This window comes from Lotus japonicus, chromosome 3 (genome assembly GCF_012489685.1).
Source record: "Lotus japonicus ecotype B-129 chromosome 3, LjGifu_v1.2".
NCBI classification, from domain to species: Eukaryota; Viridiplantae; Streptophyta; class Magnoliopsida; order Fabales; family Fabaceae; genus Lotus; species Lotus japonicus.
This window is the reverse complement of record NC_080043.1, coordinates 96,870,139-97,012,720: the sequence shown is the minus strand read 5'-3', so window position 1 is coordinate 97,012,720 and position 142,582 is coordinate 96,870,139. Positions and strand designations below refer to the sequence as shown.

The following is a 142,582-nucleotide window of genomic DNA, read 5'->3' as shown; positions in this document are numbered from 1 at the left end:
ATAAAATCAATACAATAATGCAAATGAAATTGAGCAAAAGCTAATAGCAATTATTAGAATGAACCATTATAACTATTCTTGAATAAAATAAAACAAATTCATTTCACCTAAATCTCCACCATCACATACAAGATACAACCCAAACTTCTACAAAAGAACATCAACCAAGCCACATAAAACCCAAACTTCTAAGAAAATAATATGCTACTATCATAAAATTGTTTCATATGAAATACTATTACCAAACTAAGATGCCACTATCTTAAAAAAGTTCATATGAAATATTTATACAAACCTGCAGAGATTAACTCCCTGAGTTCCTGCACAACTTCATTGTTCAGTACAGCATCCCAAACAGCTTCATCAGTTGATAATGACCTCACTATTCTCTGTAAAAAGACAACAGTTATAATTGTCACTCGTGTCAATGTGTCATTGCTATTTTGCAGTGAGATTTTAAATACTAAGACAATGGAATTCAAAAATGGAACTTTTTTTCTTAAGATTCATAGATCATAAACTGCACCTGAACAGATGGATCAGTCTGCAATAAATGAAGGGCATAGTAAACTCGATCATATCCATTAACTTGGAGCGTATTTGAAATTGAATTATACGGACTAAAAGAAGGTTCTGTCCAATCTATCTCAGAACCAACTGCAGAAACATGGTCAACTGAACAAGGGTTTGAGTTATACCCTTGTTCATTGTCCTGTCTGTCTGAACCAGGTTTTGTGATATGCCCTTGTTCGTTGTCCTGTCTGTCCCTAAGACGCGGAAAAGGATCCCCAAACAGCCTGCACACATATACTGACACGTATCAAACATCTCGAGAACAACACTGTTATATGAATTCAAAAGAAATAAAAAGTGATGAAATCATCCCAGAGCAAAATTAATAAGAGAAAAACAGAAACTAAGTAAAGGATTAATTGTGAATTTCCAATAGAGAATCATAGCTATTAAAAATTGTGGTGGATAATGTGTATATTAGTACACAGGCCCTGCATAAAATCTTTTTGGTTGGAAAATGATATTTCAACTATACTATAAGCCTGCACTAGAAGGTTTGGTCAGAGGTTCTGCTACATGTCCACTGTCCAGAACAAACACAAATATCTTAATAAAGATCCATGCTCATCCAAGCCTTGAATCCTCTTGAACTATTGTCGATCTAGCTTACTTGATGTAGAAGTCACCAAAAGGAGTGAAGAAACATCAAAAGCTGGAGAGGGAGAGGTTGAATTGGTGCCACACTCATGGAGAGTAATAAGCCTAAGGTGTAGAGAAGCCACAAGAGAAGAATCTCTTGATAATTATCAAGGGATGAAAAGCCACAAGGGTCTAACACTTATGATTCTGTATAGGGTTCCTACAGAGAAAACTCCAAAGAAACTACACCCCATAAATGAAAAGCTTATAATCCAATGGTGACGGAAAAATACAAAGAGGAACCCCTTACATAGAGGTGGGTATAAGGTGTAGTGGGCCTAAACCAGGCCTAACAAGGCGTCGTGCCCTCTAATGCAACTAGTTTAAATCCAACTCAACCTAATTAGGCCGGAATACAAGCCCATAAAACTATATCCCTAATGAGCTTAAATACAAGTCCAAAACCAAATACAATCAAAAGTCCAAACCCATATATCGTAAATTTATATGAGGCCATTATACAAGCCTAATAGAAAACAACAATATATAAAGAAAGTAAAATACTAGGCATACTAACTTATATGGAAATCATGTTTTATACCATGATTCTAGTAACTAGTAAGCCTTCTAGTGTGATTCCTCTCATTTCCATGCATTATCATATCACATCCATGAAAACTTTGGAGAGATGGAAAATTATAAATATACATATATTAAGATCTTGATGCCTAAAATTCAATACAAATATGTCAATCATCCAACTTCTTGAAACAAATGAGAGTAGATAAACAAATATGTCAACACAAATAAAAGCCTAGAAATGGCCAAATGTTAACAAAAACACTTGCACCCTCTCATCCGTCATCACATGCAAGAAGGAAATGAAATATACTACACACAATCAAAAACACAGACACAGTATTTAACTGAAATTGAAAGAGATAGAGAATTGAGAATAAGCATGCATACTGTTGAATTGTAAGGACAGCATCTTCAACCTCATTCTTTGAAGGGGGGTTAACCCCACAAACAACACCTTGAGAAGAATCCACAGAAACCCACTCAGAGTCATGCTCATGCATGTCAAATACATGGTGCAAAAAGGGTATAGTCTTGTTGTCACTGGAAGAACAACAGGTAGCAGCTGTTGTTGATGATTTGTGTTTGAGGATAAAATTAGGAGCATCAGAGGAAAAAGTAGGTAATACGGTCCCTCTATGCAGCCTAAACCTTGTTAGTGCTCTCCCAATACCCTTTGACATGCCGCTACCGCCGCGTCCACCACCAACACCACCGCGTCCCATGCTTCTGCCGCCGCGACCACGACCTATTCCTCTGCTGTAAGGTAACCACTAACCACACGGAGTGGATGTTGAAATGAAGGAATGTTATTAAAACTATACTTTATTATCATTCAGAATTCTAATAGACAAACAAAAGAAAAATATGATAAATTCGATGAGGAATATATATATACTAGTATGTATACCCGTGCCGATGCACGGGGACATATTTCCAAGTATATATTAATTTGCTTTTAATATATAAAATTATTTATTTTGTATTTTTGTATAAATGAAAAGTAAATGTAAATATTATTTATTATTTGATTAATTTGTTTATGATATAATAATATAATAAATTGTGTGATTTTTTTTTCTTTTATTTTTGTTTTTCCTATCTCAAAAAGCTTACACAATTTATAACTTATAAAAATTGATAGAGAATATGGATTACATATTAAATTACATTGTTTTACACTATATCATTGTGATTTCCTAAACTCTAAATAAATACAAATGAGTAAAAAAACAATAATAGTTCTCTTATATAAAATACTATATTTATCAAAAAGCAAGAACATTTAACTAAAAATCACAATAGATATCTCTGGTGGAAAAACACCACATTCCAGTAAAGCATACAAAATTGTTGGATTTAAAATCCAATCTATCTAATTGTTAACTACCAAGAAAAATAAAAAACACAACTGCAAAATTTCAATAATTGACTTTTGGTTGGAGAAATTTTTCACGAAATTAATTCGTTCATGACTCCAACATGAATAACGTGTGGATCATCTTTAAGAATTCCAAACCAAACAGAATGATTCTCTGTAAGGTTATTTGCTTTGCTGAATTTTTTCTACCACTTCTTCAAGGTGCATTCAGACTCTCTCCTTGGGTTCCAAACCAATTCAAAGTAAAATCTCATGTTTTTCTGATCTCGCAGAACCAAATTGTAATGCTTCTCTATATTCACTCCTAAAAATATTTAAAAAGTCTAAAGATTATATTAAAATATTTTCTATTAGTTTCAACTTGAAGGTTGTTTCATACATAATGTTCCTCTTCGTATCAACCTTTTTTTATACCCCAACAAATTTTGACTATATATTTTCTATCCTCGTGTGACAAATTGTTCTCTCTCTCTCTCTCCCTCCCTTCCCCTTCCTCCCTCTCCCTCTCCCCCCCTCTCTCTCTCTCTTTATTGCGCTAATGTATAAATGACTTGTTATTCCAACAACTTATTCATTTGGAAGCTGAATTAATCTATGTTGTGAGATTGTTATGTTGATGCTTAGAAAACTTGAATTTAGCGACTCAATAATTTATTTTACTTTCTCATCGAAAAACCTAAACATAAAAAAATATAAGCTATATATGTTCATTTATTCTAAATTGTCATCAAAATTTCATATTTTTATACATATATATATATATATACACATTTAAACTTAATTTTATTTCATAATTGACTTATGGTTGGAGAATTTTTTTCACGAAATTACATGACTCCAACATGAATAAAGTGTGGATCATCTTTATGAATTCCAAACCAAACAGAATGATTCTCTGTAAGGTTATTCGCTTCGACGAATTTTTTCCACCCCTTCTTCAAGGTGCGCTTAGACTCTCTTCTTGGGTTCCAAACCAATTCACAGTAAAAACTCTTGTTTTTATGATCTCACAAAACCAAATTGTAATGCTTCTGTATATCTACTCCATTAAAATATTTAAAAAGTCTAGAAAAAGTTTTAAAATTATATTAAAACATTTTCTATTAGTTTCAACTTGAAGGTATCTTCAAGGTAAATGTTCCTCTTTGTATGAGCTTTTTTTTATGTAACCTAAACATCAACAAATTTTGACTATATATTTTCAATCCTCGTGTGACAAATTGCTCTCTCTCTCTCTCTCTCTCTCTCTCTCTCTCTCTCTCTCTCTCTCTCTCTCTCTCTCTCTCTCTCTCTCTCTCTCTCTCTCTCTCTCTCTCTCTCTCTCTCTCTCTCTCTCTCTCTCTCTCATGTATAAAGGACTTGTTTTTTTTTTGAAATGAATATAAAGGACTTGTTATTCCAACAACTTGTTCATATGGAAGCTAAATTAATCTATGTTGTGAGATTGTTATGTTGATTGGATGCTTAGAAAACTTGAATTTAGCGACTCAATAATTTATATTACTTTCTCATCGAAAAACCTAAACATAAAAAAATATAAGCTATATATGTTCATTTATTCCAATTGTCGTCAAGGTTTCATATTTATATAGATATACATATTTAATTTAAACTTATGAAAAAAATTATAAAATTATATTGTTTGTTATTTTGAACTTGAAAATATTTAAATATAAATGTTCTTTCCTGTGAAATTTATATTTTCACATTAAAATTAAAATGGCTTTGTATATCTACTCTTAAAACATTTTCTATTAGTTTCAAATTAAAGTATTTTCATGCAAAATGTTCACCATATAGGAACTTTGTACTATATAATTAATAAATATAGACTAAATACGTTAATTCTTCTCTAATCCCCTGTGGGAGCCCTATATTCACAATCAAATTTACTAAAATTGTATTAAAACATTTTCTATTAGTTTTAACTTGAAAGTATTTTCATGCAAATTGATCCTCATGCAGGATCTTTTTACTATATAATTAATAAATATAGACTAAATATGTGTATTCTTCTCTAATTCCTCGTGGGAGCCCTATATTACCAATAAAATTAAAATACTTATGTATATTTACTCTTAAATTATTTAAAATTTTTGAGAAAAATACTAAATTATAACAAAACATTTTCTATTAGTTTCAACTTGAAAGTATTTTCATGCAAAATGTTCCTTATGTAGGAGCTTTTTACTATATAATAAATAAAAATAGATTTTCTCTATATCCCTGTGAGAGCCCTATATTCACAATTAAATTATAACGCTTATGTATATCTAATCTTAAATTATTTAAAAAGTATGAGAAAAGTACTAAAATTATAACAAAACATTTTCTATTAGTTTAAACTTGAAAGTGTATTCATGCAAAATGTTTCTCCCCGCATGAGGTTTTTAACATGTAACTTAAACATAAATAAATATAACTGAAAATGTTCTTCCCTCTGGCTTCCCAATTTTCACAATTAAATTATAATGCATCTTTATATATTCCATTAAAATCATTTAAAAAGTCTGAAAATAGCATATAGCATAAACTTATGCAGAAAATTTTATCGAAAATGTCTGATAGATACCGTGGAAAATGGCATGACATATTTATCATAGTATTTAAAAATCAGAATAATTATTCCTAATTTCCTATGTTGAAATAGTTCCAACACTATCAAATTTTAATTTTTAAGAAGTTTATTTGAAATTAATAAAAATGTTAGTATTTCAGTTAGCATAGTTGAATTTGTTTACCATAGAAAATTTGATTGGTTAATAGATTGGTAGTGGGACACAACTTTTAAGTCATTAATATAAGAAATAAATCTGAACTAAATAAATTGAAATATAAATAAAATAGGTGGGCTATTATATAGTTACCCTCAACTAAATTCCAATTTTCAAATGTGACACTTTGAAGTTTCTATAAGAGGAAATAATAAAAAAAATTGAATTATTTAAGTGTGGAGAAAATTTGTGAAAGATATCCTAGTGTGTGACATGTGTCAAAAATTTCATTCTTATAAGGTTTCTTTTATATTGTATTTAGATTTAAATACAAATAACACAATGAAAAATATAAAAGAGCGAGTAGTCTGAATTAAAAGAGTAAATTAGGAGTAAAACATTAGCAAGTATAGATACTCATAACATTATTGAAGCAGATAGAATAGATCTCTATGGAAAAAAAATTACCAACACTCTTCTTTCTTTCTGCACCTATACTCCATTCTCAGATCGATCAAGAGCGTTGGATCAAATTCAGGTTGTAGAAGCCTACTGATAGAGGGATCCGATATTGTATTTGGGGTTCATATTGATGAAGATTTATTGATAAAGAAACACTCATGAGAACAAACCTCTCATTCGGAAAAAAGAGCACTATAGCTCACTTATTACAAACCCCTTCTAAAACACATTACTAAAGAGTATGCCTCATTAAAACATTTCTAAGAAAAATCCAATGGTAAAAAGCATAGAGAAGAAAAAATAATTTACATTCTTAAGTACGCCACAATACAAAAGATATTAAGCCAACAAAATATCATAAACACTTAGGCCTCAATATATTACATCAAAATGCACCAAAAGCTAACAACCTTCCAAATACATTCTGATAGTGCATAGGAATAGCCCTTTCTTTATCTCCTCAAAGTCCAGCAACACATGTACAGCAACAACATTGGTCACCAATCAGCCTTTGGTCTTTAAAATTCACAGAAGCCATAAATGATGAACCAAGAAACAGATTGTATTGAATGATTAGAACCAATTCAACCATGGAACCCATAACTGACAATCTGAATGATCTATCAAAGCCTTATAAAATCAAATGAAAAAACTCATGTTTATGAACTATACCAATATACACTAAAAGCCCCAAACCAGCAAAAATTACTGTGGTAAAAATAATCTACATTGTAAACTATAGCAGGCAGCAGCTTTGCAGCAAGAAAATCAATGAATATCACCTGCATTTACCACCATAGAAGAAATTGACAAAAACATTTGATTTAGGTTGAAGAAAAGGAATCTAGTGAAGTAATAGATACATTTACCACCATAGAAGAAATTGAAAAAAAAAACACAAATACAATCCATTTCAAATTATAAAAATGTGAAAAGAGAAAAGTGGTTTAAACTCCAGCCAACTTTACACATTAGTAAAAAAGACTTGGCAAAACATCAGGACAGTGACAGAAGTTAATTTCCAAAAAGTCATTGCCTACTTTTAATAACTACAAAGCAAATAAGAAGAAATTGTGAATAAGTGAACATGTAGAAAGAATCAAGAAGAATACTAAAAAGCAATTGAGTTCAACTCACCATTATAAATTGCAGTCAAATTAGTGAGAGTCAATGTATGCTTCACATAATCTAGGACACCAAGAGCGTTCAAACACTAAAAGCCTAAAATTCAACTGCAAAAAGTTTCAAATAAAACACCGTAAGAACCATTAAATATGAAGAAAAAAAAATGGGTAAAAAAATCAGAAGATTTACCTGTATATTTTACGCTTAGAGTACTTATATCTCCTCATGGGTGCCATCATCAAACTAACCAAGAGATGATAACACTCCAAAATTCAAAATTCAAAATTTAAGTCAATTAAAACAAAAAGTTGTGACACACAAGATAAAATGACTTTTTTTATAGCCTGCACTGGTTACCATCACACGGGAATAACAATTCATGATCGCATGAAAAGTACTGCAGGTGAATCAAAATTCAAAGATAAGTTGATGGAGAAAATCTATAAGATGGAAGAGGATAATACTTGAGTGAGCCACTTACATAGAATATACTATATATATAGTATCATGTAAAAGTGCAAGTATGCATGTTTAAGATTTTCAACTGGCTTGATTCCACCTAAATGTATTTAATGTCACGTGTCATTGGGCAAAATGCAACATTAAGAATACAATAAAATGTGTGCATAGCCACATCGAATGACCAAAACAGGTGGCCAATAAATTTTTGTTAATATGCATTATAAATCTCTATAAAAACATATTATTTTTGCATTTAATTAAAATTCTAGCAGATTATTTCACTTTTTTTTAACTGGTCAGATAGAGAGGCAATGTTTTTGCAATTGTTTTTAAACAATAGGAAATTGGAAGATAAGAAGGTAGTCAAAGAAAAGGTACGTTAATAGAGAAAAAAAACATAAAGGATTTTATGAGGTTTAAAAGAGCACTGACAATGCTTAATTATGATTGACTAACTGATTGGTGGTATCATAGAAAAATACATGTTTAAGTTAAAACACAATAGTTAGTAATTTTTGATTGGCTAGGTTTGTGGTAACATTAAATATTGTGATCAGATTTTTTAAATGGTTTAAGTTGTTAAATAGTGATTGGCTTAGAAATAGGTAGTGGATAATTAATGTGAATGAATAATGAATGTTAGTCAAATATAAGATTAAAAATATTTCGAATCAAGTTGCTGACTGCCTAGCTAATATGGCTCATGATTTAACTCTTGGGATTCATGTAATTGAGAGGGCTCCCCCTAACTGTTCGTCGCTGCTTCTGGCTGATGTTTCAGGGGTTTCTTTCCCCAGGTCTACTCGTGTGTAGTTTCTTTTTTCGGGCTTAAACCCTCCTTGTAACAAAAAAAAAAAAAAAATTTCGAAAATAAAATAAATTATAGGTGCTATTACATGGCTACCCTTAGATAAAAAAAACAATTAGCAAAGATGCCACTTCCAAGTTTCCTAAAGTAGTAATACTAATTTCTTTTTGTTTTTTTTTAATCCTAGAAAAATAGTTGAAACATCTCCCAATGGATGCCAAGTGTCAAAACTTGTAATCTTTTAGGTTCTCTTTTATATACTATTTAGATTTAGATATTTCAATTTGAGAAAAATATAAAAATAATTATTTGACTTATTTACTATTGGACATATAAAATACAAAAATTTAGAATCATTAATTAATTATAGAATTTGAAACGAGGAACTTGGACCCATAATGGGGAACTAGTTAAAGATTTTATGGTTTGTATACATAAATGTGGAAACAAATTGTGTCGGATATTGTGGATACTAGCTTACAACATTCATCCCTCATTTATGTATACACACACTTATAAAGAGGATGTTTTTCATGGTCTTGTTTATGTGGAGTGGGTTCAGACAAGTTATACTTAATTTTTACCCTCTTATAAATATTAATCGAGTTAATTGTCATGGCATATCACTAACCTCCGTTATATAATGAGTGATTCTAACGACCTACCACTCACAATTTTTTATGATTTTCCTTTCCGAGATGTGATTCAAGCTTAGCAGTTTGCAATCTCGACATTTTCTCTCTGTGCCTAGCATCTTTTTTTTTTTTTCTGATTTATCATGATCTTTTCTTTTCTTTTCAAATTTAGCGTATAATTTGAAAAATATTATTTTATTCAAATTCAATCACCCAATTCGAACCAACCCATTAAATCAATTTGGGTCTATAGGAAAACATGAGAAAATTGAACTAATCTAATCTAAGGCTCCTTGATTAGTTCGAAATTATAAACGGTTCACACCCAACCTAACTCTAATCAATTACACCCCTAATTTATACTAAATTTGTCATTATACAATGGTTCGAGTGCAATGAGATGTATTTTTAAGAATGTTCATGGGACGGTTTGGGATGGTTGTGATCATCTTTCATCCGATTCTAAATATTAATCGGATCAGTTTTTTAAGCTCGAACCCGTAATCGTTTCTTTTACTGTTAATATGGTTGACATGTAATGGGTACAACAATGATATTTGAATGGTGTGTGAGAGATTACCCACACAAATAGTGTAGTGGCGTGGATCACTGTGGTCAGCAAATTTTGAGTCCGGATCCTCTCCAGCACTATGCTCTCTCCATCTCCCTCCTGCAGCATTTTGGATCATTGGATGAATCCAACGGTTCACATGTCACACATTAAAATAATAATAAAACCCCTTCCTCTCCTACTGCCATCATCATGTCATCCCAGATTCCCAGTTCCTAACGGTTTCTTCCTCATCCCCAACTACCACTTCTACTTTGCCGTCAGCGTGCTCCCACTCCTTCTAAAATGAAATTGCATAGCAGTGGTATGAGTGTTCATCAAACACGTTTTGTGCAGCAACTCATTCACCAATTTCTGCACACATTTCCAACAAGGTGTCAATACCAATTTTTGTATGCGATTTCAGAAATTGAATAGCAGTGTATGTGCTATAACTTGATAATGAATCTGGCTAAGTTGGATAAACAATCATGGTGCTTGGAACATATGTGGGTGAGGTAGTGGTTGAGGAGCGAAGGTCGTGGATGATGATGATCACCAGACCAGCAAGATCCCCGCCAAAGATGACCATAACAGCGATGAAAGGAGGGGTGAGTGTCTTGACGCCGTCACCGACAAGGAAAATATATCGCTGGAACTTGCTCATATTTTTTTCCCTTTGTTAGAGACCCATTTAGTTTTTACCATTAGATTAATCCAATGGTCCAAAATACTGCAGGAGGGAGCAGGAGAGAAATATTGCAGGAGAGGATCCAAATTCGCAAATTTTGCACTATTTCAAAATTTCAATTTTCTCCGCCACAAATATCTTTTTCCGGAAATGCATGGCTTCTATTGTAGTGGCGTGTATCATTATGAGTTCTGAATCCAAACCAAAATCCCCGATACACATATTTTATCCTTTTATATATTTCTGATTTTTTTCATATGCAAATGTTAGTTGTTAGAAATGTTAGTAAATTAGTCAATTCTCCGGGTCCGAACCCGGGACCCTTCAACCCACCCAACCCTTATGTCCCTATATTTTTCTGGTAATATCTTAAATTAAATACTTAATTTTATTAAACACAGGAGGTCATTGAGGTTTTTTTTTTTAAGTCATTGAGGTTATATATATATATATATATACCGGTTCAAAGGAGAAGATAGTCACAATTCGAGCAATGTTGAACCGTCAGTTACTCTTTTTCATATTTTCCGTCAACATAATCTGGTTGGGAATACTTTCGCTAGTCAAGCGGGTCTGATTCCTTGGCGGATATGGATTTTATTTTTTAATCAGCTTTCTTAATTTAATTTTGTAAGTATAACAAAAAAAAATAGACATTTAATGCAGTTGTTTCCCTTTGGATATTTTTTCCTTCCCTAATGGCTCTCCTCACTCTCTCGCAATTTCCATCCCATTTTCATTCAGATTATCTCAGTGCTAATAGCAGATGTTCTACATATACCAATTTTGACACACTTAGTCATGTTCACACTCCTATGTTTTATAATACAATAAACTCTTAAGTCACACAGGATTATAGGTTAACTCGATCGGGTCATAATACTAGTTATATTATAAAAAGAAACATTTAATAATAAAAATTATATGAATCTACATTTTTTTAAGAATCAATTGAATATGTTTTTATCAAATTATTGGTGGAAAAATAACACAATAGCTTACACGAAAAGAAATACGGTTCTTCTTTCCTCTATTTTACACCTTTGAGTGAAACTAATTTCCAATTTCAAGTATCGAAAGGGGTTTGCTGGTTGCTTCTAAAACATAAAAATATTATGAATCTTAGTTCATTAAATAATTTGTGTGAATAGTTTCACCACCGGCTCTCAAACAAGTTGTTTAAGTGGATAATATATGTGGTTTAGATAAAAAGCTTATCTCCCACTTGGTTGCCCTTTCTCTTCAAGAGAAGAGGCCTTTCTTAACATGTCAACTGCATCCTTATTCATGTTTAATTTGGAAAGAGCAACTGCCTTCATGTTTTATGACGCTACAATGGGATAGAAAATCATATTTAACCACTGAAATTTAACTTGTTTCTTTGATAATAATGCACTACTTAAAAAGTGCAAATTAGTGACGGATTAAAGTTCATAGCTAATAGTTACGACTTTAGTGACATATTTGATAAGAATGTGACGAATTATTATCCATGTATTTAGTTACAAAATTAGAGACGGAAAAATAAAAAATGAAAAAGATAGAAAAAATACAATTAAATTCAATGGGCCATTCGTGTCGCTGTGGAGACCTTGAGGGACAGTAATTTTTCTAAGGTGGTGGTCGAAAGTGACTCAAAGGAGGCTATTGCAGCTCTGAAGGATCCAAAAAGTCTAGTTAATCCTTATCTTGAGCTTGTGGGTGCCATTAGGCGAGCAATACCGGCAACGATGGAGGTTCAATTCAACCATGTGTTGAGAGAGGCCAACCTAGTAGCAAATTGTCTCGCCAAATCAGCTCTCATGTGTTTGGTTTTGGAACACAGTTGTTGCACTTTCCGACAGTGAAATGTCGTAGTCTTCTTAGTCAGGATATGGAGGAGGCCTTAGCCTCTCTTCACGTTCCTGTTAGTTAGCGGTTTTCGCTCTTCGGGGCCTTGCCCCTCCATGTTACCAAAATATATATATATATATATATATATATATATATATATAATTAAATGATAAAATTACGACTTTAAAAATAAAAATCACATAATTTAAGTAAAATTTTAACCGAATTTAAGATAACTCTAAATTACATAGAATCTCATCCTTTTAAATGAGAGGATGATTGCTAAAAAAACAAAATTGCGTTAACAACTTATATATCTAATCTAGTTTTCTAATATTTTCGTTTTGAAATTGTTTTTTTTTAAGGGAGCCAAATTGTTTTTAGTAACAGTGAATATATAAGTAGTGTTTCAAAAAAGAATATATAAGTAGACTTAACGTTGACAAACAAACACAATTATATATCTATCTTATTTAATTTATATCTTTCACATTACTTATCATATCGTTTATTTTTCTCCTATTTATATTCACAAATTTTTTCTTATCTCTATCTTAGCTTTTAAATTTTTACCTATCACATTACTTATTATATCTTTTATTTCTCTCAAATCTCTCTTGATTTATAAAGTGTAAAAGAAGAGTGTGAACGCAACAGTTAATCCATAAGATAAAATTGAATTTTTCCAGTTCCTCGATCGCGCAACCACTATGGCTATGATCACCATGAGAAAGATGCAGGCTCTGGTTATTTTTTCTTTTGCTATCTTGTCTTCCATATTCGGATTCATTGCTGCAGATTTTTTAAGTGAAGGTAAACAACACTATTTTAATTTTTATTCTGTAATAATAGTTCCTGGGAAGTGTGATTATGGTACCAGCCAGCCATTATTAGTCTATTATATTCTAGAAAGGATGATATATGTTTCTAATTATGTGTTGTACTTTAATTTTTTAAAATAATTTGCAGCCTTGTGTTGAAAGTACGCCAGTAACCATTTCACGCAAGTTGTCATATGATCGAACAGCTATGGCTATGTTTGGTTTTCCGTTAGCCACTCCCAACGGACTTTCATCATGCATAGAACGTTGTGCCCTTTTGTTTGGCTTTCCATTTCTTTCAGTTGGCCCAACCAAATTCCTATCCTGAACGCCCCTTGACTGAACGCAAGGGTCTTGTTACTTCTACGTTCAGTTGATCTAAATTGGCCAGTTTAATATTCATTTTTAAACTAAAAATTTCTTAACACACAATATTGCCCCACCTCTTAATATGTGCTATCTATTTGATATTTTACTTTTTTGTTATTCTTTGAATGCTCAAGTTTTTTACGGTGACTATCAATTTAACCTCTTTTATCCTATCCATTTAAATATAATTTACGATGACTATTAATATTCAATATTATAGTTAAAAAAAATATCATTGCTTCATATATACTCAAAAATTAATAAAATGAGAAAAATTAGTGGTATTAATATTACATTGGAAAGTTCTTTTGCCAAAAGTTTTTTTTGTTACACTTTTGCCAAAAGTTAAGAAAAAATATTATTGTTAAAAATAAAAAAATGTAGTTAAAAAATAATGACGTAAAAAAAATATTTGATATTAATTTTACTATAAAACTCATACCCTTTTTAGTAATTATACAACTTAAAAGTGCTTTCAACAAATATTATCCAAACAAAATTCACTTTATCAAACTCTATTTTAAAATAGAAGTATCCAAACATAAATCACATTCTAAGCAACCCACATTCACCCAAACTCTTGTTTATTGATGGGGTATCTTTGTGTAGCTTTTCTTGTTGCAACCTCTGTGGCTGGACGTGCTTCTCTGTTTTACCTTGAAAAGTCTCTTATTCCACCGGGGGTTCCGTTCAATGAAGCAAGGGTGACATACATCACTCTTATTATGTTGTAAGTAATATATTGTTTAATTTCCTTACTTAATTTCTTTAATTTCCCATTTTTAATATGAATTTTTCAAGTTTTTCACTTCTCTTTCCTTTTAATCAATTATTTTCTCATGAAGTCATGTGACAAAATAAAATTTATGTTGGTTCAAAAATAAATTTAGATTGAAAGATTATCGTGTGAGTCGGCTAATAAATCAACACAATAATTTTTTAAATAAATGACTCTTAGAAATTTCTATTAAGAAATTGAAGGCGAGGTAGTTAAATGTAACAAATGTATTGAATTAAAATTGACTAATAAACAATTGAAAATAAAGGGTAAAAGGAATAAAAGAAATAGTTGAAAAGAGTGAACAATGCCCATTGTCGACTTCAATATATTTTGTTTGAGACGTATGCTATGTTTGTTCAGAGTCAAAATGGAGGGAAGGGAAAACTCACATTGTGGTTGTTTGGATTGTGTTGGAATATAATTAAAGGGAAAGGGAAAACTCACCCCGGATTGTCCACAATTCAGTTTTCCTTCCTTAAGTTATGTTTGAATTGGTGGAAGAAAGTGAAATCGAATATTGTGGAACATATGGAACTAAAATTAATCAGACTCTCATGCTCGTTTAGATATTTATGATGAAACATAACAAATTTCACATTAATGGGACAGAATGTGTTACAACATTTTTATTCCTATTTTTTTTTTTTCGAAAGCAAAAATGTAAAGATATAAATATGAGGATATATACACGATATTCACCCTCCTCAAAGGGATCCAAAAAGACAAAGCAAACCAAAAAAAACCCACAAAACACTCGGCAAGCCCACCAAAACACAACAGCCAGCCAATCAAAAAAAGCCTAGCACACCCGCAAAGGCCTAGCAAAACCCGCCAAAGCCCACACACAAGAAGAACTCCAAGAGAAAACCACCCCATAACAACGAAAGGCATAGACAAAACAAGAAAAACACAACAAGAACCTCGTTCCGCCTTCAATACAGACTAACTGCGCCTGCGCGCCAAAATCTGAGCAGCAATCTGACCTTTGGCAATAATGTCTGGACAATCATACGTTAAGCCAAGACGCTTCCCCAAAAGGATAGCGCTCCTCGCACGAGTCATAGCGCCATAGGGGTTCAACAGCTCCTGAGAGAGAACCATCAACTCTTTCCACGTTGTCGCCATCTCTCCGTCAATCACCGTCGCCGAAGGAAGCTTCCCATTTCCCTTAACCCCCAACCTTCTTAGGTCGTCCTCTTGGTCCTCGGAGTTGAACAACCTCTTTGGGAGGAGAGGGAGGAGGTAAGGATGGGAAACGGGGCGCGTCCCCCTCCCTGGAAGAAGACCCAAAATCGGAGACGACGCCGAACATCTCCTCTCCAAGACCGACCCCCACCCCACTCCCTTGAGCCAATTCGCACCCAGAAGGAGGCAAAGAGGGAAGCTCCGCAGAAATGGCAGCGGGAACATCAAGAGATCACGAAACTAGCTCAGAGAAGAGAACAACAGCAGGGACTCTCTCCCCCAAGTAACAACTTCTGACCAGCCCCGAAACCATCTCCACTTCTCCCTTCACCAACTCCCTGTTCCAAACCTGAGCAGTCATCGCCAAAGGTGGGACCTTGCTGCAAGATACTTGAAAAACAGAGGGCAGCAAGTCTTCGCGTGGGAACCTTGTCGGTGCCATCGAAAGAGCCGCCCCTCCCACCTTAAGGCCATCTAGAGCAGCAATGGTCGTGGAAGCTTGCTTTTGGGAGAGAAAATGAACGAAACCGAAGTGGAATCGCCTCCCAAATTTGCGATACCGCTGGACAAAGACCCGTGAAATGCTACCAAACAAAGAGAATAGCCCTCGGATGTGGTGGTATCCAACAGACTCTTCAATGTCGTCGACGAAAAGGGTAGCAGCGTTGCTCTGCGGCCCTCTGGAGTTCAGAATCGCACCTCCCCTCTCGTCCCCTTTACTCTTAATTTAAAATTTCTAATTTCTAATCTGGTATTGACACTTCGTAAAATTATTCTGATGACATTACATGTATCTTGCCATGTTTAACCTTGGAGTCTAGTATTAGGAAACTTGAATCCGAATAGTAAAATAAAAAAAATACAATTGATTGACTCATACTAGCATGACGTAAAATGCCTGTAAATAGTGAAAACTTTTTGAAAAACAAAACAATAGTATGATAATTGAAGGAATTGTATTCCGTGTCTTTCATTGATAAACAATATATATATATATAAGTCTTCGGTTAATAGTCAACTAGGAAATAAATCTAAGCGAGATTGCACGCGTAATTACATCAAAATAAATCAAGACGCGGCGGATGTGGCTTGTCCAGCGGCGCGACAGGAGGCACGACGAGACTAGGGCGGCGGCGGCGGCTGCTGCTGTACAATAGGGTGCGGCAGCTAGTTGTATGTGGAAGGAGAAAAAAAATAACAGGAAAATAAAAGGAAAAAAATAGGTCCAAGGATCTGAACTAGGTCTTGATAGTATCTAAGGAATTGTATTCCGTGTCTTTCATTGATAAACAATATATATAATATATAATCAACTAGGAAATAAATCTGAGCAAAATTACATCAAAATAAATCAATAATAAATATTATAATATTCTATCATAATATTATATTCTAACAATAATGGAGCAAAGCTGGGTGAAATTTTGTGAACTTAATCTAGTAACACGAAGAACACAATAACGCTGCCAAGTTTTTTTGAGCAACCAGAATTTAGTTTTATGAGAAAGAGGAGAAAAAGAAGGCTTGTCTTATAACTAATTAAAAGAGGCAAAATGGTAAATTTATAATTTTTTTTAGAGAATGAAATTTGTGGTTCACCCCATTCCATCCAAATCGGGGTCAAAGCAAATTGAAGTAATTAATAGTGATCAAACAAATATGATTAAGTCCCCCAATACTAGCTTAAGTGGTAAGAATGAGTGACATATATTTGGGTGAGAAACAGAAGGTCAATGAATCAATATCTGAAGAGTGTAATTATCTTTCTGATGTAAAAAAATTACTTAAAGAAGACACCGACTTGGCAGAGGTGGAGCCCAATTCACATGTTTGCGGTCGTGGAGAGAAGCTCACAAGACTTGGGATTTTCTGCACCATCTTTGGGTTTTGAGAGTAGCCGTTCATTTCAGTTTGGTTCGACATTTGGTGGGCGAAAGCGTATGATCTTGAGGGATATTTGACTATCCTACCTTCTATAAATGAGGCTGCTATCATGGAGAAGAGTCATAGTACGCTAGAGGATGCTCCGGGCTGTAATGAGATTTCTAACAGGCCTCGTGGACGCCCTAAAAAGCTAATGAAAGGGCGGCCCTCTCGATCCGTGGTGGTGGTTTCCTCCAATGGTGTTGGACCTTTGCCTTTGCTGGAGGGGGATGGTTTATTTGACGTTCCATCACTGTAGCGGTGCTAGAGCCTGAGCCCTTAAATGCAGGTTATGCTGGAGAGTATTTTACAAGATAAAAAAAGACATAGCTTCTTGGGAAAAAATTAGGACTTGAGTACCCGGGCAGCTATCTCCAAGCTATTCGCGGTTTGGAGGAAGAACTTAGGATGATATTTTATTCTTAGTATCCGAGTGAGATTGTTTTGCTTGCTTTTTTTTCTTGGCTTTGGGAGTCTTCTTTTTTGTGAAGTTCTTTATAGGTTGTTTTTGGGCTGGGCCTGTGTTGGGTATTGCTTTGGTGGGCTTCTATTTTATGTCATGTAAATATTTTGGGCACCTCTTTTTATTTGGGTTGCCTCCCCATCTTGTCTCTTTTTTTGATCTTAAAGTTTTTCATGATGAACATTTTACTTTCAGAAAAAAAAAAATCATTAATTCCAAAATATCATTTTCAAGTTCTCAAAGATGTGTTTCAAAATTCAAAAATCACTTAAAAAAATACTTTCTTAAAAAACATTTAAGTTTTGGCCTTTCAAGCACTAGCTTCTTCAAACCTTTCGTAAGTAATCATGTGCTCGTAGTCAAGTTTTGACTTCATTAAACTTTTTGTAATCAAGCATTTTCAAGTTTTCCCTCAGTTGGCTTGATTTCTCTATAAAAAGAATAAGTAGATTGGGAAGTGATTCCCTTCAAACAGCCCCAAATAAAATTTATTTAAGTCCCTAATAACTAAGCGTAGGCAAATTTCGGGTTTTGTGATTTTTTTCAAATAAAAAGAATATCATTTTAGCATCATTTTACCACGACTTTTGAGAAAAATTATTTCAATGCTAATAGCACCACATATACCAATTTTGACACACCCAGTCATGTCATACTCCCAAGTTCTATAGTATACAATAAACTCTTCAGTCAGACATGATTGGATTAACCCGGGTCATAATACTAGTTATATTAAATCTAATTTATTAGTATGAAAATATCATTTTATATTAAAATTAAAAAGATAGAGAAAATATAATTTAAATGATAAAATAAAAATTTTATTAAAAGTCACACAATTTAAGATAGATGTTGTTTAAATTACTCATGAGAAAGTTTGAGTTAATTTTTTTTTGATAGGCCAATGTTAGTTGTTAATTGCTAGTAAATTAGTTCTTTCACCAGAATTCGAACTCTGACCTTTCACTCTGTAAATCCCTTCATTCCCTTAGCTCACCGAGTGAACTACCCTTCCCCCCAAGTTTGAGTTAAATAACTCATTTACATTAAAGATAAGTGAGTTGAAATTTTTATATTTTATTTATAAAAAACCTTATTGGTAAATTGGGATGTGGGTTAGTAACCCACATGACATGAGTCATTTATACAACATCTGTAAGATAACTTTTTTCAATTTTTTTTTGAAATCACTCATTTTTAACCTAATTTAAGATAACTTTAGATTACACAGAATCTCCTTTTAAATGAGTGGATATATGGTTGTTAAAAAAAAAAACAAAAATGCGTTAACAACTTATATCTCTTTTTTTTTACAGCAATTAACAACTTATATATCTAATTCTAAAAAAAAACCTTATATATCTAATATAAATTTCTAACATTTTCGCTTTAAAATATTGATATTGTTTTTAGTAACGGTGAATATATAAGTAGACTAACCGGGACAATTATACATAACATAAGAAAAGAGTTTTGATTTATGTACACTTAATTTTTTCTCCTATCTTATTTTCATAAATTTTTTTTTATCTCTATCTTTTTTAATCTAAACCTATCACATCACTTATTATATCTTTTATTTCTCTCATCTTTATATATATATATATATATATATATATATATATATATCTTGATTTATAAAGTGTGAAAAAAGTGTGTAGAAAAAAGTTAATTAATCCATAAGATAAAATTGAATTTTTCCCGTTCCTCGATCGCCCAGCAACTATGGCTCGCACCATGAGAAAAACGCAGGCTCTGATTATTTTGTCTTTTGCTATCTTGTCTTTCATATTCGGAGTTGGAGCTTCTTTAATGAAGGTAAACAACACTATTAATTAGTTAATATTATATTCTGTAATAGCTTCTGGGAATTGTGATTTACATATATATGGATGACATATATATATGTTTCTAGCTAAATTCTAATTAATGATTTGAAGGATTCTGGAGTGCCATGGCCAATGACCATGTATGGTGTGAGAATGACATGCAAGTTCTCATATGACTCACCAGTTGTAGTATTAATGGAGTATCTTTCTCTAGCTTTTCGTGGTGCAACTACTGTGGCTGGATGTGTTTCTCTGTTCAAGACCAAGAGATTCATGGTGGTCACATTGTAAGTATTAATTGTTTCCTTTCTTTCCCACTTTAAATAATATTAATTAATTTTTCAAAATTCGGTATATGTTTTTCCTTTCTCTGATAAAAGATTGAACCTGGAAATTTTAGGATTTTGGCAGTTATGATTGCAAAATTTTTGATATTGCCATCAACAATCACCCAACGGATAGGATATTATGATCTCAAGTATGATTGCTATACAGATTCATCTATGTCGTTATTGACCGGTGCCGGTTATTCCCTTGTTTTGGGCCTCTTTTGGTGTGGCCTCTTATTTGTTCACCCGGCTCGCCAGAATTGAAGACAATGAAATAAGAATGATGGAAGTTCTTAGAGTTTGTTAATTGCTAAAAGAAACATCCATCATACTGCACAATTATTTTGTCATCAACCAAATTTTTATATTAATTTCAATTATTTTGAACATTTAGTTTTTTTTTTCTTTACTTTTTGGACTTCTTGTTGGCTTAATTGGGAGAGCCTTGTTCCCAAATTTTAACTATATATTTCAATCTATTTCTGTTTTTTATATGATGATGTAAATAGTATTACATATACACTTAATTACATTTCTCTATTCTATATTTTAAATATTAAATCACAAAAAACGATGTTTTTTTTTGAATATCACGGTGTATATTTTGAATGCTAATTGTTTTCTGTCATGTGACAAAATTAAACTCATGTTGGTTCAAATAAATTTATATTTAGGAATTGTCGTGTGAGTTTGATGAACAATCTAACACAATAATTTCTTAAACGAGCAATTCTACTCTTATGACATTACACATATCTCACTAACTTTGGAATCTAGTATTAGAAAACTTGAATGCGAGTAATAAAATTAAAAAAATGCAACTGCCCCAGCAAGGAAGGATCGCAAGAGGAGAACACTTCCTCTAATTATTTTAGAAATCGGTGATCCGACGAATCTAACAAAATCACTTGAAAAAATGTTGATCGAAGATGAACGACGAAATAACAAATTTTCAGTGACATTTCGACGCTCAAGTTAGAATGTGAGTTTAAATAATTTGAGATATGAGATATGTAATGTCTTATGTTCTCCAAATCTTGGATTTTATAGAGTCAGAAATTGCGTAATTCGAAACAATCATGAGTGCTTAGTACATTCTCAACCTCAATACCTTTTGTTTTTTTATTGGGTAAACAAATTTTGCCCTACTTCAAATTTGTGGTCATCATATTCCAAAGGTAATGTGTTAGAGAAAATCCATATAGTGTAGTGGCGTGGATCATTGTGGTCAACAAATTTTCCACTTTTTAAATTTTCTCTGCCAGTTTATTTCCAAAAAAAAAAAATATATAGGTATTAAAATATTAAATGCAGTTATTTCCCTCTGCATCAATTTTCCTTCCCTAATGGCTCTCCTCAGTCTCCCGCAATTTCCCTCCCATTTTCCCTCACTTTCCTCCTTTCCAAACACCCGCATCTCTCCAACTCGCTGCCGTTGCTCAACCGCCACCGCCATTCTCTGGTTCAAGCACGATCTCCGAACCGATGACCACCCTGGACTCCTCGCCGCCGCCTCCAACTTTCCATCTCTCGTCCCTCTCTACGTCTTCGACCACCGTATTCTCTCACGTTAGTGCGCCCAAAACTCAACTCAACTCTCTGCGATGTGAAATCGAATCTCATCACGGTGTGGCTCTTGTTTTGCAGGTTTTTCCGATGAAACGCTGGAACTGGTTCTCTTCGCAGTTCACGATTTGAGGAAGTCGTTGCAGGATCGTGGTTCTGACCTAATGGTTAGATTCGGCAATGCTGAGAATGTGATTCAGCAACTTGCAATGGAGGTAGTTAGTTATTTTTTTCAGTTAGTTAATTTGCAGTTAGTTTCATCGGAATTCAATTTTCTTAGATAAATTCAATTCATCGCTCAGGATGGAACAGGTTAAGGCTACCTGTGTGTTTGCGGAACAAGAGGTAGAGTATGAACTGCGCTTCCTCATCGATGTTGTGAGCCAGCATTTGAAATCGGTCTCGGTTCCAGAAGGTTCTCCAGTGATTGAATTGTGGAACACTCCGTTTTATGATGTAAAGGCAGGTAGCTCATTTGTGTTTGCTGTGTTCATTGGCTTGGTTGGTTGAGTTGATCATGTGAAATGTGGAAATTATGTCGATGTGGTGATTGTTTTGATTAATTTTGTCATGTTTGATAATTGTATTGATTTCACTGTCACTAGGTTCTGCAAGATCTTCCTGCATCCTATGATGACTTTAAGAAACTTCGACTCCCAGTAACTGAACCGATTCAGCTGTCAAAATTACCTGGTGCAGAAATGGAACTCGACTGGGGTGAGTTCTGTGGTGGATGACTTTTCTTATCAGAATTCTTATTATTCTTCTTCTTTAATTTCCTGCATTTTATGATTTTGCTGAAAGTCATGTGATAATTGTTTATTGAATCAGGTGCTCTTCCTGTATATGATGATATAAAGGAATTAATGAATAAAAACTCGTGGAAATCAGGAGAGAATTGGAAATTAATCAAGGAGACATCAGCTGAAACGTTATTACGCAGAGATATATTGAAATCGAGTGAGAGCAGTGAAAGAAGTTATAGCTTTAGACAGATACAGTCTAGGGAACCAAATGAATCTGTTTTTGTGACACGAAAAGGAAATGTTGTGGGAGGAGGAACAAATAATGCACTGAATGCATTGGCTGCATATTTGAGATATTTAGAGGGAACAGCTCGTAATGACTGGCAAGAGTATGTAGTGACAACCCATTTTTTATCCTTGGATTTTGTTTTTTTATGTTATTTTAGTAAATGTAAATATTGTAAGCAGTCTGGAGGCCAAAAGTAGTAATAGCTGGTTTTTCATTATTATCTTCATTTAAAGGAAAACTGTTTTCATTATAAAAAAAATCATCAGATTTCACTTTGTTTTCTGTTTCTGGTTTGTAAAAGTCTTGTATTACATTCTGTTCTTCTGTATCATTAGAAGGGCAGATGCACCTTGCCTTTGTTTACCTCAAAAGCTGCAATGTTTGTGATCTACTTTCTAGTCTCCTCCTCCTAAGTGGTTAATTTGTTTGACATGACAATTTTCTTTTCTGTTCTTTACGATACACAATTAACCTTTCTTTATTTGCTAAGCTGCTAAAAGGTTTCAACTGAAGTCATCATGTTAAAACAAATTTTACATGCCATGAAATGCTCCTTTGTCTTAAAATTCGTTCAGGGTACATGAAAAAGTCCGTTCTTATGAAAGTCGGAATGGAGCATCATTTATTGGACTCTTTGGTCCTGCCTTATCTCTTGGCATTATATCAAGAAGAAGAGTATATTATGAAGCTATCAAATATGAGAAAGAACGGAATGCAGGATTCTTATCTCCCTTTGGATATTCAGCTGTCACAATCGCAGCAGCAATTGATGCTGTGTGCTCAAAGGAGGTGCTAGTTATAACAGTTATGCTGTGTTAGAGTACAAATTGTCATGTGCCTTATTGATTTGGTTATGTCTTATCAGTTAGAGTACTTGCCTTTACCATTTTCTTTTCTTTTCTCTTTTTAATCAATTGATTGATTTATCTATTTATTTTGGTGTCATAGTGGTATTGGCTTATGGCATTGAGAAATCATTTAAAGAATGATGGGATACACTCAACACGTATATGGAGATGGAATGGATTTCTTGTTCAGGTATCAATTGAATGGGCTTTCGGTTAATGTTTGATTTCCAATTATATCCCCTTTAAAAGAGCCCTTTCTCAATGAAATGAGTTAAAAACCTGAAATACCTTATACAACAGCAGGTTTTTATAAAATCTACTGCTAAATTTTGTTTGAAACGCTTTTCTCAGTATACACTTGCTGGTGAAGATGGTCCTGCAGTTCTTCTTGTACATGGTTTTGGTGCCTTCGGGGAGCATTACCGAGATAACATACATGCTTTAGCTGGAGCTGGGAATCGAGTATGGACTATTACATTGTTAGGATTTGGCGAATCAGAAAAGCCAAATATTGTATATACTGAACTATTGTGGGCTGAACTATTAAGAGATTTTATTGTTGATGTTGTGGGTGAACCGGTCCATCTTGTTGGCAACTCAATTGGTGGTATGTGTTAACCATAAATTGGGTACCTTGCCCCAATATTTCTGCCTCCTTTTAACACGCATGCAAAGTAACTTTGCTATATGTAAAAAAAATTCATTTGCTTATTCATTTGATTAGTTCATCATTTAATAATTACTTTTTTCATACTCCAGGTTATTTTGTTGCTATTGTTGCTCGCATTTGGAGTGTTTTGATCAAATCAGCTGTCTTGATCAACAGTGCTGGCAATATCATCCCCACATATACATCCATACCATTGCCCAGAGTAAGTGTAAGTGAGAACAATGGAAGTTATGTTACACATGCGAGACACAATATGCTTTTTTTTCGATTGGCACTGTCTGATAGACTTACAATTTGATTCTTGCCGGTGTTAAGTTTTGCCATGTTTTATGTGAGGCAATCTACTTATTAGAAACTTAACATGTGTCTATGATGATAGTTCTATCCCTAAAATACCTAAGTCCAGGTTTACAAAGGTATATACTAGGAAGCATAAGAGAAGTGAGCCTTAGAAGGTTACTTCTAATATAGCTGCTTAGCTGTTATGCTGATGTCAGCAATACAATTCTGTTAGACAGCTAGCAATTAGTATAAATAGGGATTTGGTCATTCAGTTGAGGCAGTTATCGATTGGGTAGTGGTTTGGGAGATTCTGGATCTCGAATTCCAGTGGTTAGGGTTCTTGTTAGTGTTCTTGATTCTTCTGTGTAATTCCTGAGAATTCAACCTCAGTTCTTGAGGATTGAGTCTCTGTTTTCTTCAATAAACCAGTAGCATTTCTGTGAGTTCATCAGTCTATCATATACCCCCTCCATCATCTACCTATATTACATATGTTTATCCATTACACAATAGAAATTTAAAATCTCAGTCTTCACAAAAAATGCATCCATGAGACCTTTGTGTTTTTCTTGAATGAAGGGAAGCATCCAAAAGTGTGTAATGGAACTTAAAGTTGGGATTTAGTAATTTAGTAAATACCTACAAACATTTCTCACTATAATTTTATATTGTTTATAGCTTCAGTATGAGTACAACATAATTAGAATATCTATCTAAATTTTGCTTTTCTGTTTACATATAAAAATTCAGGACAGACAAACATCAGGGGCTTCCTGGTTGGGTTCTCGAATTCTTCTATTCTACTTGAGGCTAAGAATTCAAGAAATAGTTAAGAAATGCTACCCAACTGTGAGTGTAGTTTTTGCCACTAGCTTCCAAATCTTATGTTTTTGTTTTCCGTTGATGGTTGTTGATACTGTGGCATTTTACTTTTGCAGAAGGTTGAAAGAGCAGATCATTGGCTCATAAATGAAATGCTAAGAGCAGTATCCTCTACTTCTATAGTATTTTTTCCCGCATTTGATATATCCATAAATAATTCCTATTGAAATCTCCTTTACATAATAAAAGTCATATGATCCTGGTGTAGATGTGGTCTTGGAAAGCATCTTTAGCTTTAACCTTTCCATACCTCTTAACTATCTTCTTGAAGATGTCAAGGAAAAGGTTCTAATTATACAGGTATTCTAACATGGGTGTGAAATACTGTTGAAAAAAAATGATAATTAATCTGGCGTAGCCTTATATGTTATTGATTTCGTTATTGTCAGGGGATGAAAGATCCACTTTCTGACTCCAATGCCAGGGTGGCCATGCTTAAAGAGCATTGTCATGGTGTTTCAATTAAGGAATTAGATGCTGGTAACTACAGTTTTTATATTTATTAAGTTGCCATTAGTTTTGTTTGTACTTCTTAATAGGGACCTTTTCTCCCTTGACATTACAGGCCATTGTCCGCATGATGAGGTGCCGGAGCGAGTGAATATTATCATTCATGATTGGATACTTGGTGTTGAAAGTAACACTTTGGCAGGGTGTCTAGTTTAATTTTTTTTTTTTTTGGTATCTAGCAACTGTGCATAATAAATCTTCCAATATGGTAAATTGTCCAGCGCTTATTAATACACCAGTGCAAACAAGAGATTGCACCTGTGCATATTGTGCTATAAACTTGTAGAACTAGTATCCGAACCCGTGCGTCGCACGGATGAAATAATATGGAAAAAGAAATAAAAATGAAGTTAAGAGCAATAAATAATGTTTTTATATGGTCTTTTTGTTTTAACTGAGTCGAGTTGCATTTAGGTATGTTTTGGTTATGTTTAATTTTTACTTTGGTTTTAAAGAAGACATTATCATACAAAAAATCATGTGTGTATTATATTCATAGGTATAATCTTGCATCCGTTGATCACATGAGTTAAAAAAAAGTAATAAAATATAAGATAAATTCATCCAAATTGACGTATATAACGTAGAAATCTGAAATAACCCACATCTGAAATAGTATTTTAATTAGAGGTATAATGAACCAAATTACATAACAAATAGATTCAGAAAGATCCTTAAAATGTGAAAACCACTTGAATTGGAAAATTCATTATAAAATAAATAATAGCAATGTAAAAATGCCTTTGATTTTTTTTTTTCGATGAAGTGACATTTTTTCTTTTTCTTTTTCCCAAGTCTCTACCTGCAAAGAATGAGACACCATAAAAATTACATCATTAACTGGTTAGGACTAAAACTATTTATTTAAGAGAAAAACAATATATATTACTGAAATAATAACATATTTGTAGTCAGATGACAAATTAGTGCATATTTAAGTAGCTTGAAATTTCATGTATGTAGTGATAGACAATTGTATTCTCACCACGTAATAGCTTAAGCATCATAGGAACATATAATATCATAACATTTGACTAATATGATTATTCTAAAATAAGATGAATGCAATATGTACTTCAAATAAATTATCAGAATCAATAGTAGAAATCATCTAACAGCTTTTAAGTAAAACTATTATTACCAACACAATTATCTGTCAGGCTGAAAGACTCTATGGGTATTTTGCCACACAATATCTCTTGCAACCTTCAATCATAATATTCAACAACAAAAATAAAAGGAATCACACAATTGAATTGGAATCTCATCATTCAAGTACCAAATAGAAATAGCAACATATTATATGATATATTGAAAGTACAAAGTAGTTTTAAAATTGACTAAAAATATTAGATAAAGAATAAACCTCAAATATTTTCAAAGACCTCCCTCTAGACAACATTTGTTGTTGAAGTGGTAATTTCTCCTTCATCATCCAGTATTAGGATTCTTAACCCTTTTCTACTTTTGACTCTTGATACTGCTACGTAGAACTGACCATGAGTGAATACTGGTCTAGGAAGGTATAATCCAACATGGCTCAAAGACTGTCCTTGACTCTTGTTGATGGTCATTGCGTAACAAACAGCCAATGGAAACTGTCGCCTTTCAAATTTGAATGGAAGACCAAAGTCTTGGGGAATCAAACTCGTTCTACCAATGTAAACTTTTTTTTCCGGAATTTGTTCCAGTCGCACCGATCACATTTGGGCACAAATCCTCTATTAAAAGTCTAGTTCCATTACATAATCCAGAGGATTGGTCTAAGTTTCTTAGAAGCATGACAGGCACCCCTTTCTTCAACACCAATTTGTGATTTGGAATTCCCGAACATTTTACTTCATGTAGAAACTCCGGGGTTAACCATGCAGCTTCAACATCATTGTCCTCATCAGACTTGCAAGCAGAATCACAACTCAGATATTCTTTTTCTTCCCCTTTAATGCAAGATAAAATATATTGATTTACTTTTTCAACTGATTCTAATGCGGGGGCTAATATAGCTCTTTCTTGATAAAAGGTTGGATCTGTAAGATGAGAAACCATATCTGGATAAACAAACTGTATAAGTTGGAGCAACGATTCAGATGGACCAATAATCAAAAGATCATGAGGAACATCAATAAGCATTTCACCGTCACCATTGGTTGATGATTCACTGTTTCCCAATTTAAGAATCCACATCATTATCTTGATGTCCATTCATATTGAGTAACCTCATATTTTTTTATAAGGAAAGAACTTTGCAGTTTTCCCATAAATATGAAGAATTTATGGTTGCTGCAACTATATCTTGTCTAGACCCCTTTTGAATAACAGGGAGTATTTGTCTGAAATCCCCTCCTAATACAACTACCTTACCTCCAAACGGTTTATTGGCATTTCATTGCTGTTTTTTTCCATTCATGGATAATAATTTTAACAGATGTAAGTTAGTTTCAATTCTTTTAAATTCAATAAAAAAAGCTGCATAAATCCTCACAAATTGTTACCTATTATGGTGATTTCGTATCAAAAAAAGGGTTTTGCCCAGAACCACCTATAAAACGTGACGACGGTGGTGAGGTTAGTGAGGATTGTGATGAGGGCAAAGCACAAGGAGCGATATACTGATGTGATCAAACTCTAGGGACCGAATCTTCCCACCAGATTTTACCGCATCTCGTTTTGCTCTCGTGCTGGTGCTTATGTTTTTTTTTTTGGGATAGTGCTGAGAAATTTTGTTATCAATGAAAAACGGTGAGAATTTTTTTTTGGGCTTCCAATCTTTCTTTCTTTTTTAATTTATGTGATTCATTTTTAAATCTTTTTGTTATCTTTTACGTTAATTTTGAATTTCTTTTGAATTATATACTTTCCATGATATCTTTTGGATTTAATGATAAGTGTAGACATTTTTTATGCAGATACCGTTTGGACTTTTCCTTTTTTTCCTAATTAATTGTATAGAGTTATTAGTTGGTGGAATTTACAATAGAGATTAAGGAAACTCCATTGGTTTTTAATTTTTTATTGTTAAAAAATTTATATTCTTAAAACATTTTTTAATCTCATTTTTTATTAGCAAACACAGTTTATAAAGGTACTTCCCTAAATGATTTTTTGAACCTCATATTTAAAGATTCTAATAGTATATTCTATAGTTAAAATTTAATTAATTTTTATATAACCGAGTAAAAAAAAAACTACTAAATTGTCATATCTAATATAAAATATTAATTATGAGAACAACTCTCTCAAATGAGTATAAGGTGGTGTTTGACCCAGCTTTTTTTTAACTTTTAAGTTATTTTTAAGCAAAAGTTTGGTCAAACACAATTTTTAATAAGATCTTAAAAATTAAGTTACTTATTTTTTTACAAAGAAATATAAAAAAGTAACTTTTAAGGAAAAAGTTAAAAAATGGAGTTTTTTTTCTAATAAGCTGTTGAGAGTAACCCTAAGTTGCAACACCTTCCTCCTTTAGTTGTGCAGGACTCCATCGTTCTCTTCTCTGATATGTTTCTCTTCTTTCTTTTTTTCCTCTCCTCTTTGCTTTATTTATTTTCTGCTGTGTACGTGGCTGTGTTCATCCTTGATTTTCTTGTGAGTGGGGCTGTTTTTCTTGGTTTTTGATTTTTTCATTGTTGGTGGTAGGTGTTCTCCTAGTTTTAGGAAAAAAATTTGATGGTACGTGTTTCATATTAGTTTTTGATTTGACAGTTTCTTAGATCAGAAGTTTTCTGGGATTTGTCACGTACCACGGACAATTAAAAGTTTCATTGTGAGTGGGCTGTTTTCTGTTTCATTGTTTCAATGGATTCATTGGTAAATTGGAAAGCAATGAGGAGAGGAAAAAAAAAGAAAGAAGAGAAACATACCAGTGCACATTATATATATTTTTCAATTTATAAGATTAAAATAAATTTAAAACTTTCAAAAATATTTTATCAAACAACTTTTAACTCAAAAATATTTTACACCAGGAAGATCCTCAGCAAATACTTGTAGCAACCCCTGCAAAAAATTAGCCTCATTTGTAAGAACATTATTCAGTGGACTAATGTAAGTAATTGAGATTAAGCTTTTTAGTAAGTTACCTTTTGTCTATCACTGATGAAGACCCATCTATTGTCACCAATATCCCGGAGCAGGTGGTTCAAAAACCATTTCCATGATTCCTTGCACTCAGACTCCACCACTGCAAATGCCAGTGGGAAGTACTGATCATTTGGGTCCCTGCCCACAGCAATAAGAAGGATGCCACCATACTTAGTTTTGAGGTGGCAACCATCAATACCAATGAATGGTCTGCATGCTTGCTTAAAGGCTGATTTGCACCCCTCCAAACACATATAGAAACATCCAAATCTTGGCTGAAGAGTGATGGGAACATATCTCAGAATTAAAGCTACTGAATTTTGATGATTGACCCTCATAAGCTCAGCTGCATACGACGTAATCATGGTGTACTGCTTTAGGGCATCTCCCTCAACAGCAGCCTTTGCCATCCTTCTTGCATTCCAAGCAGTTCCCCAGCTAACACCTAGACTAAACCTGGTCCTCATCTCATTAATTATGTCCTTCACTTGCACATCACCACTTGTATTTCTCATTCTTTCTTCAACAACCTTTGCAATCCACTTAGCTGTTGCATTCTTATTATTGAAGGTCCTTCCACAAGTGTGGTTAAGATTTAGTGTCTTAATTCTATAGGTTGCAGTCCCTGAAACCTTGGATAGAAATGCAATAAACCCACATTCCTTATGCTTGCATACAAACCTGACCCTCAACTTATCATTCTTCTTGTAATCCACACACTTCCCATTCAGAACTGAATATTGAAGGATAGCTTCCTTAAACTCCGTTGTATTGGCAAACTCCATCCCCAATTTGAACTTGTAATCTTTGTCCAACAACTCTCTCTTGAACCTCTCAAACCTGGGCCTGGATGGAATATCTTCTTCACCACTAGATACATCACTCATCAGCTCATCACTCTCATACTCATCCTCAATGATATGCTGATCTGCAGTTTCAGAGGGGATTTCAAAGTCAACATCTTCACTGCCATAACCATCATGCCACTGATTGTACACATCCAATCTTATACCACCATCCTGAACAGATTCATTGTCATCATCAAAGCCATCATTGGGCAAGTCTTTGCATATTTCATCCTCACTGTCTATGATAGTATAATTGTCATTGTCGGTATCACTGGAGAATTCTATCTCACTCTCATCAGAATCACTCTCAGCCAGTTGTTTTCCCTTGCCCTTATCAAGTACCTTCCTACCATGGCTCCTCACAGTAGGCAACACAGGTTCAGGGACCACAGGATCTTCAGTCAACACAGGTTCAAGGACCACAAGATCAGTAGGCAACACAGGTTCAGGGACCACAGGATCTTCAGTCAACATAGGTTCAGGGAGCACAGGATCAGTATGCAACACAGGTTCAATGACCACAACATCTTCACTCAACACAGGTTCAGGTACCACAGGATCAGTAGGCAACACAGGTTCAGTATGATCCAGATAGATATCAATCACACCCCCAGAATCAGTTGCAGTTGCATACATAACTAAATCCATGGCATCCTTGTCCAGTGCTATCTCCCTCATGTCTAGATCCCAACATTCTTCTGACTTCTTCCACCACAGTGTGTAGCCATCATCAGGATAATTCAGAAATCCTCTCACCCAGCTTTTGATCGAAAAGTAGGAGACTCTATCTGGATCAACATGGTCAAGTTCAAACATTTCACCCCCTTCGTAGCTCAAAGGGTTGCCAGTGAAACGCCCCTTGTGGTGGAATCTGATTGTGATTCCCTCATCTGCCATTCCTGCCAGGACAAAGACTCACCCTATTACTGATGAACACACACTGATTTAGTAAGCCAATTCATGATAATATGCCAAACCCACTAATCATCACAAAAAACAACTAAGGAACAACCCAAACCCTATTATGCTATACCATGTAACCACAAAATTCGTAATAGCTTAGTTCGATGATGACGAGGTTCGATGTTTCTAAATACAGCACCTTCCGCAAACGATTGGTTGTCGACCTTAGGAATACAGCACCTTCCACGAACGATTGATTCTTCAACCTTCGAACCAGGTATCTGCCTTCGTCGTTCTCCCTCGAAGACTCTCTCTCGCTCACGATTGTTCTATCTTCTTCTTTCAAACAAACCTAGGGTTCTATTTGGGGCTAAGATGATTACTTAGTAATTAACTGGGGCTGTGATGATAACATTAGAGATTAACTTTGATTTGGAATAAAAAATTATTTAATCGGGTTTTTAAAAAATGTTAAAAGCCACGTGGAAATGGTAAGTGGGGACAAATTTTGACACATCAACAATTGACACACTTCGGATTTAATTGAATTAAAAAAAGTTTTGTAGGGACTTTATTTGATGCAAAAATATTTTAGGGACCAGGTTTGATTCCCTTTCAAATCACAGGGACCTTTACAGTATTTAAGCCATTAAAGAAATTATAATCTCATATTATATTATAAGATTTTTTATTCAAAATTCAAAACTTTTGACCACTAAAGTACAAGTTTGTTACGTTTGTGTTTTATTTTCTTTTATATTTTGAATTTCAAATAGTATATAGGTTTATTAGATGAATAATATGAAGTTTGACTATATAATATTTCATGAGTTTTAATAGCTTGGCACATGTCCCTACAATTGTGGAAGCGGTAGATTATTGACACCTAAGCTTTCAATGACTCTCAAACTATATATTATTAGATTAGATAGATTAGATTAGCCTTCCTGGTTCCTGCAATTTCTTTTTTTCTTTTTTTTGCTTTGTGATCCTCCCATTTTTGTGGTCAATTGAGATCCTCCCCTTTAAGAATATTTTATAGGTTCTGAGCCTATAAACTTTTCTGTATATCACATCCCTGCCCTTTTCTGCTTAATCTTATTTTCATATTTCACCGGATGAATGTTTTAACCCAAGTTTTCTTTTCTCTTAGAACTTAATAAAATCATGTGTAGTTTTGGCTATACACCTTATTCAAGAGACTGCCAACCACTTTTTAGAAAAGTTAAAGAAAAATGTATTATGTGATTGCTGATGGGTTCTTTTTCTTAAATGATGTAAAAAATAAAACAATTTACCAAAAAAAAAATCTTGTTTAATATTTATTAATATGGGGTTGTTTGTGACGGACGGACTAATAAATTCGTCACAAAATCCTTGCTTCGATACGAAAGATAGAATTTGCGGCGAAGTGAATCTCTCTCAAATATTTCATTGCTAAATTCATTTATAAGGACTGTGACAGAATGATTTCTGTCGCAAACACTAGTGACGGACATTGCTACCGTGGCAAAAATGCCGACAAAGATTTTGTGACGGACCTAGCTTTCGTCGCAAACATCCTGACAAGGATTGTGTGACAGATTTTGTTCCGTCGCAATCAGTGATGATTTAATTTTATAAAAATCAGAGCATTTTGATTTAAGATAAGAAATCAAAACGTTAATCGCCATAGGTGAGTAAAGTGTAATTTTCTCAAGTTCATCGTGGTACCAATCCAGAAGAATCAAACACTTTCTCTGCGGAGCGGAGGAACAGAATCACCGCCTCCGCTGATTCATCCTCCACCGTAATCGGCGGCAATCAAAGCAGCTCCCTAGGTATTTGACGAAGAAGCAGTTTCTAATTCATCTGCAAAAACAGCGTTTTTCATTTTCGCAGTTTCTTATTCATCTCCAACTGCAATGTCGAAGGATACAGACCCTGCTAATCTATCGCGCACCTTCAAGTACCTATTAGGTTATCATTTTCACCACTATGCTAATTTCAGGCTCTATTACAAAATTATCCAAAAATCATGTGTGCTGGACTTGATTCAACTTTAGATATATATTCGTCTATGCATTTTATTTTTGTGTGTTACCTAACAAAGCTTTTACATCCTGCATTGTAAGTTAGCTGATTTGATTTTTTCTTGTTGGGATATTATGGCTCCAGCTACTCAGTTCTTGTCAAGGGGAATTCCATTTATATTCAATACATGGATTGTCAGGCATCTTACACAGGAGGACTATGCGGTAACTGTTTTTCCAAACCCCCATTAATTTTGTTTCCATCTTCTTGGTAGCTTCAGTAATTGATTTACATTTTTGTTGCCTGCTTTGTTTCTGTACGAATCATTGGGGTGTCCTTTTATTTTGGTATAGTTATCAGTTTCATTGTCATTATAAGTTGCGTCGCAAATTTGTGTGATGAAAATTGATTTGCTGTTATGTCACCTTTCTTTGATGCAGCTCTATGCGGTGCAATTTCATCTGTTTGTCACATGTGTCTTATTTCTTAGCCGGGAGGGCTTCCGAAGAGCATGTATGCGGATGGACATAAGACGGTGATCCCTTATGCTTTGCTAATTCTATTACGTTGAGATAGCCATGGGTTTAGGAAATTGTGCGAGACGGCCATGTGTTTAGTAAATTGTGCTTTGATGGGGAATTTGTTAGTTCTTTTGATCTTGTTAGGAAGCTTTTCATTGTTAGTGTCATAGTGAGTGCTAGTTTTTTTTATGATACTTTGGATAAACTTTGTTATCAGCCCGAGAAGGGGTATGTAGGAACTATGTATTAAATAAAGTATTTTCACTTTGGTTGAAAGAACTAGTGAGAATTTGAATTGTGTTTCTCAATCCTTGGTTATATCTATATTTCTTTGATTATTTATAATATTATAAATCTAAAAAATATTTATAGTTCAAGTGATGGGAGTTAAGGATTTAAATTTGTATTTTTTTAATTCAAAATTTATTACTCTTGAGTGAGCTCCGTTTATAATATGTATTCTTCATGTTATAGTGATGGCACTTCAATGGAAGAAGATGTTGTGAAGCTAATGAAAGTAGTGTGGATGAGTCTCCCGCTTGGAATATTTATTACAATTGTTGCTTGCCTTCTTGTCTTCTGGTGGCAAGACATAAGTTATTCTACTCCACATGGGCAAGCTATCTTGATCAATGGTAATCTAATGAAGCTTTTTGTCATCTGTACCCCTTTTCTTCTTTTATGGATTATCTGTATGTCATAATCTGGTCTTCCTCAGAAAAAATGAAACCAAAGCATCCTGGACTCTATAAAGTTCAAAGTATCACGTGATACAAACTTGGTGTTGCAAGAAATTTTATGCATGAAGTTCACTTGTTATGCCAGGTTGTGCTTGCATTTTGGAGCTTTTGGCTGAGCCTTTGTATATTCTTTCACAGAACTTGGTGTTGCTTGAATTACGGTTGATGGTTGAGACACTAGCTACTCTCTCACGGTGCTTGACGATGTACTTCCTAATTGTGAAGCAAACTGGAATGGTAAGAGCTTAGTTATACTGAGCCACGTATTTTGGTCTTTAGTTTCCTTATCATTAAGCTGACAGTTTGTGCTTTTTCTGTTAATATTGTAGCATAAGAATGACAGGTTGGTTCTTGGATCAATTTCTACTTTGCTAGTTACTGTTGATTTTCTTTCTTTTTACAAACATTTGTTCAAACATATTAAAACAGTGCCACCAAAGTATTATATTTTTCTTTTGGTTGTTTGAATAATTCATTGGTACATTCTTGATAAACTGAAGGGCAAAGGCTTTTCAGATGAATCAGACATGGCAACCCAATGCCAATAGCAAACACAGAAAGTTAAAGTTATAGAAAATAGTGAAAACAACTAAAATAAGATAGAAATCAATTTGGAATTAGATATTTATGCATCTCTATTATTTGGACTACTGAAACTTCACAGTTTGAATCTCTGCTGATGATGGGATTAATAAATCCACTTAAAATTGAAAAACCTAGAAAGAAGAGTTGTTAGAATTTGAATGGTTGAAACTCAATAATCCTAGCCATTTGTCTCTTTAATTGTCAATGTTTTGAAGTTTAATGGGCACGCAAATAAAAAGGAATCTCCTAGTGCTTCGCTCATGTATCATGGAGATTATGCAATAGTGTTGCTTGTTAAAGCAATTTATTTCATTAATGTTAGGAAACATGCCACATTATCTCACGATTTTCAGTTCATTTGTTTCTTTTCCCTACCCTATATTTTCTAAGAACTATTTATTTAAGTGCATTGAATTTTTATGTATTATAGAGTTTGATGGACTATAGTACTTTCTCCATGTTGATGCAACTGACTGAGAGTTGAATGATCGTTTCCAGGAAAAATCAATCATATTTGCTTTGTCACAGTCTGCATATGGAGTCTGCTTATTTCTAGGTTATTGGGGCTATATGGTTCTTTTACGCAAATTTAGATATTCTTACCTTTTCCCATTCAGGTATAGTAATTTTGCTTTTGGCAGAAATATCTCTACTAGCTTGGTACCTGTTGCTTTTATCGTTTTCTTTTCCTGGAGAAGATAAAGGGCTTTAAAAATATTCTAACTGTTTCTGAATCTAGAGCTAGGCAACGGCAGCTCTAGGAGAGGAATTTGTATCTTGGAATTACATTGAGGTTGCTATAGCTAACCTTATGGTGATGACTTTTCGGCTATAAGAAGTGGCCTGACATGATTATGTAGGATTATAATAGGCTAGATTCTTTGAGGTCATTGCTGAGGGATCATATTTGCTAGATGCTACTCCTTGTACTCCTTATCAATGATAGAGAATTTCCTTTGTTTTGCCTGTGGATGTAAGCTTCTAGTTTGCTATCATTTGAACAGCGTAAAATTCCATGTCCATTTCAAATTTTCTTCTCTGTTGTGCACAACATTACCTCTGTTGTGTTATGGCAGAATAATGCTAGTCTTAACTGATATTGTCTTCTGATTGTGTTACACATGCTGTGATTTTCTCTTTATGTGATACATGATGTATTAAATACACTTTACAAGGAAAAATATAAACTAGAAGACATTAATCAACTTTATTTGTTTTGATATTTTTGCTTATTATACTATTAGTATAACTATAGAGTTCATAAGTGACATAAATTTTTACAGAGAAAGGAAAGTGATTGGTTTTGACCGACAGCTGTCCAAAATGTGTATGCTATTTACCTTTCAATCCTATCGGAAGTTGATCCTTCAAGAAGGAGAAAAAATGGTGCTTGTGTGGTTGGACACACCATATAATCAAGCTGTATATGGCCTTGTGGACAAATTAGGTCAGATTTTTGTTGGGGTAGTTTTTGTTTTAAATCTTCTAATTGAAGTATAAGTGTTTTTTAACTTTATTGATAAGCATGATTAATCTTTCTTATCTAAACTTGCTTTTCTATTTTTTAAATCTCACCTTTCAGGTAGCTTAGTGGTGAGACTTCTCTTTTTACCTTTTGAAGAAAGTTCATATACAACATTTGCAAGGTTTGCTTCAGGTTCTATTTCTCTCTTGTTTACTTGATGTTTGAACTGGAAAACCTGAATGAAATGCCTTGCTCTTTTTCTTTATCTAATGTTTTTGCCTTATCCTTGCTTCTTTTTGTTTCTTCATTATAATGCATGTTGCTTTTGGTGTACCAATTCTTCATGTGCCTCTTATTTATCATTTCTCTCCCCTTCATTTACTTGGGCCGTTAGGTTAGGGTTAATTGAGTATCAGTCCTCCAAAATTATTATTATTATTTCCATTCTAGTTGGTAGTTATAATATGCTGAATCCCTTTCATATTTAATCATGAAGTTTACTGTTTTAGTTGTGCATGCAGCTGTAGTGAAGCTGTTTTAAGTTTCACAAACTGAAATATTTTGGTCATTCTTGACAGGACAATACCCAGGAAAAAGCAAGAAATTAGGAAACTGCTTGACAGAGTCCCTGAAGCTAGTTTTGTTGATTGGTATGTCGCGTTTCATTTAATTTCATGTCCGGGATACACATTTCTTAGTTTTCCTACTTCTCTGTGGCAAGTTATTTCAGGTTATTATTTGTAGTTGACTTAATTTGTATCTTGACAGTAAATTAGTTTATAGCTATATGAGATGCTACTAACCTTACCTCATATTGTGTTTGCTTGTAAAACACTGTTTTTAACTATTCGCTTCTCTTTATGTATTTTCTCCATGTTTTTTTTATCGTGAATAGAAAAGTAAAGACAACTTCAATCTAACTATTTATGTGACTATGTCTCTTCCCCTAGGAAAGATTAATAGGAAAGGAAAGAAGAATATAGCCGAGTGAAAATTTCCTTTGGATTAACTTCTCTTACTTTCAAAAAAAAAAATCTTACTTTGGGCCAGGACCGCATGCCACAAGAAAAAACCTTCTTGAAATAAACTTATTGTGCTCGGTGAAAGAATATAACTGCGAAATTGTGCTTGGTGAAAGATATTTGTCAACACATACTTTGGTAGAGACAATAGTATTAAATAATCTCTTATGAGGATGCTATCTTCTGTAGATGTTCTCTTAATGAGGATGCTATATTATTGATATGAAAACTTATCCCAATTTGTGGTTGAATGTATACGTAAGTTTTTGAAGATCTGGTTAGTGCAAAATTTTTGGAGAATCAGTAATTTTCTCTTAGTAAAGATAACTGCAAATTTTTTTTTCTGGTCACAACTCAATCATGCACAGCTGCATGACAATATCCAAGTTTAGGTGGCGTGTTTTAATTTTTCTCTCTTAAATTTAGCATTCTTATGCAGTGTTGAAGAGTTTTGTTTGGAATCCTAGAATAAGAAAGGGAACTTGGTTGAATCAAATGAGAAGAAATGAACAAGTTTATCGTCCAAGGGTTTCCCCTTCACAAAAGATTTCTCTGCCTACACGTAACTATCAAAAGAGTTAGGTCAGTTAGTCCATTAGTTAGTTAAAGGAGATTAGTTACTTAAGATGTATAGTGGAATTTAGGATAGAGGGAATCATTCTTTGTTTGAAGTAGAAATCCTTTGTGAAGGGGGAACCCTTCGAGGACAGACCTCTCTAGTCTCTCCTGTTCTTGATCTATCATTCAATAAATTGTTCATTTCTAATCTTGTTTCAATCAATTTCCCATTTCTTTTACTGGAGTCCTGACGAGCTGTATGAATATCCTTCACTTTTTCCACCTTGGAAGAAATTTGGACATGTTTTGCTATAAGTTGCATGTTCTATTGTTCCTTTTTTGGTATTATATCCAGCTTTATGTTTGGCAGGCCTTGTTTTTATTGCATTTGGTCCAAGTTATTCTTATTCACTCATTAGATTGTTGTACGGCCAAAAATGGAGTGATGGAGAAGCAGCAACTGCCCTCCGCTATTATTGCTTTTATGTCATTGTTTTGGCTATGAATGGTAATTCACTTAATCCCTTATTGCTTAATTTTTTATGCTAAGTAATTTTATTGTTTACAGGTTATGACCATAGCATCTTCTGTTTTTGCTCTTCATATAATCTTTTTATTTGACACACTGGTTTTTGGGCTCTATTTTGTAGATTTAGGATGAATTAGTAAATTGAATGACAGTTTTGTTAGATTGTCATGAATCATGATAGTTATTAACACCATCGGATAACTGTTATATTGTGAGAAATTTGAAGATTGTTCCATCTATTATTGGGGATGAATGAGGATGGCTGTGTAGACATTTGGGTATGGCTGGGATAAGTTAAGAAACCACATATTTTATGCACTTAAAGGAAGACTTGGTACTGGCTAGCCCTGCTGTAGGACACAAGATATTGGAAGAGGTGCAAATATTAATTCAATGGAATGTTCATGGAAAATGGGATATTGAAAGGCTATGAGTGGATGTATGTGGAGAGATAATTTAATACAATAAGTTGGTTGAAAAGGTGCACTTTACCCTTGATGGGTATTGAAGAAACCTAGTGAGAGAAAAAGAGAGAACTATAACTGATTTGCATTATAATGTTCTATTAACAGAGAGAGTTCCGCCTAATGTATTTATAGAGTGAGTAAAGCTTGCATAGCTAGTTGTGCACAGATTTAACAGACAGAGCTAGCCTGACTAACTTCTTTACAGTTTACTAACTGCACTCGAACTGACTACAACTGTCATGTGCCACATGCTTCTTGTATAAACTAACTGATAGTGATTGGTATACTCTATGAGGCATAGGAGAAGCATCCAAAGAATGCTGTTGTGGGATTAATAAGAAGGATAGGAAATGCAATTTGATTATAACTCTAGTCTTTAGGTAAATTTGAATGCTTTTGATCATGAAATTTGGGTGAAACTTTCAAATGTGCGACATCCTAATATTTAAATAAACAACTGAAAACCTGTTATCCATTATAATTCATGTAGTATTTTGTATTCTAAGTCAAATTGTTCAACTAGTATTGTTGCTTTTCATAGATTTGGTTTACTTTAATGCCTCGTACATATTGATGCATTAGCAAAGTTAGCTGATGAGCCATTAGAGTGTTTGACTGAAATAGTTTTAATCCAACGCCCATTATGCATTTACTTATTCACTTATTTGTAACTAGCTACGTTGGTGGATCAAATTTTTCATTCTTATATCTTGTTTCTTTCCTTGCTTCAGGAACCTCTGAAGCCTTTATGCATGCAGTTGCAACAGAGAGCCAACTCAAGCGATCAAATGATTCACTGCTTGTATTCTCTTTGATCTATATAGCTTTGAACGTCTTACTAATAAAGTTATCTGGGGCAGTTGGCTTGATTATTGCAAATTCTCTGAGTATCCTTTCAACCTGCTTATTGCTTCAGTAGCAATCTTTTAATTTTTTTAAAAAATTTCATGCTATTTCACATTTTTCCTTCTATTGGCTTACCAAAAAAAACATGTTTCCTTCTATTTGGAAAGTCAATCGGATGCTCAAATATATCAGCTATTATTTATAAGCTATTGTTCAAATGAAGGTCAAAGGAAAGTTAGGATCCAAATGCAAAAGGGATAAAGGGAAATGTATAAAGGCCTTTGATCACCAAAAATATAAAATGAATTGAAAGAGAGAAGCAAGCAACTAAATATTTTATCTGATATGTATTACTGTGTGTTTTACTACCATAATTATTTTTTAAGGATATTTATCAACATACTCAACTAAATTCGTTGTTCTCTATTTCAAATTGCTGCATCTAATTGCAGTTTAATAGCAAATAAAACTGAGCCACCATAAGCACCACTCCAATGGCTTTAATGGCATTATCTACTGCTGTCACTGATCATATGTTTTGTCAAAGTAAACCATTGGGTAAGAAAGCTTAGGTTATATCAGATGTGACGGTGCCTAGACAAAGAATATTACTAGCATACCATTTTGTTACTGCCCCTGGACTCCTGATCTAGATACTTCTTTATAAGCAGCTGAAATATAATGTGGTTATTAGTTTAGCCATTACCAGCTCATTACTTTATGATATTATATGACTGTTTCAAGTTTTGCTATGTTTTTATCTTTGGGAATTTAAATGCTCCCTATTTGTTGAACCTTTGATTTCCCATATTTAATTTGCATAGTTTTTTAGGAATATAAAGTTTTTTTTGGTTACATGAAAAAAGTTTTATTTTGTTACCTTCACTTGATTGAAGATATGACTTTGAGGATTTTATACTCTGCAATATTCATAAAGAATTACTTCAAGGTATGACTATTGGCTTTAGTTATGCTGACCGTAGTTTGATGCTAATTCTGATGCTGGTTTTCGTATTTTTAATCTTCTTTTTTTGTCCACAGGGATCTTCTTCCTTTTCTTTCTGTGACTGCTTGCCTTCAGGATGGATTATTCTGTTACTTTCAGGTGTAATCACTCTCATCTCTGAGAATGTATTTCTGGACCAAGATAATTTCTGGCCATCATTTATGATCCATTTCTCCGTTGGGCTGGCTTGCTTCTGTGTGTCAGCATATGTGATGTATATTCTTGTTTCTTTTATTTTGAGTTATATGATCTTCTGCTGAATACTATTGTTTATGCTTGCTTTCCTTTTTGTTAATATACCTTCTTTACTTTTGGTCTTTTAGCTATTGTCGGGAAAAACCTTTCATCAAAAGAATTACTCGCTTTCGTGATCACTCGGACTGAAGACTTCTGCTACTATTTAACTGTGAGGTGAGGTTTGTTTCTTTGAATTAACTATTCTCTTTAAGATTTATCCTTGGACATCATAAATATAAATAGCACGTCTGAAGTATGGTACAATTTTGGTATATGTATAATATTACTTCAGCCATATCTTTTTAGTAAATTAAACTTTTGATATAATGAATAATGAATATGAAATGACAATACATTCTTTGTAGTTTCCACGGCATGTTTTGAGTTATTATAATTGGAGCAGTGTGTATGATTAGCCGTATACATAGCTATTAGAATGGAAAAGTAGTATTTTCTGATGTTTCTTTTTTGTGCACATAGTGTAGGTAGAAAGTCTTATGGTGGAAATGGATTCTCAGGTGGAAATTTCTGTAGTCAGGGTTGCTTTCACCCATTGCTCATGGCATTCCTCTGCTGCTGCGTAGTCCAGGTTGGAGGACATGTTAGGTGCATGTCCTCGATATCCCATTGTTCCTATCTTTTGAGGGAGGAAGCTTATGAAACTTCTTTTCTTAGAATGATTTTGTAATTTGTGTTTTGGGCTTTGGTCCCATTTAATTGAAAAAAAAGAAGTTGAGAAGGCCATTGGATTTTCTCGTTGCCTTCTTGGGTGTTACTTTTGGCACCCCAAATTTTTTACTCAATCAAAGATTGTTTCCAATTAACTTTGGGAAACAACTAGATTGTCAAACAAAATTAATTTCCCGGAATTGAGGGATTGGGTGAGTAGAAAAACGGGGGTGAAAGAAATCACCTGCGTTCGGTATTAATAGTTCGGTATTAATGGAGACTCAAATCATAATTTTTTTATATCCCGAAGTGATTCCGATCATAATTGCATTTCATTTTGGTTTAGCTTAAAAATATCAACAATTTCTTCTAATGCATGAGACTGGTAAAGGACAGCATTTTTTGGAAAAGCGCTATAGAGCCCGTCCAGCATTCAAGATTTTCAATATGTAAATTACAAGCCAAACCCTATTAAATTATAAAGAAACATAAATGAAAATTGTTGTAAATATTGGCGATTAAATATTCAATTGTGGTGGCTCCGAACCGCTTGCAATACGGGCGCTTAGTTGCCACAAATTCAATAGTGGCGGGTACTTGTGGCAACCCTAACCGCTAGAAAATTGTAGCAAATAGTGGTGACCCAGAACTGCCAGAAAAATGGTTGCAAATGCCAGAAGATGGCGATTATATTAGTAAGTTAAAATATTATTTAAAAGATGGCAGCGGGCACACTCTCACTAAAATGAAAAAGATCGTTTTGGACTACATTTTAAGTTTTATGGGGAAAATATTTATGACAGTGATTCTGTGATATGAGTGAGGCAAAAATGTCAAAAGTCAACCAATCCACAAAAAGCAAAACAGTGTTGAAGGAGAGCTAGAAAGTAACGAAGGTGATGATTCACAGAACACTCACTGCCACTGCCCATGGGTATGTTGGTTGGCCTCCAATATTAGTAGAAACGGCCAACAATGGTAATTATAATCTTTGAAAACACAAAAAAAAGTAGAAAGACAATAGGAGGAGGATACTATGATTAAAAACTAGACTAGGATTTTAGACAAGTATCCAATTTAGATAATGAGTATAAAGTGAATCCCATCTTCTAAAACAAAATGATGTCAGTTTTTGAGTTTTGCTTAAGAGGTTGGATTCTTTGTTGGATTTCCACATTTTGGTCTTTTGCTTCACATTGCAGCATTGCATGGCTGCTTGAAACAAAAATGAAGATTGAAATCTGACAGAATTTTTTTTTAATGTTTGTGCTAATTCCTCAACTTTCATTATGATAATATACTTTTAAAAACATTACCTTATATATATATATATATATATATATATATATATATATATATATATATATGCGTGTGTGTGTCATTGATCCAGAATATTATAGCGGCAGAAGGGTGAGATGGTAAATAGACATCTTTTTTGTGGTAAGAAAAAAGAAGCAAGGATGGCATTCCCTTGGTCAATGAAGTCAAGACTTAATTCTCAAAAAAATAAGTCAAGCAAGAATGGCTAGCCAAGAAGCTGTAAGTTGTAATTTCAAAAGTTATAGTGCTTTAAATTCTGTGTTACCACCGATTCAAACACACTATTAGTAGCAATCTGAATTTCCACAAGGAGGTGATCCATCAATTATTTAACCCAATTTTGTTAATAAATGCATTAATATATATTTTAAAAAATATGAAATGGAAACAAAGTGAAACTGTTCATGTCTAAAGTGTTTGTAGGAGCAAGCTTGAATACATTGCATGCAAAGATCAATGAGTCTAAGTGTTAGTAAGCTGCTGAACTTAAGGGATAGAGTTGCAATTTGTTGACCTCATTTTTATGGCACTACTTGTAATTTATGGAGATCAAAAACCGCTACAAATTATAGATGGCAAAGGTATCATCACAAAAGTGATGTCTAACGATCAATTTCGTGGAATGATTCATTGTGTAAAACTAATAGCATGTTGTTGGCACGGACATTATTGACCAAATATATCAACATGAAAAGGAAAGTTCAAGAAATGATATTTTTCCTAACTTCATTGAAAGATTAAGGACAATTTCCCAAATACCCCTTCTCCGGGAACTCTAATTTTCCATTACCATTATTCTCTGTCCCACTGCTTTAGAAGATCTAAATCATTTGCTTGTCTATCTCTTCCGGTGCTATCTCATTTCTCTTGCTAAAGCATCTTTATTCTTGCAAACAAACACCGTATGAATATGATAAAATATGACATGTAATGATTATGTATGGGACCATGTAATCTTAAGTTCTCTTGATAACATGCTTTAATTAATTAAATTCACCTAAGGCCTCATAAAGGTTCATCAACAACTAAAGCAATAGTTTCAAATTCCTCATTACTAAGTGTTCTTGATCGCATGAATCTATCATCTAATCTCTCTTAATTATTCTTTCTTAACTTTTTCTAATTTGTCAAGAAAAGTTTGTTTGATTTTTAAGTCATATACAACAAATCCTAAGTATTATATTTTTTCATTTTACTTTGTTTTCTACTATTAGTTAAGTAAGAGGTTGTTAACTTCCATCCTTTTCGATGTGACCATTCTTTTTGTTTCTCTATTTTTTTGGTCCTGGCCTGGTTAATTAAGGAAGTTGATTCTTGATGGGTTTATCCTAATCTAGAGGCTTGCTAAATAACTGAGCAGGTAAAAATTAGGGTTGCACCCGATGAACTTTGGATATTCAACGTTCAATTGAGGGTGATTTTTTGCCGTTACAAAATCGAAAGTAAAAAAATCACGACTATAACATTTGAAACTGCTGAAAATTATGTATCGTACACAATTTGTGGCTGTTTCAAATTTACACAATCGTGTATAGTTTTTTAACTTTCAATTTTGTGTCCGTCAAATAAAAGTTGTGTTGATTGAATGTTGGTACTGAGGTTCATAAAGCATTTTCATAAACATTAATCCCAATTCTCAAATGCCTCATAATAGTGCATAATAAAACTATCTTTTTATTTTGATTAAATTTTCAATTTTGTCACGGTAAACTTTTGTGTCGATTGAATGTTGGTACTCGAGGTTCGTTAAACATTTTTGTAAAATTAATCCCAATTTTCAAATACCTCCATAATAAAGCTATCTTTTATTTTGTTTTTGAAAAAAAGAAAATGTGGTCCTGACACTGACAGCCTGCGTTCTCCCGGAGTGAAAATGTACATGTTTGGTCATTGACAAGTAAAATTCATAAGACAATCAATAATTAAGAAAGCACATAAGAAACTATTTTTTGATATAACTAGCACGATCATAGTAACATAGTCGTGCATAATTGAGTTAAATTATGTCTGATCAATCTTGACTTAGAGGAAAAGGTTTCACATGCTCTCACTTCACTCTTCTTCAAAGCCTCATTATTCTGTTCTCCACTTTCATTAGAAAATATTATTATAATCAAAACTATAATGCAAGCTCAAAACAGACATGGACAACCAAATGAGAATTGATCCGGCGTTTGTTTGAACCTTTTAAGTTCAAAAGTTTAATTCTTACTACTCGCATTTTTAAAGGATATTAAGTTTTCACCACACTCGAGTTGAACATGAATACTTATTAAAAAATATATACTTGAGGTTAAAAAAAGGCACAAATAACAAGAGCGAGAGATAGTGCTAAAGAGAGTGAAAAAAACGGGTGAAGTCAAAGACTAATATAAGGAGTAATGAAAATGTAATATGCTTAGTAAGATATGAAATTTGAGTCTTGTGTAAAAAAAAAATTATGCCAGAAGGACCTATTACAATGTTAATATTATCAGCTCAAACACGGTTGTGTAAGTTGGATGATACTTATGTGAGTTATGATCTATACATATTTCCACCACTTTTTCACTTTCATTTCTATTTTTCTTTTTTTTATTAATCAAATCACTTATCACATCTTTATTTTTTCTCTTCTTTCTTTCTATCTATCTTCTTCCACCTCTCCACATCTCAAATAAAATATAATTATTGATACTTATGTTAATAAATAAAAAAACTACTATAAGGAGTGCAATGTGAGGACAAGGACACTGTTAATTCTCTGCAAAAAGAATGTAAGTGGGACTGTGGCTGGACCCCAATCCACTTTTCCTACCCACCCAACTCTTGAGTATACCTTGGTTTCAAACTTTTTCATCATTCCCTAGTGGACCTCTCCTCTCTACTCATTAAACATTTTATGTATCAATTTCCATAACACTCTCCATTTTGTATACATCTTTCTTTGCATGCTGTATTGCTGTCTTGTCCTTTTACAGCTTTGGTTACCTCTCATAGATAGCCTTTGCTTTCCTTTCCCCTCTGCCTATAGATGAGGAGGAAAAAAAGAAGAAGAGGGAGGTGAAAAGAAAATAAATTAAGAAAAGTCATGCATGCCATAAGGCTAAAACTGTTGATATCACTGAGTGAGATGTCTGTGATTTTTGGGTTTCTATTTTTCCAAGGACACATACTTACCCCATGCCGCATTCTAGACATTCACTCTTTTTTTCTTCTCTTTCTTTTTTGGTTTTGTTTTGGGCATAGGAACGTGCATGATTCTCTCAGCATTGAATATACTCTGATGGGATGATTGGCTTTTGCTGTCCTGATATCTAGTTTTGAATTATTTCTGCCCTCTACCCTCTATTAGCGTGTTTAGTTATGCAGTGAAAAAAGTCTCAATTACTTATGGGGAGAAAGTGAGAAACTAAAAGTATAGTTTTTAGACTTGCCGCTATTTGGATTATGTGTCACCACCCATCCAACACACTATATGTGAATTAAAGGGGGGAAATGCGACTTAATTGAGATTCATTGTAGACCTCTTGTAACATATTTGGATCAACATCTCTTTTTTCAGAATCAATTTTATCATTCTAGAGCTACTTACAAACTTATCTTAAGAATTAATTTGACTTTAGAATCAACTGCACAAAAATTTCTATACATGCAAAATCACAAACATAAACTTTTTTTTGGTTTTTTGTGTATATGATGATGGCACTGAAGTATTAGCTTTGAACCAATAAGTTAATGCACTGCTCAAGTGACATGAAAATGATTCAAATCCATTCTTTTTGCCTCGCTCCTAATGGCAACTAAACATAAGGATATATAAAAGCAGTACAATAGGTAACTAAAAAGAAACTTAGCTAAATATAGACAATTGTCTAGTTTTCTGAGGCTAACTTTCTTGAGAAATAAAACCCTTTTTTTTCCACACTAACACAAAATAGCTAAAGGCCCTAGGACAAGCTCACGCGTTATATATATGGTTGTAACTTTGTTAAGCCTATGCAGAGAGGCTTCAACATTGAATGGAAATGAATCAGAATGTGATATATAGATTGGACCCAATACTCAGGTATTTGTGTTATCATCTGTTATTATCAACAAAAAAGAAATAGGATAAAGTATCTTGTAAAGAGGTTTTGATAGACTACATATTTTCACACCAGTGAATTACACCTCAATAGTTTGAATTTCTTTACTTGAACATGCAACATTAGAACAAGACCTGTTATGGTACGTAAACATCAGCTAGTTCAGTATTGAATTAAGCATACAGAGTAACATGAAAGCAGAGGAGTCACGTCATAAAAGTCTCCTAGAGCAGAAAGAGACCGATGATCAAAAATAATAAACCTTGATTCACATAAAATTTTGTGGTGATGTCAGGGCCGTAAACACTGTTGTTGCAGTTCCACTCATAACCAACCACCACTTAACTTTCATCCACCAATAAGCAAATGAATAGATGACTGACACTTGCTTCGATTGTTGGTGTTACACATTGAATAGTAAAAATTCATGCTAAAGTTAAAATTTATTTGGACGGTCACAAAAATTAAGAAGAAATTGATTTCATTTACATAACTTTAGTGTATTCAAACATTCATTTTAAACTATCTATCATAAGTCCAGAAGTTAAGTCTCATTTGAAAGAGTTTATTTGAATTTATCTCACAACTAAGCATGTATACAAGTGTTTGGAAGAACTTATGGTGTACTTATGAGTTGTTTTAACGTCATTTTATAAGATACTTAAATTAACTTATGAATTAGAACTTATATTTACACATAATTTAGTATTTTGAGTTTATTCCAATAAACTTATAATATTAGCAATTGTGTTTACCCAAATAACTTATGAATAAATCTTATGCAATGAGAAATTATGGTTATAATAAGAGCTTAACTAAAGTTGTTTACTTAAAACAAACTTTATATCAGTGAGTATAATACCAAACACTTCTTATGAATTTGTATGTGGCTGAATGGAGACAGTAGAGATAATTTTGTTCAAATATGAGCATATTTGGTTTCATGAGAAAATATTCTAGAATCACTTATATTTAAATCGAAGTCTAAGTTTGTGAGCAATGTTGTTTTGAACAATGTGCAAATCCTGAAACTTAACATGCCTAAAGTGCAAATTCTGGAGTTGTGGTGCTTTTGATTGTGTGTTACCACTAATACAAACATACATGCTATGAGTTTCTAGGTGGTTGGATAGAGAGAGTAGAGACAAAATTTGAATTGGTAGTAAACTGAAGGGGAAACCTATGAGTGTGAAGAATTAAAGAAAATTGAGAGGGAATCACGCGTGGGGTGGGGAAGGGGCCTTGATGAAACAAGCATGATGGCACATGAGACAATCTCAATGGTAGGGTCATGTGAGCAAAGCCTCATTGATGGAACATGGTCACTAGTACTCATAGAGCCTCTGTTTCTCAGTATAGTAGTATTACTATTTATCAACGTAGCACTAGAGAGTAGAGACCCCCTTAGATAGGTTCATGGTAGGAATTGGCATGGCATTGAGTGTGTTACAGACACGTGCCTCTAATTTGTCCCCTTCCATCTCTATGATACCATGCCAATTCAAATCCATGCCTATACAAAATGAATTTCATATCAGTGTCAGTGATGACCTTGTGCCCTGATTTCCAATTGCTCAATGATTACTTTGCACCAGAAATATGGCATGCAATGTGCAACATTTTGTGAGAATAAAGAATATGCTAGTGTGTGTGTTACATACTTGAAAAATTCAAATCAACCCGTGCACATTTTTTGATCTGTTGTGTATGCATTTTATCTTGGTAATTCCTAAAATATTAGGATACACGGTACAAAAAACAAGTTAACATCAAAATTATGTTGGACAGACACAAAAGTTTAAGAAATTATTTTTATCCCCAATAATTTTAACTCATGGTGATTTTTCACCTCTGTCAGCATGCATTGAGGTATGCACTGATGATGCACAGTCTTCACCTCATGTTATTTGAGAGGATGATGAGCATGCTAAAGGGGGTTAGGGGAAGTGGAAAGTGTGAAGGGTATAAGGGAGACAGAAGAAAAGGTTGTGGTGCCCACGCCAGCACTCACCGCCAAACCAACGCCCCCATTGGGTCCCAACATCTGTTGTTGACTGTGGCGTGGCCACTGCATCTGCCACTCTTGGCTGCAAACCCCACTCTTTAATTTCTAGTCATGTGCCTATCTGAACCTTACTTTACTATTAGTGCCTCTTTTCGTCATTTCACAAAACCTTTAAACTCATTTTCAAGTTTCAAAATGTTCCAACTCCAAGTATGTGTGTTTAATTTTGTGTTCTTACCTCAACTCAAACAGAAAAATACACATGCATCTCAACAAGTACACAGTGATATAAAATGTTAGCATGTTTTTTTTGAAATGTAAAATGTTAGCATGTTGATTTCTGCTTTATTTGAGGGTGATGTGTAATATGAGTTACTAAAAGAAATTCTTTCATCATTTACAAGCGAATAGTTAATGGTATATTTGAGATTTCATTAACATTTTTCTGTAGGAGAAAAAAAAAGAGATTTCATCAACATTTATAAGTTTTGTAATTTGCAAACATATTTTTTTTTCAATCACTTCTTGCCATCTCCAACCACCCATCCACCTCTTTATTAAAAAGGTTACGTTTATGTTTTTTAAAAAGCCTGATTAACTGAAAATGTTAGACTCAGACTATAAACTAAAGCATGTTATTGTTTGACATGACAAATGTGACACTCGAGGCTGATGACTGTGCAATAAGAAGGCACATACAAGAAATGACTCCTAGCAAGACTTTACACGAAGAGACACATGAAATCAAAACTCAAATGACTTACGCATAATTAACTCTAATCCTACTTCTCAAATGGCTAATTTTAGCGTTTGAGTGTCATTTGCTGTGGCTCCCCTCAATATGTGTCATCATCCCCAGGAAGTCAGAGATACGAAAGGAGAAAAAAAAAATCCAAAATCCAAATATGAATATGCCCATCATGCCCTCAAGAGTCTAGACCGTGACTAAACTGTACACGTACTACGTACGAACGTTTCCTCATTTGTTTTTTACTTCCAAATTGTCACTGTTCTAATTTTTCAATTCTGTTCTCCATTCTCATTTTCATTATCAGTTAGGAAAAGACACACAGAGACACATGCAGGCTAAGAGCAGTAAATGACGAAAGCTTCCATGTAGATTTCTTCAACTGTGGAAGTGACATGATCCCTCTCACTCTATAAATTGATTCCTGCTGCTAAATTAAACTAAAATACAAAGCCTAGGATCATGTGATAAGCTTTCATGGTGCGCTTTTAATCAAATGTGCAATCTACCATTTTATGACTCAAATGTTAACAGAATTCTATTATAGATGTAAGCTATTGGGCATGTGAAATGACCTTATTCTGCTGGTTTTCTTTCATTTTTATAGGTTTTTTGGCATTTAGCTTTTATTTACAATTAGAGTTTTAGCTAATTCTACTTTTTAAAATTATAAAAAGAAAAAATTAGGGTTACATTTCTAGTCCCCTAAAATAGTAAATTATTGTTTTTGGTTCCCCTTTAAATTTTTCATTGATTTTGGCCCCTAAAATAGTGAATTACTAATTTTGGTCCATCAATCAATCTTTGTGACAGTTTAAACTGTCACTAACACATTTTGTGGAACCGTCACAAATGTGTCAGTGGCGAACAAACCGTCACAAAAATGGATGAAAAGACAAAGAATAAATAATTCACTATTTCATGGGGACCAAATTCAACAGAAAAATTAAAGATGGGCCAAAATCAATTCATCACGATTTTAGGGGAATCAAAAAAAATATTTAACCTAAAAGTTATACATTGAAGTGATTTCGCACATGTAACAAGATGTTTTTATTTCAGTTAAATATGTCTTAAATCCCCGTATAATATGGGCTATTCAATTTGGTCCATCCAAAAAATTAATTAAATAGATGAATTAGTGCATTTTGTGACAGTTAAAACCTAAATGCATTTTGGGAGTAATGAACAAAAAGCGGCCGCAAGATGAACGATAGAAAGCTATGGAATATTTAATTTGGAAGAGTTTAATGAATATGCATTGTCAGAGTAAAACTGTTTTACACTGACAACAAATTAAAACATGCCACGTAGGTGGAATAATAACTTTAACATTAAATTTAAATTAAAACAAAAATACATTTGCTGATATGACATAATTCATCAATTGGGTGATTGTGTAAACAAAGTTTATACTGACGGTGGACACATTAAATTCTATTTGGAAACTAAAATCTGTGGAATTTGTTGGAGTGATCAAATTTCATTTCCATTTTATAGGGACTAAAAACATGTTTAATCTTTTTATTTTTTGAGTTAGATTAATCAAAATATCTAATTTCTTATATAGTGGTGCATTTAGCTTCATGATGTTGGGGTTGATTGCAATGTAAGTCTCACATTGCTAATGTAAGTCCCAAAACACCAAAGATGTAGTACCTGAAAACACTTTAAGTTTATATTTGTGTTTTCTTTTTCTCTTATGCTCTTGTTTTAGAGCATTGTGAGATGTAGTTCAAATATTTACTTTGGAGAGTGTGGGTGTACTGGGGTTATGGGGTGGTTGAGAGTGAAGTCTATGTGTTGTAACAATTTTCACATAGTGTTTATTCTCTGGTTGTCGGTTTTGACAACGAACGTGGTTTTTTCTCCGGTTTTAGAGTTTCCACGTTATATTCTTGTGTTGTTGATTGCGCTCCTGGTTTATTTTACTTATTCAGCTGTGTTATTTCCTAACACATGAGTTTATCATGAATTCAGTGGTGCATTTTATCTTTTTGAGTTAGCTGCATTCTAGTTACTTATATAGTGGTGCATTTTATCTTATATAAATAAAACTTCACGCAATCTCAACTATCAACCTCAGTTTATCATGAATTCAGATGGAAAACATGCCCTTAAACATGATTTTCTTATTAAATTGTGCATGACTAATTTTGTGTTTCTTTTGGTGAAGCATTCTTGTCTTGATGGAATGATCAGAATACTATGGTAATAATAGCCATAAAAACCCTTTGCTAGTACGCAATTAGCTTTTCTGGCTGTCTTTCTCTTATAATCACCTATTCCTTGTCCCTTGCAACACAAATTAATCCCTTTGTCGCCTACCATTTTAGCTGATATCTCTATACATTCTGGTCCCAAGTCATCCCTATCATGAGTTTTTTAAGGACGTTACAAATCAGTATAACTGTATCAGTGCACATTTATATACACAGTCAAAAATCATAGTAAGTGGAAATCACAGTTGACAAAAGAAACTTCTTTTAACTTTTATGTTTGTCCACTATGAATATATTTTTACCATGATTTTCTATCTTCTATCGTTTAGCATGTTTGTGTCTTAGGTATTTTATGGGGGAAAAAAGATTTAATCTTTAAATAAAGAGTAAATCTGTTTAGAAGCTTGCAAATTGCAATGTAAATGTCCAACTACTATTATCAAAAAGGGTAAATTAATCGCCTCCATACCAAACTTAATTATAGTATAATCTTGACGAATTGTGAATATATTAGTGTAGTATTAAGACTCAAGGAATTGGTAACAGTGAGGAACAATAAAGATAGTGAAACATATGATTCAGAGGAAGAAAAAGATGTTGGATGGCAGTATGCACAGGACAGTAACAAATTGGCACAGGACAGTAACAAATTGGGATTGGGATGATTGTGCTTCAAGCTTTATATCTTAAGATACACTTTAATAAAATTAATGATACAAAGTACTAATTCCCCATCATCATAGTATTGCTTTAGTGAAGTCAAACTGTGCTGAAAAAGCGACAAAATTTAAGCATATTCGGTGTTTAAATATAGTATTAGATTAGTTAAACATCAACAATGAACCCATCATTGTATAACATTCTTTTCATTTTATGCTTTGAAATTGATAAAACTATATTCTTGAATTTCAAACAATCGCGCCAATTCGGCCACAGCATATACTTACATTATTTTTCTGCGATTTTATACTATTTCTTATGACATTTATGGTATCTATAAATCCATTGTCAATTACTATCTTTACTAAAAAGAATGGGTTGGTTCGGGTCAGATCACCACCACGATCATGTTATTGAAACCACAAATTGCTTATAGAAGTATTTATGGATCGTTCACTAACACAACCCTCACATCGGGCACTAGGTATGTTGATGCTAACTAACTAAACATGCAAAATACTAAATTATGACACCAATTAATACTGATGACCTTTCATTAGTTATGTAAATTTATAATAGAGTTATTCTATACAATAAAAAATGACGTTTTAGATGTATTCTTTGTTATATTTAGAAATTGTGAAGTCCTCAAGTTATCTAAAACCAATTAAGTTCACAGTTTTACTTACTTAACAACAAATCATAATCAACTTATATTTAGTTTAAGTGATATATGTTTGATTCATCTTAAATAAGATATGGAATCCAAGTTTTGTATTTGGAAAAAAATTATAGCAAACTAAAACCATCATAATGTGGGCATTGCTATAACGTATAAAATAAGGACAAATGATTTAATATGTACCCATCCCTAGATTGCAGTCCGGGGGATAAACTATGATTGCTTAAGAAAGCTAAATTTTGGAAAATAGTATGTGATTTATTTGGAACCAGTTTGATGTATTTACCTATGGGAAATGCGTTGCTTGCACAAGTTTGTTAAAAACCAATTATAAGGACAGAAAGAGATTGGGCTATATGATCCTTTTGTTGCTTGCCAATGACAAGTTGTCATTGTTTGTCTGGTTTGAGATTTTCATCTGTTTAAACTGAAAAAATTAGGTGATTTTGTTCTTCTTGCATCCAATACAGTCCAAATAATGTTTTAATGATCTCATAAATTTGGTCCCAAAATCTTGTCATTACAAAGTATAGGGTGAATTATTTATTTAGATATGCATATATGGGCATTGATTGGGATTATGCAGACATACTGGTATTAACAAATGTAGAATATTTGTGGTCCATACTTGGTTTGGACAAGGTTCCCACCTGAATCTCTATGCTGGAGCCAAGCCAAGGAATGAAAGACAGAGCCAAAAACCCTATAATACCACCCTAAAGGAAAAATAAAGCACAAAGTAAAGCCTCAATACATATATAATTAAGAGAAACTAAAGAAAATTAAAGGAATAGAAAATGGGTTTGTTTTAAATAGTAGTTTGGGGAATATGGTGGGAAATTAAGATTCTTTCTCGGATCCTGTGAGAAACATTGCCACTATTCTTACACATGTATATGTATCAATTTGTTAGCCAAAGATAAAGGAAACAAGGGAATGATGAAAAGTGGTAGCAAAAGAAAAGGAGAAAAGAATTCAAAGAAAATTGTAGGTATGAATGGGGATATCAGACAAAAGTAGAATACACTGAGCTGAGGTAAGAGAAAGGAAACTAGATAGAGAAAGTGAGGTGATGTTAGGAGCTTCAAATAAAGGGACCGTAGAGGGATGAGGGTACACAAATGGAGGTATATAGAAGATGAAGTGAAAGAGGTAGCTGTTAGTCACACACACTCTCTCTCTCTATCTATCTATCTATCTTTCATTCTTTCATGTCTACCACCAACAAAACCCACTGAAGCAAATTATCATCATGAAACTCCCTCTGCACCCTGCACTCCAAAAAAGTGATTGCCTTCCTCATCAAAACCTTCCTTCCCTTAAATTTACCTCTCTCAACACCCTCCTCTTCTCATCCCAAATCCCCACCACCCCAAAACCATGAAACCTTTCCTTTTCTTTCTCACATTCACATTCTTTTGCTGCCAAACACACCTAGTTAACTCTGCTGCTACAACAATTCTGCCCCTCCAACTCATCACCTTGCTCTCCATAAAGTCCTCCCTCATAGACCCTCTCAAGAACCTCCATGACTGGGACCCCTCCTCCACCTTCTCCTCCAACTCCAATTACCAAGACCCAATTTGGTGTTCATGGAGAGGCGTCACATGCCACTCGAAAACAGCACAAATCACCTCCTTAGACCTCTCTAACCTCAACCTTTCAGGCACAATTTCAGGCCAAATCCAACACCTATCATCCTTGAACCACTTGAATCTCAGTGGGAATAACTTCGGTGGAACTTTCCAAGTAGCAATTTTTGAACTTGCCCAGCTTAGGATTCTAGACATTAGCCACAACTCCTTCAACTCAACCTTCCCACCCGGAATATCCAAGTGCAAGTTTTTGAGGGTCTTCAATGCTTACAGCAACAGCTTCACTGGCCCTCTACCTCAGGAACTAACCAGGCTCAGGTTCCTGGAACAGCTCAACCTCGGAGGAAGTTACTTCAAGGGAAGCATTCCACCAAGTTATGGCACCTTCCCTAGACTCAAGTTCCTATATTTGCACGGTAACCTATTAGAAGGTCCACTACCACCCCAACTAGGACAGTTATCAGAGCTACAACACTTGGAAATTGGATACAACCCATCATACTCAGGAACACTGCCAGTAGAATTGTCAATGCTGTCCAATTTAAAGTACTTGGATATTTCAGCTTCTAACATCTCAGGACCCTTGATCTCAGAACTTGGGAACTTGACCATGCTTGAAACACTGTTGCTCTTCAAGAATCACTTCACTGGTGAAATCCCATCAACCATAGGCAACTTGAAATCCCTGAAAGCTCTTGATTTGTCAGACAATGAACTCACAGGGCCAATTCCATCACAAGTTTCCATGCTGAAGGAACTAACCATACTGAGCCTCATGGACAACAAGCTAACAGGTGAAATACCACAGGAAATTGGAGACTTACCAAACCTTAACACTCTCAATCTCTTCAACAACTCACTCACAGGAACCCTGCCACAACAATTAGGCTCCAATGGGTTGCTATATAAACTAGACGTCTCCACAAACTCACTCCAAGGTCCAATTCCTGCAAATGTGTGCAGAGGCAACAACCTAGAGAAGCTCATCCTCTTCAACAACAAATTCAGCAACATTCTTCCGCCATCCCTTTCCAACTGCGCCTCACTCACCAGAGTTCGCATCCAAAACAACCACCTCAATGGTTCCATCCTTCCAGAGCTCACCCTCCTCCCTAACCTCACTTTCCTTGACATTAGCAACAACAACTTCCAAGGTCAAATTCCTCCACAACTTGGGGACAACCTTCAGTACTTCAACATCTCCGGTAACTTACTCATTCTATGTGTGTTTAGATTTTCGTTAAATCGAACATAAATTCATGTTGAGTTCGAACTTCGAACTTCGAACTCAACATGCTGAAATATTGCTTCTCGTAACTTGTGATACCTGAAATCATGTGTACATTGCAAATGCACTAGTATATATGAATTGAAATTTGAAACAATGATATGATAATGGTACAATTAACTTAATTAATTCAACTTGTTCAAATTATAAACTATGATTGGCTTGTTGAATGAATGCATTAATTAATTATTATTAACACTGAATTTGAACAGGTAACTCCTTCCAAAGTCACTTACCCAGTAACATATGGAACGCGAGCACCCTTCAGGTTTTCTCCGCCGCGTCGGCGAAGATCACCGGCGAGATTCCCGATTTCATAGGGTGCCAGACGATTTACAACATTGAATTGCAGGGGAACTCCATGAACGGTAGCATCCCTTGGGACATTGGTCATTGCCAGAAGCTGATTCGTCTGAATCTGAGCAGAAACTCGCTCACCGGAATCATCCCTTGGGAAATCTCGACCCTCCCTTCCATCACCGACGTCGATCTCTCCCACAACTCCCTCACCGGAACCATACCTTCCAACTTCAACAACTGCTCCACTCTCGAGAATTTCAACGTCAGCTTCAACTCCCTCACCGGCCCCATTCCTTCCTCCGGCATCTTCCCCAGCCTCCACCCTTCCTCCTACTCCGGCAACCAGGACCTATGCGGCGACCTCCTCGCCAAGCCCTGCGCCGCCGGAGAGAACGAGCTCGAACACAACCGCCAGCAGCCGAAGCGGACCGCCGGCGCAATCGTGTGGATCGTCGCGGCGGCGTTCGGGATCGGCCTCTTCGCTCTCATCGCCGGAACCCGCTGCTTCCACGCCAACTACAACCGCCGGTTCGCCGGCAGTGACGGCAACGAGATCGGACCGTGGAAGTTAACGGCGTTTCAGCGGTTGAATTTCACGGCGGAGGACGTGCTAGAATGCTTGTCCATGTCAGATAAAATCTTAGGGATGGGGTCCACTGGAACTGTTTATAGAGCGGAGATGCCAGGTGGCGAGATCATAGCCATTAAAAAGCTTTGGGGGAAGCACAAGGAAGGCATCATCCGACGGAGGAGAGGGGTTCTGGCTGAGGTGGATGTATTAGGGAACGTGAGGCACAGGAACATAGTGAGATTGTTAGGGTGTTGCAGCAACAGGGAAAGCACGATGCTGCTGTATGAGTACATGCCGAATGGGAACCTTGATGATTTGCTGCATGGGAAGAATAAAGGAGATTATCATAACGTGGTTGGTGCTGATTGGTTCACTAGGTATAAGATTGCACTGGGTGTGGCACAGGGAATCTGCTACCTTCACCATGACTGTGATCCAGTCATCGTGCATAGGGATCTGAAACCTAGTAACATTTTATTGGACGGTGAGATGGAGGCCAGAGTGGCAGATTTTGGGGTTGCCAAGTTGATTCAAACGGATGAGTCCATGTCTGTAATTGCTGGATCCTATGGTTACATTGCTCCAGGTCAGTACCTTATTCTTGTTTATAACTTTTTTTTTATCAAAGCTTAGTTTGCATTTATAATTTTTTTTAGTAGCTTTGGAATTATGATTTTTTTTTTGAAATGGCTTTGGAATTATGATAAGAGTTCACCAATAATTTCTGATAACATAACTCTGCCAGTAAAATATATTATTCTGCCTTAAGAACTCGGATGAACACTTCTATACAAGATACGATGATTTTTTTATATAATTAGAGCCTCATGATAAATGTTAAGGCAAGGATTGTGCGATTATAATGATGTGCATGAGAGAGAATTATGTGATTACATTTATGTGAGGGAGGAGGCCTACTAATGAGGTTAGAGGAGATGGATCTAGACAACGATCTTCAACGGCTAGCTGACTTGCTGCTCACGTGTCTTATTTCGAGTTGGGTCAGAGTTCTTTTGGTCGTCCTAATACCTCTCGGTAGGTGGAAAACCACATAATGGTCCAATAAGTTATTTAGATGAATATATTTCTAATAGAGTGGAAAATTAAGTGATTTTGAAATATTTAAGGGTGAAACCAAATATGCAATTTAGTGTCACACGTAGACTCAAATGTGAATTGACATTTAGGTCAACTAAAATCTAAACCTAAAGTATATTGTTTGTTAGTCATGAACTTTCACTGGATTGGTGATTATTGTAAACCTTGTTGGGGATGGGTTAAAAGAGAGATCATTGACTCGTGAACAAAATGAATTATGGATAGAGTGAGTGAGGATGATGGTACAAAGTGATAAATGGGAACGCAGAACAAAACTTTGAAGGCTATGGAGGCGGTAGGAACCTTTGCTGGCCAATTTTTGGTGCATGTGAGGGAAGGAGCACTATTGCGCATGACCAAAAGGCTTTTCCTTTATTTTCACTTTCACAAGCTGCTTTTTTCTTGATGATCTCAAATATCTAAGGGCCCCACCGAGGATATTGTCAATTATCATAACTACTTTGAATGATGGGGATGTTGACTTTGGTTTTAATTAATCAAACCGTGAAGGATTTGAATAATGTTAATGCTATGGTCTTGTCTTATTATGGTACTAATTAAGTACTATTTAATTGCTGTACTTTCATTACTAAGGTTTTGTTTGATTCTTTGCAGAATATGCTTACACACTTCAAGTTGATGAGAAGAGTGATATTTACAGCTATGGGGTGGTGTTGATGGAGATTTTATGCGGAAAACGTTCGGTGGATGCAGAATTTGGCGATGGAAACAGCATTGTGGACTGGGTTAGGTCCAAGATCAAGAACAAAGATGGCGGCATTGATGATGTGTTGGATAAGAATGCCGGGGCCGGGTGTGCTTCCGTAAGGGAGGAGATGATACAAATGCTTAGGATTGCATTGCTCTGCACAAGCAGAAACCCTGCAGATAGGCCTTCCATGAGAGATGTTGTGTTGATGCTGCAAGAGGCCAAGCCAAAGAGGAAATTGCTTGATAGTGTTGTTGTAGGTAGTGACAATGTTGTGGGTAGTGGCGGTGGTGGTGATATTCCTTTGCCACAAAAGCCAATTGTGGAAAGCTGATTAATCTGTTTATATGATTGAAGTGGGGTTTTTTTTTTTTTTTTTTTTTTTTTGATATTTTCCTTATTGTGGGGGGATTGGTATAGGAGAAAGTGATTTTCTATTTTTACTTTTCAATGGAATTTCAAGTGTTACTTTGTCATTGGTTTTTCATTATTATGTCTGTTTGCTAATGCTTATATATATATTAGAATTAACTATTAAATTGGTGTATGTGTTTGTAAACCAGTTCAATTTTCGTCCCTTGTCGTAAAAAAAGTTTGATTATTATTCATGTGTTTAGAGAAATGTTGACATTAGTCATCGTTCGAGGGTGGGAAGCTCCAACACTATTACCTAGTGGCACATGAGACGTGAGTGGTACATATTGTATCATTTTTAAACAATATTTAGTCTTTATGTGTATAATTCAAAATTAATTTTAAAATAAAAAACTAATAATTAAATTAAATGAATATTTCACTGAGTTAATTTTAATCTTTCTTTTCCATTAACCCATCTTCAAGAACTTTAAACCAAATAAAATGACCAAGGCGTGGGTGGATTAAAATGAATACAGGTGTAGCAGTAGGAGCAGACAAGTTGGTGGGTTTGGGTATGATTGCCCGCGACTCAAATGATGATATCATGGCAGCGACAGCCCGGTACCATGTGGTGGTTCTTTCTCCGATCATTGCTGAAGCACTTGGCCTCCGGTGGTCTATGGAGCTTGCTACCCAACTTGGTTTCCGTTCAATTCAATTTGAAACGGATAATCTTGAGCTTTACCATGCTTGACGGAAGCGGAATGGAGTGTCTTATTTATTTTCTATTATTAGTGATTATTATGCTTTTATTCCTTTTTTTGATCACGTTAAACTTTCCTTTGTTCGTCGTGATGGCAATTCCGCGGCAAACTACATGGCTAAGAATGCTTGTTCTTTCCCCGAGCATGTTTGGGTGGAGGAGGGGCCTTCTGGTTTGAGTCCTTTCTTGGATGTTGATGTTTTGGCTTCAATGCTCTATTGATTTACTTAATGAAGTTTGTTATTTTCAAAAAAAACTTGAATGTGTAAACTCTTCACAACACAATGAACAAGTTCATCAACTCAAAAACTAATAAACCCAGCAAACCCAATTTTATTTATTTTTCTTCTTCTTGCATTCCCATAAACCCAACAACCTTCTTGAACCCTAATGAAAATAAATTAAAATTGAAACCAAACATTTACATAACTGAACTTGGCTTGGATATGGGAAAAGATGAAATGAAATACAAACACATCTACAAGAAGAAGATCTCCTCTAAAAAATCAATCTTCATTTAGAATTGTCAAACTTCCCCTTTCTAGTTTAGAATCGTCATGTGAGATCATCTTCACCTCCTTCCATTAATCCCCAACGTTACGCTCCGTCGTGAATGCCTCAAGACTACAAGAACAAAACCTAGCCCATAAGAGGTAAAACAAACCCACACAATAAGTGAACTAACCATACTTTAGAAAGGTCAAATCGTCAGTAACTTATAAATATCCTTAAAAATAGTCATTGAAAACAAACGTTTGAAGACACCCCCTCCTCTTCTTCCACAAATTATGAATAATGATAGTTCCAAAGGTCACAAAATGCTCATTGTGTTGCATATAAAAATGTCACTTTAATATTTTTATTCGCAACAAAAAAATATTTATGTGCAAACCAAAGCCGTGGGTAAGTTACTAATAGTTTTTAAAAGAATTTACTTACCGTGGTTAAGTAGTTTACGATCTATTTATAAATTATTTTGAATTTATTTACTTAAAAGCTATTTAGTCTAGCTTATCAATAAACACTGATATCTACGCATAACTTGTTTTCAGTTTATTTTAACAAATATTTAAAATAAGCTTATAAATAAATATTTATGCGAGGAACGTTAGTTGTCATAAGCGTTTAACCATAAACATTCTAAACATGGTTGTCTAAATCACTTATGAAAATTATTTAACACCACCTATTGGACCAGTATGATATTTAAAAAAAAAAGAAATATTATGAAAATTTTACCCACCTGGAGCGATTGCTTATTATTATTATTATTAATTTTTTTTTTTACATGAGAGTGATTAACAACCCTTAGTTTGTCCTTTCGATATGTATTTTTTTTCAACCAAACAAGAGGAAATTATTTTTATTTTTCCTTCTACTCGTCTTCCATCTCTCCGCGAACCCACTTTCTTCAAACCCTTATCTGAGAGAATGTTGCTGAAGTGAGAAATCGAGATTAGCGGTTACCGATTCCGCTCCATGATGAACACATTCATTTGGATCTTTAACGGTAATTATTCTTCTCTTCTATTCTGCTTTTCATTTTCAGTTATTTCATCACTCTTCGTTTCGTTTCAACTATTTAGGGGTTTGCGTAGTTATTTCAGTCGTGTTTCGGATTCGGTGTTCGTCACTTCCTAGTTATTTCATTGATTTCTCAACACTTGGCTTCATTTCGTAGCTCAATGCATTCAATTACATTTGACCCTTCCTTGCTCATTAAATGCCGGATTTCGTTATATTACTCCATGTGTTAAGAACTGCTGATTTACTTGGTAATGTGTTGACGTTCTTAAATTGCGATTGCGGTTGCCGCGAGTTTTGAAGTCTCACTTTCTTCAAACCCTTATTTGAGAGAATATTGCTGAAGTGAGACTTCAAAGCACTTTATGATGCTGTGGATCGCAATTTAAAACAACCCACACACGTGCAACTTCTGAAAGATTTACTTGGAAGGGTTCCTTCCTGATTGGTAACATATTCCCGTCGGGGCTATTATTCCAAGATGATCAAACAGTTACTTAATATCAATTTACCCTTAATGTTTCGGTTATTCGCAAGATGTCCCTATGTACTCACTAGTGGTCTGGTGTTGTCTCTCACCTTCTGAGATCTTAGTTCTTGAATATTCATAATGGATGGTATGTTATTGATTCCAGTAGTTCTGTAGTGTTTGTTGGTCGTTCTGTTCATTCCGGTAGGTCTTATTACTTGCATGATTCTCCCATTCGATTCCAATCCAAGACATGTTGGCTGATAATAATATGCGTGAAAATATATGCCACGCACTGCCCTCCATGCATGCACGTTACTCTAACTCACTTAACCTTTAGTTAAATTAAAGTACCAGGCTACATACATTTTTTGTCTTACCTTTATGTTCCCTTTTGAAACATACAGAGTTTTCTTGACTGATAATTATTACTTTAATTTATTATCATAGTTTCTCAACTCCTAAGGTTAAGAGAAAGCAATTTTAAAACAGGAATAGATGCATGTGATCTTTATTGAAAGGTTAAAACAAGCAATTTTGATTTCTATGGAGTTTGTTAGTACTCACTCTGACTCTGGAATCCGTAATGTCTTGTTTTGTCATTTGAGGAAAATTTGTTGACCTAGTTAAATAATGGATTGATGAGGGAGGATTTGGTTGTCAATTTAGGATAGATATTTTAGGAAACCCCTCCCCCCCCTTTGGATGGCATAAGTATGTTCAGCGGTAACTTGAGATTTGATTTCTGGTTGTTTAATTCCTAATGTGGATATGAAACTTGGCGCTACATGTTTGGATTTGTGAATAATACAATATGTTTGGATTTTTGAATAATACAATATGGGATTGACCTGTTCACCTCTGTCTAGTGCGTTTTTTGTCCTGTTTTTTGTGAAGAAATATCTGAGAATGAAATAGCAATCAATTAGTTACCTATTGCTGCTTTGTAATAGCATGATGCTTTTCTATTTTTTGATATTCAATTACATGTTTGACGTGTCTCTTATTAGAGAGTGAGTTCTTCATGTACTATTAACCCTATTCTTGATTAGAATTTGGAAGTTGTATATGGTGATAGTTTAGAAAAGAGTTGTCCCCTTTATACTCGATTTGTTTCTTATGGATTTGTACAAAAAGGACAGAGTAAATGTGGAATATTTTCCTTATAACCCTCCAATGTTTTCATTCCTGCCATGAGTATAGACATGTTTTTGAAATTTCTTATCCTTTCAGTTACCGAAAGCTCTTAAGATAGTTTTCAAAACATAGACTTTTATCTTTCGATTTTTATCTTGGTGTTAGGCAAAGATGCAAAATTGGACCAGGTAAGGACCTGTTTGGTTTGAGGAAATAATACTTTTTTTATTTTCACTTTTATTTACAAAAACACATCCTTGTTTTCAATTCATTACGTGTTTTATATTTTCAAATTATTTGTGCAGGAAAACATTTATCAAGACCTATGACTTTTATTACAAGTTTGCTACTATGAAAGTATGAATTTGTTATAAATTTCAAGTAATATTTATCATTGATTTAGTGTGCGTGTGTGTGTATATATATATATTGTATAGATTATACAGAATGTAGACAAAAATTCACTATCCCGGGCATCCCGCTATCCCATTTTTGGGCCCAAGCGCTACGCGCCGAGATCTGGGATTGACAACATCGCTTATCATAATTACAATTTATTATTATATCTCTACATTGTGTCTTTATAGTGTGTGTGTGTGTGTGTGTGTGTGTGTGTCCTGCCTGGTTTCAACCTTAAGGTAGAGGATTGTTGGTGCTGTTATATGTTTTTGCATTATTTCTTTCTTGCTTGGTAGTTGACATGTGACTCATGGGTTAATTAGAAACAGAAGGGAAGCTTCTGAACATCGTAAGTGGATGGATAAAAGGGTAGGTCATGATAAGATAAGAGTTACAAATATTTTTTTATTTTTTTGAAAGGAAATCTACTAGCTTTAACATTAGTAGCCTCTTTTCCTTGCATTACAGATTTATGGCAAGGGTTGTTAAGTTTGTGGAGTTGGTTTGTGCACGACAGCACGAGATCAGTATACAAGAATAGGAAAGTTGAGGTACCCATGTAAAAAATGCAAATGCCAAAAGTACCATTTAGTTGATGATGTCAAGGCACATCTTTGTATGAGAAGGTTTATGAGTAATTACGGCTATTAAACTCACCATGATAAACCAAGGCCTTTCATTCCCCCAATGGTTACAAACAGCTCATACCATGTAAATAATGGGATTCAAGCTGCTGCTGGGCCGTTTATTGGTAATTTATCTTGAGCAACAATGGTTTGGTTATGGAGAAGGAGAACAAGTGAGGGGAGAACCTAAGCCGTTGCATTAGTTCCCTTATATAATGGTGAAAACTAATCTGAATTGTCAGCTGCAGTAGAACTTTATAGTATCAAGTCCGACTTCAATATCTTCTGGAGTTGCTTTAGCCAATGGGTAGAGTTTATGGCAAATGCACTGCCTGACGCAATTCTTATGTCTAAAAACATAATTTCTTGGTAGCATAATAAATATTTGTCGTCTTTGACACCAAAAACATAATTCTATAATTTGGGACATTGTTCTTGTGTGGAAAACTACATAATATAACCTTTTTTCGTGTTCTTTCTTCCAACTCGGATTAGACATGCCCCCTGACATCATTAACAGCATTATCAGTTATTCATGACAGGTAGTAAATAATGTGCCAAAACGTGATTGGGCTCAACCGGCCGAGAGGCTTTGGTGGTTGCCCTCATCCTTGGTGATCTTAACTGGCTGGTTTCTTTAGGCCTTTCATTGCAACTTAGGTGATGTTTGTTTCAAGGTGTATAATTATATTATCAACAATGTTATTCTTGGAAAAAAGACTTGACTTTGAGGTGTTATGGTTGTAGGTAAAGCTCATTGCAAGACTTTTGTCCATTGTGGTGGTTCACTTCTATCCATCTTGGTTATATTTGCGGGGTGAGTCAATTGTTGCTAGTTGTTATTTTCACTTCAATGATTCTGATTTTCATGAATTTCACTTGAGTAAAGCTATTAATTCTGTTACCAAAGTAAAAACTAAGGCACCATAACTGTCAAGATGAAGCTTAAGGGAGCATATTTTAACCAGTCCATAATTTACTATACAGGTGTATAATATAAACGGTTAATTTTCAAAGGTGGAGATGCCAAACTTCTTCAAAGAGAAAAATCTGATTTTCTAACTGCTCAAATGCAAATTTAGATGTCATTAACTTGAATGAAAATATAAATGAACCGCTTCATAAATCCATGATTAATAACGATAATGGAGACTTGTAGGGTTGGCAACGGGCTCCGTGGGTGCGGGTTTGACCATTCCCACACCCGAACCTGAACTTAACACCCAAACTCAAACTCAAACCCAAACCCAAACCTCTGGGTTTCGGGTTACCCGAACCCAAACCCAAAACCTGATGTGAGCATCGAACCTGCAAAAACCCGACCCCGAAACAACATGTACGTAAGAGAACAACATGAACAGAAGCCGATTAAACCTCATCATCTTTCCAATACAAAGGAAAAAATATAGTTCATGAACATAAGCTGATAAACAACATAATTCATGGATTTTTTACGTTAAAAGAAACTTTACTTAGTAACTTTGATATATATATATATATATATATATATATATATATATATAAGGGCTGATAATTACATGCATAAGGCTTTGGGTGCGGGGTTAATCAATCCCACACCCGAACTCAAACAGGTTTTAAAATTCGGGTGAAACCCAAACCCAAAGAAATCGGGCTTTGCCCGAATTTTCATGTTGGTTTCGGGTCGGGCCCGCGGGTTTGAGTTTTCCTGCCATCTCTAGAGACTTAACATTCCAATAACATAAGAGAGCTTTCCCTGTGATGTCTTGGTCTCCTGCTACACTGCATCAAAACAATTTTCTCTAGAACAGAGCACTGTTTCGATTTCATTTGATGTAATGTGATGGGAATCCAAAGTGAATTTCCTCATTTGCATTTTGGCAGCTGGGAGTTTGGGGCAAACTTGACTTGCACGCAACATCAATGTGAACCAAAACTCTTTCAGAGGAGAGGAGTTTGGTGCCTGTGAGTTCCTTTAGACTCAATTTATCTGTTATCGTTTCCTTTTCTACGGTTTTTTCCTTGGGCTTGCATGTTTGGAACTTATTTAGTTTTAACTTCTAAGATAGTTTTGTATTTCAGATTCAGTACAATATACCACCATCAGTTGCTGCTTGTGCTGTCCCCCTCGGGCGTGGAATTTCATCTTGATAGTGAGTCATTCTGCTATTCTTACTTTCTTATACTGTATATGTGGAACAACCATTTTCTTAGCTTCTTAATAATAGTCATGAAGATGCCATTTTCTCTTCAGGGTTCTCTCTTTGATAGTGGGTTTTTCTGCTAACTGCTTCCACAACTTATCTCAAATCCTTAGATCAGTTCATCCCATTGTTCTATTCTCTTTTTGGGTTTCTGCCAGTCTCCTTAGCCTTTATAGCCTTTTTCAGCTTTTGACTCCTATACCATAGAGAAGCAGCTTGGCTACCCCAGAGAAGCAGTTTGGCTTTGGCTATCTCAAATGTAGTTTAGCCCATTTTTTTCCCAGTTGCAGTTTGGCCTCAATTTTTTGTCCTAATGGTGGTCCAGCCTCGTTTTCATCCTAGTTGTGGTTCAGTCCTAGATTTTGTCTCATTTATGGTTTGGCCTTGACTTTTGTGTCTTGATATGATTTGGCCCTGCTGATCGCCAACTCAAATTATGTTGTTCAGTTATTTTTCTTTACCAAGGCTGGAAATTGGAATATCTGATAAATCCCGCAACACATTATTATTCTATCATAAATATATTAGAGCATCTTAAATATGTATAAACAAGGATTCGTGCTTTGTATTATGTAATAGTGTCTTTAGGATGACTATGGGTAAAATATGGGTAGGGTATTATACTACCTGTGCCCATGCCCCGCATTTCAAAAATAAACCTATACACTTCCCCTTACCCGCATAGGTAGGTTTGTCTAAACCTATGAGTTATGCATCTTGAATACAATAACTATTTTCTTTAATCATTAAAGATATAAACTGAGATTCCCATATGACACTCTTCAGCCTTCTCAACCGCTTGGCTTTTGCTTTTTTCCCCGTTTTTGTTATTCAAAGTAGACAGCTTCTGGAGAGTTTTGTCTGCTTCTCTTTTTCGGTCACTTGGGGCTTCTAGAGGATCCCACACCTTTGCACAAACCCAATTATCTGTTTTTCTACCTTCAAAATCATTGTGGCAATCTAAACCTTTGGCAATAGTTTTTTTGCTGCTTTTATCCGGTCATGATTTCTTAGGTGTTTCTCTCCAGCAATGGATTCAAACAAGCTATCAAAACTCAAAGGATCTACAACTTCTGAAAACAGGACTAGTTCATCAAAAGGCTGAATTCTCTCCTCCAAAGCCATTACTGGAGTGTCAATGTTGGCATCTTGACACTACTTTCCCTATAGTTATTCATAGGAAAATAAATTTTGTTTGCGATTGTTGTTCAGTAAGTTAAATATGATGTGTTTTACACCAGCATTTCATAAAACATGTAAATCCTTTAGTGTAAAGCCATAGTTTGGGGAGTTACATCTGCAAAATACAAGTAAATTGAAGATTTCCAATCTCCAATTCCTGTTCTGGTCACTTACGCCAGAGGAGCCAGCCTTCCTAGGCTTCTAACATTAAAAAATACGAAGTGGCTGGAGATGAAGCTTGAGCTAAACCCCACATGTACAAACAAAAGAAAATATACGATATGGAGAAATAGGTAGGCTAACCAGCTAGAACTAACACAGACAAAGAAGATAGAAGCTACTAGCAATAACACAATGATAATCCAAATTGAGTTCTGACATTATAAACCCACAATGTCAAATTTAAAAACATAAATGGCTGAAAGCACATATAAGTCTTAACGTTAAGAACTGAAAACAGGGCAAAATTACAGATCAAGTCTGAAAACAGGGCAGAATTACAGATCAAGTCTGAAAACAGGGCAGAATTACCGATCTAGTCTGAAAACAGGGCAGAATTACAGATCAAGTCTGAAAACAGGGCAAAATTACAGATCAAGTCTGAAAACAGTGCTCATTCTTCACTGGTCACCTAAAAATTCATTGTGGCTAGCCACTGCATCTTCTCCCTGAGCTGGAAAGTTAAGATCTAAATTGAATTCCAACATACCTCCAGATTCATTAGAAGTAGAACCAGTATGAGCATCAGCAACCATAGCATTTGAGAAGTGAACCTTCTTATGTTTTCCGAGTGCTTGAGCAGTCTTGAACAATCTGAAGCAGGATGGGCACTCGAACAATTTGTTGCCTACATCACCATTGTCGTCACTTTGGTCATCTTGAGATTCACGGCCTCTTTGGCTTTGATTCTTGTTTTTCTTGTGGTTTGATCTGTGCCCACCAAGAGCTTGATGAGATCGAAATATTTTCCCGCACCTCCCACACTTGAACCTGGCTTTAGGAGTTTGAATGAGGGAGTCATCTCTGCCATTTTCACTGTCTTCTGCCTCCATTTTGCTAGCTTCCTTGCTTTCTGCCCATTTATCCCTGGACATCATCATTATAGTCCTGGCCGCTTGTTCTGCCTGAAGCCTTTCAGTTATTGAACACAATTGTTTTGGTCCGGCTTCTCTGCGGCGGCATTTGGATCTTTTGCCGGTTGGGTTTTTAGGGTAAAGCCCTGACTTTGCCAAGAAGGCCAAAATGTCGCCTTCCGGAGATTGGAAATCCTGTGTTGGTTTCTTTTGGGGATGGCAAGCCAGTGAGGGAGCAGATTGAATTGCGCACTGGGTTAACTCAGCTGAGTGGTCTAGTGCTTGATTCTCAGTTTCAGGCTTTGGAGGAATTGGCAATTTGGCAAAGTGAGATCTCATGTGACCTCCCATGGCTCTGCTACTGGAGAAGTTCTTACCGCAGATCCCGCAGTCCCTACTGTTGTTCTTCTCCATTGTTGCAGAGCCCCCACTAGTCTGAATACTTTCTCTCTCTTTATTTGTGGATAAGTGCATGTTGAGTGCAGAAACATAAAAAGCCCTTGCAAAAGGAACCAAATCAGAAAAGGCCATAATAAATATGGGAACTGGGAAATGCTATCACCTCATCAGCTTTTGATTTTATCCACTTCACTGTAAAAAAAAAAATTAACTTTCTGATATTTATATAAGGAAAATAGATTTAAATTAATTAAGAGTCAGATTATGCATTTGCATTTTATCTTATTTTTTCCGAACCGCTATCTTTTAACTGTCAATTGGCAGGATAATAAAGAATATGTAACAAATTTTAATTAGTGATATGAAGAAAATATTGGCCATTTTATGTCTATCTATTTGATCCACTTCTTTTTTCTTCTCAAGTTGATATTGTTATCCATTATTTTACTTGATAAGAGTTTGTTTATTGAGTTGCAGGCGTTAGTTTAATTGATAAGGATTTTTAGTTTTTAAAGGACAAAATTTGTTATTCTAATGTATTCTATTTAACACAAAAAATATGCAGATTGAAATTTTACCAATGATATCCATGGTTATCGTTCCTAAAATAGGGCATGTTTTGGTAAACTTGTCTGAAGAGAATCTCCTTGATTATGTAGCCTCTCCATTTATATCCAATGTAAAATTGTATGTTTTCATTTTTACATTTTTTGCACTCCACATTGTATTCATTTTCTGTCTCTGATCCAGTGATCCTGTCTTCATGATTGAACGTTATTTGTATATTGCATGTCATGTACTTACTTTTTTTGCCCTCTCATTTTCCTCTTCATATTCTAATGAATATCTTATGCTATTGTCTGCGTCACAAATCAGTGGTTGGTAGGCGCTTACTATTTGAAGAAAAATTGTGTGGCAGTAGGTTGTAGTAAATGTAGTGCTATAGCATGATTATATTTAGTTGAAGGAAGATCTTATAGCAAGATCGTGTAATTTACGGTGCCATTTGGGTATTTTACTGATATTTGTATTGTATGCATTTGGGTTCCAATTGAGCACAACTGAATAGACTTTCATCCATATTTATAAGAAGAATTTCATTCGCTTTTATGAAATGATTGTTAATCCTCGTTTTTACTGCATCTCAACTAGTGTCCAAGCATAGTCTTAGTAGCTAATGATGAAATTTGAAGACACTGGTCCTCTAAGTAGGCTATACGAGTCATGCAGTCTAGATGTTTTAATCTTATTTCTGTTCTGTTTTTTGCAGGACAAGTGTCTTATCTGCATAAAATACAAAAGTGATGTTTCCAAGTTGACAATTGACGCTTGAGAGCACCTGCTCGTGTTGTGTGTTCAACTCATTGCCTTGGTAAGCATAATGTTATGAATAACAAAAATCATGATTTTTCATCATAACTTCATTCGAATTGTTTCTTGAAATTTTGTTTATGCAAAAGAGGTTGGGAGTTTTTATGTCTCTTGAGTCTTTTGATTAATACTCTTCCTGCACTTTGTCACTTTTATGTAACCGTTTAAATTGGTGTGACATGTATTTTTTTTAACCCCCCCCCCCCCGCCAATGTTAAAATCTAAGAAATATTTGGTTAAGGTGAATTAACATGTTTTTTTTGATACATCGGAAAGATAAATTGCACCCGCCAGGAATCGATCCCTGGACCTCCCCCTACCCAACCCATATGTCCCCCAACTCTTACCACTTGAGCTATCCTACACTGTTCCATGTATTAAGAAGTGTTTAATTAGATTTTTAAAAAAGGAAAAATATTAAGAAAATAAAGATGGAAAATTAATAAAAGAATAATAATATAAATACATTAAGAACTTAAAACATATTTTATGGTGTGTATTTTTTATTTTGAATGATTAACAAATATTATGCTCTTGTTGGCATTGATTAAGATAAATGAAAAATATTATGGTGAAAACATAGAGAAAATAAAATATTCATTTTAAAAAAAAGGAAACATGTATTTATTGATTTGCTGAATAGGAAACTTTCATTTTTAATGAATTGAGTAGCCTATATGCTTTTAGTATTTTTTAATATTATTTGACTTTTGCTAGGAAATAAAAAAGTAATATTAAATATTTTTTTAACAAAATCTTTAAATGTAAAGGATTAAATTTGTTTCTTAAACATTTAATAATAATAAATTAATAATATATTAAATATTTAACATTTCATTCATTGTGCAGTCAATATTTTTGTCAATTTTACCTTTATCAGTTTTTGAACTCATTAATTGTTTATAGGTAAACCTTTGTAGTTATTTTTCTTTAGTTAATTAAATAATTTGAAATTAAAATAAATATAAATATTATTATAGTAAACTTTTTAAGAAATTAATTGCATTAAATATTTTCTTTTGGTCAAACAATTGCATTAAAGTTTAAATTGTTTGATAAGGATGCCTAGTATTAACCATGGTTAAAGGTTCCCTAAAAACAAACTAGGGTTAAAGTTTAGGCCCCCTATGGTAAAAGGGATTTTTTAATATGGGTAAATTAAAAAATGACGCAAAGGTGGGTAAGTTTATTTTACCAGTTAGTATAGGTTTTGCAGGTTTAATATTATTTAATTAGAGTTTTAATTAATTTTAAAAAGGAAGTATAGTTTATTTTTTATTGATCTAATTTTGCTTCTACAACCGTTCTCCTCCTTCCATACCCATTTCCGACGACCTATCTCTGTTGTCATATGTGATTATGTTCGGCTCCCGCCAATGAACCTCCTAAAATGATGGCGGAAGAAGATACCCTACGATGCCCAACTTCCTCCTCCATCGATGATCCGAGTTTGGGGAAGAGCTGTCATCGAGCCACGTCACCTGAGACACTAGGTAGGGCTTGGTGCGGACGAGCTTCGCCATGCAGAACCACTCCTGCCCCTTGCAGTTCAGAAAGAATCAATCGTCGATGAGGCGGCGCTTGTGCTTGATGACCTCCCCAACGCACCCAACCTCGGCGGTTCCGAAAAACAATGTTGGTGTTGATGATGCTGAAGCGGTGATCGGTGTGGAGGAGGGTGTGCGTCATGATGTGGTAGCGGAACACGAAGATCTTGTGATGGAAGATGGCGCCATGGAAGAGCACCAATGGGAAAGGGAGCTGCACTACGTCGTCGGACCTCGGGGAGTCGGTGTGGTGCTTCTTTGAGAAAGACGACACCGAGCACCGAAAACTAGGCTTCTGCGGCGGCGACAATGGTGATGGACGACATGAGTTGTTGAAGAGGATGGGATGTTAGGGTTTAAGGAGAGTCTGTTGAGGTTTTGGCAAGGCTTGTGGGATAAAGAGGAAGGGATGTTAGGGTTTAAGGCTTGGTACCTTCACCTTCACAGTCCTTTGGGTCAGTTTTTTACTTACCCACATTAAAGAAGTCCATAGTAAAAATCCTTGTTATGAAAAATGGATTGAACTGGCAGATTCAGCCTATCAATCGAAGAACTGATCTAGTGCATCAAAAACAATTGGTTGAGAAAAAACCAATATAAAATTGATGGCTAACCGATTTCAATCGAATCCATATGAAGCATAAAAAAATGTCTTAGTTTTTTTTTTCTTTTAAGTTCACACATTTTCTGGCATTGTGCTGGTCTGTCATTCAGCATTACTTGCAGGAGTAGTTGCTATTCATGTATCGCCAACCATGTCACTTCAACCACTCTTGCTTACGCAAATTTCTAAAACAAAATTAATTTTGAAACATAAAAGTGAAATTTATTTCCCCATGCAAGAGCGTGTTTCTTCACTAAAATATGGCAACACTTTTTTCTCTTGTGGAGAGTTTTCAACTAATTTGCCTTGGGTTTAATATATATTGTGTAATTTTTATTTTGCATATGGTGAACTTGTCATATTAATTGTTTTTTTATTAAAATGTAATGCTTTTTAATGATCTGTAGTGCTTTGATGAAGCATGCATGGAGGGACTAAGCTCTATGGATCATCTCCCCCAAGGTCTCGAGTTAGAGAGCCATAGGCTCAAACCCCCACCTTTACGGTCGTCACTTTCACTCATATACCATCATTAAACCCTAGCTTGCATGTTATTTCCTTGATGACAAGCCTCAGGCCGGCTGAGAGCATACTGGGCCATTTTGAACGAATCTGAACCTTTAAATATGTGTAAGGACACTTCATTTTGTTTTTTGTATTTTGATCATATAGAGCATGTTGTTTATGGTTTCGCTTGGAGAAGATGGATTTTCTCTACGCCAAAGGAATAACCGTAAGTTCAAAATGTGGTCGAAACATTTCATGTCATGTAGGCCGAGGCACTGCCATGGGTATTTGTTAGGTACCAGAGAAAAATCAATAGAAAGAGTAACTGAAATTTACTAGAGCACTGAATCCTCTGGGATTAACAACCAGAAGCAGTGAATTAGGGAAATTACAAGTAGAAGGAAGAAAATACAGTAGTGGGATAAGAGCAATTCGAGAGTGCTCTGCTCTCCTAGTCCTAGTCCAATCTCTGCCTAAGCATTCCTCTCTCCATAACGAACATATATTCCCTATGATGATTGAGTGGTCCCCATCAGGTGACAGGTGGCTCACCTCACCTAGTGGTCCTAACTTCTAGAAGGATTCATTTACAGGCCAGTTGACAAATCATTGGGCCTCCTGCCATATACCTTACCAAACCTGGCCTTAGTTGTAGTAAGGTTTGCATCATCTCTCCCCCCTTGAAAACTCACCTTGTCCCTAAGGTGAAAGTCTGGAAATTGCTCCTTCAAAGCAGTGAGCTCTTCCCAAGAATTTTCAAACTCTGGCAGCTCCTTCCATTTCACTAATACCTCAGTGCTCCCATCTGCTGTTTCTCTGAAGTTCTCAATTGTCTCAGGCTCCACTTTCAATTCCCAGTCCTCAGCCAAAACCTTAGGAAGAGGTTGGCTAATCACTGCTCCACTCATTGCCTTCTTCAAGAGAGATATGTGAAAAACAGGATGAACTTGGCTCCCCTCAGGAAGCTTCAACTTGTATGCAGCAGGGTTAATCTTCTCTACAATAGGGTAAGGCCCATAATATCTAGGACTCAGTTTCTGATTTGTCCTCTTAGCCAAGCTCCTCAGTTTGTAGGGGTGAATTTTGAGGTATACAATGTCTCCAACCTCATACTGCACATCTCTTCTATGTTTATTGGCTTGTTGCTTCATCCTGTTCTGTGCTCTCTCCAAGTTCCCCTTAAGTTCATCCAATATCAGGTTCCTTTCAGTGGTCATCCTACTAACTTCATCCACTGGAGTTCGAGCCATATCCCCTCTAACAATAGTTGGGGGATCCCTGCCATATAAAGCCTTGAAGGGTGTTGTCTTGATTGCAGAATGGTAATTTGTGTTGTACCAGCATTCTGCCCAATTCAACCACTTAGGCCATTGTCTTGGTTTAGTTCCTGTCATGCATCTCAAATAGGTTTCCACACACCTATTAACAACTTCAGTCTGCCCATCAGTTTGGGGATGGTATGCAGAACTGAATTTCAGCTTAGTACCAGCCAATTTGAACAATTCAGACCAAAAGTGACTCAAAAAGACCCTGTCTCTATCAGATACTATAGTAGCTGGAAAACCATGCAGTTTCACCACCTCCTTGGTGAATACCTCAGCCACTTCCTTGGCAGTATAGGGATGAGTGAGGGCAATAAAGTGTGCATACTTGGTGAACCTATCTACTACCACCAAAATGGTGTCTTTCCCCATAGCCTTAGGAAGACCCCCTATAAAATCCATGGAGATATCAGACCATACCTGAGATGGTATTGGCAGAGGTTGAAGGAATCCTGCAGGGTTGAGAGCTTCATATTTGTTTCTTTGACACACCTCACACTTTTGCACAAATTCCTGAATGTCTAATTTCATCCCTTCCCAATAGAAGAGTGCAGAGATCCTCTTGTATGTCCTAAAGATTCCAGCATGACCACCTAGGACAGATTCATGGAACTCCTTAAGGATGATTGAAACCTTCTCAGAACCTTTGGGGATCACAATTCTGTCCTTATACATCAGCTTCCCCTTCTTCATTTGATACCCCATAGGATAATGACCTTGAGTTGCTATCTCCTGCATAATCTCCTTATACTTGTCAACAGCCAACAACTCAGCTTCTAGATCTTGCCATTCTTCACATTGGACAGAAGAAATAGCTGTAAATTGCATCTTTCTGGATAGAGCATCAGCTGCTCTATTTTCAACCCCAGGTTTGTACTTGATTTCAAAGTCAAACCCCATTAATTTTGACATCCACCTTTGCTGCTCTTCCCCCATTACCCTTTGCTCTGCAAGGAATCTTAGGCTTTTCTGATCTGTATGGATGACAAAGTGATGTCCTAACAAATAATGCCTCCACTTCTGTACTGCTAAGACCACAGCCATCAATTCCCTCTCATAGACAGACTTAGCTTGAGCTCTAGCTGAAAGTGTCTTGCTTATGAAGGCAATGGGCCTCCCCTCTTGCATGAGTACTGCTCCCAACCCCTTGCCAGAGGCATCTGCTTCCAGAATGAAAGAGTTGTTGAAGTTAGGTACTGCCAATACAAGTACAGTTGTCATAATTTCCTTCAGTTTTTCAAAAGCCAGATTGGCTTCATTGCTCCAAATGAAGTTGTTCTTCTTCAATAACTGATTTAGAGGGTATGCAAGCTTGCTGTAATTTCTCACAAACCTCCTATAATACCCTCCCAGAAACCCTCTCAAAGCCTTTACTTCCTTGGGAGCAGGCCAGTTCAGCATATCTTTGATTTTGTCAGGGTCAGCCGCAACACCTTTCTGGGAAATCACATGTCCCAAGTAAGTTATCTCTTCTTGTCCAAAAGAACACTTCTTTTGGTTTACCACCAAGGAATTGACTTGAAGTGCGTGTAAGACTTCCCTCACATGATCAAAATGCTCCTTTTCACTCGCACTGTAGATGAGAATATCATCAAAGAAGACTAGCACAAATTTCCTTAAATAAGGTCTCAAAACTTGGTTCATCAAGGCTTGGAAAGTAGAGGGGGCATTGGATAACCCAAAGGGCATCACAAGATATTCATAATGTCCTGAATGCAGTTTTTGGAATGTCTTCCTCATTCATTCTGATATGATGATAACCAGATTTCAAATCCAACTTGGAGAAAATCACTACTGCCCCAATTTCATCTAGCAGTTCATCAATTATGGGAATTGGAAACTTGTTAGGCACAGTAACCTTGTTAAGAGCTCTATAGTCAACACATAATCTCCATGCCCCATCTTTCTTCTTGACCAAGATTGCTGGGCTGCTGAATGGACTTGTGCTTTCTCTGATTATTCCAGAATTCAGCATCTCCTTGACCTGCCTTTCAATCTCATTCTTTTGATAGAATGGATATCTATAGGGCCTGCTATGTGGAATGGCTGCTTCTTCTTTCAACCTGATGACATGGTCACATTTCCTCTTAGGAGGTAAACCTTCTGGAGGTAAACCTTTAAATATGTGTAAGGACACTTCATTTTGTTTTTTGTATTTTGATCATATAGAGCATGTTGTTTATGGTTTCGCTTGGAGAAGATGGATTTTCTCTACGCCAAAGGAATAACCGTAAGTTCAAAATGTGGTCGAAACATTTCATGTCATGTAGGCCGAGGCACTGCCATGGGTATTTGTTAGGTACCAGAGAAAAATCAATAGGAAGAGTAACTGAAATTTACTAGAGCACTGAATCCTCTGGGATTAACAACCAGAAGCAGTGAATTAGGGAAATTACAAGTAGAAGGAAGAAAATACAGTAGTGGGATAAGAGCAATTCGAGAGTGCTCTGCTCTCCTAGTCCTAGTCCAATCTCTGCCTAAGCATTCCTCTCTCCATAACGAACATATATTCCCTATGATGATTGAGTGGTCCCCATCAGGTGACAGGTGGCTCACCTCACCTAGTGGTCCTAACTTCTAGAAGGATTCATTTACAGGCCAGTTGACAAATCATTGGGCCTCCTGCCATATACCTTACCAAACCTGGCCTTAGTTGTAGTAAGGTTTGCATCAGTATTCAATCAGGTTTCAAGTTTTAACTGTGTTTTAAAGTGCTCAATGATCTTGGATAATTCATTCCAAATTTTGGGAAATCATGCAATATGAATTTTGAAAATTATTCATAGACTTTGCCTAGTTAGTTGGAGTTGATAAGTGTCATTTTAACGTATATTTGGATATGATTGTAGACACTTATTTCATCGAGATGCTTGATTCGTTAATCATTTTATCCTACGAAGTGTTAGCTTATTAAATATTTGGTTTTTAGTGTGGGTGGATATTATGCAATTATTAAATATTATGCTTTTAATTAAGTTTTTGTGTTCAGGCTGGAAGATCATGAAGAATCAAGGATTCAAGGTCAAGAGCAGAACAGTTTTGGAGAAAATTCGCTAAGTCAGGATTTCCTCGCTGAGGAAATATGTGTGTGTTTGGAACAATTTTTGCAGGCCCTTGCTCGCTAAGGGAGCTACATTTTATGCCTATGATGAAACAGCAACTTGTTGAGTGAGTTTTTACTCGCTTATCTAGTGTAACCGCCCATGCACTAATATAAAGGCTTGAAAAAATAACAGAATTGGGTATCTCTTCACATTTTCCTCCCATAAACATAGCAAATGGGCGGAACATAATTATAAGGGATCCAAGGGTGAGGTTGGAAGGATTAAGCTTTGAGGTATTGGTGGCAACCATGAGAGACTTGTGACACCTGCTCGAGGCTATGGAGGCCATGGACCGTGGATTCACCACCTTCTCTTGTGTTTCATCTTTTCCTTTTCCCTTTTGTATATGTATTTTCTATTTCCAGGATGTTGTAACTTTCTCTGCAACTTATTCAAAATACTCTTTCATCAATGTAATTGGTTTCCTTCACTGTTTGGTTTTCTTCGTTCTTCTCCACATTTAATGCTTCTATTGGTAATTTGATAATCTTTAGGGCTTCACTCGTTTGTAATTAAACCATAAGATTGATGTGACTTAGCGGGTGTTTAGTTTAAAGGAAGGAAAACCACATGCCTTGAGTTGCATCAAAAGGTGTTAATGTTTTTCTTTCTATGGTTTAAGTATCTTGTGACCATGTGATAGTGTTAAGAACTTGCATGGCAATTTAAAAGTTAGTGTAGGTCTAGCTCAAGAGGGAAACCACTCAACGCTTCAGTTATCCAATACTGTGATTAACTGATTATCTTAGGGAAGGTTTAATAGGGTTTTTCCACGTGGCGGGTGAGGACCTAAGTTTCTATAAGAAGTTTTTGAATGACAACGAAGTTTAAGTTTCTCACATCTAGGATAACTTATCTTAGGACGATAACAAATCATTTGGGATGTCCTATTGTATTGATATGTGCATTATTGATCACTTTAAAACATAAGAAGTTAAGGCTAGAGGTTTCATATAGATTCACTTAGTTAAGAAATTAGTGGGGTGAATATATCCTTCACATCTTAAGTGAATGAAGAAACATTTTGCTTGGGTTGATAACAGCGGTGGATTAAGTGAAATTATCCCTAAATATGTTTTCTTCTTTGTTTATTCATGTAAAACATCTTTTATTGCTTTTATTACATTAAAACTAAAAATCAAACAATCCTTGTTTTTATCTACTCAAAACAACATTTATCGAGTGAAACTAATACTTAAACATAATCCATACGAAATACAACAAGCTAAAATGGATTTTAGTTTTTCTTAAAAGTAGTTAGTTGATTTCAAAATCAACAGGAAGAATGAAAATGTGACTATCATCTCAGTTCATATAATAAAGACTTGATATTCACCTCGTCTAAGAGGATTTCTCAAAAGAGCAAAGACGAGACACATTGAGCCATTGAGGGTCTGTTTGGTTGCAGTTTTGTTTTCAGTTTTTAAAACAATTTTTATAAACAATTTTTAAAAACAGTTTTTAGACGAATAAAATAGGTTGAATGACATGTTTTCAAACATTTAGAAAACTAATATCTGGAAACTAAAAACATAAACTGAAAACATCGTTTAGCTGTTTTGGTTTTTTAGTTTTAAAAAAACAGTTTTTTGAAACAGCTCATACCAAACATGTCTTCAGTGTTTAAAAACTGAAAACTGTTTTGAAAACATGAAACAAACAGGCCTTGAGTGTCTCATTTTTTAGCTTTCTCCCCTCAGGCAAGCTTGAGGGAGTCTTCATTCTCAATCTTGAAAATTCGATTTCAAAATCACATTGACATTGAGTGTCTCATTTTTTTTTTTATCCTCTCAAGCAAGTTTGAGGGAATCTTCATTCTCAATCTTGAAAATTCGATTTCAAAATCACCTTGACATTGAGTGTCTCATTTTTATTTTTATCCACTCAGGCAAGCTTGAGGGAGTCTTCCTTCTCAATCTTTAGAGAGTACATAAATCTCCACATTCGTAGCTAACTTCTATTTCTTCTGCTTGTTGTCAGTAAGTTTGATGCTCACGCAACAATCTGACATCAATATTTTTCCGCCTTTTTAGAGTTATTTTTTTTAGTTTACTGATACTTAAGGATAACCATTGAACTTCAAAAATAAGAAACAATTGTCAATATTAAGGTTTACTTGACTGAAATATCAATAACCTCTTTGGTATAAAAAATCTCACGAATGGCTCGATTAAATTCAGACAATAGAAGCTCATCCATAGTTTTAAAGTTGATATATGGGATTTAAGGAACTCAACATCACAAATGTGGAATTTCTCTTGAGCTCCGACTTCTTCTCTTTCATTTCCTACCTCATAATTAATCTTTTTTTCTTAGCATGAGTTGATTTTTGTGACAAATAATTTTATTATAAATCAAAATCTCAAAATACATCTTATTGTATTTTTAATTTTCAAAATTCAAACTTAATTATGATAGATTAGGATATTGAAACCTAGTTTTTCGATTTATCAAAAAAAAGATATTGAAACCTAATTTGATGTAACAATCCCTTTTCACAATGTTCCCGCCATTGAGGGTTTTGGTGGATTTTATTTTATTAAAAAACACAAATTGTTTCCTCGTAAACCCGCATTGTTCTTATGTTCTGAACCTTTGAGGTTTTGTTGCGTCGATTTGCGTGTGTTCTTTTCTCTCTCTCTCTCTTCATCTCTGCTTCATCGCTCTCCGTCGCCGGCGTTTGCAGAATGAAGCGGAGACGGACGGTGGAAGATGATGACCCCCCTTCTAGTTCTAGGGTTTCTTCCCCTACGGCAGGCATCATCAAGAGACTTCGTTTGGAGAATTTCATGTGCCATTCCAACCACGAGACCGAGTTCGGAAAACACGTCAATTTCATCACCGGCCAGAATGGAAGTCAGTTCTTCTCTCATCCCTCTTGATTTCATGTTTCTGCTGATTTCACTGTATATATGTTTTTTGATTGATGGGTTGAATTTTATATGGGTATTTAGTTATTGTCTGTAATATCCCTCAACATCTGGTTTTTGTTTGAGTTCGGTGGCGTAATGTGATCCATATAGCCGACCTCACATAGTGAAATAAAGCTTTTGTTATGCATATGTGAAGAGGAATATAATTTTACATTCCCCTATGGAACAAGTGATTTACAGTGTGTTTGTCTAGGAAGCTAGTGTTAGTCACATTAATGAAGGAATTTTTTTTCTCTTGAAAATTGTTGTCTAACGAATCCTAGCTGTTTTTTTGGTTCTGCTGTTTATTTTGTAGGTGGTAAGAGTGCGATCCTAACTGCATTGTGCGTTGCGTTTGGTTGTCGAGCGAAAGGGACTCAAAGGGCTGCAACTTTGAAGGATTTCATTAAAACTGGCGCTAGGTAAATCAATGTGCCCTTTTTTCTCTTGCTTTCCATGATGGGGTTTCTTTTCCATCATGGGGGGTTTCAAATGAATGCTGATGGGCACATGAATAGCTTAATCTTAGAGCGAGCTTTGCAGCTCCATAGGGGTTGTCAAGAAGGAATTTCTCGACAGTAAGAGGATAGATTTTCGATTTGATTCAAATTTCTGATAGAAGTGATAATATTAAGGTCCAGCACAAAGTTTTTACACAGGTCTTTATTCTATTTCCTTTCTGTAGTAATGCAGTCATCCATGTTGAAATTCAAAATGAAGGAGAGGATGCTTTTAAGCCTGAAGTATATGGTGATGTTATCATTGTAGAACGGAGGATATCTGAATCCACAAGCTCCACTACGTTAAAAGATTGCCAAGGTGTGTTTCTTGTGTTTGTATTCATTTGCAGTACTGATTGTTTATTGTTATATGTTTTTATTGGTTAACTTTCATGGGTATGCATGATTGGTTGACCCATTGAAACAGTGGAAAAGTGTCAATCTTAATTATTATATTGTAGTATTTTCTTGGATATGATTTTGATGGTGGATGACAAAAGTTACAGATTGCGGAACATTAGTTCATGGTGATGTAAATACCAAATTGAGTAGGTTTAAAGGGGTTCCAAGTAGATGTTTAACTTTGAAGGTTTTATCTCATTGTTCTCGTAAATTCCCTCTTAAGTTATTTCTTTGAATCTACTGTGATTTGGTACAAAAGATTTCCAAGTAATTTTCCACTCTGCTATCTTTGTCATGCTTTTTATTTTTTGATTTTTTACTCTCTCTGAGTCAATTTGGATAAATATCTGTACAAGGACAAGGAAACAACGATTGAAATAGTTTTACAATGACCGAGTCTTTAAAACAATAGCTCCTTGCATAAGTCAGAAGTTTGCTTCTCAATTTGTTTTTCAGATGCTCACTCTTCTAACTTCTTCACAAGCATTTTAAATTAATAAGGGTCTTTTCCTCAGTTAAGGACCAGATGCTTATCCCGATGGAAAAATTTCTTAAGCTCGAAGCTGATCTAATCCAAATTGGGCCTCTGTTGATAATTAACTTGCACTTTTTGGCTCATCACTAGTTGAAGAATATGATATTCATATGTTCAGCAGTGTTGTCAAGGATCTTTTACTCACTATTGTGTTCTATATCTGGGTTTGATGACAGGAAAGAAAGTTTGCAGTCGGAAAACAGATCTTCAAGAAATCGTTGAACATTTTAATGTAGGCTCTCTCCTATGACACTGCCTTTTAAACGTAATATCTTGTATTGTTGCATTTCATCATCCGAACTTATTGCTCATTTGCTCTGCTTTGCTTCATTGTAACTTTTGTAACATAATGGAATTTTAAAAGTACTAGTATTGCCGTACTCGGTTTATAAGTTTTCTGTGGAGATGGATGATTTGAAGAACTAAATTTTCTGGCTCCTTTTTGTTGATTCTTTTCATTTTACAGATTGATGTGGAGAATCCGTGTGTAATCATGAGTCAAGACAAAAGCAGAGAATTTTTGCATTCTGGGAATGAGAAAGACAAATTTAAGGTTATTTCTTCATGCTGGTGGTTTTTTAATTAAGCTTATTCAGAAGCTCTGCTAACACTTTATTAAACAGTTTTTTTACAAGGCCACACTTCTTCAGCAAGTCAATGATCTTTTGGAAGGCATTTCCCGTGAAATAACTACTGCTCATGCAATAGTTCAAGACTTAGAGACTGCAATCAGGCCCATAGAGAAAGAGCTTAATGAGCTGCAGGTTAAAATTAAAGCTATGGAGCAGGTTGAAAAAATATCATTACGGGCTCAGCAGTTAAAAAAGAAACTTGCATGGTCGTGGGTTTATGATGTGGACAAGCAACTTGAGCAACAGAATGTAAAGATAGAAAAGTTGAAGAACCGGATACCTACCTGCCAAGCTAAGATTGATCAGCAACTGGTACGTAAGCAACATGCTTGTCTAATAGTGTTTTAATTTGTCAATACAACGTGAAGTTGTCTTCGTGGTTTGTGAATATCACATTCCATACTGTTTTCTTAACATGATGCAAGGACTTGCGTGTGTCAACAATGAAAGCTGGGAACTTTGTTGGGTTTTGGTTTTAGTATGCCCATTTTGGCATGTTTTGCAAGGACCTGCTGCCTTGGAAATTTACTCTGGATTGGTTTATAATGACATTGTTATGCATTGTTTTTTTGGTAGGAACTGAAATCTGGTAGACTAAGGATCTGTATTATTTACTGAAAATAGAAATTATTACAGGAGATCTGTAATTACCCATAGCTAAGTTCCTTTGGCGATGCCTAAAGCATTATCTGATAACACCCCGCCAATAACAGTAAGGATAAGCTTCTTTCCTACATCCGCTTTCCTCATATATGCACGCATACCCCCTTCCCCAAAACCATAACTTACAATAGAACTCCGCTATGCTCCTTGTTAAGTAACCACTTATCCCAAAAAGCTTAAGCTGTTGGGTAAGAGCCACATCAATGGTTTTATATTATATTCTAACACGCCCCCTCACGCAAGAGCCCTTTGGGCTTGAAGCGTGGATAAATGCACCGGCCCGCCTACCATGTGCTTAATTAAATTCCACTTTTTAATTAGAAAGTGAGGGGTGCAAGGATCGAACTCTAGACCTCTCGGCCATAGAGACTCTGATACCATGTTAAGTAACCACTTATCCCAAAAAGCTTAAGCTGTTGGGTAAGAGCCACATCAATGGTTTTATATTGTATTCTAACACTCCTTTTAATTTCCCTTTCCCTTCTTACCCTCCTCCATACGCATGCCAAATTTTGGGTCTACATTCATCTTCATTTGGGCTTTCTTTTCCCGGGATTCCTCTAGTGGTAACTTCATGGTCATGAATCCCATCAATGTCACCTGCCTGAACTTCAGCCTTGTTTCCAGGGCTGAAATTGGATTGCCAATCTCATATGCATCCTCTGGTGCTTGTTGGATGCTTCATTTGCTTCAAAAGCTCATCCTTATCATTCAATACCCTCCTGTTACTGCTGTTGCGGATGTAAGGACGGGATCCCCTCCTTTTTAAATCCTCCATGCTATCCTGTGCTTTCCCCCCCTTGTTTTCCATGTTTGCAGTGTAATTGTGGGGATCATATCAGCCCCTCCGGCTTTGTTTTTCGTCCAATAAACTAAAAAGAGACTTCTTATTTTCGTTCACATTTAGTGTGTCCCTTACAAGAATTGTTTTGTCTGCACACTGAAACTTCATCACTTTTCTAATCCAATCCATTATGACCTCTCCCAATGTCTCTATCCAAGTGATCCCTAACACCGAATCAACTTCCCCCAACTCCAAGACATAAGGATCAACAGAAATATGTAAGTTTCTGAATTCAACCATCTCATTAGGATATTTTCATTGTGCCCTACCCTTGTGACCATTACTGAGTTGGACTTTTGAACTTAAGTCTGTTGAGTGTTGACTTATAACCACCCTTAATTCCCTACCAGCCTCTCAGAGATGAAAATATGAGTTGGTTCACTATCCACCAACACCACTATAGGTTTTGCCTTCCAGTTGCATAAGTTTTGGATGAGAATGATCTGTGTTGATCAGTATTCTCCCCTACTGATCTTGTAGAGTCATGATCATTGATAGTCGTTAATTTTAACTGGCAGTCAGGACATTAATGCATTGAATTAAAGGCTCATCCACATTATAATATAGTTTTTTGCCTCATATTAGTTAGCTCTTGGTAACTCCCTAATTTATTATCCTTGCCTTTCTCCTTCAATTTGCCCGAAACTTCCACTCTTTCACCTATTGTCTACCCTATTTCTTCCCAAATCCTTCCCCCCATTGTATCCTCTTGCATTCTCTTGATGGTCTAATCAATTAGGTTGACATATTATCAACTCACAGTCACATAAATGACCAACTCCTATTGTAGTCCACCTTTTTTCTGATTTAATAGTAGCATTGAGAAGAATTTCTGCCAACATCTGCCATCAATTCCGCTTCTACTCGCGCCAATTGCATCATGCAAATATGGTTTGTTGCGGTATGGAAACATGCATACCTTACACATATTCACTCGACGACTTGCATGAAATAGGCTATAAATTGCTTCTTCAGTTACTTAGGAACTTAGGCAGCTACAAAATCAAAATGTTCTATGTATTAATCCATCGACCTACTCCATTTCTTCTTCTAGAGGCATTTGAAAGGATTTTCCACCCATAACCCTTCAAACAGTACCAGAAAAGAGCCCCTTCAAACCTTCTCGGCTCTGTGGCCTTGGATTGACTCTGTTCACTTGCCAAAAACTGCACCTGTGCTTTGCTGGTCCTATCATAAATACTCCATCCAATTTGAATTTCGTCTTCAATTGCGTTTATTGAATTTCAAAGAAAGTTTCTGGTTTGCATTATGTGCCAATAGAATCCCACCCTGTCGAAAAGTGAAAGTTGGATGCGCTTCATCGCCAAATGAAATTTTTGACCTTCTCCCGTTCTGCCACAGGTGAGCCGCTTCGTTGTTGTAGGGGTCCTCCCTCCTTCTCCCGTCTAGCCTCATGTCCCAACATAGTTATCAATCTCGTCTCAGTTCCCGTCTTATCCCAGCCATGACCTGTGATGAATTTTCCCATCCCATCCCAGCCACAGTTCACTGTCCCGACTTGGACCCCGACTAAAATCCCAGCCATCCCAACGGAAACCCGGTTTGACAGTGAAGGCCCAAGTTCCGCAAAAATGACCCCAAATGCAAATGTTGAGGGTTTTTATTTAGGGGTATTTTTGGGTTTTCTCAACGTATAAACCCTATACTTTAATTTTGTTTGATCATTCCCTCTCCTGTACCCACTTCGACCCTCTTCTCCTCTATCCTATCTTCGCACCTTCCCTCTCTTCGACCTAGAACCAACCGACGACCACCACAACAAGACCTCCAACCTTTCTCCGGTGAGTGTCACCTCTTCTCTACCCTCTTTGACCCTCTTCTCCTCTTTTCTGTCTTGTATTTATCAGTGTATTTATCAGTGATTTAGAATGTAAATATATATAGATATATATATCTATGGTATAAATTATATAAAATATAGACAAAAGTTCACTATCTCGGCCATGCCGCTTTCTGGGACTGGGATCCCGCTATCCCATTTTTGGGGCTGGCCGCGATAAGCTGGGAATTGGGATTGACAACATAGGTCCCAACATGAGAGTTTTTGGTTTGCTTTCTAAGAGGCCTCCACTTTCTTCATCTCTTCCACCACTATCTGAAATAATTTTTGTATGTCTCCTTGCATTTGCACTTTAGATGTGCTCTCTAACAATGACTTAAAGCGTGGATAATGCACATGCCCACCTACCATGTGTTTATTTTTCTATGTATTTTTTACAATGTTGAGTTAAATTGGACTATAATTTCTTTTCAGCATCGGATTGAAGAATTGAAGGAAAGGTGCTCTATGAAGAAAGCAGAAATTGCAAGTATGTTGGATACAACATCTCAAGTTAAGCAAATGAAGGAAAGTTTAAGGCAGTCTATGTCATTGGTACGTTGCCCATGGTGGTTTTACTCCTACTCTCCTTTTTATCAAATGCTTTGAACAATATCTAGAACAAAAATTCGTATTGCGACAGGAAAATTCTTTTCTTTTCCAAATTTTAACTTATGCTTGTTTACCCTTTTACTTCAGCCTTATGCTTGTCATTTTACTGAACAATTGGGTCAGCCTACATGCACACTCCACTTTCTCGTCCATCTCATTTTGACTCATATTTCTTTCTATCTCTACATTTCCTATCACATCACCTATCATATCATTCATTCATCTCTCTTTTCTTCATATTTGATAAAGGTGGAGGTGTACATGATATGTCAACATTGTAATTGTTAAAATTGAGTGAAAAGAGAGACATGGGGTAAAATTTCGAAATGGTTAGTTTGCTTAGTAATTGGTCCTCCTCTAACCCCAAACATTCATGGACTCTATTAGGTTCACCTAGTTACATTTATTTGAAGCAGTTTCCGTGACTATGTTTTTGATTCTCACTTTCAGTACTCATATTTGTTGTTTTGGTTGTTAATTACTTTCTCCCCATGCAGGCAAGAAAAGAAAAATTAGAATGTGAGCGAGACTACAACAGCAAAAGGAGCAGCATACAAAAGTTGGAAGATCAACTCAAAAAATTTGAGGGACAAATGCATGGTATTCAAGAGCAGCACGTAAAAAACACCCAGGTTCTACAAGTACCTAGTTATGGATTAACTTTTTATTTTATTGGTTCTTATTCCTAAGCATGACTTTAACTGCTTTATTTTCTTTGTCAATTTCTCTGTCTTTTGTTTTACCCCTCTTGTTTTGTCTCCTTTGAGGATTTTTGATACTTGAGCTTTCATCCTCCTATATTTTATGTTTAGATTTGCTTTTTGAACATAGGGGAGAGAATGAAGAGCCAACATCCTTGCCACAGGAAGAGAAGTAGAATAAAAGGAGAAGAAACTGATATTTTTTTCAGAACTGAGTGTTGGTGGGAGAAGACTGGGGGGTAGGGGGAACTTTTGCAATTGAGTTGTAGCATTGTTGGAGAAATTTTCAAAACTGAGTTGCAAGACTTTTGTAATTGGAAAATGGAAAGAAACTGATTTACTAAGAAGTTGATATGTGTGCTATGCTGAACAAATCAATTGTGTGAGAAGTTACTTCTGGGGGTAAACAGCATTGTTTTGAAAAAAATGAAGAAAAGATACAACTGCCTAATGTTGTTACTTGTGGGGGTTAGAAACAATTTTTTTGAAGAAAAAGCAAAAATAGAATAACTGTTGGGAAGATTGTGACGGAAAAAAACTGAGGAGTGGGGAGACTGTATTGCCGTAACTGCTTGGAGAGATTAAACTTTTTAATAGATAGTTTTGTTTTTTTATTGTTTTCTTTTCTTAAAATTTGAATATAGGAATTGTTGAGAAGAGGACACATCAGCAGTTTTTGTAGGTGTTAGTAGATTGACATGTAGCATAGATTGGGGATTGCTTTGTTAGTATTAATGATTAATGATGTTTGGTTTGTAATATCTCATAACTATAGATCGTTAATTGTTAGTTATGAGAAGTATAACAACTAGCCATGTGATAGCTAGATTTCTGTTATGTAGTTAAGTCTGTTAGCTAACTCAGCTGAAACAGCCGACATCCTGTTATGAATCAGTTACTAACCAATTCAGTTAGTAACTTATTTTCTTCTCTTTCTCTCTCTTCTATAGATCCTAGTTATAAATATGTATGCTTACAGTTGCCAAGCATAATTATATTACAGAGACAAACACTAACTGCAGAAACTATAGCAATACTACACAATATCTCTTACATTTAGCTATTCATTTTTGTTTAGAAATAAGAATTACAACTCATATTTACTATTTCCTTTAATTGCTCCACTAATCACATACACTAATAAATTCCTTGATTGCTCCCTATAATTACTCCGATCTCACAACCTCCCTGTGCGAAGCCTGGACAGCAGGTCTCTCATATATATATATATATATATATATTTGTGGCTACTGGCTAATGACATGGGATAATATGAAAAACTTGGGTGGTATTAGACTATTAGTGAAGTTGTCGGTTTTCTTAAAACTTGGTGATATTGAAGTTTGCTATTTTAAGATTTCTTTCTTTTCATGGCAAAAAATTAATAATTTTATGTTTTACCATTTTCTAATGGTTCATAGTTCATACAATGGAGTTAAGTATGCTTTTGTGCAATGACGTCATTCTGTGAATTTGTTAACATGGAGGAAAAACTATGCTGTATTTTTGTTTCTTGCATGATTAAAGGACATGTGATTGATGGCTTATGATATGGTAGTATCTAATTAAAATAGTATCTATTAATTTACTGTCAATACGCTGCCATTATTTAAAATATTTACTTACTCTTCTTTCTGGACGTACCTTTATTTTGACTTATAATCTGCCTTGAAGTGGTTAATTTATGATAAAGTCAATGTGTGCCTTTAACATTCTGTTATTTTTCATAATAATACAGGCTGAAGTATCTAATATGGAGGAGAAAATGAATAAACTTCGAGATGAGTTTCATGTTGCTGATTCAAATTTGAGAAGGTTATGCTTTGGCTTGTGTGGCTTTTCATATCTGACCATCTGTGTTTTCTTGGATTAAAATAAGTTCGACTTCTTAATATTTCTCTTTTGTTCTAGATTGAAAGAAGAAGAGGCTTTGCTAATGAACGAGATACAAATGCAAAATGAGGAAATTAAAAAGATTGTTAGTAAGGTGTGTTTTGAAAAGCTAGATTATTTGTTCCCAATCCTATTCTCACTTTTTAACAAATTCATTTATGGTTCCAATGCTGGTTATGGGTTACTTAGAAATTTTGAGCATTTTATTACTTGGATTTTTTAGTGCCAGAATCCTATTGTAAACAATATTTTCTTGCATGGATGGGGTTGAATCCTACAATAAGGGGATGAATTAGCTGTCTTATCTTGTATTTTTTGTAGTAAGAACCATGAACCCGTTACTGTAGGAATCACAAGGGGGGAGTAGTTTAGGAGTTTTCTATTCTAGATTATCTGGTATTCTATAGCACATGATAGGACCTACAGGTCCAAATCTGAAAGAGAGAACTGGATCAAGTGCTGGGCTGGGTCCAAAGAAGCCCAGGTATGTAAAGTATATTCTAGAGATGGGGCCATATGTGACTTGGCTAGTGACTTGGCCAGTGGTGTAGTAGAATTAGGGGTTTTCTGTTAAAAGGGGGGTTTAGGAGAAAGGAAGTGGAGAATGTTGAAAATCTTCAACTGAATTTCATTGATTGAAAAGGTAAAGATTACAATGAGTGATCTCAGTATTTATAGAGAATACAAGGCTTGCTAAGCAAGCTACCAACTCTAACAGAATCAGTTATGTGACAGCTGTAATGACAGCTCACATGACAGCTGTATTGACAGCTCATTCTAACAGAATGTAACTAACTCAAATATTAACTATACTACTAATAGTAACTAACTTCTTAATCAGAGTAATGTGTACTCTACTCTAATAGGCCCCCTCAAACTCAAGGTGGGGGAGAAAGTGATTTCTCAATCACATTGAGTTTGCCACGAAGAGTTTCAAAACGAAGTGGTGATAGAGCCTTGGTAAACAAATCTGCCAGCTGATCAACAGAAGGAATGTGATGCACAAAAAGAGACTTGTTGAGAACTTTTTCCCTCACAAAGAAGATGTCAAGCTCCATATGTTTAGTGCGAGTGTGAAGAACTGGGTTATGAGTCAAAGCCACTGCACCCATGTTATCACAAAACACCCTAGGAGGAGAAAAAGGAATCTGCAACTCCTGCAAAAGAGACTGAACCCACAACAGTTCAGCAGAGGTATTAGCTAGGCTCCTGTATTCGGCTTCAGTACTCGATCTAGCCACCAGGGTTTGCTTCTTTGAGCTCCAAGAGACAAGATTGGGACCAAAAAAGACACAAGAGCCTGAGGTGGATCTCCTGTCATCAGGATCTGATCCCCAATCTGCATCACAAAAGGCCACAAGAGGGACTGGAGTGTGCAAACTACAAGGCTTGAGGTGCAGGCCATGAAAGAGAGTACCCTTAAGGTATCTTAGGATCCTTTTAACAGCCTTCCAATGCTCTTCTAGAGGCTGACTTAGAAACTGACAGACTTTGTTAACTGCAAAGCTAATCTCAGGTCTTGTTAAAGTTGCATATTGGAGAGCACCAACTATTGATCTATAGAGAGTTGGGTCAGCAAAGTAATCTGCTGCATATTTGCTGAGTTTTGCTCCACTAACCATGGGAGTAGAGATCCCCTTGGCCTCTCCCATTTCTGCCCTTTCAAGAAGGTCAGTTATATATTTAGTTTGTGTCAAAAGCAAGGACCTGTCCTGAAGATGATGCACTTGAACACCAAGAAAGTAGTCAAGTTGGCCTAATTGCTTCAAGGAAAATTCAGAGTTGAGGTTCTGCACTACTTTCTGAACCAGAGGCAAGGAATTGCCTGTAATGATAATATCATCTACATAGACTAGTATGTAGATGCAGCAAATTGGAGTGTAGAAAGTGAAGAGAGATGGATCACATCTACTTGGTTTAAAACCATACTTCACAAGGGCTGACTTCAATCTGTCAAACCAAGCTCTTGGGGCCTGTTTAAGGCCATAAAGAGCTTTGTTAAGTCTGCAAACAAGAGATTTGTCTTCATGCTGAAATCCACTTGGTTGCTGCATGTATACCTCCTCTTGAAGAGCTCCATTTAAAAAGGCATTATTCACATCAAGTTGATGAATATGCCACCTCTTAGTAATGGCAAGGGAAAGAATGAGCCTAATAGTTATAGGCTTCACCACAGGGGAAAAGGTTTCTGAATAATCAAACCCCTTGACTTGATGGTAACCTTTGGCCACAAGTCTGGCCTTATACCTATTGATGGTGCCATCTGCATTTTCCTTCACCCTAAAAACCCATTTACAACCAATTGGCTTCCTATCCTTGGGAAGTGGAACCAATGTCCATGTATTGTTAGCAAGCAATGCATCATATTCAGCCTTCATTGCAGCTAACCACTTAGGATCTTTGAGAGCTTGCTTGGTGGTAGCTGGCTCAGCTTGAGTGAGCAGTAAAGTTGGAAATAATCTGGGCATGACTATGCCAGATTTTGCTCTTGTCTGCATAGGGTGAGTATTTCCCACTGGCTGAGGAATAGGAGCAGAAGAGGAAGAACCAGTTGAAGCTACTTCAGTGGCAGTAGCTGCTGGAGTAGGTGGAGATTGTTGCTGAACAGAAGCTTCACCCTGAGAAAAATTCCCAGAAGAAGAGGCTGCAACTGAGTCTTGACCTTGAAAAGGCTGCTGTTGCTGAACAGGAACTTGAGGAGCTAAAACAGGAATTTCTGAAGGGATTCCTTGTGCAGATGAATCAGACCCAGCAGAGAAAAACAGGGTAGGATAGGGAAATTTAACTTCATAAAAAATAACATCCCTTGACACAAAAATCCTACCATCACCATCCATGCATTTGTACCCTTGATGAGATGATGAGTAACCAACAAACACACATTCCTTGGACCTGAGTGACAGCTTAGAGTGTGTATAAGGCCTCAAGTGAGGATAACAAGCACAACCAAACACCCTAAGTATCTTGTAATCAGGAAGAGTCTTGAACAACTTGAAATAAGGACTCTCATTGGCCAAAACAGCAGTAGGAAGACGATTAATAAGAAAAACTGCAGCCAGGAATGCATGATCCCAGTATTGAGAAGGCATTTTAGCAAATGCAAGTAATGAAAGGCCAGTTTCTATGATATGGCGATGCTTCCTTTCAACACTACCATTTTGATGGTGTGTGTAGGGGCATGTCAATCGATGCACTATGCCAAGCTTAGCAAAATGAGATTGTAAAGGTTTAAATTCAGTGCCATTATCTGTTTGGACAGCCTTTATTTTCAGATTAAACCTTAACTCTACCATAGCTTGGAACTTAAGAAAAACAGAGGAAGTTTCAGATTTGTGCCTAAGTGGATAAATCCATGTGAAACGAGAGTAAGCATCAACACAAGTCAAAAAATAAGAGTAACCACAAGAAGACTCAATGGAGGAAGGACCCCATAAGTCAGCAAAAACAAGCTCTAAAGGTGTAGCATAAACAGTAGTAGAAGAGGAAGAGGGTAACTTGTGAGACTTTGCTACACAACAAGCTGAACATTTAGAAAATTTTGCTTTATTAGACAATGATATATTACATTTGGACAAAGCAGAATGTAAAGCCTCATGATGAGGATGACCTAGCCTACAATGCCACAAGTCATAGGCAGTAGGATCTACATTATTAACAGAAGACACAAGAGAAAATGAACTAGCACGAGGTACACTTGAAGATGAGCTAGCACTAGGTACATTGGACAAAGGAACTGAAGCAGAAAAGACAGATGGAGCAGCTACTGGTGAAACAGATGTAGATGAAACAGATGAAGCTGGAGGAAGGGTTGGAACATGCATCCCTTCAAAATTGTATAAACCATCAGGACCAACAGTTCCTTTGAGCAAAACCCTAGAAGTTTCCTGACATTTGACAACACAATAGGATGAGTGAAACTCAAAAAAGACATGATTATCACGAGCAAACTTGCTTACACTAACTAAGTTCTTGGTGATGTTAGGAACTAGAAGCAGATTATTCATAGTGAGTGTAGTGTGTTTATGATAAGGAGATGGAAAAGAGGCATGTCCAACAGAAATAATAGGCAAACCTTGTCCATTTCCCATGTAGATATGATCATTACCATTTAGGGAAACACTATCAGAAACAACTGAGGCATCATTGGTAACATGATGTGTAGCTCCAGAATCTGGAAACCATGAGCTAAGATTTGCTGCAGCAGGAGTGTTAGTACCAGTAGTAGATGAAGTAGGTCCAGTAAGCATAGCCTGTGGAGCTCTAACTGGAGGATTTCCAGGTCTTGATCCACCAGAAAACTGAGAAGAGTTCCACTGTGATCCTCCAGATGGTTGGAAACCAAACTGCTGAGCAAAATTTCCCATGCCTAAACCTTGAGGAAATTGACCAAACATGTTTGGAAAGCCTCCATACTGTGATGTACCAAACTGAGAAGGTACACCAAATTGTGGAACACCACAAAATGGAGAGAAGCCAAACTGAGGCAACATCTGAGAATGCATAGGCAGTGGCATACCAAAACCAGTTGGCTGCAAGCCAAACATGCCAGTAGAACCAGTAGAACCAGATGATGAACCACGATGGTAGCAAATACTAGCATCATGCCCATACTTCTTGCAAATCTGGCATTGAACACTTCGATTTCCTCCTCGTCCACCGCGAGAGTTGTTACTGCCGTTGCGACCACCGTAACCGCCACGAGAACCGCCATAACTGCCGCGATTATCGTAGGAACGATCATCGTAGGAGTTTTCAGAGGAACCTGAAGCATAGTTAGCCTCAGAGGTCGCCGGCGACGATGTTGATGAAGAAGACGACGACACCGGGGCAGGTTGCGTCGCCGGTGGCGCAGCTTGAGAAAGGAGCGCTGACGAAGGATTCGCACTCAACTGACGTGTGCGAGAACGCTCAAGACGCGCTTCATGCGCGATAACCATAGCTTCAGCTTGCGAGATCGTGCAAGGGAACTCGCGACTGTAGATGATAGTCATGAGATGACTATACTCGTCGGGAAGACCATCAAAAATCGCTTCAAGGTGCTCGCGAAACGATACAGGATCTCCGATCGAGAGCAGAGCATTGACGATGGCCTTGATTCGCTTGAGGAACTCAGAAGCAGTCTTCGATCCCTTGGTTATGGATCTCAATTCCGATCGCAGCTGCGTCGATTGTGCAAGCGATTGTGCTTGAAAGAAATCAAGCACAGCTTCCCAGATCTGCCAGGACTGAGTGCAGTTGACAACGGTTGGAAGCACTGATGAAGACAGAGACGAGAGAAGCCAGGTGAACAAAGCAGAATCCTGTTGATCCCATACCTGATATGCAGGATTCTCTACTGCATTCACGCGATCCTCCTCACTGAGAAATCGAGGAGGAATATCAGGATGAACAAGAAAATTCTGCAATCGATGAGTTCTAACGATGCCTTCAACGTGCTGCTTCCATGAGAGAAAATTGGAATCATCAAGCTTCAGAACGAGCTTGTGAACCAGAGAAGAAGAAGCCAATTGTGGTTGAAGAACTGCAACTGGAACAGGAACTGCAGTTTCTGGTGCATGACCTTCATCAGCCATGGTGATGAAGAAGAAAGAGGAAAAAAAAAAACGAAAATCTAGAGAGAGAGATCTTCAAGGATCGTACTCAGCTCTTGATACCATGTTGAAAATCTTCAACTGAATTTCATTGATTGAAAAGGTAAAGATTACAATGAGTGATCTCAGTATTTATAGAGAATACAAGGCTTGCTAAGCAAGCTACCAACTCTAACAGAATCAGTTATGTGACAGCTGTAATGACAGCTCACATGACAGCTGTATTGACAGCTCATTCTAACAGAATGTAACTAACTCAAATATTAACTATACTACTAACAGTAACTAACTTCTTAATCAGAGTAATGTGTACTCTACTCTAATGGAGAACATTCAGGTATTTTGCACCGGTTGTTAGTCAGAGATATTTTCTCTTGAGGAGCTAGTGTTTTATTGTGGGAGCGTTCTTTTCTATTGAATAATATCATTGAAATGAAATTGATTTCTTGTATCCTTATTCATTTGGTCTTACATGATGAATTGGAGTCTAGTTTCATTGTGTCTCGATAGTAGCTGTTTCCATTTACATTTATAGCTTGATGCATGAATCTATGTTTTACTATCCTTTTGAAATTTGTTTGTTACAACATACCAGTGCATTAGTATAATTTATGTGCTTTACTAGATCCAAGATCATGGAAAGAAGGAACGTGCTAAATTGGATAATATTGGTGTTCTTCAACGTCAACAGAGCAACACGGTAGGACAAGTCTCGCAGTTTTTCCATGACAGATTATGAATATTTATTGCTTCATTATTTCCGATGACAGTCTCTCATGACTTTTACTATCTTAATTTGGATGCAGATTACGGTTTTTGGAGGAGACAGAGTGATGCATCTATTACATATAATTGAGGATAATCATCGAAAGTTTAAGATGCCTCCGATTGGTCCAATTGGTGCCCATTTGGTAGTATTTTTACAATGCCTTGTCATATCTAACAGATTTGCTTTCTCAGTGTATTTGTACAATCATTCTGATGGGTGAGGAGTCCAATCATATGGAATATCTGTCTATTAATAGCGGTTTTCTTTTCCTTAGAGGCAGAAATTAATGAATACTAGATGCAGACCAGTGCAATCTGCAGGTTAATAATTAGAACTAATCTAAAAATTATTTGGTCAGGGAATATACTATAATGTTTATATCTTATAATATTATTAAAAGAATAAGATTATGAATAAGTATAATTATGATTATCATTTAGGTTTTTATTAAATGTATTTTAGTAAATATTTTGATGTAATTTTTCAATAGTTCGTAATAAGCTTTGTTATATTTAGAGAAACTAAGCTCACAATATCAGCGGAGGTTACCTCTTTTGATATATGTTAATTTTTGTACAAAAATTGGAGACAGCAAATAAATTTGGACTACATGCAATTCATGTATTTAGAACTCCATAATGATGCTTACTTTTTATTAGATGGTGAGCTCCACTAGACTTCGCATATTTTAAAGATTTTTAAGCTTATTTTTTATAATTTAGTTGCCTCTATAAATATCTTATATACAATCAATTAATTAGTTATACTAATGTCACATGAATCAATCATAGCGGGGATCTAAGTAGGGTTTAATTTCTCTGAAAATGCGATATGGGTCTTTTGGAAGGATATTAGTCGGACATTTCTGGCCATTTTGGTAAAAAGTTTATAAAAAACACCAGAAACTGATCGTGTCACGCAATTTGATCCAACCAACTTGCAATCTGTGTGAGATTTTGAATTGTAGATTCATCAGTGAATCATGTGATTCAGCTTCGATCCGGCGATTTAAACTTAAATTTAGATTCACTCAGATTCGTATCGCTGCGTCAAGAATTTGTATCATATTGGAAATACGTATTGTGAGATACTGATAACAACAGTTCTAAATAATGTATATAGACACATTCTAGGCTAGGATATTTCAGAGTTTGCTTCCTTTGCTGTGATGTTATAGGACATATTGTTTATTTTTTTCATTGCTTAGCAATTAATAGGAATTATGTATGATACTTTGGACTTTGGAGTCTGTAAATTTGTAATTATCAGAAATAGAATCTACATCATTTCACCTCTTTCTCATCCCTCTTCGTTTTTTGAAACCCTATTTCTTTCAGTTATTATAATTTGGGATTGCTTTTTATGGTTTAACAGAAGTTACTTCATGGTAAGCAATGGGCGGTTGCTATTGAATATGCCATCGGGAGATTGTTCAATTCTTTTATTGTGACTGATTATGATGATTTTCGTCTTCTGAAAAAATATGCAATGCAAGCAAGATATGGTGACCTGAGAATTATCATTTATGATTTTTCAACCCCAAGGTACATTGATAGCTCCATGTTTGTCTCCTTGCCACCATGACTTTTTGTGTTATGTTTGGTTCCTCTTATCAGTCTTGTGTCTAATTGACCAGTTGTAATAATTTTTTTGTACTTTCTGGTGTAGGCTTACAATACCACAGCATATGCTCCCTAATACAAAATATCCAACGGCTCTTTCTGTCTTACAATGCGAGAATCACACAGTGAATAATGTCTTAGTTGATCTGGTAATTGACAAAATCTTTGGTTATATTATGGTTAACACCCTATTTCTAGGGTTTTCTATTGCTTTATCAAAAGAATATAGGAGATCTTCTCTTATGCTTTCTTCTTTAGTTTTCTTCTTTTTCCATTGTTCCCAAATGCTATTTTGGTACTGGGAGAATATCTTATCCCCCTTTTTGTATATCTCCTTTGTCAATTATCTTTTTTCATGCTAACCTGAAATTACTATGTTTTTTTTTACTTGCTCTTCATTCTGCCCATATGAATTATGGTAAGATGTTAATTAAATCCTCAATTACCACCATTTGTTCTCATTGTTTCTAGCTGTTTCTTGATGGAATTCTTTGTTTGACATTCTTGGGGAGTGTTGAGTTTGTCCTATGTCCAATACTTGGTGACAAGCTTTACTAGATTTGGGAGAAGAAAAAGCTGCTAGGTCATTGTGTCATTTCTATGCCTCTCTATGGTATATGTGGTTGGAATGTTATTCTTACACCTTTAGGCAGATTTCTTTTGGATGAGCAGCTGCTTTGGGATAACATTAGCTCTTGGCTTCTACTTGATGTGAAGCCCATGGTGTTATTAGATGGGGTCTTCTTTGGTTTTTTATGGGGGTTCTATTTGTTTTTCCTCTTCTTATTTTATGTTGTAAACAGGATCTCTTATCCTTCTAAGTAACTCTTTGTAATCATTATCTCTTCATCCTAATGAATTTCTTATGTCAAAGTGTGTGTGTCCTCAGTTAGCTTTGTGCTTTTGTATTTTAATCTGGTGTTTGCTCTTATCTCCTTGTTGTAAATGAAGCAAAAATGTGGCTTAAAGAAAAGAGAATGTCCAAGTTTCTATCTTTTTAAGCATTTTTTGTTTTTGTTTTTTTTAGGGAAGTGTTGAGAGACAAGTGCTGGTTAACGATTATGAAACAGGGAAAGAAGTTGCCTTTGAACAAAGGATTCAGAATCTGAAAGAGGTCTATACAGCAAGTGGATCTAGAATGTGAGTCATCGCTAATTGACATTGCCATCCATGGGGCCTATATGCACATCTTGCATAAATAGATATTTTGTTATTATTTGGGGATGTATGTTTGTGCTATACCTTTGAGTGAAATCCACAGCTGAGCTAAACTTTTGGATTAGATTTAAAGATGACAACATAGCTATTTAACTAAGTAGGAAAGTGCTTGGGCTTTTGACGTCTCCTAGTTTTCTATTGTTTATTGTGTTGATTCCTTGGCAATAAAGTTCCTGCAATGGCCCTCTCGAGTGCCTCCTCTATGAGCCTGGAGATTCCTTTGAATCCTTTTACCCTGTTAAGGAATGCTAGCAATATATTATTTCATACACTCTTAAATATTAAGCAAAATTCATTAGTCAATCATTTTTCATGCATTTGCAATTCGTGTGATGGTACTGATACCCCTAAAATATTTGGTTGTTGCTCACTATTGATACCGGATCAAGTAAATTTTGGATTTTGTTTGGATTTACAATGCAAGAATCTGCTTGGGATCATGTCTTTGTTGTGCTAGTTTGGATGTATAAGGCAACTCTGGTATTAATATTCCATTTCAATTTGAAAATTTGAAATATAGGCACGTGACCCATCTGATTTAGTGGATCTTGCCTGAATTTCCCGGATAATAGTGTTTTAGAAATTAGGATATGTGTTGCTAATATTTCTTGTACCCCCTTTTATTCTTCTGTCTTAGTTATATTGCTTCTACCGTCTTTCTTGCAATATGTATGAGCAGTAGAGTTCCTTCATATTGTATTTGAGCTTTGTTGATCAAATGTTTAGGGGTTCAGACCTTGTCTCATCTGTTCTTCATAATTAAAATTTTCTGCACAAACTCAGAAAGTAGTCTGCATTGTCGACGTTCCAAGAACAGACATAGAAAGATACAGAATCATTTCTAGATCTCTACCTATAACTTAAACTTCTTGGTGTTTCTTTGTGAGCATGTGTCATTTACTTCAATGCTGAGCACATAAGCATGCATCCTTTGCTCAAGTATGGACAGGTGACGGGTTGTCCCTCACCCAGCCCTAAATATTGACCGGGTCAATTTATAGACCCTAACCTGTCCATAAACCTAAACTAACCTGACAATTATCGGGTCTAATTAGGACCGAACCAATATAAGACGGGTCCAGGTTTGGCCCGATGGATAATGAAGCATCTAACTACCATGATATTGGGCTCATAATTCATGATGGTGGAGAACGATGATATAGTTTTTTCCTATTGGAACATTGAATCCAAACTTTTGGCAATTAGATAGCTATTTATATTGTACTGTTATACATTGGCCTCGGTTGTAAAGGCCATCTTTCAATAGTTTTCAGTTTTCACAGCAAAATAAGAACCAGTTCTCAAGTGGCTGAGAGGATATATACATGTTTGATTTTATATGCTAACTTGCACACAATGGTGTGCCTGGTATACCTTGTATTAATAGAGAATGAGAAGTTACCAGGACAGTAACACAGTGCCTGCATCTGCAATCCTTTGTAATTTGTGTAAGAAGAGATCTTAAATCAGTAAATCTACATAAGGAAACTACCATTAAATAGAGGAAGAGTTCATATGTATTTTTAAGTAATTACATATTCAGACCGGGTGACCCGAGGGCAAACTGAACCCGTTAAAATCAGGTTCAATTTGGATTATCTTTTTCTGTCTCATTTTTTAAAAGGACTGGGTTAAAGCCGACAGAAAAGAACACAGGCCGGGCCGGGTGAGTGGACCGGGCAGGGTCATGTACACCCCTATGGAGTATGGACTAGTATGGCTTAGTGCCTCAAAGTGTGGGAGATTTCTAGTGTATGTACTACTTAAAACTTAGTGTTTTAATAATTTAATTAGTTTGATGTGTATTGCATGACTCCGAAGTACTTTAGATAGACAAGGTTTCCTAGTCTATCTCAGTAATAAGTTTCTAGTCTATCTAGGGAATAAAATCAGAACATCATCTACAGTTTAACTAAGTTATCCTATCTAGAACATGATAATACTTATCATAAATCTTATCTTATCATTAGAACATGATAATACTTATTATAACTACCTATCTGCAATGCATGAGTTAGTAACAACGTTTTCAAATCTTTATTCTTTATAGGTTTTCTCGAGGCCCAGTACAAACTGTTCTTCCTGGAGGCAGGAAAAGAGGCCGTTTAAGTATTTCTTTTGAAGATGAGATTGCGAAACTTCGTAATGAAGCAGCAGATGAAGAAAAGGAAGCTAATGACTGCAGAAGGAATAAAAGAGTGGCAGAGGAGAAGCTTGAGGAGCTTCATAGTCGTATGAATTCTATAAAGGTAAAACCTTGGTCAGATTCTAGAAATAATGTGTTTAGGTTTTTAATTTTCTTTGCAGCATGCTTTATATTCTGTGCCATCATTGTCTAGCTAATGCAAGTTGAGTAATCCATTATTTACAACTATAAGGATGAAACAGGCTTGTTAGCAGATAGCGTAGCGGCCGACCCAAAAACTGCTATAGTGTATAGCGGGATGGCCACTACGTTGATTTTTTTATATATATATATTTTTTATTTTTTATATATATATTTATATCTATATTTGAATTCTCCAAAATGATAAATAGGACTGAAATTTCACTGCACTCATAATTAAAAATAAAAAGTCACGAGTGTTTTAAACAAAGCCTACTAGCATACAAATAGACATTACTGTTCTAACTTCTAAAACCATGAAACATCAAACGAAAGCCCATACTAGCTGCTGGCATACAAAAAGACAGCAGTTAAAACATCAAATGAATGCTTCCTAATCAATATTATCACCAGTGGGCTTGAACAATGCAGCAGCTGGTGCTGGGTTCTAGGCTTGTTGACTAGGAGTTGCCATTCTAAAGAAAACAAAACAGAGATGGATAACAGTGCTGAAATAAGAACAGAGCATGAAAGAAACCTGAGCAAATATGACTTGAACCAAAAACAAAGAACAGAGCATGGAAGAGCATAGATGGAGATCAAAAGAACAAAGAAAAATAAGAACAGAAATTGAGAATAGAGAAAAATGAGATGGAGAACAAAGAGATATGAGATGGAGAACAGAGAAACCCCTAGCACTTTGATTTTGTTCGACCTTTCCCTCTTCTTTCCACTTCGATCCTCTTCTCCTCTGTTCTATCTTCGCACCTACCCAGAACCGGCTGGTGACCACCGCGATATGACCTCTAACCTCTCTCCGGCGAGCGACATGTCTGTTCTACCCACTTCCACCCTCTTCTCCTCTGTTCTATCGTGCATTTATCATTGATTTAGTATGTTTATATATGGTATAAATTGTATAAAAGATAGACAAAAAATCCGTTTTCTGGGATCCCACTATCCCAGTTTTGAGGATGGCCACTACGAGCTGGGAACTAGGATTGACAACATAGTGCAGTACAAGGTGCTAAGACACATGAACCATTCTCACAAGGACTCAGTGACAGATTAGTCAATTTAAGGGTAACAAGTAAAGGCACTAAAAAACAGAGCAATGAAGATAAACATAGTACCAATGAAAGCAATGTAAATTGGGATGTTTTGGTTGGTTTTACTGAGCAAAGCAGAATTATAAAGAGATTAGAATGAATAAAGGAAAGCGTCAATCCTCGGGAGTCAATCATTCAATTGCTAAAAGTGTGTTTTTTGGTTGAAGAAAAGAGTTATAAACTTTTATTTATTGTTTTTGTATAGATCCCATATTTACTGATGTGGGCGTCACCTGTAACTTTTTTGTTTTTTCGTGTTTTCTTTCAGAAGCGTTGTGCACATGCTGGACACGATTTTACCTCTAAGAAACTAGCGTTGGAGATGGCAGAGCATGAGCATGCTGCTGAAAGGGGCTTAACATCTTCGTCCTCAGTTGATGAGATCGGTGAAGCAATTTCAGTCTGTTCTCTATCATCCATTCTTCAACAAGACAGTCTACTAGTTCTTATCAGTTTTGTTTTTTAGATTTGTGTGAAACATGTTCTTTTATTTTTGCCTAAAACCTTGTGAAACAAGGTACTCCAGTCCCTAATGCATATCATGATATTTTTGTTTGTAAGTTTGATCCAATTTTATTCTAAATGAACACTAGGAAATCCAGAAAAAAAAAGACGAAGAACAAGTCTTGTTGAAAAATCTTCAGCAGAAGAAGCATGAAGCAGCAGGAAAAGCAGATGATCTCAAAACACAATTTGACAAACTGTGTGGTATGATATATTACTGTTTATTTCTTTTGTGTGAGTATCTCCGTATGCAGCTAGGTTAATTTATTTGTTGAAATTGTATCTGGTGCATAATCGAATGGGTGCCGAAATTGTAGAATCAACGAATGGGGAAATTGCTGCCCTTGAGAAAGCTGAGACTGAACTTGTGGAGATTGAAAGAGACATGGATGCGGCGCAAGAGGTTTCTTTTCCTTGCTATTATGCTTTATAAGTTCTCAAACATTTCATAAATTGTCTGTTCCTTTAATTTTTTTAAATCCCCTTGATTTTTGTCATTTTATATAATTTACAGGAGAAGCATCATTATGATGGTGTCATGAAAAACAAGGTCCTACGTGATATTCAGGAGGCAGAGGAACACAATCTGGTGCTTACAAAGAGGCGCGAGGTGCACTTTAATATGATTGGTCAACTATATCTTCAGACTGAATCATCATTATCACTTTTTCTGTTGTAGGCTGAAGCGAGTTTATGGTCCATGAACTGGACAACAAGCTTTTTTATCTAGCCGTTTCTAAAAAAATTTAACATTTCAAAGAATAAATTGGTAGGGCAGGATAACTAGCGTCTTAATTTACTGTCTCTTATTGCTTGGAGAGTGTTAGAAATATAATATAAAACCATTCATGTGGCCCCTACCCAACAACTTAAGCTTTTGGGATAATTGGTTGTTTGACATGGTATTAGAGTCCATGTGACCAAGTGGTCTAGAATTCGATCCTTGCCCCCCCTCCCCCCCATTGTTCTAATAAAAAGTGGAATATCAGCACATGGTAGGTGGGCACGCTTCATGCCCAAGTGGGCTCTTGCGTGAGGGGGCGTGTTAGAAAAGATAATATAAATCATTCATGTGACACTTACTCAACAGCTTAAGTTTTTGGGATAATTGTTTGTTTGACGGAGGGTATAGGCTATAGACCTGGTTCTCATAAGGTTCTAGTAGTTTCTGTTGTATTGTTTCTTCTAGTCTGCTAGTTTGTTATGATACTGTAACTACCTTTAACTAACTCAAGCAGAGTTAGTTATATTATATGCAACTCAATATGCTTGTGTGTTTAGAATATGCAAGGAGTGAGAGAGAGAGAACTTTTAATGAATCTGAAAATGATTGTAGTAGTGATTCTGTGAATTATCTCTAATGCAGTGTGTTATAGAAGCTAATAATCTGGACTGTCTAACTTACTTGTCAACGGAACACATGTGCATGACAGCTGCACATAATGGAATGCACACACGTGCATTGTTCCCTTTCTAAAACCTTAACTAAGTATACTCTACTCCATTTACCAGAAACTTTTAAGCTCTCTCTCTACTGTTTTGCTTGGGCAGAACCTTTTCACGCACAAAGAAAATATCGAGCTCGATGTGTTTTGTTCTGGCCTACAAAACAGGATTGTGAGCCATAGCAACCTTGCTCAAGTTATCACAGTAAATTACTAAGTTATGGCTGCAAGACTTCTATATTCAGCCTTGGTACTAGACCTTGCAACAAGGGATTACTTCTTCGACCACCACGAAGCAAGATTCTTGCCCAGAAACATACAAGGGCTAGAAGTTGATTTTCTGCCATCAGGATCACTTTCCAATCTGCATCACAAAAAGCAACCAAGGCAATGGATATTTCGAGCTTGTGGGCTGGAGAAGAAGACCATGAGTGAGGGTGCCCTTTAAGTATCGAAGAATACGCTTCACAATATTCCAGTGTTCTTCAAGTGGTTGCCCCATGAATTGTCAAACCTCATTCACTGAAAAACATATTTCAGGTCTGGTGATGATTGTGACATATTGTATTGCACCAACAATGGATCTGTATAAGGTAGGATCATGAAAATAATTTGACTCCTGCTTGGTAAGCTTCCTACTGGAAATCATAGGAGAAGAGATGTCTTTGGCCTCTTCCATATGAACTTTAGACAAGAGGTCCTGTATGTACTTAGTTTGAGAGAGAAGCATTGAACCATTAGTAATATGAGACGCTTGAATACCAAGAAAATAGTCAAGTTTGCCGCAGTAAGAATTGCAGAGATTTCCTCTACCTCCTCTTCCACGCCCTCCACTTTTGATCAGTCATTTGAAGAGTTGCCTGATTATGCACGGAATCATACAAACGCTGAATATCATTAGTGTTAGATATTTACTAAATAAGCAGAATATCTCGTAACAATTATATTGAATGGATGGTGATATAGTGGTAGCTTGATTTATACACGAGCTCCACCTTTGATCAGTCATTTGAAGAGTTGCCTGATTATGCATGGAATCATACAAACGCTGAATATCATTAGTGTTAGATATTTACTAAATAAGCAGAATATCTCGTAACAACTATATTGAATGGATGGTGATATAGTGGTAGCTTGATTTATACACGAGCTGAATCACATGACCTGTAACTGACTCCTAAAAGTGGTTTATAAGTATAGCGAACAGTCCAACAGATTCAACTGTATATCCATTATCCAGTACAACAGCAACTACCTAAAGCATAAGCTAGAACCTTGTTAGAATTAAGTTACATTCACACACCACCCCAAAACCTTATGCTTAAGGCAATGGGTGTGTGTTCTTTATTATATATAAACTTGTACACTAGCTAATCTAGCCAATGTGGGACTTAATTGAGTCTCCACTTGGTATTCTCTAATAAACCTAGTACATAAGTTATACTCCTAAGTCGGTAAATCGTAATAGTGTGGCAAAATCTGCTGTGAGCTTCACCAAGTCTCTATGCACTTCAGGATTTTTTTGGATAAAATTTATGCATTTCGAGATAACTCTATAAGCATTATAAATCATAAAGATATAGTAGTATCTATATGTTACTGACACTATCCTTGGTTGAAACTGCAGGAATTTGTTGAAAAGGCTTCGATAATATGCTGTGTGAATGAACTGAATTCGTTAGGAGGTTGTGACGGGGATACCCCAGAGAAAATCAGTGCTCAACTAGAAGAAGTAAAACAGACACTTAGGCGTGAGAGCCCAAGGTATGGCAGTATATATTGATTCACATTATCACAGCGCTACATCCAAACTGATGCATCTCTCTCTCTTTCTCTCTCTTTGTGTGTACTGAGTTTCTCTCTTCCGGTTTCCCACTTCAGGTACTCTGAATCAATTGATGACCTTAGGATGCTGTATGCGAAAAAAGAACGTAAGATTACTAAAAGGCAGCAAGTTTACAAAGCCCTTCGACAGAAATTGGACGTATGTGTTCTTTTATTATATTTATTCTTACCATTAATGCATTTCTTATGGATATTATTATATGTAAAATCACATGTAAGCTTTAGTTTTCAGAATGGTTGGTTCAACAGAAATTGTCGTATGGTTGATGCTTGCATTGTTCTAACACTATTATATTCTCTTCGTTAGAATATAAAAAAATATATTGATTATAATTTAAGAAGTATCTTATAATATTCTTACACTATTATTCCCTTGCTTCGTTGGACTTCCTATGTAACTAGAAACTATTAGAATTTTGTTTGGACCCAACTCTATCACAAAAGCTATTGTAGAGGTAAGGATTGTCTTTCCATATATGTGGACTATTTTTGTCATATCTCTATTCAATGTGAGGCTTCTCAACACCCTCTCACGACCAGGACTGCAAATCTAGATCGTGGAATTTGCAGAAATGAGCGGATCTAGGATTGGGTGGTTTCCAATAAACGGATCTGCAGAGTCTATCCTAGATCGTGGAATTTGCAGTCTATCGTGACAATCCATATATGGGCCACCCACAGACAATCCATATACGATAGACTCTGCAGATTGAATGAATCTACAGAAATTCCAATATCTGTGGGGTGGTGTCCAATAAATGGAACTAGGATAGACTCTAATACTATATTAGAATTTAGGTTAGACCTAACTCTACCTCTAAAGCTGCTTAGAGGTGAGGATTGTCTTCCCATATATAAGACTATTTTGGTCATATCTCTCGTCAATGCGGAACTTCGCAACAGTAAGTTTTACAATTTATGGCTCTCTTTTTGGGCAATGAGATTCTACGTATTTTTGTATCGACAGGTAGTTGTGATTAATTTTTTTTGCTGATTTATTATTCTAAACTTATTGTAGACATTTTTTGTGGTGATTTTAATTTTTAATGGCTTTTATACTCATGGTAGGCTTGCGAGAGAGCACTGAAGGTGCGAAGGAACAAGTTTCAGACAAATGCATCATGTGTGAAGCGCCAACTTTCTTGGAAGTATGAATTCTTTCTCCATATATTATTTCTGTTGCTGCAGTTTTCCACTGTCACAGATTTTTTTCCTTTTCTTTTAACCTGGACTTCTTGAAATCATCATATTATTCAGATTTAATACCCATTTAAGAAGGAAGGGGATCAGTGGGCTTATCAGAGTTAATTATGAGAAGGAAACCTTGTCGATTGAGGTAAAGTTGGTCTTCTTTTTCTACATTACCTTTTGCAATGTCTGTTCTTCTGCGTTTGTTTAGATGCGAATAATTTTTTAATCACGTATATTTTATGGTGAACAGTTTACAAATCGGTGAAATATGTTCTTGTCTGTTTGGGCATGTTATGTTAGGATGTAGAGAGAAGGGGAAATTATTTGAATTGGTTAAAATTGTTGAACAAGAAAATGGAGAATAAATTCTCCCCAAGGGTTTCCCCTCCACTATGGATTTCTCCTTTCACTTTCAAATTATAAAATGTACAGAATGCTCCCCTCTAATCTCTCCATCCCTTATTTATGTTAAGCCCCAACTACTATAAGAGCCCCTAACTAATTTTCCCTTCTCTCTACATCCTAGCATGTTACCTAAACTCTTTCCTTTTGTTAAATTTGTCTCTCTTGTTTATAGGTACAAATGCCCCAAGATGCATCAAACAAAGCTGTTCAAGACACTAGGGGGCTTTCAGGTTTGTTTGTAGGATAATGATTGATATGCTGCCTTATTAATGTGTTGATATTGGAAAACAATCATTTATATCATCTGTTCATATGTATGTGTTGAAATTGAGGTTTGCACAAGGAAAAACAAGTAGTCATGGACCCGGCTTGTGAGTTGTGACACATTCAATATGAAACTGGGATACAAAATCTAAAATTTGCAATTCACAGGACGAGTGCAATGCAACACAAAATTACGATGAAATAAATCTAAAACCATTCATGTGGCCATGTCATTGTAAATATAATTATATGGTAATTGTTTAAATAGAGAAAAGATTGAGAGAGAGAGAGAGGGAGGGACTGAAATACTGTAATGGGATGATTTGCTAGGTGCAGTCTCTCTCATATATATAATACTAGGTAATAGGTTAAGATTGAACTACAACGTGTAGGTGTGATCCATAGACTCTACATCTAACGTTAACTCTTAACATAACCCTAAACTCTTAACAGCATCTACCATAACTTTAATCTCCTAACACTCCTCAAGTTGGAGTATATATATGAATCATGTCCAGCGTGTTACAAATAAAATCATTGCTATCCATTAAAAGCCTTTGAATACACATCTGCAAGTTAATCACCTCTCCTAACATAAGTAGTTTATATAAGGTTCTGTTGAAGCTTCTCACATATGACATGACAATCCACCTCAATACGTTTATACCATTCATGGAAAACAGGATTTGGTGAGATATGTATGGTGGCTTGGTTATCACACCAAAGTTTCATCAGAGATATGCTCTCAATTCCCATCTCATTCAAGATCTGTCCTACCCACATACGTTCCCATGTAATTTGAACCATAGCTTGATATTCAGCTTCTTCACTTGATCTCGCCTCCACATTTTGCTTCTTGTTTTTCCATGATATTAAATTACCTCCCAAAAATTCACAATAGCCAGTTGTGGACTTTCTAATCCATAGAGGATCGTGACTAATCAGCATCTGAAAGCGCCTCCATTCACACATGTCCATGATCCCTGTATAAGATACCTCTTTCTGGGACTTCCTTCAAATACTTAACAAAGCGAATCAGTGCTTTCCGATGTGTCTGTCTGGGAGGACATAAACTGACTTAGAAAGCAATATCCGACTTGGTGACTGTTAAATCAGTGTTTTCCAAGTACTCCCCCAATCTGGTAAATCCTTCTATTTGATCAAAACCTCCACTGGGCCATCTTCCAGCTTTCTATACTCACATCTTCAGGCTCCACCTGCAATATTTGTTCAGCAGTCAAATTAGGAAGAAAAGGCAAACATCTCAGATTTAGCCCTAAAGCCTTTTTCAACATATATACATGAATAATAGGATGTAGTTTACTGTGCATAGGCAGCTGCAATTTATAAGCAACCTGTCCAATCTTTTCAAGTACTTGAAATGGTCCATAAAAGTGAGGGCTCAATTTCTCATTGGATCTTCTTGCTAGAGACTGTTGTCTTTAAGGTTGAAGCTTCAAAAATACTAAGTCACCCACTGAAAACTCAATCAATCTCATGTGTTTGGTAGCATAATCCCGCATCTTCTTGAGCTTTTAATAAGTTACGTCTTAATTATGTCAACAAACCATCTCTCTCCTTTGTCAACTTATTAACTTCAACTTTAGATGGAATTGTAGTGTCTTTCAATATAAGTGGGGGATCCATGCCATAAAGAGACTTGATAGGGGGCATCTTAGTAGCAAGGCTGTAATTTGTGTTATAAACCAGAACTCAGCCCAAACTAAATGGTTTGGCCAATGTTTAGGTTTAGAACCGACAAAATAGTGAAGATATGAAGTCTCCAAGCACCTGTTTTTACCATCTCAGGTTGCCCACCTGTTTGAGGGTGATAAGAAGTACTGAACTTCAAATAATACAAGCCTGTTTAATCAATTCTCTCCATAAATTACTCATAAAGATCTGGTCCCTTTCTGAGACAATTGATACTGGAAACCCATGCAACCTTACTACCTCATTAAGAAAAAGTGCAGCCACATTTACTGCTGAAAAAGGTGACCAAGGGGTGAAAAATGGGCGTATTTTGTCTGTCTATCCACTACCACCAGGAGAGTATCTTTTCCTTTTGCATTGGGTAATCCAAATAAGGTCAATAACGATATCAGTCCAGAATTGCTTAGGAATGGGGAGTGATTGAAGTTAGCCAGCTGGATACTAAGTCCGATGCTTATTTCTGACACACATCACAAGTAACTACATAATCTTGAATGCTTTGTGCTTGTGTATAAACTATACGTTAGATACCTCTAATGGTAATTAACACAGTTGTTTCATTATAACTTTTGGCTATTTATCGTACCATTTCTCATTTTATCTTAAATGTGCATTTATTTATTTGTTTATTTATTGATAAATAGGTGGGGAGCGTTCTTTTTCAACATTGTGCTTTGCATTAGCCCTTCATGAAATGACCGAGTCCCCTTTTAGAGCAATGGATGAGTTTGATGTCTTTATGGTATGGATGTTTGTTAACTTACCATTATTATAATTTACCTTTGCGTACTCTAAATTATAGTGCTCTATTTTTCGCTACTCACTTCACAGTTCTCACTTCTGGATATCTTTAGTTGCTTTAAATTGTGTCTAGTTTGTACTTTGTGTTGTATAAGGTTGGAAATCTGTTTGTACTTTTCTCTAAACTCCAAACCCTAACATAGATTTTGGATTTGATCCTCAGGATGCAGTAAGCCGAAAAATCAGCTTGGACACTCTGGTTGATTTTGCTGTGGAACAAGGATCACAGTGGATATGCATCACCCCGCATGATACTAGGTATTGGTTATAAGAGTAGACATGATTATTTGTTGTGAATAATGGAATTCCTGTTGGGTTTGCACTGGTTGTAGCATGCTAGTACTTGAACACAAATTACTATAATGCTAGTACTTGAACAAATAAGAACATAGAAAACATAGGAAAGATATAAGGACATGGTAATTATTTGGAACCTGAGCAAAGTAGATGAACTCTCAAATGTTGACTGTGGTTGTGTTTTTATTTGCAGCTCGGTGAAGGCTGGGGACAGGGTAAAGAAGATGCAAATGGCAGCTCCACGTTCTTGATCGCTCATAATTTGCTATATTCTGTTTATTCTACATATGCAACTTTCTGCGTTTCATCATGTTCAATCTCAAATAATTATATATTTAAATTATATTTTGTCGTGTTGTGTTTTGTGAGCTTTAAAATTGAAGCAGAGTTATATGTATAGCTTTTTGTGTATAAAATTACTCTCACAATTCAACTCGGGTTGGTCAAAGGAGTTCTAAAGAGTGTGACTCTTAAAGCTTAAACTTTGAATTTAGACATTTAGACAATCACTTTTAATTATTGTGATTTGCACATGTTAAAGCAAAGTTATATTTATTTAACTTCACATAAAATTTTCTTAGGATAGTACATTTTAGCATGAATTTTAATTTTAATTTTAGTTTGGATACGGCTTCACTATTGTTTACTTTAGATATGGTAGGCTCTTTTTTTTCTTCTCCAGATGATAGATTCAAACCTTGAAACATTATCATACATAGAAAATCCAACAAAAAATACTATAATTTTCCGCATGAAAATTTTAGTTATTGATAATAATATATTGAAATGATTTTACCACCCTATCATTATGAAAAATATTTACTGTATTGACTTCATAAAAGTGTTTGATGTTAACAATATTAGCATGTGTTTAGTGTTGGGTTCCATTTCCATGAGCTAGCTTTGGTTTTTTAAGAGCTACGGGAGCATTTGGGACGTGAGTGTAAATGATGGATTTGGATCCTCTCCTGCAGAAGCTCTCTCAATCCCTCTACAGCAGCCTTTTTAACAATTGGATTAATCAAACGGACAAGAAATATGCAATTAATAAAACAATAAAAATAACTGTTAAATTAATTTACAACCCTTGGATTCATCTCATGGTTCAAACCGAAAAGATCTGCAAGACAAAAATCAACCTTTCTCTTTCGTGGGTAAAGTTGCTGAATCTTCCATTGTTTTTTTTTTTCAAGACCCAGAACCAGTATCATGTATGGCTCAATGACGCATTTTTGACAAAATCAAATTAATTATCTATTTATATACTGTTTAGCATGCAAAATAAGGATCTAATTCCATATTTTCCAGAATGAATTTTACCATCCAAGAATGAATTCCATATCTGAGATCGGCGCCGCTTGAGTGCGACGGAGAGGGGAGAGGTGGGAAGGGGACGCTACAGCTTTTACTGGTGGTGGTGGAACAGACCCAACAGAGGAAGAGAAATATTGAATTTTGTTGGTTTGAACCGTGAGATGAATCTGAGGGTTAAATTTTAATGTAATAGTGATTTTTATTGTTTTATTAATTGCATATTTCTTGTTCGTTTGATTAATCCAATGGTTAAAAAGGCTGCTGTAGAGGGATTGAGAGAACTTCTGCAGGAGAGGATCCAAATCCGTAAATGATCTCATCTTAGCTAGGGATGCGTTGGCCATGTAATTTTTCTATTTTTCGACTTTTTTGATGTAAAAAAAACCTGTTAGCATATGGAAATATTTGTTATATATTTTCATACATCTTTTCTAACCTCTTTCATTAATCTCATCGAAACTAAAAAACTATATAAAAAAATCAAACATTCTCAATATTCATAACATTCACAATTGCCTAATATATGACTAAGTAAATAAGGAAATAAGGAAAAGATAAACTTACATTACCGAAAATATGAACTAAATAAGGAAAAGATAAATGAGAATATTCATTAATCTCATCCAAACTAAAAAAACTATATAAAAAAATCAAACATTCTCAATATCCATAACATTCACAATTGCCTAATATATGACTAAGTAAATAAGGAATTTCTAAAAAAATGACTAAGTAAATAAGGAAATAAGGAAACGTTAAACTTACATATTACCGAAAATATGAACTAAATAAGGAAAAGATAAATGAGAATATACAACAAATATTTACACACTAACATAAACAACTTATCATGAAGTAATTTTAATATTTTATATTTAACTAATAACCAATATATTTAGTCATGTAAAATATCATTAACATATTTATAAATTAATAGAATTATCTTTGTGGGATATCCTAAACATTTACATTTACATCTCAATATCTTTTTTTAAGAACTGGATATTGTAAACATTCACAATGACCTAAAATTTGAATGACTAAGGAAAAGATAAACGTAAGATGTTGCCTAAAATATGAATAAGGAAAAGCTATATGTGAATATACAACAAAATTTGCACACGTTAATAAACAGCTTATCATAAAACGATATTTTTTTTTATTTCAGAAAGATAAATTGCACCCGTCAATGATTGATTACTGGACCTTTCCACCCCCAACCAATATGATTCCTAACTTTTACCACTTAGCTATCATTTAGGGATATCATAAAGTGATTGTAATATTGCATATTAAGCTAATAAGTAATAACCAATATATTTAGTCATGAAAAATATCATTAATTTTTTTTTTATAAATTAATACCTTTTTTGGGATATCCGACCTAAACAATCAAAATTACAGTTCAAACTTCAATGTCTTTTTTTTTTTTTTTTTGTAAGAATCTTATATCCTAAACATCCACAATTACCAAAATTCGGATGACTATGGAAAAGATAAATATATGCTACCTAAAATATGAGAAACTAAATAAGGAAAAGTTATATGTGGATATACAACAAAAATTTGCACACGTTAATAAACAGCTTATCATAAAGTGATAAGGAAAAGATATATGAGAATAATAGAATATACATTTATACAACAAATATTTGCACACGCTAATAGTAATATATATAGCCAATATTTTTTTTTATAAATTAAAAGATTTATTTTTGTGGGATATCCTAAATATTCACACATCTCAAAATCTTTTTTTTGTTGTTGTAAGAACTCGATACCCTAAACATTCACAATTTCCTAAAATTTGGATGACTATTTTTTTTTAAAAAAAAAAATCGATGACTATGGAAATTGGAAAAGATAAACATATGATGTCACCTAAACTATGTAAAACTAAATAAGCAAAAAGTATATATGGATATACAACAAAAATTTGCGCATTCTTAATAAAGTGATTTTAATGCTAAACAATCACAATGATATCTTGATGTCTAAATAATCCATGTGGGTTACTAATCCACAACTCATTGGACCAATGAAATTTTTTTATAAATAAATAATATATATATAGAAATTCTATATCTTCAAAGTGATTGGACAATAAGTTATTTAGACAACCCATATCCTAAACATTCACAATTACCTAAAATTTGACTAACTCAATAAGATAAACATATAATGTTACCTAAAATATGAAAAACTAAATAAGGAAAAGATATAGGAGAATATGCAATAAATATTTGCACACGCTAATAGTAGTATATATAGACTAACAACTAGGCCAACATGGGTAACCTGATTCGATAAGACTAAAGACAAAGCCTTTGCTAATATTTTCCTAGCTATGAGTTCTCTCATATTTGTTTTCCTTTTAGTACTTCTGGTTCCTTATACTGTCAGAAGTGAAGAAACAAGTTTTGATCAAAATTACCAGGTGACATGGGGTTACAATCATGCTACGTCCTTTAAAGATGGGAAAGAAATTCAACTCATGATGGATGCCTCTTCAGGAGGTTAGAATAAATCATTCCCCTTCCTTAAGTTGTATATATTCACCATATTTCCTTTCATCTTCTAATACTTGTAAACTCTACCAAAGGTATTATTAGTTTTCCTTTTGAATTCCATGTTTCTTTTTAGTTTTCCTTGCTATAGACATGTTGGTTTATTTTTTTGTTATCTTAGTTAGTTTTTTTTTATCACACATTGGAACAAATTATGTATACCACCTGCGTGATATTTAGTTATAAGATGCATGTCAAATGTTTTACCACACATCTGAAACTAAAAATTCAGTAGTTTTGTGAGTTGGTAGTACTTCTACGTAGTGTTACACAGTGGAAACATGTAAAAGGGTGATATATTTTTGCTTTATTAATAAATTTTTGCAAACATATATGATGAATTCATGAACTCAAAATATATATATATATATATATATATATATATATATATATGTCATTTTAAATGCTATTTACCAAACAATAAAATCATTCATTATTTATTGCTAGATTAAAGTAGATTTCATATGGTATTGCTTCTTTTTTGGTAATAAATTTCTATTTTATTTGAACACAAAGGATCTGGTTTTGGATCCAAGATGCTCTACGGCTCTGGATTCTTCCATATGAGGATCAAAGTCCCCGGTAGAAATTCTGCAGGAGTTGTCACAGCTTACTATGTGAGTTATTTCTTCTGTCTTATTTTGACATTCTTGAGAGAGGGATTTTTAGGAAAAGGAAAGGGAGGATTTATTTTTTAATTAGAGAATGGTATAATATCTATAATAATAAATAAATGACTATTATTATATAGCTTTTACTTGAAAATATTTCTTTTTGATATGCATCGGAAAAATATTTCAAATTAAATACTATTTATTTATAAATAAAAAATAAGTCATTCCCCTTCCCACTTAAAACTCTCTCATAAACAACCCCTTAATTGTTAATCTAGCTCAAGGATATATTATTGATTCATTAATTATTTTGGTGCAGTTGACTTCACACCAACAAGGAAACCAAGACACCCACGACGAGGTTGACTTTGAATTCTTGGGCAACAAGGAAGGAAAGCCATACACATTACAAACCAACGTATTTGTGAATGGAGTAGGAAATAGAGAACAAAGACATCACCTTTGGTTTGACCCTATAAAACAGTTTCATGACTATGAAATCCTTTGGAACCAACATCAAATTGTGTAAGCTACATACCCCTAATTAGGGTATTGGATGTATATATTATTTTACTTATATATTGTGTTTAACACTTTATTTTTCATATAATTTGAAACTTTTTTTATTTATGTTTTATTTCTTACTCAAACCTAAAATTTAATAATATTTGGCTTGACAGATTCTACGTGGACAAAATCCCCATTAGGGTATACAAAAACAAAAGCAATATTGGAGCGACCTACCCATCAAAGCCTATGCAAATAGAAGCAAGTTTGTGGAGTGCGGATTGGGCAACCGATGGAGGCCAAACCAAAATCGATTGGAGTTATGCACCATTCAATGCAAGCTTTCAAGGATTTGATGTTAGTGGTTGCCAAACCCAAATCTTAAATGATCAACAATGTGCTTCTGATAGCTACTGGTGGAACAACAAAACGTTTTGGCAACTGGATGATGCCCAGCAAAAACAATATGAAGATGCAAAGAAATATATAACTTATGATTACTGTCAAGATAGGATGAGGTATCCTACACCTCCCTTGGAATGCTAGCTAGTTTTTTTTGAAAGGCTGCTAGCTAGTATTCGAATTAGATTAGTCAAATAATTAAGCCTCAGTTAGGTTTGATAGTTTTTCATAGAATCTTTCCGTTTTAGTCAGGTTTGGATATTGTGGTGGAGTCCTAGTTTTTTTAGGGTTATATCTTGTTTTGTCTATTTAGTACTTTTTGTCTATTTAATTAGTACTTTTGAGTTGAATTTTGGTCTTCTTTACTTGGGAGGATTTATTCTAAAAATCTTTTAATCTAAAAATCTTTTTTCTATTGTGGCTCACAAGTTAAAATGGTATTTTGGAATTTGCAGAATAAATTTTAAGCACATGCATGAGGGCATATTCTAAATAATAAAGTAATTAAATGCATAGTTTATGAGTTGATCGGTTTTTAACACAAGCCAACATAAAATTGTTCATACATGAACATTCTCTCTACTAATATTTTCAACGAAAAATTTTCAAATCATTAATTTATGATTTTACATAATCAAATTGATAATTAATTATGCGAGCTATAAAATTTCCACATTCAATATGTTATCGCAGTAAGGATATCAAGTGAGATGAAGGTTTTTTATGTGATAATAAAAGGAAAAAAATCCAACCTTTTGATTAAAATTAATAGCTTAGATTAGAATAAGATAATACCCATTTTATCATCTCTACTAATACCCATAGTTTTCCCTACATCACAAAACATTTTACTACATAGTATAATCGGGTTGAGCGCACATGCACGGGTTAAAATGCAGGAGTCCATAAGTAGGACCGACCCAACACTAAATAAGGTCTAAAACCAACTTTAAAGTGATGGCTTTTTTGACCAAAAAAAGTGATGGGACATTTTTGAATTAGTATTAATGTTTGGTTTTTTTGGACCTTTTTTACATAGTAAAAATATATATTTTTTAGACATTTTTTCCTTCGTAAAAAAAGTTATTTTTGGGAAGCCTAAAGCCCTTGCTTGAATAGCTTTATCCTTGGGCTAGCCCTATGCCAAAGCTCAAATTTCAAGGCTCAAAATGTATAAAACATCCTCAGACAACCTTTGATAATCCAAACATGCTCTTTAGAAAAACAAACACAAACGTGAATCTGAAAAAAAAAAACACAAACCAAGATTGAAATGTTCTGTCCTCAAAGTATCTTATTTTTTGTTTTGCAAATAAAATTTGAAAACGTTAATTAAAAATTACTACTATTTAAGTCCATAACTATTACAATTATAATTGTTTTGTTGACACAATAAGATTTCATTAATAAAATAGAAATTTGAGACACCATTAGAAAACCGAAAATATTTGATCCGTACAATAAAAGCCTTGAATTAAGGCACTATGACCAATTCAATCCAAATGGTAGTATTCCTATAGCCCCAAAACTCCGCAACTGTAGACCAATTCATCACAAACAAACATTCCTTTATACCAAGTTTCAAAGACAAGATAAAAGAAGAAGCTCCCCCCTCAAGTTTCAGTTTCACTCCCTTTTTTGTCTGTTTTTGAGCTCATACATGCCGTTAGAAGAAAGAAGCATCCACAAGAAAACAAAAAGCAACCAACACACTCACAAGTAAATGATTGCAAAAGATTCAAAATCTCACTCACACAACAAAAAAGATCCAACGAGTGACGGTTGCGGCTCAACGCAACAGTAAAAAGTGACTGTTTAAATCCCTAGGTTACAAGCGCGACTCACAGAGTCACACATTCTTAGAGAGATTTTTATCATTTATCATACTTGAGTCGGAATTGCGAGAACAATCTAACCTATAGACAGATAGAGAGAAAGAGAGGGAGAGAGACTCAAGTTTCAACAAACATTTCCGTTGGTGTTGGCCTACCAAGAAACTACATTTCAATTCAAATTAAATACTGTTTGTTACTTTCATTTCATACTACTAGATTGATTACAAGAAGAGAACAACGACGCTGCACCACCGTCAACCGCCGCCACCACCACCACCACCACGATGGCGTTTCCACCAGAGAATCAGAACCAGAATGAAAACCCTAACCCTAGCCCCATCCCTAGTCCTACATTGAAGAAGAAGAGAGGACCCAGGTGGTCCGATATCTGGCTCAAGCACACCAAATCCAAACCCCTCAGCCCCATGGTTGTGGCGATGCAGCTTCACTCTCTTCCTTCTCACAAAGACAAATCTGACAACATCAACAACCCCTTAATCTCCAACTTCTCCATCATTGACCGAACCCTTCTTCTTACTGACGAGCTTCTTCTCAGGATCCTCGCCAAGCTCCCTGATTCTCAGAGGAACTCGAATTCCCTCGTTTGCAAGCGCTGGCTCAATCTCCAGGGTCGCCTTGTTCGCTCAATCAGGATCCTGGACTGGAACTTCCTCTTATCTGGTAGATTGATTCACAGGTTCCCTAATCTCAACCATGTTGATTTGGTTCCTGGGTCTTTGATTTCACCTAAAAGCTCCTGCATTCTGATTGGGAATCGTGTTTTGTCGATGCATATCGATTCTGGGTCTTCCCCAAATTGGTGTTTTTGTGAGGAGAATATGCTTCCTGTTGAGGTCATTGATAATGGGCTTAGTGCACTGGCTAGTGGGTGTCCCAATTTGCGCAGGGTTCAGGTTGTCGGTGCCAGTGAGATGGGTTTGCTGAGTGTGGCTGAGGAGTGTCCTACATTGCAGGAACTGGAGCTGCAGATGTGCAGTGACAATGTGCTTCGCGGGATCGCGGCGTGTGTGAATCTGCAGATCTTGAAACTGGTTGGGAATGTTGATGGCTTCTATAGTTCTGTGGTTTCTGATATTGGGTTGACCATTTTGGCTCAGGGTTGTAAGAGGCTGGTGAAGCTGGAGCTTAGTGGGTGTGAAGGTAGCTTTGATGGGATTAAGGCTATTGGTAAGTGCTGTCAAATGTTGGAGGAGTTGACCTTCTGTGATCATAGGATGGATGATGGATGGCTTGCTGCACTTTCATACTGTGAGAATTTGAAGACCTTGAAGTTTCAGTCTTGTAAGAGAATTGATCAGAAGCCAGGGCTAGAGGAGTATTTGGGTTCTTGTCCTGCACTTGAACGGCTTCATTTGCAGAAATGCCAATTACGGGACAAGAAGAGCATTGCAGCTATGTTTTCTGTATGCAGGACTGCCAGGGAGATTATTCTTCAGGACTGCTGGGGATTGGATAATAGCATGTTCAGTCTTGCAGTTATTTGCAGGTAATGTCCTCTTTTACAGTATATGCAATCATACTCTAAACTTGTAGCCTACTTGTCCTGTTTAACTACCATTGGATTTATACCTGGCTGATGTTGAAATTTCGACTGTGTCATATTGTGTATGATAATTGTATTATAGCATAGCATCACATGTATTGACAATCTGCTGTATAGGTCTGTGGGAAAATTTTTAAGGTTTATAAAGTGCAAATAACTTGCAGACTCCATGTGGTTGGACTTGGGATGGATTTGGATTCCCTACATGTCAGTAATCTACCACATTCACATAGTCAAGCATTTTTAGCAGTCTAATCTTCATAGGATGGTTCACATTTTAAGTTGTAGTAAGTAACTTGGTATAGTAACTTGGAATGTGAAATCCTATCTAAATCAGAGTTCAAAGGGCTCACTCGAAATGCTTGAAATGCGGAATGCGGGATTCCTCTTACTTCAGCCAATCCAAATCCGTGGTTGGAGTGATTCCATTGTGTGAGATTATTGTGAAATTCTCCTTTGACACCTAAATTCTGCTTTACTAATTAGCGTTGTTTGGATATCAGTTGCAACATGAATTGATTTGAATGATGAGCTAACTGATATATTACTAACACTTATAAGAAGGGCTCTATTCACTTTTTGTGCTGATGTGCGTGCTAACGTCCAGTGCAAACGGGTATCCCAACATAGCTTAAACTTATGGTTGCAAGAGATTGATGGTGTACTCCACTGAATTTACTTGTATCATTTAAAATTACAATTGCATCATCTTTTTTTTTGCATCTTGTTTAAAGGTGATTTTGCTATTTTAGTGGGAAATCTATATGGAAATGACTACAGCCTGCTGGAACTATCTGAGTTTTGCATTGATTGTTGTTGCTATTTTTCAGGCGGGTAAAATTGATTTGCTTAGAAGGATGCTCATTGCTAACAACAGAAGGTTTGGAGTCTGTAATTCATTTGTGGAAGGAACTTCAGAGTCTTAGAGTAGTCTCATGTAAGCATATCAAGGACAGTGAAATCTCTCCTGCACTTGCAACCTTGTTTACCACCCTCAAAGAATTGAAATGGAGTCCAGACACCAAGTCACTACTTCCATCAAGACTTGTAGGGATAAGCATAGGAAAGAAAGGCGGGAAATTTTTCAAAAAGACATGATTACCTAAATTCGCCATGTAGTTGTCTAATAAATCTCGGCCATCGTCTTATAGCATGAATGAATCAGCTTCTCCTTTGCTAGAATCAATTCTGAAACCCAGAAATTACTTACAAAAGTTTTTCCTCCAGAATTGATTCTTCCTTCAGAATCAATTGTAGGAAAGGTTTCAATCATGCACTAAACTTATTATTTTCACTGATGTTAGTGAAAATTCTACCAATGTGTAATCAATTTATTACGGTTAACTTAGATGTTGACGGTGGAACATATTTCCTTTCGTTTCTTCTTCCATCAGACTAAAGAAGAAGCTTGTAGATGTAATTATGTAAAAGTCGAGTAAAAATTGGGTTCCTTGTTCCACTGCATTTTTCTGTTTTAACAAAGTGAAAGTTTAGTTAAAGCTTAAAGGAACATTGCTCCTGCTATCTGTGGACTGTGGGCCTATGGATGCTGTAAACTTTGTATGTGACGATTGTTGACAAGGCCAGCAATATTTAGACCATCTCCATCAAAATGAATGTCTTGTATGTAAATTCTAAAATATTTCCTTTATGAATACAAAATCAAAAAATTGTTCTAGAGTAAATATTTCGTACAAGTGAGTTTAATTTTGATGCAGTGACAGTGTAAAGTTTTTTTACACTATCAACCAATTAGATATTAAAGATTTGTCATGTCACTCAATTTAATGAAATTAAAAATTCATTTTTCCCATATTCAAATCTAATTGGTTGCATCAAACTTTTTCTCTTCGTACAATCTTATAATTTATAACTATTGAAATGTATCTAATGTTATTAAAAAAATTGTATCTTATTTTTAGTTTAAGTTGTTGTATCTTGCATTGAAACAATTTTGTTCGAACCGAGAAAATTACTATGGATGACAAAGATTTTTATATCAAATATTAAGAACAACTGTATTCATATAGATAAATCATGTTTGAGCACCAGTATGATCACTATGAGTGACAAAACTCTCCTACCAAATAATCAACGCAGTTAAACTAAAATAGTCTGATCCCAGTTGATCAAAATTTAGTGTAAATGTATCTTATTTTGATTTTGATTATGATGTAGTGTCATATACTACATGAATAAAGCTAGCATATAAACACTCAAAAGAGTACTTCTATTCCATATATATCTTATTTTTCTCTCTATTCCCTCATCACACCACATTATATTATGAGATTAATTTCTATGCACCGACGGTGTAAATAAGTTTTACACCATCATTCAATCATATCCCTCCTTTACCTAAAAAAAATATATGAGTATCTACTATCTAGTGAGTGTTAAAACACTTCCCATTCTCAATATGAGTTGATGGTACAGAGAAAAACCTCTTATGCACACGTGGTTTTACTTACAAAAACATCTTAAGTGATTTGTGAAGCAGGATTTGAAACACAAACATGAACATGAGATCGATGAAGAAGGGGAAGGGGAAGGAGAAGGAGAAGGAGAATGTAATCTTTGCGACAAGCCCTGTCAGTGGCGAAGACAGCGACGAGAAGCAGCAGCAACACGCTTCCTTTCCCTCTGTCAATACTCGCAACGCTTCCTCCAAATATGATTTCGTCAAGGTAGTTATTTCATACCTAGTTTTTATTTATTTACACAAAAATTGAAACTTTTCTTCATTCCAAATCTGGGTTTGCTTCCTTTTATCTCTTCTTCATCACCCAATTAACTATTTGCCATTTCAAAATGCCTTCTGGGTTTTGTGCTTGTAGGTAAAGGTGTGGTTGGGTGATAATGCTGATCACTACTATGTTCTGTCCAGATTTTTGCTCAGTAGAATGCTAACAGTAACCAAGGTATACTACTCTTCATTTTAATAATTTGATTGAAGTTATTTTAATCATTTCATTTAGATTATACTTTGATTTTTCATGCAACCTTGAATTGAATTGGTGAAAGCTAGTAAGGATGTTTGTATCATTTATCATTAGCTTGTTGATTTCAGATTCCAAACCATGAAGCTATTAAAATTGCTCTTGAACTCAAGAAGCTGCTCGTAGACAACAGCCTTCTAGATGTGTATGCTATTTCTCATCTATTCATTTTATATTCTTTTGTTCATGTTTTCCCCACTTTTTCTTTCTCCATCTGGGTTATGGTAGAATTTTATAATAAGGTTCTTTCATCTGATCCTATTCTGCAGCTCTCAGTCCGATTTGGAAGTCAACCTATTTAAGGTATGCCGAGTTTTTGGTTTGATATGTCCAACACTCAAACCCTCCCATATTTCTTGGCTTTTGGTGCTGCTCTTTTTCTATCTATCTATCCTGTTTCTGTTTGACAACTTGAAGATCTTTTAAACGAACTTTCATCATTGGCTTTTTGTTAATTGATTTGTTCGACAGGTCTTTCTAGATAAAGATATATCATTGAAATGTCAATATAATTATTATAGATGGTTTTAAAATCTGTAACCAATTAGGGCTTAAACTTTCTGTACCTCTCTTAAGAGTGGGAAATTGGATTCCATTAATTTGTCAGGATGAAATAACCATGGCTGGAATTCCTCACTTTTCAAAATGCTTATAGTTATAGTCACTTAATCTATGAAACATCCTAATAGGGCACTATGTGTGCAGCTTATGGAGCGGAGGGGATATGGAGAAGAGTACATAAATCGTTATAAGATGATGACAAGGTTAGTATCTGTTTATGTTAATTCCATGTATATGTTGTATATATGTATGCAAACACATTTTATCTTTATATATGTAGTGGGTTAAATTTTTGTCTATTTTTACTTAAATATATGTATTTAACTTTTAAGCGATATGTAAACTTTTCCTTTATGTGTATACTTATTTTTCCTGTCTTTCTAACAGTTCTAATATGATGTTCAAAATTATTTCATATTGATGTGGGAAAAGTAAAAACAGAAAAGAAAAATAAATTACTCTAGGGTGATACATTTTATGGTAGTAATGAGGCTTCTTTTCCATTTTCTTGCTTTCACCTTTTGTCCAGCTTTCACCATCAAAGAGTTCCATTGGTAATCCTTGTCTGTGGAACTGCTTGTGTTGGGAAGTCTACTATTGCCACCCAGCTTGCTCAGAGGCTAAATTTGCCAAATGTATTACAGGTGCGATTTGTGTATCCTTAGTATAACCACATTTTCTATAATATAATTTAAAATAAGGGCTTTTTCTATTAGGTGCAAGTTAGGCAAAGTATTTCCAATTTGGTGCAACCAAACTGGAATCATATATTCTTGTTTCACTCTGGCATCTAATAGGAATTGTCCCTATATTTTATTTTGATTGTTTGAAATTATATTCAAATGACCTTGACATTTTTCTGTTGTTGATTATGATAGACAGATATGGTTTATGAATTGTTGCGCACATCAACAGAGTACGTTCTGAACTTCATTATTTTTGCTTTGATTGAAAGTTCTGGTATTCAAGACAAGTATTTATTCAAAAAGTGTTATCATTAGCAACCATACCAAGGCTACTTTTTACCTAAACTTAAGTTCTTGTGAAATCATGTTTTCACCAAAAAACCCAAAAACATTAAGTTTACACATATGTGTGCATTGTTACTATTTCATAGAAAAAGGCCATGTCGCTGATGCAATATTATGCTTGAATTTATACAGTATAGCTGAGTTTGGTTAAGTTCTAACGTTGCTGTATAGCTAGCTCGTTGTATGTTTTGTACTTGTGTAGTTCTCTTTATATATATTGTTGTTTATGAGTTGATTTTATAAATATAATTGTTCAACACAGTTTACTTTTCACAAATTTTAGTTTCAATTTATAAATCACAGATGTTAAAAAGTTCCAGTGGAACATACATGAAAGATCTTTGACAAATCTGAACTTTCTGTTGGCACTTTCATTTTCTTCCCTGACGAATTTCAACTTTTTTATTACAGCAGTGGTTAGTACTTTTATCTTTGTAATAAAATCTGAATGATTATTTTCTTGTATCTTATGTAGTGCACCATTAGCATCGACTCCTGTATGGGCCCGAGATTTCAGTTCGTCAGAGGAGTTAATAACTGAATTTTGCAGAGAATGCAGGGTTGTTCGTAAAGGTTTCTCAGTTATTTCTATCTTGAGATCTCTATCATTTCATAAGTTTAATTTGGTTATCATCATTCATCACTATAAAATAATTAATTTTCTGACAATCTGACATAATGCTATGGATATTTTGTTTCCTTTATAATTGATTGTCTTCATCTATTAAATTGGAATTTCGTGTCTAGGTTTGGCTGGTGATTTGAAAAAAGCAATGAAAGATGGAAAGCCAATTATAATTGAGGTATTCATGAACATGTGTTAAGTAGCAGGTTCCCTGTATATCCTGTATAGTATCCCTGCAGTTTTAGCTTGGTCAATCTATATTTGATTAGTTTATTTCTTAAAATTCCAATCATGAGTAGATTAATTTTTCTCTGCTGATGATCCCATCCAGAAAATCTCAGATATAAATATAGATAGAAATTGGAATATAACTTTCTTGCAAGTTTATAGTGGTCAGTGTTATTTTTGTTTCCTCTTTTCTTCCTATATTTTTTAACCCCATCCACCATTGTTTTTCATACTGACAGGGAATACATTTGGATCCTAGCATTTATTTAGTGGATGATGAGCAAAAATCACCGGAGGTAGATGCAGAAAATAAAGCGGTAAATCCAACATCAGTGACATCAGATGATAACGCTACTGTACAAATTAATAATATTCACGTCGGTGGTGGTGATGAGAGGATTTCTAGCTCCAATGAGGGAGTATCTGTTGCCCAGGTGGATGCAGTATCAAATTCTATGGCATCAATTGGCCTAATTGGAAACATCTCTGGACGCAAAGGTTGGTTCTTTTATTTGTCATATTTGAATGCTGTTTAGTGTTTTTTTTTCTCCCGGTGAATACATGTTGGGGTGGATTCGGTTCCGTTTACCTTCAGGGCCATAGGCTGCTTACAAAGGTACTTACCGATTGTCCACCATCACAACCCTAACATCGGCTAAGGAATCAAACTCTTTCTGAGGGGAAGTGGTCTGTCCTTACCAACTGAGCCAAATAAGCCATAATGTGCATGGCATAGTTATTATTTCAATTTAAAGTTTTAATGCAAATTAATTTGTCATGCAGGTGCTTCTCTTAAAGAACTGGAGACAGACAAAACTGCAGTTAATAAGGATAAATCAGGTCCCAAACCAATAGTTGTGCCTATTGTTTTGAAGATGGCTGAATTTGATCATAAGGTTTTGTCTCACTGTCCATTGATTTTTGGAAGGAACAATAGTATGCATAAATGGTTCTTGTTTACATTTGTAGCATACTTAAGAAAATTATTTGATTGTCCAAGGGTATAGCCAGGTCATGTGTCTCTGTATATCACTGATGTGTTCCAATAGTGCATGGGGGACTAATGATGGTCAATTAAAATGATAATGATGTTTAATGGTTGATGCATAGATTAACTGCAACCGTAATATGATATGTAAAAGACAACAATATCTAGTCCCCAGTGTTGTCCTGATTGCAGCCTTCTGTTGTCTTAAGTTAGTAGGAGTAGGATACATTGAACTCTTGAAGACCTAAGTGTCTGATTGGTTTAGCGTTGAACTCAACACCGATCCATGCTTGATTTAACGTGACAAAATCTTGTTTCTCCTTTGATGCGTTGGGTTTTGTGTTTTTCCATTTGCGTTGATGCAAACGCCAAACCAAACGGGCACTTAGGTCAAGTGTGCAGATGTAGTTATCAGATTCGATCATTTACTCGTAATCATTTACTTGTAACCTATACAAATCAAATAACCTAGTGAGACATCTCGTATCTTATTTGCAGGCATTACTTGAGGAGTGGATCTACACTTGGACAGTCAATGATAAATGCCCGGACCTGGTACGAACTCTAAAATTAAAGATCCTACCTGAAGGCCTTGGCTTTTTGCTACTTTGTGGTTACTTCATTTTAGTTTCCTTGGTAATATCATTTTATTATAGTGAGAGGCATGGAAGGGAACTCATTTAGTGAGTTATACTTACAAAATACTCCAAAAGGACCAAAACTCTAGAAAGCATAATGAAGCCCAAGAAATTATCTTGTAGAGCAAGTCAATAAGGACTTCATAGTGATAGTGGACAAACCATTTTTAATAACAATATAAAAGTATTTACTATTTAATGACCTGCTTCGATTTCCTACACAACTATGAAATGCAAAAGCAAACAGGCCAAGGCTTCATATTTAGTCAAGAATTTTTTTAAGTAAATCTGAATAAGGTATCCTCTATAAGAAGGCTTCGTGAACTAGTATAAAATTGGGATTTAATCTCTCTCAGCTGTTTTCTGATATTTTTCTGTTCTATTTACAGGATGATGATAAGCTTATAGCTAACTTAAAAACCATACAGGATTATCTGTGCTCGTTCACATCACAGGTATGTCAGTAAAAATATACTTTACACTGATTAGTTTTTATGATAACCAACACAAATGCTGAATAATTACAATGTTTCCACAATGAATTGCTTCCATGTATTAATTAATGAATGTGAAGCAGATAATTACAATGTGACTTATACCTAAACATTTAAAATTTTGATAGTATCTTTTATCATCTGCACTTGTTGATCATAAATTTTCATCACTTGATGTTACAGGGGTTAACTGTGGTCAATGTATCAGCGACAACATTTCCTCAAGCACTGGATTGGCTCCATGGTTACCTTCTTCAGGTAATTATTTTTAAGTTTTCTCATATTTGACATTTTTGGATTTTAGTCCACTATTTTTACTCAGAACTGACTTTAATTTAATTATTTTTTCAGTGCATCGAGCAAGGTACTTCATTAGGGTCACATGAAAATGTTACACCAACACAAGTAGCTGGAGCATAGGCAATGTAATGAATGATTCCAAATTTGACAGGTATGAAATTCTAGTTCCATCCTAGAATGCTATGCTACATACACCGAATTGGAGAGTTATTTTCCATTTATTATTATTATTATCCTTGCCAATAATGTAGACATGTTTTTCTAGATTGAACTTCACATTGTAAGTGGATGATGGTGGAGAATAAATTATCAAGTCAAAAGGGAAATTAGTCTGTTCAAGTATGATGCTCACTCTGCCAGCCCACTGTTAAAAGCTACCCTAATCTTGTGAGGAGATCATGGCTTGGGAAAAGAAAGCCCCGTGAAAGTTGTAATTATTGCATTATCAACATTTGCTATTCAATTAATTGTATGATTATGTTCTTTGACATTGAATCCCATGCTTCCATATCCATTGCATTATGAGTACCCTGAAACAGGGAAATTTCTAGGATTCTCAGGAGTATATATTCATTCTGTTAAATAATGACATCCATACCAGTACGATTAGTTATCATCCTTTTTTTTTTAAAGTTAAAAAACTGTCACTTAAAAAGTGCTTTTATTAATGACTTAATGTATTGAATATTCAGTTCTCATTATATCCAGTACTCTTGCGGGATTGAAAAATTGTTCTGGAAACATAATAGCATAACAAGTTTACCATCAAGCGTGTAAATCAACTCTGATGAAGTTATTCTAGTTTAAGCAGAGATCTCGTGTTTGAATGTCTTAGAATAGAGGTAGAGTTTTTTCGCCTATATTAGTCTTGGCTCGAACAAAATTATCTTAGTGGAGGTTTTTTTTTTCTCTTTAATTTTTTATTTTTTTACCTCTTTGATAGGCATCGGACCCTATTCTTTTATGTCAGGCCTCTAAGGCGAAAAACTTTAGGCAACGACATTCATGGTCTCTACCTCCCTCCCTTGAAATTCACTGTAGTGACATTGTCTCTGTTGTTCCCAGCATCCCCATCACCATGTACGAGCTCCACTTTGTCATTGATGTAAACGAGGATGCAATCGTCGCGGGTGGAGGGGGGTGGTGGTTTGATGCAGTACAACAACAAAAGAGAAAAGAATTAGAGGATGAAAAAAGAGGACATTGTAGAGATATTATTGTATGAATTGTGGTTCATAAACCCCTATAGTTACACACACAGCTTCAATACCAATTTTTTTTTTTTCATTGTTTTAGTATTTCTTGTTAAATTATTTTAATAATTAATGTGGCCCATGTAACTTATAGAACTAATTTTATGAAAAGATCCTCAATGTGATGGTCATTAGGATATTAAAGCAATTAAAGTTAGTTGGGGGTTTCAAAATTCAATTTTGAATTTTCCCTCTCCTCTTCCTTCAGAAAATTAAAAGATAGTGGGTGGTTACAATAACCAACCTACAATAAAGGGTTTACTGAGCAGTTTTCGAAGGAACGTATTCTGCTTCTCTTCTCATCCATCAGAGAAGGACTGAAAGTGGAAGGCAAAGAGGAGAGAAAAGGATTCAGAGAGCTTAAGGATTTCTTCATGGATTCTGGCATGAATCAAGGTTAGTTATCTCCTCCCTTTAAAGTTAGTGAGAATCATATGAATTAAAGATCCTGGCTTAGGTTTTCTGTAAGTTGAAAACCCTAGAATAGATGAAATTTGCTTACAATTGGTATCAGAGCAAGGTTCCTAATTTTATGATTCTCCATTAAAGTTGAATTCTTTATTTTTCATGAACCCTAATTTAGAATTCGAAAATTTATGGATTCAATTATAGTATTTTTGTTTCCGCTGCCTTGTGCTAATTGGCTGTGGCTGACCGAAACTGTATTTCAATGGACGTGCCATGTGTATAGTTTAAAAAGATATGGCAATTCACAGTAGCGTTTGTTTACCTATATTGACAGGTATATATAGGTGTAATTGAAATTGAAGTGCAAACCTAGTACAGTAAATTAACTTAAAGGAGACATACATACTCGTACAGTAAAATAATATTATATATTAAATGAGTATGTATTGTGAAATCATTGCAAAATTTATCTACTGAAAGTTATAGCTTCCGCATTATATTGACTAATTTTGCAGAAAAGATAATTGCTTGTAAGGTATAAATTATGAAATTAAATATATGAAGGATTTGTATCATCAAAGTGATCAAATGTGTTTATTTAATTTCATAATGTATGGTTGCAATTTACAGCCCATGGTTTTGATGCTATGAAAAGATGTAAGGGGCTTATGATGGCTTATCATTATAAGAAATATTTGTGTCACCCAAAGGTGGACCATTACTTATAATGTATGGCATTAAAGAAAGAATTGACATACTTGAAAAATGTGTTTATATATCTAAAGATTTATAAACATGTTTTGTCTATTAAAGTAGTTTTAATAGCATCATTATTGTTTGAAGTTATGAATTTAAGTTACATCCAAAGATGAGCTTAAATGCATAGGTAAAGTTATTTGTTTGAATCCATTTAAGTTACTCAAAGCATTAATGTGTAAGCTTATCAATGTTTTGCAGCTATGACTTCTTTGTCTGCTGGGGTCACTGGTGTGATCAAGTTCAATGGTCTTAACTATGCTGATTGGTCGGAACAGATTCAGTTTCAACTGGGTTATATGGATTTAGACCTAGCAATAGTTACAGACGAAAAGCCTGCAGCCATTACTGAGACCAGTACAGATGATGACAAGTCTTATTATGAGGCTTGGGTAAGGTCTAACAGGCTGTGTTTGAACTTGATGAGAATGACAATGGCTGAAAATGTTAAGCCATCCATGCCCAAAACAGACAATGCAAGGGAATTTATGGCAAAAGTTAAGGAGTTCTCACAATCAGACATAACTGACAAGTCCATTGTGGGAACTCTAATGAGTGAGTTGACGACCAAAAGGTTTGATTGGTCTCAACCCATTCATGATCATGTGACTAGCATGGCAAATCTGGCAGCAAAGCTGAAGTCCATGGGTATGGATGTAAGTGAGTCTTTTCTCGTGCAGTTTATTATTAACTCACTTCCTTCTGAGTTTGGCCAGTTCCAAGTGAACTACAACACCATTAAGAAAAAATGGAACTTTCAGGAAATTAAGGCCATGTTGATTCAGGAGGAAGGGAGATTAAAGAAAGAGAAAGACCACTCCATTCATCTCACGACTCATGATGGAGCTAGTAGCAGCAAGGCTAAACCAGGTAAAAAGGAACAGAAGAAGGACAAAGCCTTAAAGGTTAAAGAGGGCCGAATCCATAAGGAGCATGTGTGCTACTTCTGTAAGAAGGCTGGACACTTCAAGAAAGATTGTCCGAAAAGAAAGGCTTGGTTCGAAAAGAAAGGTACATTTTATGTTTCAATTAGTTTCGAATCAAACCTTATTGAAGTACCTAACAATACCTGGTGGTTGGATTCTGGTGCAACTACTCATGTGTCACATATTATGCAGGGATTCCTTTCGATCCAGCCCATAAGAGGAACTGAAAAGTTTCTGTACATGGGAAACAGGATGAAAGCACGAATTGAAGGAATTGGGACTTACAGATTGATCTTGGACACTGGTCATCAGTTAGATCTAGAAAAGTGTCTATATGTTCCTGGATGTGCTAGAAATCTTGTTTCAGTAGGAAAGTTGGATCGCTTAGGTTTTGATTTTAAGATTGGACATGGTGGTTTTTCTTTGTATAAACTTGCGTACTATTATGGTTCTGGTACTTTGTTGGATGGTTTATACCGTTTCAATCTTGATGTTAATTTTGTTGAATCCCTGTTTAATGTTGAGCACAATAGTAGTGTTAAATGTACTGCACGTAATGAATGCTCTGCTTTCTTGTGGCATAAAAGATTAGGTCACATATCCAAAGAAAGGATGATGAGGTTAATGAAAAGTGAAATGTTGCCTCAATTGGATTTTGCTGACTGGGATATATGTGTGGATTGCATTAAAGGCAAGCAAACCAAACATATATCAAAGAACCCGGCTACAAGAAGTAGTCAACTCCTTGAGTTGATACACACTGATATCTGTGGTCCTTTTGATGTTCCATCTTGGGGTGGAGAAAAGTATTTCATTCTCTTTATTGATGACTTCTCACGTTATTGTTATATGTATCTGCTGCATGAAAAGTCTCAATCAGTGAATGTCCTTGAGATATTCATTAATGAGGTGGAAAGACAGCTAGATAGAAAAGTGAAAGTTGTGAGGTCTGATAGAGGAGGTGAATTTTATGGTAAATTCAATGAAAGTGGACAATGTCCAGGTCCTTTTGCAAAGCTTCTTGAAAGTCGGGGCATATGTGCACAGTATACATTGCCCGGTACACCACAACAAAATGGTGTAGCAGAAAGGCGGAATCGTACTCTTATGGATATGGTTAGAAGTATGTTAAGTAATAGTAATGTACCTTTTTCATTATGGATGCATGCATTAAAGACAGCCACATATCTGCTTAATAGGGTTCCTAGTAAAGCGGTTCCTAAGACTCCTTATGAACTGTGGACAGGAAGGAAACCTAGTTTAAGGCATTTGCATGTTTGGGGTTGTCAAGCAGAAGTAAGGTTATACAATCCCCATGAAAAGAAGCTTGATGAAAGAACCATTAGCGGTTACTTCATTGGCTATCCTGAAAAGTCAAAAGGGTACATATTCTATTGTCCTAACCATAGTACGAGAATTGTAGAGTCTGGTAATGCTCAGTTCATTGAGAATGGTCAGTTCAGTGGGAGTGATGAATCACGAAAGGTGGATATTCGAGAAACTCAAGATAATTCAATTGATGTTTCTCCTCATATTGTTGTTCCTCTTGTATCACAGTCACATAACACAAGGAAACAACAAATTAATGTTCCAAATCCACAAAATGAACATGAAAGTAATGAGCCAGCTGACAATGCACAAGTCACAAATGAACAAGTGGAAAAAGAGGCACAAGAAATAGCATTAAGAAGGTCTGAAAGACCTAAGAGATCAGCTATTTCAAATGACTATGTGATTTATTCACTTGAGAATGTATGTGACTTGAGCATTGATGAGGATCCAGTCTCGTTCAAACAAGCCATGGAATGTAGCAATTCTGAAAAGTGGTTCAATGCTATGAAAGAAGAGTTGAAATCTATGGACGACAATAAAGTATGGGAACTAGTCGAGTTGCCTCAAGGTTCAAAACGAGTCGGATGCAAGTGGGTCTTTAAGACTAAACATGACTCGAAAGGCAACATTGAAAGATATAAGGCTAGACTTGTCGCCAAGGGTTATACTCAAAAGGATGGCATTGACTACAAAGAAACCTTCTCTCCAGTTTCTAAGAAGGACTCTTTGAGAATTGTCATGGCTTTGGTGGCTCATTATGACCTAGAGCTTCACCAAATGGACGTAAAAACCGCTTTTCTGAATGGTGACTTGGAAGAAGAAGTTTATATGGACCAACCAGAGGGTTTCTTGACCACAGGAAAGGATAATTTGGTGTGTAAGTTAAAGAAATCAATATATGGACTAAAACAAGCTTCCCGACAATGGTATCTCAAGTTCAATGATACCATTACGTCATTTGGTTTTGTAGAGAACACCGTTGATCGGTGTATCTATATGAAGGTCAGTGGGAGCAAGTTTATTATTTTGGTTCTGTATGTTGATGATATCCTACTTGCTGCTAATGATATCAGTTTGTTACATGATGTAAAGAAATTTCTCTCTAACAACTTTGAAATGAAAGATATGGGTGAGGCATCCTATGTTATAGGAATAGAAATATTCCGTAATAGATCAGAAGGGTTGTTAGGATTGTCTCAGAAAGGTTATATCAATAAAGTGTTAGAGAGATTTAGAATGAAAAGTTGCTCCGCAGGAATAGTTCCAATTCAGAAAGGGGACAAGTTTAGTAATATGCAATGTCCTAAGAATGATTTGGAACGAAAGGAAATGGAGTCTATTCCCTATGCATCAGTGGTTGGGAGTTTAATGTATGCTCAAACATGCACTCGGCCAGATATCAGCTTTGCTGTTGGAATGTTAGGCCGATATCAAAGTAATCCCGGAATGGACCACTGGAAAGCTGCAAAGAAAGTCCTTAGGTACTTACAAGGCACCAAGGATCACATGCTTACATACAGGAGGTCAGATCACATTGAAGTGGTTGGCTACTCGGATTCAGACTATGCTGGATGTGTAGATTCAAGGAAATCTACATTTGGTTATGTATTTTTGCTCTCTGGTGGAGCAATATCATGGAAGAGTGCAAAACAATCAGTTATTGCTACTTCAACTATGGAGGCTGAATTTGTGGCTTGCTTTGAGGCCAGTATTCATGCATTATGGTTGCGGAATTTTATCTTAGGGCTTGGTATTGTCGACAGTATAGAAAGGCCGCTAAGAATTTATTGCGATAATTCTGCAGCTGTCTTCTTCTCTAAGAATGATAAGTACTCTAAGGGTGCAAAGCACATGGATTTAAAGTACTTAGCTGTCAAAGAAGAAGTGCAGAAACATAGAGTGTCTATTGAGCATATTGGTACTGATATGATGATAGCGGATCCGCTAACTAAGGGATTGCCGCCCAAAACATTTTCTGGCCATGCTGTAGAGATGGGCATTATAGACAAGTCCTTGTTAGCATAATATTATAGAATGCATATGTACATATGATGGGTTTGCTTGTATGGACATGACACTTATGAATTCAATTAAATATGTGTTTCTGTTTGTTTTACTTGTTATTCATAGTACGGTGTATACGTGTATGGCTTAGATGAGATAACAAGTTGTGTTTTGTTTGAAAACATTAAAGTTGAACATTGCATGAAGTGTTCATTAAAGTTGTTTTGTTTTGAGTTGGTTCTGTGATACATGGAAGGGATCATGTCGCATGATGACTTGTGACCGCCATGATCCGATCATCTCATTTCAATTAAAGATGATGACTTGATAAATTTCAGCGTAAAGCGCGCACTTATGGTTTGTTGAATCATCAAGTCGTCACATGGGCCAAGTGGGAGATTGTTAAATTATTTTAATAATTAATGTGGCCCATGTAACTTATAGAACTAATTTTATGAAAAGATCCTCAATGTGATGGTCATTAGGATATTAAAGCAATTAAAGTTAGTTGGGGGTTTCAAAATTCAATTTTGAATTTTCCCTCTCCTCTTCCTTCAGAAAATTAAAAGATAGTGGGTGGTTACAATAACCAACCTACAATAAAGGGTTTACTGAGCAGTTTTCGAAGGAACGTATTCTGCTTCTCTTCTCATCCATCAGAGAAGGACTGAAAGTGGAAGGCAAAGAGGAGAGAAAAGGATTCAGAGAGCTTAAGGATTTCTTCATGGATTCTGGCATGAATCAAGGTTAGTTATCTCCTCCCTTTAAAGTTAGTGAGAATCATATGAATTAAAGATCCTGGCTTAGGTTTTCTGTAAGTTGAAAACCCTAGAATAGATGAAATTTGCTTACATTTCTCACTTCTTATTATATCACATTAATTACTTCTCTCACTTATCTTCCTTTCTCTAACTAGTGAGTGTCTAAACTCATTGGTAGTCCACTAAACATTTTGCCATCATAATTCAAATTTTAAATCTTAACTAATCTCGACCATATAAAATTTAACCATTATATCCATCGGTATGTACTTAACGAAGCACTATAGTTCATATTTTAAGTGACCCATGGGAGACGACACCTAAATTTTTTGCCATCATCTTAGAGCATGTTTGTATAAGCATTGAGAAAAAAATGGAAGTCTTTTTTTGTTAATGACACAAATTTAGTGCTTTGGAAAAATGTGCATGGAAAGCACGTTAACCACTTTTAAGTATGTTTTAAAAACTACTTTTTGGAACACCAAAGAATGTAAAATCACCCTCATTATTGCTTCCTCGCTTATAAACAAATCTAATTTAGAATTCTCTTTTATTCCAAAGCGTATCCATGAGCTTCATTTTCGCTTGAAGTGAAATATAACCCTCCCCCGTCAATCCCACAAGCCGTGTTTTAAAACTCGGACTAGTCGACTAGGTCTGGATACTGGGTCATTGGCAACAAACCCAAAAAACCGGGGTTGGGTCATTGTGTAACCCGGCCCAATCATCGTTCTCCATGTAGTTAATATCACTCCTTCTTCACAGAATCGTTGTTGCTGGTTGTAGCAGTGAAAATCAAGCATCATTCATGGCGACCGAAGAGGAGAACAATGAATTCTACCTGAGATACTACGTCGGACACAAGGGCAAGTTCGGCCACGAATTCTTGGAGTTCGAGTTCAGACCCGACGGCAAGCTCCGTTACGCCAACAACTCCAACTACAAAAACGACACCATCATCCGCAAGGAGGTTTACCTAACCCCCGCCGTCCTCCGCGAGTGCCGCCGTATCATAGCCGAGAGCGAGGTGAGCTCACCGCCAAACCCTAACTCCGACGACGTCGTATATCCATCCTGTTCTCATTCTCATTGTGTTTGTTTCAGATCATGAAGGAAGATGATAACAACTGGCCCGAACCTGACCGGGTCGGGCGGCAGGAGCTTGAGATTGTGATGGGGAATGAGCACATCTCCTTCACCACCTCCAAGATTGGCTCTCTTGTGGATGTTCAGAGCAGTGCTGATCCTGAAGGGCTTCGTATCTTTTACTATCTTGTTCAGGTGAGCTCATTTTCATTATGGCTTTTGTTTTTTCAACTCTTCTGTCTGAGCTAGAATAAGGAAAATCATAGGATTGTGTCTTGCTCCATTCCCATAATAAATTTGGAGATTATTAGTAGCTAATTTGAGAAGTTTGTTGCAATAAACTCGGAATATGTTATAGATAAGTATAAGGGTGTATGCGTAGCTAAGTGAAAATAAGTTTATAAATGCTTATGCTACAAGATAAGCTAAAATAAGCTCTTCAAAGCTGCCCTAAATCAGGGTGAAGCTATGACTAAGGGTGTTTTTGGATTCTGGTGTGGATTAGAGTATGTAGAGCTGGCTTAATGCACCTGACTCTAATATGGATAGCGTTTGCTGAACTTGTGTGACATTCCTTCCTGACTCTACTATGTAATCTATGATGATGTTCTTGAAATGAAAGCACCTGGCCCAACCTCTCACTCTCAGAATGACTACCATTTCTCTATTTATATTGTTGTTATGAATTTAGTTAGCTATGAGGCTGAAACTTCTGTGTAAGAAAACTTCTTTTTGTTGTGAGGAATCAGCAGCAGTGTTCTCCTTGTTCTAACAACAGCCTTGTTCAAAAGGGTACTGTGCATTACAGTTGGCCGAACAATATTGAGTATGTAGCACACCTTGCAAGATAATCCTAATTCTATCCGTTATTCAAATTGATTTGTGATCAGCAACTCTAGGCAAAGAAACTAAAGTTTGAATCTATGTCAGGTCTTTATTATGTAAAACCAAGGATCACAAGTCATTATACTGTCAGGTTATGATTTGTGTATAATTTGCGGATTGTCTAGTATAGTTTGTACCAGTTTGTTGCATGTATGGTTTGGTGTGGTGTGCATGTTTATATTTGGTTTAGGTGCTTAGGTCGTGTTAACATGTTTAAAATTGGCTGGAGTGATAAGATTTGGTTTAAGGTGTCAGGTTATGATTTGTGTATAATTTGCGGATAAATTTTGGGATTACATTCAGTTCAAGAGTTTAAATTAAACCTACTCAAGCTTTATAGTGGAGCCAAGATGGAACTTGGATCCTGAACTGTTAAAAAAGAAGTAAGAAATATAGATCCTTGAAAGATAAAGACATAAATTTGAATTCCATCTATGAGTAGAAGGTGTTGATGACTGAAGCGCATAGACCGGTTCCTTAGTTCCCTTGCATTCAAGGGATATGAACCTATTCTTTTGAAGCACAAGTCCTTAGTCAATATTAGTACCTTCCCATTAATTTTCTGATTGCCACATTTGATTTATCTCCACTAATGCGTGTATTTTTTTTCTTATTATAATTACTTTTTGCAGGATTTGAAGTGCTTTGTCTTCTCTCTTATTTCACTTCACTTCAAGATCAAGCCTATATAAGATGTTCATATTGTTATGTGTTCATCCTCTTGTGGAATGTGTACTTGTTTAACAATTATCCTGTTTTGCTAATGGAGTCTGACGTCTGGTAGAGTGATAGCTTCATAATTGTGAATATCACTTGGTTCTGCACTGGTTATGTGAATTGGAAATTTCTGATTTGAGTAGATGTCCCTTGTACCAAAACGTTGACCGAATTGCTTTTATATGCATGGTTTAGCTATTCTTTCTGAGTTTTGATTCATTCACACTTTCACTTTCTCTTCCATGTCATTTCCACTCACTTTTACTTCCTATCTCTTATTCAGTTTCTCCTGCATTCAAGTAAGTTGGATTTGGAGTCACGTAATGCTTTAAATAACTACTTGAGTAAAATGTAGTTACAGTGACGATACTGGCAAGGAAAGTTTTGTTGTACAAAATAAGTGCTCCATTTTTTTTTTCATTCTAAATAATCAGCATTAGGATTCTCACTCTTAAGCAATGAAGAATCTAGTCACAGAAATGACAACAATTTTATGATTTGGATTTTTTTCCCATTCATTTTTCCTCCTTCTCCTCTTTTGGAGTAAATGAATTACAATGACTATGGGTTTCAAATTTCATCATCCCAAAGCTCTTCAATTGTTCTGTAGGGACTTGTGGTTTCATTAACATGAAATTCCCCTCTCATGATCTTCAATTCCTCCAATTCCTCGATCTCCCAGATATCTTCATCATCCAATTTCAGATCAAATGCTCCTATATTCTCCTTCATTCTTTCTTGACTGAAGCTTTTCACAATTACACTTGAGCCCATTGATAGTCCCCAATTCAATGCAACCTTCAGAAACCACAATTAAAACATACATCAAGATGTACACAAACTACAACTTTTCGTTCTACTAATGACAAGATTCATATCAATTGCATAATAGTATTGGTTAAATTATGCTTTGGGTTTAGTTTTACCTGTGCTGGAGTTGCTTTGTGTTTGTGGGCAATTGATTTGATGGTTGGATGATCAACCACTGCTGTAGATCCCCAAGCATTCCCTGGTCCACCAAGTGGTGAGTAAGCACTTACATGGATCTTGTGGTCTCCACATGTCTCTCTGAGCTTTCCTTGCCTCCACATTGGATGCATTTCAACCTGACAACCAAGATTCAGTGAGTTAATATATTGCAAACAAACATACAAACAAACAAAAAGCATTATCTCAATAAGCAAAGTCGATTATATGGACCACATTAAAGATATCAGTTTTATGTTGGTTCCCCGGAAGCCTAACAAAAGTTTTCTCCTTTATCTTGCATACATAGGTTGAGTGAATTACCGTTTTCACTGCTGAAAGATATCGAGTCGGTCAATTTAATCACTAAAAAAAATTACAATTTTTTTGTCTTTGAAACTGAAAAAGATGATGATCAATTCAATCATTTTTAAGGGTTGAAATAAGGTTGTCAAATGACCATATGAATCGTCTTTTTCACCTTTAAGAGATTAAATATGTAATTTCATTCTTTCATGGATTAAAGTGGCCAATCTGATATCTTTGAAAGGACCAAAATTGTGGTTTACTCATTAATAAATAGTTTACAAGTGATCCTTAAGATCAAGTTCTGTCCCGATGTATAAAAAAAATCAAGTTCTAATTACCTGGTTAACAGCTGGAGGTGTAGAAGCAAAATCTAATAGCCACTCAATTTTCTTGCTAGAGAAATTGCTAACCCCAATGCACCTACACAACCCCATTTCTAGGCACTTCTCCATCCCTGCCCATGTGGTCTCAAGGTCCAAACTTTCAAAGTCATCTTCATTAGGCACAGGGTAGTTAACCCATGGCTTCAACTTGACAGGCCAGTGCACTAGATACATGTCAAGATATTCCATGCCCAGATTCCTGTTTTGCATTGATTCAAGTAAACAAAATGAACAAAATCAATATTAGATTTCCAACACCGATTTTGATTCCAATCTTCAGAATCAACTTTGATATTAAAAAGATTCTATCACATAAATGTTTCTCGGCCCTATTTACAGGGCATGACATACTTATCCTGGACCACAAGCTTACTTCATTGTTTCAAAAAAAAGTTAAATTGATTTAGTTCATAAAGTATAAAAATTATCATTTTCATCCATGAAAGATAGAAGACATTCATTTTAAGCTTTTCAAGAATTAAAATTAGATTTATAGAGGCCGTTTAATTGATCTTTAGAAAGTATGAAAAATGAGAAAATAACACTTTCCGAAACACTTACAAATTCTATTTACTTACTCTAGAGTTCGTTTCAATGCAGAAACAGGATCATGGTGATCACTCCCCCACAGTTTTGATGTCACGAAAATGTCTTCCCTTTCTATTTCTCCCATGTAGATTGTCTCATTTAAGGCTTTCCCCACTGCTGGCTCAGAACCATATATTTTTGCTGTATCAAAATGCCTATAACCCATCTGCAATACAAGCTAGTGTATCAATAATAAGAAAATTAAGAACAATAGAAAGCATGTCAAATTAAATCTAGATGCCAGAATTAATTATGAAGAAAAATAAGCTGATCCAAACACGTCATTACTAGTACACAGAAGCTACTCATATCATATGAGCTCCCAGAATTGATTTTGGTTAGTACCTGAAGTGCATTGTGGATGGCATGTTCTGTTGTCCTCTTATCATTTGGGAAGGAGTAAGTGCCAAATCCAATGAGAGGCATTGTAATGCCACAGTTCAAACGCACATGATTGTTTCTCATTCTCTCTATCCCTTTTCTTGTATGTTTCTAGCTTTCCCCCCTCTGTGTAGTGTGTTTCTAGCTTTTGCCTCTATGCTAATAAGTCTCAAACATTGGACTATTTATAGATTCAAGAAGTTAGTTTATACTAGTTACTTTATAGTTTATTCATGTCCGATTAATATATTGCATTTTATTTTGGAAGAGATAACAGACGTGGAAGTGATAAAATCAATTATTGAGGAATGCAAATCAAAGCATAGGAGTCAGGAGATCTTCCCTGTCTCTAGGGATCTTATATGTGACCCCATTCATCATCCATAAGCAAATATTATTTGGCATTAGTCTCTCAAAGGAAGTCAACACCAAACTATATAACAATGTCAAAATGTACTAATTTCCATACACCTGTCACTCCAAGCCATTTTATTATCCAATGTTCTACATGTATGAGATGATAATAACATTTATAAATGTAGTTTCAAGCTTGTGGGTGCATGAAACTCAACTGTCTTAGATGGGTTTTGTGGGCAACCAATATGTTAAACAAATAAACTATCTTTTGACATGCAAAATTGTCAAGGAATGGGATATTTTATTCACTTTACAAAGTCAAAATGGAATTTTTTTAATTAATTTTTTTATGTGTTGTGCTTCAAACTTAATTCTGTATTCTCTAAAGTTGACTTTGTTGATTATAAAAGTGTTATATATTAAGTTTTATACATGTTTCTGTTGGTTTGCATCATCACAAAGCATGCTTGACTTTGTTGATTATAAAAGTGTTATAAATTACTAAGCATGCTCGAATTAGAAAGAGATGAAGAGTTTGTTTGATTTTAAATCGAATTGTGATTTATTTAAAAATAATTATAATTGGCGATTAAAAGATATATAAATTAATATATTATTTTCATGTTTATCTTTATTTATGTAAATAATTATGCTTTCTTTATAGTTTTACGCTTTTTTTAATGAATTGACAAATACAAATGTTGAATCATCACTTGATCATCTATGTCTATTTTAGATAAATAAGAACATTCATAGACAAGTAATATAATATCAATATTTATAAATATTTTAAACAGTACATGTTAAGTGTTTTAGAAACATATACATCGAGTATTATAGTCTCTTTCTCATACCATCGTTTTGATTAGGAAATAACTACATAAGTTTTATAACCGATTCACACGACTCTCTTTGATCTATTTTATTTGAACCAAGAAACTATACGATCCCTAAACACCTCAATTGACGTTGTAGAGATTAAATAAGAAGTAAGTGTACACCGCCAGAATAAGTGTTAGAATTATAAAACCATGTCATGTGAGACCAAAGATTTTGTTGTTCCATGAATCTCAGGGGCAGACACGCTTGAGGTTTTATGCTGAGTTTTCTTTCAAATTAATTTTGTATCATCTTTTAGTCAACCTTTTTAATAATGATTTATCTTAATTAGTCAACCTCAGCGTGGACCTTTCCATGAATGTAACTTAAATGCATATCACCTCCCAAAATCTTTGTGGACGGCCATGAACCACTGCTGTGAGCTGTGGCCTCCGGGGATATTGACTCAAAACATACGCCTAAGTGGCGGAACCGTCCTAAGTTGATAACATTAAGATATGTCTGCTTTGCAATTTTTTATTTTCATTTTTAAAGATAATACAAAATAAAAATGAAAGATTGATATTTAAAAAATTAGTAACAAGGTGTTGATCCAGAGCTATATAAGCTAGATCTCCGTACGAAAGGGGAAAGTCACAAGATCGAACCTTGAGAAAGTTAACACTTGCAAGGACAAACAAAATTAGAAAATTAATGTTCTCTTTTAAAACAAATTTTTGAAATATGATCAAACAGAATAAAAATAAGATGTTTTTTTCTTGAAATGAAAAATAAGATGTTTGAAAATGAAAACAATTGAAAGCAATGAGATGAAAACGCGATGGTGGTGAAGATTGGTGGCAGTATACTGATGGTGGCACAGAGGTTCACTACAACATTTTTTGTTTTTCGCAACATCTGAAAAATGTAGCCACATACACACAAAAAAAATGTTTCCTAAACTTTACGCAATAGTTTTCAACTGTCTCACGTTTCGGTGTTACCTATTCCCTTTGGTAACAGTTTCTCATACTCTATGATAATACCGGTAACAGTTTCTCATACTCTATGATAATACTGTTAAAAAATGTAACATATTGTGAGGAAAAGACAATATTTATCACGTTATAATTGTTGCATATTA

General features: G+C 35.3%; 12 protein-coding genes and 1 long non-coding RNA gene across 26 annotated transcripts in view; 10 read left to right on the top strand and 3 right to left on the bottom strand.

Moving 5' to 3' along the window:
• The window catches only part of LOC130747950 (uncharacterized), a 3,154-nt gene extending 582 nt beyond the window's left edge, over positions 1-2,572 (bottom strand). The window contains exons 1-3 of the mRNA XM_057601012.1: positions 2,122-2,572; positions 527-797; positions 296-389 (exon numbers count right to left, since the gene is read on the bottom strand). Of these exons, the coding sequence (XP_057456995.1) occupies positions 296-389; positions 527-797; positions 2,122-2,456 (700 nt within the window). The 5' untranslated portion in view covers positions 2,457-2,572. The remainder of the gene's footprint in view (positions 1-295; positions 390-526; positions 798-2,121) is intronic.
• Positions 2,573-21,413: 18,841 nt separating this feature from the next.
• Positions 21,414-26,267, top strand: LOC130747947 (uncharacterized). 3 transcript variants are annotated; one of them, XM_057601008.1, is made up of 14 exons: positions 21,414-21,661; positions 21,740-21,873; positions 21,971-22,120; positions 22,264-22,375; positions 22,490-22,793; positions 23,269-23,482; positions 23,642-23,731; positions 23,893-24,148; positions 24,301-24,413; positions 25,244-25,342; positions 25,432-25,479; positions 25,565-25,675; positions 25,765-25,855; positions 25,941-26,267. In XM_057601008.1, the coding sequence occupies exons 1-14, from the start codon at positions 21,439-21,441 to the stop codon at positions 26,039-26,041; spliced, it is 2,046 nt and encodes a 681-aa protein (XP_057456991.1). In that variant the 5' UTR covers positions 21,414-21,438; the 3' UTR covers positions 26,042-26,267. The 3 variants fall into 3 exon arrangements, with proteins under 3 accessions (XP_057456991.1, XP_057456990.1, XP_057456992.1); XM_057601007.1 differs by having other exon boundaries at positions 24,301-24,419; XM_057601009.1 differs by lacking the exon at positions 21,414-21,661 and having other exon boundaries at positions 21,737-21,873; positions 21,961-22,120; positions 24,301-24,419.
• A 1,271-nt stretch (positions 26,268-27,538) lies between these two features.
• Positions 27,539-28,087, bottom strand: LOC130745122 (uncharacterized). Its single transcript, XM_057597262.1, has one exon. The coding sequence runs from the start codon at positions 28,085-28,087 to the stop codon at positions 27,539-27,541; it is 549 nt and encodes a 182-aa protein (XP_057453245.1).
• A 5,282-nt stretch (positions 28,088-33,369) lies between these two features.
• LOC130747946 (uncharacterized) lies at positions 33,370-42,636 on the top strand. Of its 3 annotated transcripts, none has more exons than XM_057601006.1 (15): positions 33,370-33,675; positions 33,874-33,953; positions 34,170-34,264; positions 34,725-34,885; positions 35,076-35,227; positions 36,074-36,192; positions 36,859-37,022; positions 37,158-37,232; positions 37,619-37,690; positions 38,991-39,128; positions 40,348-40,503; positions 41,359-41,411; positions 41,504-41,682; positions 41,792-41,884; positions 42,186-42,636. In XM_057601006.1, exons 1-14 carry the CDS (start codon positions 33,621-33,623, stop codon positions 41,850-41,852), a joined length of 1,560 nt encoding a protein of 519 aa, XP_057456989.1. In that variant the 5' UTR covers positions 33,370-33,620; the 3' UTR covers positions 41,853-41,884; positions 42,186-42,636. The 3 variants fall into 3 exon arrangements, with proteins under 3 accessions (XP_057456989.1, XP_057456987.1, XP_057456988.1); XM_057601004.1 differs by having other exon boundaries at positions 33,371-33,675; positions 41,792-41,879; positions 42,191-42,636; XM_057601005.1 differs by having other exon boundaries at positions 33,371-33,675; positions 41,792-41,879.
• Positions 42,637-55,130: 12,494 nt separating this feature from the next.
• Positions 55,131-60,178, top strand: LOC130747944 (leucine-rich repeat receptor-like protein kinase TDR). The gene is made up of 3 exons (XM_057601002.1): positions 55,131-56,878; positions 57,174-58,418; positions 59,546-60,178. Exons 1-3 carry the CDS (start codon positions 55,459-55,461, stop codon positions 59,971-59,973), a joined length of 3,093 nt encoding a protein of 1,030 aa, XP_057456985.1. The 5' UTR covers positions 55,131-55,458; the 3' UTR covers positions 59,974-60,178.
• A 1,929-nt stretch (positions 60,179-62,107) lies between these two features.
• On the top strand, positions 62,108-78,648 carry LOC130747942 (uncharacterized). 10 transcript variants are annotated; one of them, XR_009022561.1, is made up of 9 exons: positions 62,108-62,269; positions 65,457-65,574; positions 65,662-65,731; positions 66,778-66,858; positions 66,976-67,046; positions 71,022-71,123; positions 73,681-73,903; positions 77,115-77,196; positions 78,092-78,648. It is a non-coding gene; the product is annotated as an uncharacterized LOC130747942 (long non-coding RNA). The 10 variants fall into 10 exon arrangements; XR_009022559.1 differs by having other exon boundaries at positions 77,115-77,211; XR_009022560.1 differs by having other exon boundaries at positions 77,115-77,229.
• Positions 78,649-80,756: 2,108 nt separating this feature from the next.
• On the top strand, positions 80,757-111,359 carry LOC130747941 (structural maintenance of chromosomes protein 6A-like). Its single transcript, XM_057601000.1, has 28 exons — positions 80,757-81,062; positions 81,435-81,540; positions 81,804-81,937; positions 82,732-82,787; positions 83,022-83,108; positions 83,179-83,499; positions 86,970-87,089; positions 87,644-87,778; positions 89,586-89,662; positions 89,759-89,834; positions 95,957-96,031; positions 96,138-96,242; positions 97,475-97,644; positions 97,769-97,871; positions 98,750-98,862; positions 100,991-101,189; positions 102,644-102,775; positions 102,969-103,083; positions 103,197-103,282; positions 103,394-103,489; positions 105,952-106,088; positions 106,206-106,308; positions 107,238-107,317; positions 107,427-107,505; positions 107,938-107,995; positions 110,387-110,484; positions 110,707-110,801; positions 111,034-111,359. Exons 1-28 carry the CDS (start codon positions 80,894-80,896, stop codon positions 111,089-111,091), a joined length of 3,183 nt encoding a protein of 1,060 aa, XP_057456983.1. The 5' UTR covers positions 80,757-80,893; the 3' UTR covers positions 111,092-111,359.
• Positions 111,360-114,471: 3,112 nt separating this feature from the next.
• Positions 114,472-116,607, top strand: LOC130743095 (xyloglucan endotransglucosylase/hydrolase protein 2-like). The gene is made up of 4 exons (XM_057595210.1): positions 114,472-114,670; positions 115,238-115,338; positions 115,655-115,860; positions 116,016-116,607. Exons 1-4 carry the CDS (start codon positions 114,502-114,504, stop codon positions 116,386-116,388), a joined length of 849 nt encoding a protein of 282 aa, XP_057451193.1. The 5' UTR covers positions 114,472-114,501; the 3' UTR covers positions 116,389-116,607.
• Positions 116,608-118,170: 1,563 nt separating this feature from the next.
• On the top strand, positions 118,171-121,102 carry LOC130747940 (F-box protein At5g07670). Its single transcript, XM_057600999.1, has 2 exons — positions 118,171-119,586; positions 120,474-121,102. Exons 1-2 carry the CDS (start codon positions 118,364-118,366, stop codon positions 120,739-120,741), a joined length of 1,491 nt encoding a protein of 496 aa, XP_057456982.1. The 5' UTR covers positions 118,171-118,363; the 3' UTR covers positions 120,742-121,102.
• A 965-nt stretch (positions 121,103-122,067) lies between these two features.
• Positions 122,068-128,123, top strand: LOC130747939 (uncharacterized). The gene is made up of 16 exons (XM_057600998.1): positions 122,068-122,330; positions 122,481-122,564; positions 122,714-122,787; positions 122,912-122,945; positions 123,348-123,406; positions 123,733-123,847; positions 124,082-124,119; positions 124,710-124,807; positions 124,982-125,037; positions 125,327-125,585; positions 125,871-125,983; positions 126,574-126,630; positions 127,103-127,168; positions 127,391-127,465; positions 127,559-127,658; positions 127,773-128,123. The coding sequence occupies exons 1-15, from the start codon at positions 122,160-122,162 to the stop codon at positions 127,625-127,627; spliced, it is 1,368 nt and encodes a 455-aa protein (XP_057456981.1). The 5' UTR covers positions 122,068-122,159; the 3' UTR covers positions 127,628-127,658; positions 127,773-128,123.
• An 898-nt stretch (positions 128,124-129,021) lies between these two features.
• Positions 129,022-131,357, top strand: LOC130743094 (uncharacterized). The gene is made up of 4 exons (XM_057595209.1): positions 129,022-129,156; positions 130,126-130,580; positions 130,686-130,935; positions 131,043-131,357. Exons 1-4 carry the CDS (start codon positions 129,135-129,137, stop codon positions 131,075-131,077), a joined length of 762 nt encoding a protein of 253 aa, XP_057451192.1. The 5' UTR covers positions 129,022-129,134; the 3' UTR covers positions 131,078-131,357.
• A 4,276-nt stretch (positions 131,358-135,633) lies between these two features.
• On the top strand, positions 135,634-137,843 carry LOC130747938 (protein mago nashi homolog). The gene is made up of 3 exons (XM_057600997.1): positions 135,634-135,974; positions 136,052-136,228; positions 137,551-137,843. The coding sequence occupies exons 1-3, from the start codon at positions 135,756-135,758 to the stop codon at positions 137,608-137,610; spliced, it is 456 nt and encodes a 151-aa protein (XP_057456980.1). The 5' UTR covers positions 135,634-135,755; the 3' UTR covers positions 137,611-137,843.
• A 222-nt stretch (positions 137,844-138,065) lies between these two features.
• Positions 138,066-140,402, bottom strand: LOC130747937 (NADPH-dependent aldo-keto reductase, chloroplastic). Its single transcript, XM_057600996.1, has 5 exons — positions 140,227-140,402; positions 139,872-140,047; positions 139,249-139,492; positions 138,562-138,741; positions 138,066-138,433 (listed from the first exon to the last, which is right to left on the bottom strand). Exons 1-5 carry the CDS (start codon positions 140,344-140,346, stop codon positions 138,206-138,208), a joined length of 948 nt encoding a protein of 315 aa, XP_057456979.1. The 5' UTR covers positions 140,347-140,402; the 3' UTR covers positions 138,066-138,205.
• Positions 140,403-142,582: the final 2,180 nt, after the last annotated feature.

Coding starts and splice junctions, on each gene's coding strand:
- LOC130747940 (XM_057600999.1), top strand. CDS start 118,364: ATGGCGTTTCCACCAGAGAATCAGAACCAGAATGAAAACCCTAACCCT. Junction 119,587..120,473: donor AGTCTTGCAGTTATTTGCAG/GTAATGTCCTCT, acceptor GCTATTTTTCAG/GCGGGTAAAATTGATTTGCT.
- LOC130743094 (XM_057595209.1), top strand. CDS start 129,135: ATGGATTCTGGCATGAATCAAG. Junction 129,157..130,125: donor GGATTCTGGCATGAATCAAG/GTTAGTTATCTC, acceptor AATGTTTTGCAG/CTATGACTTCTTTGTCTGCT. Junction 130,936..131,042: donor GGCTTGGTTCGAAAAGAAAG/GTACATTTTATG, acceptor CATATTATGCAG/GGATTCCTTTCGATCCAGCC.
- LOC130747938 (XM_057600997.1), top strand. CDS start 135,756: ATGGCGACCGAAGAGGAGAACAATGAATTCTACCTGAGATACTACGTC. Junction 135,975..136,051: donor GTATCATAGCCGAGAGCGAG/GTGAGCTCACCG, acceptor TGTTTGTTTCAG/ATCATGAAGGAAGATGATAA. Junction 136,229..137,550: donor TCTTTTACTATCTTGTTCAG/GTGAGCTCATTT, acceptor TACTTTTTGCAG/GATTTGAAGTGCTTTGTCTT.
- LOC130747946 (XM_057601006.1), top strand. CDS start 33,621: ATGTCGAAGGATACAGACCCTGCTAATCTATCGCGCACCTTCAAGTAC. Junction 33,676..33,873: donor CACCTTCAAGTACCTATTAG/GTTATCATTTTC, acceptor TTATGGCTCCAG/CTACTCAGTTCTTGTCAAGG. Junction 36,193..36,858: donor TCTTACCTTTTCCCATTCAG/GTATAGTAATTT, acceptor AAATTTTTACAG/AGAAAGGAAAGTGATTGGTT.
- LOC130747937 (XM_057600996.1), bottom strand. CDS start 140,346: ATGAGAAACAATCATGTGCGTTTGAACTGTGGCATTACAATGCCTCTC. Junction 138,742..139,248: donor CACCTCCAGCTGTTAACCAG/GTAATTAGAACT, acceptor CTTGGTTGTCAG/GTTGAAATGCATCCAATGTG. Junction 138,434..138,561: donor ACAAAGCAACTCCAGCACAG/GTAAAACTAAAC, acceptor TGGTTTCTGAAG/GTTGCATTGAATTGGGGACT.
- LOC130743095 (XM_057595210.1), top strand. CDS start 114,502: ATGAGTTCTCTCATATTTGTTTTCCTTTTAGTACTTCTGGTTCCTTAT. Junction 115,339..115,654: donor GAGTTGTCACAGCTTACTAT/GTGAGTTATTTC, acceptor ATTTTGGTGCAG/TTGACTTCACACCAACAAGG. Junction 115,861..116,015: donor TGGAACCAACATCAAATTGT/GTAAGCTACATA, acceptor TTGGCTTGACAG/ATTCTACGTGGACAAAATCC.
- LOC130745122 (XM_057597262.1), bottom strand. CDS start 28,087: ATGGACATCAAGATAATGATGTGGATTCTTAAATTGGGAAACAGTGAA.
- LOC130747939 (XM_057600998.1), top strand. CDS start 122,160: ATGAACATGAGATCGATGAAGAAGGGGAAGGGGAAGGAGAAGGAGAAG. Junction 124,120..124,709: donor TTGTTGCGCACATCAACAGA/GTACGTTCTGAA, acceptor TATCTTATGTAG/TGCACCATTAGCATCGACTC. Junction 124,808..124,981: donor ATGCAGGGTTGTTCGTAAAG/GTTTCTCAGTTA, acceptor TTTCGTGTCTAG/GTTTGGCTGGTGATTTGAAA.
- LOC130747941 (XM_057601000.1), top strand. CDS start 80,894: ATGAAGCGGAGACGGACGGTGGAAGATGATGACCCCCCTTCTAGTTCT. Junction 81,063..81,434: donor CATCACCGGCCAGAATGGAA/GTCAGTTCTTCT, acceptor TTTATTTTGTAG/GTGGTAAGAGTGCGATCCTA. Junction 83,500..86,969: donor CTAAGATTGATCAGCAACTG/GTACGTAAGCAA, acceptor ATTTCTTTTCAG/CATCGGATTGAAGAATTGAA.
- LOC130747944 (XM_057601002.1), top strand. CDS start 55,459: ATGAAACCTTTCCTTTTCTTTCTCACATTCACATTCTTTTGCTGCCAA. Junction 56,879..57,173: donor TCAGTACTTCAACATCTCCG/GTAACTTACTCA, acceptor GAATTTGAACAG/GTAACTCCTTCCAAAGTCAC. Junction 58,419..59,545: donor CTATGGTTACATTGCTCCAG/GTCAGTACCTTA, acceptor GATTCTTTGCAG/AATATGCTTACACACTTCAA.
- LOC130747947 (XM_057601007.1), top strand. CDS start 21,439: ATGGCTCTCCTCAGTCTCCCGCAATTTCCCTCCCATTTTCCCTCACTT. Junction 22,376..22,489: donor AGAAATGGAACTCGACTGGG/GTGAGTTCTGTG, acceptor TTATTGAATCAG/GTGCTCTTCCTGTATATGAT. Junction 25,480..25,564: donor TAAATGAAATGCTAAGAGCA/GTATCCTCTACT, acceptor ACATAATAAAAG/TCATATGATCCTGGTGTAGA.